Source organism: Salmo salar, chromosome 27, assembly GCF_965601325.2.
Source record: "Salmo salar chromosome 27, fSalSal1, whole genome shotgun sequence".
In the NCBI taxonomy this organism is placed as follows: Eukaryota; Metazoa; Chordata; class Actinopteri; order Salmoniformes; family Salmonidae; genus Salmo; species Salmo salar.
The window spans coordinates 25,348,186-25,492,364 of record NC_138317.1 but is presented as its reverse complement, the minus strand read 5'-3'; the positions used below and the strand labels follow the sequence as shown (position 1 = coordinate 25,492,364).

Genomic DNA, 144,179 nt, shown 5'->3' with positions numbered 1-144,179 from the left:
ACACATGCACTGGCATCTACATACTTAGATAGTTAGATATCGCACAAGAACATGTCAAACACCGTCACAACAGAGCAACACTTGCAGGGCTGATACTGTTAATGTCTTGGCTTGGAACACTCTACGGGGTTGTAGTGGTCAGGGTTGGGATCAATTCAATGTCAATTCAGTCAAATAAGGAAGTAAACTGAAATTCCAAGTCCAATTTTCCTCAATTCCTCTTTATGACAAAATTCTGTCTGAATTGACTGAATGGAAATGGCATTGAGCCCAACCCTGATAGTAGTCAGGGTCTGACTAGAACTCATCACAGCTCTACTGGAAGCACTGCTAATAGAAGTACTGTACTACTAAAGTACTACTTTGTATTTACACATATTTACAGAGTCACGAATGGAGAGAGTGTGTGTGTCTGTCCAAGACTAACAACAGAAACTGTGAAGAGAAGTATCCATATAATGTAGTTGTAACAGACTGCATTTCAACCAATTACAGCAGATGCCCTGATGGTTAATATAATATTATCTTTTAGACTTCTCATTTCATTCACAACACAAGGTCATGTCCCCACCTATTTTCAGTCAGCATTAAAATAACTGAAATATGATTGTCTAAAAACATGGATGAACTAAAGATTGTCATTGTGCAACTATAATTATGTTGTTCCATCTCAGGAAGGGGGGTGGGGGGGGCGGGGGGGTGGAGAGGATGATAGATGTGGTCTATATGACTTGGCAGCAGCTGTGCGGTGAAGGGGGACAGAGCAGACCCTCTTTGGGGCTCCTGTGTATATTGACTGACATAGTCTTATCACTGAGAGGCATCTGTAGCACTCTGTTCTTCAGGTTCTGGTGATGCTCCCTGGCCAGGTCCAGCTCACTCAGCCTCAGTGTGCCCGAGGACGTGGCCTCGAACTGTGGGTCAGAGAAGTGGTCAAGGGGGTGGTGCTGGAGGTGGTGGGTCCCTCCGGGCGACGGACCCCCCAGGAGAGAGACCTTATCCAGGCTGCCTGTAGAGCCCCCCATACACATCCTCCACACTGACTGGTCCTGGTGGTCCAAGCTCCCCCCCCTTAACCCTCCTCCCCCAGCTGTCAGGCTGTGGAACTGGGAGCTCAGGCATAGGCTCATCAGCTTCAGGCTCTCCACCAATCCGCTGGCTGCTTTGGCAGAGCCTAGTCCCGCCCCCGTACCTGAGCCATCAGCAGAGGGGCTTTCTCTTCCTCTGTCTCCCCCACTCCAACCTCTGTCTCCCCCACTCCAACCTCTGTCTCCCCCACCACTGGCAAAGCTAGGTCTTCCTTGTCTTGGTCCTGTCGTGTCCATGTCCGGTCTCCGCTGGCTCACAGAGTCATTGTCATCTCTCCTCTCTGAGGTGGGAGACGTCATGGCAACTGTTGCCACCTTGGTAACCTTTGCTGGGGACGACACACCTGACGACGTCAACATCCCAGTGTGGAGGCTGAGGAAAGCTTGTTCTGGCTTGAACACACACTTCTTTCCTTCTATCATTCCTTCCTTCCCCTTGTCATCCTTCTCTACTTCCTCCTCTCCTTCCTCCTCGTGTATCTGGTTGAGGACAGGTGCACTCTTACGAGAAGTCAGTCGGTTAGAGATAGAGGAAGGGGAGGAAGAGGATGAAGATGAGGCAGCGTTATGCCGGAGAACCACCTGAGAAGGGAGAACCGAGGGAGACGAATCCTCCTCCTCATCTTCCTCCTCCTCATCTAGGCTGAAGAGGCTGGGGCTCCGTGGTTTAGAGGGGGTGGGCGAGGCCAGGGAGCCCAGCCTGAGGGGGGTGGAGTGGGGCTTGACTGGAGGCCGGAGGCCCCTGTCCTGGTGCTCTCTAGTTGAACCGACAGAAGGGAGTGCTTTGTGTGTGGTGTGTGTGTCATCAGCCTGGAGGGTCAGAGTGTGTGTGGGTTGTGTGTTATTGTCCAACTGTCTGTGGTTGAGTTCCAGTAGGGATGTTTTGGGTCTGGGTCCGTGGTGGACCAGGCTCTCAGCACTGCGGGCGGGGGACTGGGGGCCCCCTGGGTGGGAGATGAGGGTACCCCCCAAACCGTCCTCCATGTCCTGGTGCACGTCCACTCTGGTGGGCCAAGACTGCCTGAAGAGGGTTAAGCAGAGAGAGGGAGCAGAGAGTTTTAACAACATTTACTGTGGCAGCTCCCTCCCTCTCTGTCTCTACTTGTTTATTTACTGTGACAGCCCCCCCCCCGGGCTGAGTGCAGTGCAGACTGACAGAAACACAGCCCACAACATTCTGCGTTGTGTGTGAGTGTGTGTGTTTATATTTACTGTACCTGAACTGGGCCTTGTGGCTGGGGCTGGACCACGTGTGGTTGTTCTGCTCTCTCTCCTGTTTCTCCCTCAGTATCCTCTCTGCCAGCAGGAAATATGTAGCTGTGATGTGGTTATACTGGTCAGACTCCAAGGCTCTAGAGAGAGAGGGGGGGTGAGTGGGAGAGAGAATGAGAAAGAGAGAGACAGAGAAAGGTAGAGAGAGAGAAAGGCAGAGAGAGAGAGAAAGGCAGAGAGAGAGAGGACAAGTTTAGAACATACGTCAGAACATACTTTATATACTAGATTACCATAACTACTAGCTAACCTCACCAATCTCACACACACAAGCATAATCCGACAAGCAGATCAGAACCGAAATAGCGATGGCTGCTGTCAGTCCAACGGAGAAGACAGGGGTGGGGAATCAATTTAACGCGACACCAGCTGCAGAACAGGCGCTCAGAGGGCTGCTAATGATAAATAAGCTGATGACGACAGTGGGGAAGCAATTTAGCGTCACGCCACCTGGCATAGTGATGCGAGAGGACAGCCACTAATAATCATCATTACCAGAAGCTAATGACAGGACAATCACTAATAATGATCATCACAACCTAATGACAGGACTGTGTGAACAGAAATGGAAAGGAGAGGCCTTCGTAGAATTACAGTACGTTCATTTTGTGTGTGTCTTACTCTGTGACGGTGTCCCTGTCTGCGATGCCACCTAGTGCCATTCGTTGGATGATACTGCCGTGCTCCTCCTCTGATAGGCTCCTGTACGACACCAGGGGTGTGGTCAGCTTGGTGGCAGGGGAGGGGTCGACTCCCTGCAGCCAATCATGGCCCTGGATCAGCTCCACAGTGGCCCGCCTCTTAGGGTCTCTCTGCAGCATACAGTCAATCAGACTAGAGAGAGAAAAGGAGAGATGGAAAGACAGATGAGTGAGGGAGATGAAGGTACAGTTAATTAATTATGGTAATTTCATTATTACATTTTGGTTACCATAGTAACTACAGATGTTAAATCAAATCTTAATACAAGGCTTAAAGTGGAACTGGCAGCGTTTTAATTAATTTGCAGATATGAAACAAAACAGACAATCATAAAATCAGTAAAAAATATCAAATTCCCAGTTTATGCTTCAAAACCAACTTTATAAGAGGTTTTAAAAATAGGTTCTATTTGACCAAAAATGTATTCACGTATGGTAAGGCATTGTTGGCAGAATAGATTGATGCAGTTCAATGCATGATTAATGTAATTCATCAAAATATTTATTGGTAGTCCAAAAAATATTGCTATCAGGTTGTAAATCACAGCTGGGCTGGTACATTGTTTGCTGCCTCCCGATCAATGACTCAATATACTGGACTAAAACGAACGACTGTAACTAAGGCTGGGAATGTCAATACAATCAAACTATCAAGGGCAATGATCACAAGTCAATCATAACGTGGCTAATAGGCTAGTGCACATGTGTCAAACACAAGCCAATATAAAATGAGTCAACATTTGAGTCATCTACTTTATGAAATTACAGCCTGAAGGGCTTACATTGGTGAGTTCACAGCCTGCAGTGGAGGGAAAGTGTACAGACACATGTCCCATTCCTAGTTAGACTACTAAAATATTGCAGTCTGGCTTTGGTTTTTAAAGCTCGACAGTGAATAACCAAATAACAAAACCTGCAACAAAACACAATGCAAAAGACAAACATGTCGGTCTATTACAGCGACATTTGAGCAGTAGTCTAGGCTGGCTACTCAACTACAATACATTTGAGCAGTAGTCTAGGCTGGCTACTCAACTACAATACATTTGAGCAGTAGTCTAGGCTGGCTACTCAACTACAATACATTTGAGCAGTAGTCTAGGCTGGCTACTCAACTACAATACATTTTGAGTGAACCATACAGCACTGCTGCATTCAACCACACAGGTGATCCTTGCAGTGCAATTTTTTTAAAAACATGTTTAAAGTTTAAATGTTACAACAACCTATTGCTACGTTTTTGTTATTTGGAGTTAAATACTTTTTGATTAGGTCACACCATATTATGCACATCTGCAAGCATAGCAGCAAACGCTGGACAAACATTATTTGTTTTAATATGTTAAAAATGCTATATACAGCATCATATGTACATAGGTGTGCTGACTGAGTTTGACAACCCTGGGATAGTGTATCTATTTATGTAGCTAGCTATTTATTTAGCAACCTAAAAACATGGAGCCTAACATTAGCTAGGTAGCTAGCTGCTGGGAGAATGTCTTGTGATTGGAGAGTGGGTGAGTGACCGACTTTTTCCCCTCATATTGTTTTTTTGGTGGCAACAATTAGAGATGCAGGTTAGCTAGCAAGAAATGTGAATCGTTTTGATAGCTTGCTATGCTGAACTTGAACGACTGTTATCCACAGTTAGCATATCTCTTATTTGTCAATCAAATGTATTTGGCAGGGATCAAATGGGCGGGCAGGCAAGTTCCCATTTAGTTGTCTGCAAGCTGCAGAAGGACCAGCAGGCTACTATTCCCCATCGTTTATCAGTGCGATTTTGACAGCCAACTAGCTGAAGCAGTTTGAGGGGGTTTATCTAATGTTCCCTCGTTAGATTTTAGCTCATCTCACTCTGGCTAATGTTAGTTGTTGATCTTGGTGTTGTTGATGTGCATAGGTAACGGAGGGGGAGAGAGCCCACCTTTTCATGGTTGTTTGATCGAATAGGACTGTGAAGTTCCCAAATGTAGTAGGACTCCTGTGTTATTTACATAATTGCAGAAATCCATTCAGGTGTATTTTCTGGCTTTTGGCAAATGTGTTCTAATGATCTAAAGTCACGCTGTTGCTACTGCCTGTAAACACACAGTCCAGTTCAAAGTGAATGATGACAGGCCTACTGCCTGTAAACACACAGTCCAGTTCATAGTGAATGATGGCAGGCTAGAGTGCCAAATGGCTTATTTGCATATAGGCCTACTGTAGCTCTGATTGGCTATGGCGCACCGGTCTGCGTAGACTCCGGTCCTGGACGAGACAGATGTTTGTATTAGGTTTTATTTACTGCAGTGTCTATTAATTGTCCAAATGCACGGCCGCTTTCCCACTCTATTGCTATCAAATTGTCACAAATGCCTTGCTATATATACACATCATTCCCAAACATGAACTTATGAACACTTAGATTTGGTCATTTTCAAGTTCTTGATTATCCGGAAGTACATATAAAAACAGGTGACATATTCTTTGTGGGGGTATAATATGAACAGATTTGAGTAAGATTTCATGTTGCTAAAAAGTTGTCAGTTGTACTTTAATAAATAGAGGCTTTGCATCTGGAATATGACTACCCATAACAAGACCAGCCTGGTGATGGTGTGATATGTATAATGGGGACTAGCCTAGTCAGAAGCCATCTAAACACACACACACATACATTCACACACACTGTGTGCAGAGAGCTGTGGTTCAATACAGCAGCAGCAGCGGAACAATGTTAAAAATAGATTAGCCTGATGTTTTAATGGAAACATCAGAGATACACTCAACTTAACACAGCATTGGGACTGGGGCTGGGGTTCTACTGCAGAGGCGTGACCAGGAGAGGAGAGGAGAGATACTGTCTTTTTATACTAGGCCTCTCTCTCCACGTTCCCTCTCTCCTCTCATCCCCTCTGCTCTCCACTCTCGCTCTTCACACATCTATAGGCATGAAATATGCAGCAGCTACAGAGTACTTTCAAATGGAGTGTGTCTGTATGTGCATGTGTGTGACTCACTCTCTGCAGGCTGAGGAGATGTGTGATGCTACTGTATATTTACAGTCCATGATCATGGTGAGGGTCTCACTGTCGTTGGCCTCCTGAAAGGGTGGATGGCCACACACCAACATGAACAGAATCACCCCCAGACTCCAGATATCTACAGAGAGAGACAGAGAGAGAGAGAGAGAGAGAGAGAGAGAGAGAGAGAGAGAGAGAGAGAGAGAGAGTAGAAAGAGAGACAGAGAGAGAATGAGAGAGAGACAGAGAGAGAGAGAGAGAGAGAGATAGAAAGAGAGAGAGAGAGAGAGAGAGAGAGAGAGAGAGAGAGAGAGACAGAGGGAGAATGAGAGACAGAGGGAGAATGAGAGAGAGACAGAGAGAGAGAGAGAGAGAGAGATAGAAAGAGAGAGAGAGAGAGAGAGAGAGAGAGAGAGACAGAGGGAGAATGAGAGACAGAGAGAGACAGAGAGAGAGACAGAGAGAGAGAGAGAGAGAGAGAGATAGAAAGAGAGACAGAGGGAGAATGAGAGAGACAGAGAGAGAGAGAGAGAGAGAGAGAGAAAGAGAGAGAGAGAAAGAGAGACAGAGAGAGAGAGAAAGAGAGAGAGAGAAAGAGAGACAGAGAGAAAGAGAGACAGAGAGAGAGAGAAAGAGAGACAGAGAGAGAGAGAGAGAAAGAGAGACAGAGAGAGACAGAGAGAGAGACAGAGAGACAGAGACAGAGAGACAGAGAGAGACAGAGACAGAGAGACAGAGAGAGAGAGAGAGAGAGAGAGAGAGAGAGAGAGAGAGAGAGAGAGAGAGAGAGAGAGAGAGAGACAGAGAGAGACAGAGAGAAAGAGAGACAGAGAGAGACAGAGAGAGAGACAGAGAGACAGAGCGACAGAGAGACAGAGACAGAGAGACAGAGAGAGACAGAGACAGAGAGACAGAGAGAGACAGAGAGAGAGAGAGAGAGAGAGAGAGAGAGAGAGGTTAGCCCCTCTTATTGATCCTTCATATACCTGGCGAAAGATGTATAGCTACAGCTACATTTCACTTGTGAAACAGAGAATGAAAAACAGAGAAACAGTTAGAGAGAAAGAACGAGTGAGAGTAAGAAAAAGACAGAGAAAGAGGGAAAAAAGATTTGAGGGAGAAATACAGAAAGACAAAGAAAGAGATGCATGGTATTGTATGTTTTTTCCACTGACCTACATAAGAACAACCTGCTCCTACTCAGAAGAAGCATGAATCATCTGACCAGGACACTTCCATAAATACACACACTGGCCTAGGGCATCTGCCTGACCACACACACAGAGAGACACACACACACACACACACACACACACACACACACACACACACACACACACACACACACACACACACACACACACACACACACACACACACACACACACACACACACACACACACACACAGCAGTAAGAGAGGACAACAAAACATTGCTATCGCCTGTTTTCACGTCACCAGGTATTCTAGCAACCGTGCCCCCAGTCACTCACAACTTCCTGTATAACTTTATTTATAAACCCGTGGGCTGGCATACTCTGCGATAACTTTATTTAGAAACCATCTGGCTGACAGTTTCTTGGATACATATTTAAAGAGAGCTTGTCACAGTGTCTCTCTTATTAGCTATAGAACTGCTATTAGTGAGACAGCTATGTGATGTAACACCAGTCTGCATCCTCTCTTACAGGCCTGGTGTTAAGATACAACCCTCTCCCCATAACAATCAGTGCCCCTACCATTTCCTTTGACATCGCTCAACCTCTGCCAGATGGGCTACATTCAGCAGTCACCGCATTGCTGAGTGATATCAACAGCACACACACATAACCAGAGGCGTCAGCAACTACAAACACAAATCGGATCATCTGCTCAGCACAAAAGAGAAGGATAAACTAGAGAGCAAGACAGAAACTGGCCCTGCGTCTCCACTCAGTCAGAAAAATGTGAAATGCTCCCTCTCTTTCTTTCTTTCTTTCTGGGTCTGAAGCCTTGGCCTCGGTGCAGGGGATGAATACTGATTCCCTTTGTCTCTCTCGCTCTTTTTCTTCCCCTTTCAGTCTCTCCCCTCCCCCTCTTGTTTTCCCTCTTTCTTTTTCATTTTATTTCCATCATTTAGTCCCTCTGTGAGGTGTTGGTACACCAGAGGTGCTAGGAGAAACACATTATGGTGTAGAAACCAATTTCATTGTGTATTGATATTTGATTTGGATGTTGTTATCTACCTCTTCTCCATTCAGAAGATAATAGATACAGAGTGAGATATAGACCGGATAGTTGCCTAGCGGTTAGAGAGGCGAGCAACCAGAGGGTTGACAGTTTGAATCCCGGGTCCGACGGGGAAAGTCTGGTGCGCCTCTCTAAAACCTGTATATGTATCAGGGGTTGGAACTGGTTGAGGGATCAGATCCTAGAACGAAAGTGATCTATACTGTTCCGGAACAGAATCGTTATTTTAAAAGCATAGTTAGCTAGCTTTGTTCCACCGTTAGCTATGCAAACTCTTTGAAGTTCAAAGACATTCAAAGTTCCTTCATAGAAGCCGCTCCTCCGTAGGTATACATTTGTGGGCCTAATTCAGATAATGCATGTCATAACAACAAGAGGCCCAGCGCTTCAAGCAAAGCTTCCTTTTCCACCCTCTCCCTCCCCACCCGCAAAGTTCCAGTCGCATCTCGTGCCCTACACTTGTCTGTCCAATGCATGTAAATAGCTTGCCCGCTATTTATAGCTTCTCTATCAGCACTGATTGGTGAAGTTATTTCATGTCAAGATAAATGTAAAAAAAATATATATATTTCAGAGGTTTAAAAAGGAACAGAAAGGAACAATATAAATTGTTACTTGTTTTTGGGTTCGAACCGGTTCAGAACTTTATTTTGCTGGTTGGAACAGCGAAACGGAACCAAAAAATAATGGTTCTCTTCAGAACGAAACGATTGGAAAATAATGTGTCTTTCAAAGGGGTTGGGTTAAAAGCTAAAGTAAAATTTAGGTTGGACCTTGTGTTGACCAATATATATATATTTTTTTACCTTTATTTAACTAGGCAAGTCAGTTAAGAACAAATTCTTATTTTACAATGATGGCCTACCAGGGAACAGTGGGTTAACTGCCTTGTTCAGGGGCAGAACGACAGATTTTTACCTTATCAGCTTGGGGTTTCGATCCAGCAACCTTTCGGTTACTGGCCCAATGCTCTAACCACTAGGCTACCTGCACTAGGCTACCTGCCACCCCAATAAAGTGATCTTAATATTAATGTCTTAATACTATAACCAGCTAAGGCACTACCCTCTGCAACACCTCTGTCGTTAGTTGTCTGATAGTTGTGAAAGTGTCCCAGTTTGTCTGCCAAGCAAGGTTGGGGTCCATTCTATTGGGACCAATTCAGTCAATACAGGAAGTAAACAGAAATCCCAATTCCACGTTTTCAATTAGAAAAAAAAAGGTCTTGGAATTTCAGTATACTTCCTAACTGTATTGACTTTGAAATGGAATTGACCCAAAAGCCAACTGCATGTAAGGGTCATTATTAGCCTGGTCTGTTAGATGATCTAGCAGTTCACCTGGGACAGATGGAGGACTGTATGCACTGTTCCCACCGGGAAGAACACACGCTGGACTATAGATTCTGGAGAGTTTAACACAACACACACACACACACACACACACACACACACACACAAAGAAAGAAAGACAGAAATCGAGCGAGAAAGAGAGAGAGCGATGGAGAGAAAGACAGAGAAATCACAGCACCACACAGAAAAGGCAGTATGTCTCAAATCTATCTGAAGTAAAGATTGCAATAACAACCTGCCACTGTTGATAAATCACAACAAGCCAGTCTGAAATCAGTCCCTTCATACATTCAAATACAGACACACTCCTACACACACACACCCTCCCTCCCCCTACCCCCAACACAAACATAGTTCCCCCAACAGACACTCACCCACAGCGGGCGCGTCATATTCATCTCCCAGCAGTATCTCTGGAGCAGAGTAGGCCAGAGAACCACAGGAGGTGGCCAGGTTCTCCCCTGGCTGGAACTTGTTGCTGAAGCCAAAATCAGTCAGCTTGACCAGGCCCTGCTTCTCAAAGAACACCACGTTCTCTGGCTTCAGGTCACGGTGCACCACGTGGAGCTGGTGGCAGTAGGAGATGGCATGGACGATCTGGGCAAAGTAACGCTTCGCCACCTGGAGGGAGGAGTGAAATCTTCAGCTTTAGTGATGATGATCATGATATTATGTTTTTATAGGTAGGGTGTTTCAATGCTGCATTTACAATGCTACACACACACACACACACACGAATGCTAGCAGGCACAGAAACAGGCAAGTACACAAACATGCAAGCACACACACATACACACCCCTCCCCTCCAACACACACACTCCCCCACCCACCACACACCTCCTCTGTGAGTCCTCCGTCGTGCTTCATGATGCAGTCGTACATGTCCCCTCCATCACCCAGCTCCAGGATTAGGTAGAGCTTGGTCTGAGTGTCGATGACCTCATACAGACGCACCACGTTGGGGTGTTGCACCAGCTTCATACACCTGACCTCCTGGAACAGGTGAGCTCTGGCTACTGGGTCCAGTCTGGACTTATCGATCACCTTCACAGCTACCTGGAGTGGAAATAATGATGATGATTATTATTATTATCATGTTCTTCATCAGAATCATCATCATCCTTCTCCTAGGACATATAGCCTCTGGCTACAAGGTCCAGTCTGAACTTAAGTGTCACCTTGATATGGAATAATAATTACAGGATTGCTAGCCAATCAATTACTTTACATTAATCAATCAATTTACTGCCAGTAGAAAATTAGAACCAGTAGTATTCCCTCTGGACCAGAATTGCAGTATCTTCCCACAGAAAAGACCAGGCAGACAAGCTACCTTTTCTCCCGTGAAGACGTGGCGTGCTAGTTTGACCACGGCAAAGTGTCCTCGTCCCAACGTCTTGTCCAGGTCGTAGAGCCCGGCGATTTTCCCATCGTGACCCCTCTTGAACCCTGCCATGGCTGCTGGGGATTGGGATGAAGTTGGCCCTATACGCTGATATAAGATCAGTTTTGCATTTTAGAGTCTGGATAGTTGGGACGGTGAACTAATCCTGGATCTGTGCCTACGGGAGTCCTCTACCACCGTATGATGAATTTGGCTTTAGATTCTGATCTTAGATCAGTCTTCTGCTAGTGAACTGGAACTCATGGTGCAGTCTGCGTTCCAGCCCTCTGAGAGCGACAGAAAGTGGGGGTTGAGGGGGAGGAAGAGGGGTGGGAAGGCAGAGAAAGGGAGATAGGGGAGAAAGAGAGTTGATCATTTTCACACACATAGGAACCATTCCAAACACCATAGAGAAGGTTTAGGCACACACACGCACCTGTCTGATTATACAATACTGCTTCCAGATAGGTGTAATTTTCCCCTTACAGGAATTCCTGCTCTGGTGCCAAGAACCACAGAGACATGACCGAACTGTTCCCAAGAACATTCCTAAAAGGTGACTATTCAGGTGTGTCCGTGTGTGTGCACAGATCCACCTTTTTGCTTTCACATTCTCAGATCAGTTCAGATGAACTGGGCAAGGGAAGAAAATACATTTCAGATGGGTAGGGCAAGGCTACCTCAGTGTGAGGACACACTCCAACCAGACAGGCAGGCAAGCAGTAGGGCAGGCAGGGTGTTGTATAACTGTTCCAGTAGTGTGTATTGATTACCCTGTCAGCACAACTGTGACACAATGTACTATGAAGGGTCAAGGTCTTACATTTCCAAAATACACTTCAACCACTCTCCACAATGTCAGCAAATATATACTGAACAATAATATAAATGCAACATGCAACAATTTCAAAGATTTTACAGAGTTAAAGTTCATAAAAATAAATCAGTCAATTAAATTGATCCAGAGGATCTCAAACATGCTTAATGGGTGACATGTCTGGTGAGTATGCAGGCCATGGAAGAACTGGGACATCTTCAGCTTCCAGGAATTGTGTACAGATCCTTCTAACTGGGGCCATGCATTATCTTGCTGAAACCTGAAGTGATGGAGGCAGATGAATGGCATGCCAATGGGCCTCAGGATCTCATCAGGATATCTCTGTGCATTCAAATTGCCATCAATAAAATGCTATTGTGTTCGGTGTCTGTATCTTTTGCCTGCTCATACCATAACCCCACCACCACCATGAGACACTCAGTTCACAACGTTGACATCAGCAAACCGCTCGCCCACACGACGCCATACACATTGGTCTGCGGTTCTGAGGACGGTTGGACGTACTGCCAAATTCTCTAAAACAACGTTGGAGGCGGCTTATGGTAGAGAAATGAACATTCAATTATCTGGCAACAGCTCTGGTGGACATTCCTGCAGTCAACATGCCAATTGCACGCTCCCTCAAAACTTGAGACATCTGAGGCATTGTGCTGTGTGACAAAACTGCACATTTTAGAGTGGCCTTTTATTGTCCCCAGCACAAGGTGCCCCTGTGTAATGATCTTGCTGTTTAATCAGATTCTTGATATGCCATGCCTGTCAGGTGGCTGGATTATCTTGGCAAACAAGAAATGCTCACTAACAGGGATGTAAACAAACATGTGCACATCATTTGAGAGAAATAAGCTTTTTGTGCGTCCTGAACATTTCTGGTATCTTTTATTTCAGCTCATGAAACATGGGACCAACACTTTACATTTTGCATTTATATGTTTTGTTCACTGTATAATAACTGCATTATATCATTATTTATTACTAATATTTAATCATTATTGTTTTTCTTATTATTATTTAAGTAGGATATGGCAGAAGAAAATCAGCAACCCTGGCCTGGCATTACAAAGCTGACAAACAACAACTGCAGAACCCTAGCTACTATTTTTGGAAGACTAAATAATTGAGATAAGTGACTATATTTTGGGGACAAAATATCTGGCCTCCCTGTAGGCTATCTGAGTGTGCCACTCTGCCAAGGGGTCTGGTCCTTTATGGCACAGTGTTCATGTCAACACAGGACAACGCATGTGTCAACCCTTTCTTCCTCTTCCAAAATGTGACAGGCTGTCAAAGCTATATGGTGAATGTTATTTGTTACCGACAAAGAAACCCGCAACGAAGCCATGGCTTTTCAATGGCATTGGCGAGGTAGGCAAGCGCAGTGTTGATACACAAATAAAGGTACAGTATAATTTGAATAGCCTACACAGTATAGGCTGATATGTTTGTATCGGCCAAACAAGCCTAAGGTCGCCACTAAAAGCAAATACATAAAGATCCTATAGGCTACCTGTGTGTGGACGGTTACGGTATTTAGTTGACTTACCGCGCTGCGGTGAGTTGCAATGTAGGCTAATTCTGACCTTCCCGCTGCGTTCATTCGTTATAAATAATTCAATGCAGACTGCCTCGAAGAACGACCGTCGATTAGGCTACTAGGCTGTACAATGTGCTCTGATAACATCAGTCTTCAGCCTTGTCAATGGCACTAGATTTAGTTAGATTGAGCACTGAAAATAACTGCGGCTAATTCAAAGCTTCGGTGTGTGAATCTGATAGAGGCAGCAGTTCTCTCTCGCTCTCTGCTTTGGGGCGCATCGGTTCTAGTCATCTCTGACGTCAGAAGTACGTAAATCTGCAAACATCAACAACAAATAAACCACACCAGATGTATTTCTGTTTTTAAATTGACACACACGATATATCGAATAAAAACTCGAGCACCCGCATATCAATGCAAATAACCACAAATTGGGAAACTACTAGCCCAGAACACTGTGATCATTGAAGAGGCGCGTTATGCAGGTGCAGTGTGAGTATGTGTAGAGAGAAAGAGCAGGGAGGAAGAAGTGTCATTCATTCAACATCTCCACTCCCAACATTCCAGTCCTGGCCATCATTGTACCAAAGGAACCTTGGTGATAAAGTCAACATTGCAGAGGAGCCTCATCTAAGGGTTGGTCTTACTTGGGCACTCCTTGTTCTGCTCTCCTCACTCTCACACACAAACACACTTAAGTTCCTCGGGGGACACATCACAGACAAACTGAAATGGTCCACCCACACAGACAGTGTGGTGAAGAAGGCGCAACAGCGCCTCTTCAACCTCAGGAGGCTTAAGACATTTGTCTTGTCACCTTAAACCTTCACAAAAGTTTACAAATGTACAATTGAGAGCATCCTGTCAGGCTGTATCACCGCCTGGTACGGCAACTGCATCGCCCACCACCGCAGGGCTCTCCAGATGGTGGTGTGGTCTGCACAACGCATCACCGGGGGCAAACTACCTGCCCTCCAGGACACAACCACCCGAGCCACTGCCTGTTCACCCCGTTATCTTCCAGAAGGCGAGGTCAGTACAGGTGCATCAAAGCTGGGACCGAGAGACTGAAAAACAGCTTCTATCTCAAGGCCATCAGACTGTTAAACAGCCATCACTAACAGAGAGGCTGTTGTCTACATACAGACACTTTATTAATGCCACTTCAAACATTCAATATGTATATACTGTATTTTATACCATCTATTGCATCTTGCCTAAGCCGCTCGGTCATTGCTCATCCATGTATTTATATGTATTTATATGTACATATTCTTATTCCATCCTTTTACTTAGATTTGTGTGTATTAGGAAGTTGTTGTGGAATTGTTAGATTACTTGTTAGATATTACTGCACTGTCGGAACTAGAAGCACAAACATTTTGCTACACTCGCAATAACATCTGCTAACCATGTGTATGTGACCAATAACATTTTATTTGACTCACACACAGCATATGTTTTACTATCCTTGTGGTGACCTAAAATTGATATCCATTCAAAATCATATTTTCCCTAACCCTAACTCCTACCCCTAATTGTTACCCTAAACCTAATCCCTAAAAAGTCTTTGTCCTTGTGGAGACCTGGGAAATGTCCTCACAAAGGAGATTTCCCCTGTTTTACTATCCTTATGGGGACTTTTGAGGAAATCCGGTACCCACAAGGATCGCGCACACACTTTCGGCTGCTCTCTCTGTTCTATTCTCAACATAATAACAGATGTAGATGAATGACCTTTGGAGAAAACTAGGTGTTATTGCAACAACTTTATAGAGTTGTAATAACATGACTTTCTGGATTGGTCGAGTAAACATATTTATCAGATGTTATCGCAGGTGTAGCGAAATGCTTATGTTCCTAGCTCCAACAATGCAGTAATACCTAACAATACACAACAATGCAGTAATACCTAACAATACACAACAATGCAGTAATACCTAACAATACACAACAATGCAGTAATACCTAACAATACAAAACAATGCAGTAATACCTAACAATACAAAACAATGCAGTAATACCTAACAATACACAACAATGCAGTAATACCTAACAATACACAACAATGCAGTAATACCTAACAATACACAACAATGCAGTAATACCTAACAATACACAACAATGCAGTAATACCTAACAATACAAAACAATGCAGTAATACCTAACAATACAAAACAATGCAGTAATGCCTAACAATACACAACAATGCAGTAATACAAAACAATACACAACAATGCAGTAATTGTCACGTCCTGACCAGTAGAGGGTGTAGTTGGGTCAGGATGTGGCAGAAGGGAGTGTGTGTTTTATTGTTTCATTGATTTTGGCCGTGTGACTTCCAATCAGGCACAGCTGTAGAGGGTTGTGGTTGATTGGGAGTCACACTTAAGTTGCCTACGTTTCCTTTGTGTTTCGTGGGTAATTGTTCTTGTCATTGTGGTTGCACCTGACAGGACTGTGTTGGCTGTCAGTTTTGTTGTTTTGTAAATTGCATAGTGTTCGTTTAATTAAATATGACGAACCCTAACTCCGCCGCATTTTGGTCCACTTCTTCCTCAGACAGCCGTTACAGAATTACCCACCAAACCAGGACCAAGCGGCGGAAGAGGAAGGAGCAGCAGGAGTACAGCGTGATGGACCAATGGACTTGGGAACAGATCCTGGACGGAGAGGGACCATGGACTCAGGCTGGGGATTATCGCCTCCCGCAGTGGGAGATTGAAGCGGCGAGAGCGGAGAGGTGCTATTACGAGGAGAGAGAGCGCAACGAGCGCGAGAGGCAGCCCCAATAATTTTTTTGGGGGGGGCACACGGGACAGTCGGTGGAGCTGAGGTCGGAACCAGAGCCAGTCGGGATGACATTGGAGGTGAGCGAGGGATATGAGGCAGAGACTGTGACGGGGTTAATGGGGAAATTAGGAGAGAGAGAGATGAGAGAGCTGCTAGTGTGGTGCATAAAGTACGGCATTCGCCCTAATGAGCGTGTCGTGGGAATGATGTCACCTGAGGCAGCTCTCCATACTCGTCCTGAGGTGCGTGCTGGTTGTCTGGTAAAGACTGTGCCTGCGCCCAGAAACAGGCCTCCTGCATGTCTTCCCAGCCCTGCACGTCCTGTGCCTACGCCCAGAACCAGGCCTCCTGCATGTCTTCCCATCCTGGTCAAGCCCGTGCCTCCTCCACGGACCAGTCCTCCAGTGGGTCTCCCTATCTTGGTCAAGCCCGTGCCTCCTCCACGGACCAGTCCACCAGTGGGTCTCCCTATCCTGGTCAAGCCCGTGTCTCCTCCACGGACCAGTCCTCCAGTGGGTCTCTCCACCCTGGTCCCTCCTGTGCCACCTCCTCAAACCAGGCCTCCAGCGGGTCTTCCCAGACTGGTGAGTCCAGGGCCTGCGCCCAGAGCCAGGCCTCCGTTATGTCTCCCCAGCCTGGTGAATCCTGAGCCGGAGCTGCCAGAGTGGCCAGACTGCCCGGAGCTGCCAGAGTGGCCCTCCTGTCCTCCGGCCCAGCCCGAGTGGCCCTCCTGTCCTCCGGCCCAGCCCGAGTGGCCCGCCTGTCCTCCGGCCCAGCCCGAGTGGCCCGCCTGTCCTCCGGCCCAGCCCGAGTGGCCCGCCTGTACTCCGGCCCAGCCCGAGTGGCCCGCCTGTCCTCCGGCCCAGCCCGAGTGGCCCGCCTGTCCTCCGGCCCAGCCCGAGTGGCCCGCCTGTCTGCCAGGGTCAGCCCGAGTGGCCCGTCTGCCCGGCGCAGCTATCGGCGCCACCGAAGTGGGTGACGCCGAAGGTGGAGCGAGGTCCACGTCCTGCACCTGAGCCACCTCCAGGATAGGTGGCAACTCAGACAGCCGTTACAGTAATACCTAACAACACAAAACAATGCAGTAATACCTAACAATGCAGTAATACGTAACAATACAAAACAATGCAGTAATACGTAACAATACAAAACAATGCAGTAATACCTAACAATACACAACAATGCAGTAATACTTAACAATACAAAACAATGCACACAAATCCCCAAAATAAAGGAAATACAAACATTTTCAGATTTTCATGTAGATTTAAATCAAAAGTGTAACTCGGCCACTCAGGAACATTCAGTTGTCTTGGTGAGCAACTCCAGTGTATATTTGACCTTGTGTTTTAGGTTATTGTCCTGCTGAAAGATGAATTCATCTCCCAGTGTCAGGTGAAAAGCAGGCTGAATCAGTTTTTTTTGCAAACAGGATGCATGTTTTGGAATAATTTTTTTAAATTTTCTGTAGAGGCTTCCTTCTTTTCACTCTGTCAATTAGGTTAGTAATGTGGAGTAACTACAATGTTGATCCATCCTCAGTTCTCCCATCACAGCCATTAAACTGTTTTAAAGTCGCCATTGGCATCATAGTGAAATCTCTGAGCGGTATCCTTCCTCAGGGACAACTGAGTCTGTATCTTTGTAGTGACTGGGTGTAATTAAAACTTCACCATGCTCAATGGGACATTCAATGTCTGCTTTTGTTATTTTTACCCATCTACCAATAGGTGCCCTTCTCTGTGAGGCATTGGTAAACCTCCCTAGTCTTTGTGGTTGAATCTGTTTCGACTGAGGGACCTTACAGATCATTTTATGTGTGGGGTACAGAGATGAGAGTTTTTAACATGACTTTGGAATGACTTATGGTCCATTCAACTTATGTGACTTGTTAGTCAGTTACTACTGAACTTATTTAGGCTTGCCATAACAAAAGGGTTGAATACTTATTGACTCAAGACATTTCAGCTTTTCATTTGAATTAATTTGTAAACATTTCAAAAAACATAATACCATTGACATTATGGGGTATTGTGTGTAGGCCAGTGACAAAAAAACTGAATTTAATACATATTAATTTCAGGATGTAACACAACAAAATGTGGAAAAAGTCAAGGGGTGTGAATACTTTCTGAAGGCACTGTAAATATACAGTGCATTCGGAAAGTATTCAGACCTCTTGACTTTTTCCACATTTTGTTACGTTACAGCCTTATTCTAAAATGTATTAAATATGTTTTTTCCCTCATCAATCACCACACAATAATACCCCATAATGACAAAGCAAAAACAGGTTTTTATAAATGTTTGCAAATGTATTAAAAATAAAAAACAGAAATACCTTGACATAAGTATTCAGACTCTTTGCTATGTGACTCAAAATTGAGCTCAGGTGCATCCTGTTTCCATTGATCATCCTTGAGATGTTTCTTCAACTTGATTGGAGTCCATTTGTGGTACATTAAATTGATTGGACATGATTTGGAAAGGCACACACCTGTCTATGTAAGGTCCCACAGTTGGAAGTGCATATCAGAGCAAAAACCAAGCCATGAGGTCGAAGGAATTGTCCGTAGAGCTCCGAGACAGGATTGTGTCGAGGCACAGATCTGGAGAAGGGTAACGAAAAATGTCAGCAGTATTAAAGGTCACCAAGAACATAGTGGCCTCCATCATTATTAAATGGAAGAAGTTTGGAACCACCAAGACTCTTCCTAGGGCTGCCCGCCCATCCAAACTGAGCAATCGGGGGAGAAGGGCCTTGGTAAGGGAGGTGACCAAGAACCCGATGGTCACTCTGACAGAGCTCCAGAGTTCCTCTGTGGAGATGGGAGAACCTTCCAGAAGGACAACTATCTCTGCAGCACTCCACCAATCAGGCCTTTATGGTAGAGTGACCAGACAGAAGCCACTCCTCAGTAAAAGGCACATGACAGCACACTTGCAGTTTGCCCAAAAGACACCTAAAGACTCTCAAACAAGATTCTCTGGTCTGATGAAACCAAGACTGAACGTTTTGGCCTAATGCCAAGTGTCACGTCTGGTGGAAACCTTTGTGTGGGTTCCTGAGTGGCACTACAGACCCTGGTTCGATTCCAGGCTGTATCACAATCAGCTGTGATTGGGAGTCCCATAGGGCGGCACACAATTGGCCCAGCGTCGTCCGGGTTAGGGTTTGGCCGGGGTAGGCAGTCATTGAAAATAACTATTTGTTCTTAACAGACTTGCCTAGTTAAATAAATTAAAATTAAAAACCTGTCTACAGCTTTGTGTCCACCAGCTCCAGAGTACCAGGACCTCCGGAAGGGGTCCAGTAAGGCCTGGGCCACTTTGCTTCCACGGTACTCAAGAAGGTCAAGCCTGAGGCACAATGCTATAGGGCTGCGGCTACACCCCCGGAAGCTGAGACCTTTCCCCCCGCTCCAAGATCATTAGCCCCTCTGCTGTTCGCCCCGTACCCTCCATATACTTCCTACCTGTCCTGTGTCTAGTACTAAACCATGTCTCACAGTCCTTTGTCTTCCAGGCCAACCCCTCCTCCCCGTGTTGTCAATGGCCATCCGGCGTACAAGGTGAGACGCCGCTTGAGGGTTCGACCACAGGGCAGGGGTTTCGAGCCCGGAGGAGAGGTGCTGGGTCCCCGCTAGGGACATCCTGGACCCAGCACTCATCGCCGACTGTCACCCAGGTATGCGCCCAGGTAGGACGCCAGGTGGCGGGGAGGTACTGTCATGCCCTGATCTGTTACACCTGTCCTTGTGATTGTCTCCACCCCCCTCCAGGTGTCGCCCATCTTCCCCATTATCCCCTGTGTATATATATACCTGTGTTTATGTCTGTCTGTTGCCAGTTCGTCTTGTTTGTTTGAGTCAACCAGCGTTTGTGTGTTCTCAGCATCTAGTTCTTCCCAGTCTCTTTTTTCTTGTCCTCCCGGTTTTGAACCCTTGCCTGTCCTGACTCTGTGCCTGCATGCCTGACCACTCTACCTGTCCCTGACCCTGAGCCTGCCTGCCGTTCAGTACCTCTGCCCCTTCTGGAGTACCAACCCCTGCCTACCCTGAGCCTGCCTGCCGCCCTGTACCTTTGCTGCTACTCTGGACTATCGACCCCTGCCTGCCTTGACCTGTCTTTGCCTGTTCCTGTTGCTACATTAAACATTGTTACTTCAACAGTCTACATCTGGGTCTTACCTTGGTTCTGATAGTTTAGCTTGTCTGGTAGCAAGGCATCAGTGTCCGCGACATGGCTGATTTTCCCTTTAAAATAAAACTTTGGTGGCGTTTTCCTCAGATTTGCTTTATTAAAGTCCCCAACTACAATAAATGCGGCCTTGAGAGCGTCACGGTTTCGGCTTGAGGGGGAATATACACGGCTGTGACGATGGCCAAAGATAATTCTCCTGGGAGGTAATGCGGTCGACATTTGATGGTGAGGTATTTCAGATTAGAAGAACAAAAGGACTTGAGTTCCTGTTCGTTACCTCAATCACACCATGAGTAGTTAATCATGAAACATACACCCCAGCTCTCTTTTTCCCAGAGTTCTTTCTTCCTATCCGCGTAATGTATGAAACCTGCTGGCTGTAGGAACAGGGACAGTATATATGGAGAGAGGTAGGAATCCGTGAAACAGAGTATTTTACAGTCCCTGATGTCTCTATGGAAGGAGATCCTCGCCCTGAGCTCATTTACTTGTCCAGGGACTGAACATTAGCGAGTAACATACTCAGAAGCGGGGGATGGTGCAGTGCATTCGGAAAGAATTCAGACCCCTTGACCCCTTGACCTTTTCTACATTTTGTTATGTTACAGCCTTATTCTGTACCTGCTCATGATGGCGCCGGAGGGGATGACTGCCGCCTTATCGGCTCTTAAAATAGCATGGTAGGTTGTTTGATTTTTCGCATTGTTCGTAACTTGATTTGTACATAATGTTGCTGCTACCATCTCTTATGACCGAAAAGAGCTTCTGGATATCAGAACTGCGATTTCTCACCTCAGATTAGACTAAGCGTTTTTCTTCAAAGAGTCGGATGGGAGGGATATACTACAGACACACAATCAGGCCCCGATTCCCGTCATGCGCTGGAGAAGGAAACTGAGATTCCGTGGAAAAAGATCAGGGTGCCTTGTGAGGATCAGGCGACGAGTGGATAATCTGTTTCTGCCTTTCGTCCTGCTAGCTAACATTCAATCGCTGGAAAATAAATGGGACAAACTGAAAGCATGTATATCCTACCAACGGGACATTAAAAACTGTAATATCCTATGTTTCACCGAGTCATGGCGGAACAACGACATTAAGAACATCCAGCTGCCGGGTTATACACTCTATTGGCAGGATAGAACAACAGCCTCTGGTAAAACACGGGGCGGGGGCCTAACAATATATGGGAACAACAGCTGTTGCACGATATCTAAGGAAGTCTCAAGGTTTTGCTCGCCTGAGGTAGAGTATCTCATGATAAGCTGTAGACCACACTATCTACCTAGAGAGTTTTCATCTGGTTTCTTCATGGCTGTCTACATACCTCCACAGACCGATGCTGGCACAAAACTGTACTCAATGAGCTGTATACCGCCATAAGCAAACAGGAAAACGCTCATCCAGAGGCGGTGCTCCTAGCGGCCGGGGACTTTAATGCAGGGAAACTTAAATTAGTTTAACCTCATTACTATCAGCATGTTAAAATGTGCAACCAGAGGGAAAAAAAATCCAGACCACCTTTACTGCACACATAGAGACGCAAACAAAGCTCCCTCTCACCCTCCATTTGGCAAAAATTTAAAGGAGGAAGCACCAGTGACTCGGTCTATAAAAAAGTGGTCAGATGAAGCAGATGCTAAACTACAGGACTGTTTTGCTAGCACAGACTTGAATATGTTCCGGGATTCTTCCGATGGCACTGAGGAGTACACCACATCAGTCACTGGCTTTATCAATAAGTGCATCGAGGACGTCGTCCTCACAATAACTGTACCTACATACCCCAACCAGAAGCCATGGATTACAGGCAACATTCGCAATGAGCTAAAGGGTAGAGCTGCCGATTTCAAGGAGCAGAACCTCCAACCCGGAAGCTTATAAGAAATCCCCCTATGCCCCCCGACGAACCATAAAAGGCAAAGCGTCAATACAGGGCTAAGATCGAATCGTACTACACCAACTCCGATGTTCGTCGGATGTGGCAGGGCTTGCAAACTATTAGAGACTACAAAGGGAAGCACAGCCGAGAGCTGCCCAGTGACACGAGCTAAATAACTAGACTCTTCCTAGAGGTGCCCGCCCAACCAAACTGAGCAATCGGGGGACAAAGGCTTTGGTCAGGGAGGTGACCAATAACCCAAATGGTCACTCTGACAGAGCTCCAGAGTTCCTCTGGGGAGATGGATGAACCTTCCAGAAGGACAATCATCTCTGCATTACTCCACCAATCAGGACTTTATGGACTCTCAGACCATGAGGAACAAGATTGTCTGGTCTGATGAAACCAAGTTTGAACTCTTTGGCTTGATTGCCAAGTGTCACGTCTGGAGGAAACCATCACCTGGCCAATACCATCCCTACGGTGAAGCATGGTGGTGGCAGCATTATGCTGTGGGATGTTTTTCAGCGGCAGGGACTGGGAGACTAGTCAGGATCGAGGGAAGGATTAACGTAGCAAAGTACAGAGAGATTATTGATTAAAACTTGCTCCAGAGCACTCAGTACCTCAGACTGGGGCAAAGGTTCACCTTCCAACAGGACAACGACCCTAAGCACACAGCCAAGACAACGCAGGAGTGACTTCGGGACAAGTCTCTTAATGTCCTTGAGTGGCCCAGCCAGAGCCTTGACTTGAACCCGACCTAACATCTCTGGAGAGACCTGAAAATAGTTGTGCAGCGATGTTCCCCATCCAACCTGACAGAGCTTGAGAGGATCTGCAGAGAAGAATGGGAGAAACTCCCCAAATACAGGTGTATTGGGGGTACAAATAAAGGAAAGTCGAATTTCTGGTTGAAAGGCTGTCACTCACTAGCATATCTAATATCTCGGCTGTAGGTAATAATGTAAGAAATAACAACAACAAAAAAATAACAAAACTAAAAAAGATATATATACTGTTTGCTAGGAACAGGGTGACTATGTCTGTCAGTGCCATCTTGTTTCTGTTCCTCTCCAGGGCCATGACTAGAGAACACTTGATTAGCCTCCTAATTATTCACCTCTTACAGTGCTTAACGAGTCAGATCTGTTTAATTACATGAAGTAGGTCTCTCTGCAATCCATGTGAGGGCTCTGTTGGTCTAACTTAACTTTGTATCAATACATTTTTATTCTGCCTTTTTTAACCAAAAATGACCTGTCCTAGAAAGGGCAATGAACAAGAGATCTAGCTGGACTAATAGCTAACAGACATCTCACCCTCCCCCTGCCCTATTAGTGTCCCGTGACTGTTAGTGTGAACTAAAACAGGCCTGGCAGGGCTAATAACTGACTGTTATGTTATGTAATATTTACAACATTTCACTGAGATATCAGTAAGTAGGGCCAGGGACATATATTCAGTAGAGTCCTGAAGCTACTTAGGTTAATGCTCTGACTGTGAACCTGGGTTTTTGAACCCAGTTTGTCTGCATCCAAAAAGGTGTTATCCCGAGTTTAAAGGGATAATCCACCACCAGAAATAAAAATCATTAAACTCTTGTCAATTTGGTGAAAGCCTGTTTGTGAAAGCCTAACAATTTTCTCCATAATTTAACTTGTAAACGGTCCATGCGTAAAATCAGGAAGTCGTGTAGGAACGTGTCATAGCTACATGGTTCTTGTCACTACAAATAGAGGATAACACACCAATCACATGTCATTACCTCCAGATCAACAAATCAGCCAATATATGGTATGGGCATACTTGTCTAGAACACCTCCATCCATTTATATTGTCCTGACAATGTATATATTTCATTTAGATGTGCTCAATCTAAACAGTGTAGCAAATTATTCAACTCAGTTTCTCCTTCAAGTACCATCTCGCAATGTGCCCTGTGTGTCTGTGGGGAAACATGGGAAAGGGTCGTTGTTACCATAGCAACATGCTCTGCACTCGCTCTGGGCAGAGAACTGCAAGTTGAACTCAGTGAGATATACTCCCCCAAATTGATAGTGCCGTTAGTTTAGGTAATTTTACAGCTAGCTAGCTACTTCACATGCTGATATTGACTTTGGTATTATTGTGTGTAGCTACGTTTGCTTGCTTGTCGATGACTTCAGCTGCAACAGATTCACTACAATTTTCAAATTTCTACCAACCCTGTTAATACAGACAAAATAAACATTTGTTCACAATTTTTTTCCCCCACATGTGTTATTTAACACTGTTTAACATTGTTAAACATAGGAATTAGTGGTTTGGTGTTGTCCTTTAAGTCGAGGTCTCTTTTACAGATGAGCCCTCCACAAATAAATCAAACATACAAAACATATTAACAAATGAAGACAATTATTATTTTATTAACCTTTATTTAACTAGGCAAGTCAGTTAAGAACAAATTATTATTTACAATGACGGCCTACCCCGGCCAAACCCTAACCCGGACAATGCTGGGCCAATTGTACGCCGCGCTATGGGACTCCCAATAACGGCCAGTTGTGATACAGCCTGGAATCGAACCAGGGTCTGTAGTGACACCTCTAGCACTGAGATGCAGTGCCTTAGACCGCTGCGCCACTCGGGAGCCCTATATTATAAACACATAAAGGGTGCAAATAAAACTAAAAGCAGCTTTACCACCCAACTCTCTGAGGACCGAAGGGGCCTCCAGTGTTGTCCAAGCCGGAGACCGGGTTTGGTCATTTCTAAGTCTAAATTGAATTACTTATGATAGATACATAGGAAGTTTCAGCATGAGTGCTTTGTAGATAAACACAATAAAATGCTGCTCTCTCCTTACATACAAAGAGGCCCAACCCACTTTTTGATACAAAACACAATGTGAGTTCTACAGTCGTGGCCAAAAGTTTTGAGAATGACACAAATATTAATTTCCACAAAGTTTGCTGCTTCAGTGTCTTTAGATATTTTTGTCAGATGTTACTATGGAATACTGAAGTATAATTACAAGCATTTCATAAGTGTCAAAGGCTTTTGTTGACAATTACATGAAGTTGATGCAAAGAGTCAATATTTGCAGTGTTGACCCTTCTTTTTCAAGACCTCTGCAATCCGCCCTGGCATGCTGTCAATTAACTTCTGGGCCACATCCTGACTGATGGCAGCCAATTCTTGCATAATCAATGCTTGGAGTTTGTCAGAATTTGTGGGTTTTTGTTTGTCCACCAGCCTCTTGAGGATTGACCACAAGTTCTCAATGGGATTAGGGTCTGGGGAGTTTCCTGGCCATGGATCCAAAATATCGATGTTTTGTTCCCCGATCCACTTAGTTATCACTTTTGTCTTATGGCAAGGTGCTCCATCATGCTGGAAAAGGCATTGTTCGTCCCCAAACTGTTCCTGGATGGTTGGGAGAAGTTGCTCTCGGAGGATGTGTAGGTACCATTCTTTATTCATGGCTGTGTTCTTAGGCAAAATTGTGAGTAAGCCCACTCCCTTGGCTGAGAAGCAACCCCACACATGAATGGTCTCAGGATGCTTTACTGTTGGCATGACACAGGACTGATGTTAGCGCTCACCTTGTCTTCTCCGGACAATCTTTTTTCCGGATGCCCCAAACAATTGGAAAGGGGATTCAGAGAAAATGACTTTACCCCAGTTCTCAGCAGTCCAATCCCTGTACCTTTGGCAGAATAGCAGTCTGTCCCTGATGTTTTTCCTGGAGAGAAGTGGCTTCTTTGCTGCCCTTCTTGACACCAGGCCATCCTCCAAAAGTCTTCACCTCACTGTGCGTGCAGATGCACTCACACCTGCCTGCTGCCATTCCTGAGCAAGCTCTGTACTTGTGGTGCCCCGATCCCGCAGCTGAATCAACTTTAGGAGACGGTCCTGGCGCTTGCTGGACTTTCTTGGGCGCCCTGAAGCCTTATTCACAACAATTGAACCACTCTCCTTGAAGTTCTGGATGATCCGATAAATGGTTGATTTAGGTGCAATCTTACTGGCAGCAATATCCTTGCCTGTGAAGCCCTTTTTGTGCAAAGCAATGATGACGGCACGCGTTTCCTTGCAGGTAACCATGCTTGACAGAGGAAGAACAATGATTCCAAGCACCACCCTCCTTTTGAAGCTTCCAGTCTGTTATTCGAACTCAATCAGCATGACAGAGTGATCTCCAGCCTTGTCCTCGTCAACACTCACACCTGTGTTAACGAGAGAATCACTGACATGATGTCAGCTGGCACTTTTGTGGCAGGGCTGAAATGCAATGAAAATGTTTTTGGGGGATTCAGTTCATTTGCATGGCAAAAAGGGACTTTGCAATTAATTGCAATTCATCTGATCCCTCTTCATAACATTCTGGAGTATATGCAAATTGCCATCATACAAACTGAGGCAGCAGACTTTGTGAAAATTAATATTTGTGTCATTCTCAAAACTTTTAGCCACGACGGTATAACCATCACTAGTAATAAACCTAAGGGCACGATGGAACACGGCATTAATTGGTTTAAGTGTACATGCTGCTGCATATAGATAATACCCCCTTAATCTAAAATGGACATAACAATAGCCTGGACAATTTTACAAAATATATTAACAAAAGACGACATTTATAAACATAGGTCTCCATTACTCTGAACTCATAGATATAATAAACCCTTAATCTAAAATGTACATAAAAAATTGCCTGGACAATTTCCTTCCTATTATCAAAAGTCAGACATGCTTTGTTTGTGTAAAAGAAACCAACTTTGAACTTCAACTTCTTCACCAGCTCACTGACATGTTCTTTAAATGACAGTTTGTCATCAAGCCAGATACCAAGAAATATTTAGAAAGGAACTCACTCAATTTGTGTACCGTTCAAACTAGTCATTCCAAATTCATTTAAATCTGGGTTATGGGACCTAGGAAAAAAACATGCATTTTGTTTTGTTTGCATTAACTTTAGATCCAGTAGTGACCTCTGCAGTGCTTGACAATCAGACTTTAAATGTGAAAAGGCTTGGCCAACTGATGGAGCAATGGAATACAACACTATCAGCAGCATACAATTTTTTTTTTTTTTTTTACAGCATTACCAATGTTATTTATATAGATTGTAAACCGTAGTGGGCCGAATATCAAACCTTGGGGCACCCCTTTATGTAACTCAAATAACTCAGATTTGACCCCATCTACCTTGATGGCCTGAGTTAAGTCATTGAGATAATTATGAAACAAGCATCTGTACCCAACCCTATTGAGGACAGCTTATTCAACAGAATAACATGGTTTACAGTATCAAAAGCTTTTCACAAGTCTACAAACATGGAAGCACAATTCTTTCTATAATCTAAGGCCTTTGCAATATAATTTACAACAAGCATGGTAGCCATGCGAATGTTCAGGTCTGATTCCGGATTGATTAACATTAAGAATACCATTTACAGATAGAAAATAATGTAGCTGTTTGTTGACCAATGATTCTAGTATTTTCGCAAGACGGGAGCCTGCAAATAGGTTAATTATCGAGATCACTACTATCCTCGCCCATGTGGAGTGGTAGCACAAAAGCTGCTTTCCACACTTTTGAAATATTTCATGATACTAAATAAAAAATGTGTGTAACTGAGGCAGCAATGACGGGCGCTGCATACTTAAGCAAAGACAGGTCCAAATTGTCAGCCCCTAATGACTTCTTTGTGTCAATAGCTAATAAGGCAGCGAGAACTTCTGTTTTTGTGAGTTGCTAAAAAGAAAAACCCTGACTACCATTTCCCAAGTCACGTGAGGTTGGCTGATAATGAATTGAGGCAACTGGAGGCTGTATGTGGGAAGAACAGTCAACCGACTGGCCAAGACCAGTATGACCACCATTTATTTCAAACAGAAAACCAGTTGAGATAAAAATGCTGATAAAAAGCATCACAAATCTTAACTTTTTCAGTCAAATGACTTGCTTAGGTGGGACGGTAGAGGAATTACCCCGCTTCATTGAATTAACGGTTTTCCAGAATTTAGAGGGATCAATAACAGTCTGCCACAGCGAAGTAGTTTGATATGGCCCGTTAAACCGAGGCGGTGCACTTATTTCTCAATTGCCTAAATAGCTGCCAATCAGCTAACGAGACAATTTGTCTAGCCTTGAAACAGGCTTGATTTCTTATCAAGAGGTCTGAAAGTACCGGAGAACCGTGAATTAGTTCGGTTTTTGACTTGAAAAGGGACCTGTTTATCAGTCAGACGTAAAAATGGAAGAGAAAAATTTAAGTTTCCAAACAGGGTCTGGAATTGAGTTATATAGAAGAAAAAAACTCAGAATAATATAGATCATGAAGAAATTCCTGGGGTGACATTGAAAAATTATACGAGACTCAAGAGTTTTTCAATTTGGTATCACTAATGCAAGCAAGCAACAGGGCTGTGGTCGCTGAAATCATTTGCAAAAACATCAATAGCCAAATACTTATAGGGACGGTTAGCCAGGATAAGGTCAATGAGGAGTTTGCTAGTTTTTCTTTACATTAATCCGAGTGTGTTTCGTTATTAGCTGAGCAGAGTTGAACTCAAGACAGATTTTTAAACTGATCTGAGGCATGTGTAAACCAATCAAGATTTAGATCTCCCAACACAACCAGTTCAGATATCAGAAAGGGTTTAAATAAATCAGAAATAATACCAAACAGCCTCGGCCGAAGCAGCTGTTGGTCGGTAGACGGCAGCAATAAATATATGCATATAAGTGCTTATAGGCATAAGTGCTTATAGGCACTTTTATAACCAACAGCTCACACATTCTGGAGATCTTACATAAAGCCCCACCTTTTTTTTGTGTAACATCGTCAGCAATGGCAACATCCTTAATAACCATAATGAAACTATTCAGCCAGGCCACTGAGACTATTCAGCCAGGCCACCAGCACCTAGACACCCAGAAATTCCCGTTTAGACTTTAGACTTCGCATATTTACATAACAATCCAACCGCTCTGCGAGATTTGAAAACAGCAGAAGTATCCATGGTGACAGAAGAGTCAACAGAACTGGGTATGCTAGCCACAATAGGCTTCCTGATTAGATTAAAAGTTGAGCTAATAGTAGAATTCAGGTAAATGTGCACACGATTACTACGACAATACCCATGCTTATGAGCACATGTAGCAAAACGATTATATACATTTTATTGGTCACAAACACATGGTTAGCAGATATTGCGAGTGTAACGAAATGCTTGTGCTTCTAGTTCCGACAGATATTGAGATGTTCGACGACCAGGTGTCCACATATTTTTGGTCATGTGGTGTATTTCTATATAAAAAAAAACAGGGCATTTGAAGACCTTGAGTGAACCACGTGTGTTCCGCAGCTTTCACATAGTGATCAGTTGGCAATGTCTCGGTACTATCTTTAGAGGATGTGTCAAATTGGCCAATCTCTTATCTTCTGTTAGATGGAAGCTGTTCTCACCCCCCTCATTATCCTGAGCCTGGCAGCATCTCAGATTGTTCCATTTTTGGTTCCCCATCCCTCCCACCCTACCAGAGAGTGAATCACCCCCCCCCCCCCCCCCCCATCTCGTCTGTAGTCCAGAAGACCCTGCCCTCTTCATCTAGCCCTACACACAGCAGGGTAGTGCTACTGACAATATACTTCTCCCTGGTGCATTAATTTAAGATCTTGAACATAACCCTAAAATATTCTTTCAACTTTCAATAAGGCAAATCTACCCCTCAGAAGATGTGAACAGCGTTGATCACTTAGAAAAAGTACCACAAACCCAATTTTTTAGCTTGTTGACGTTTCTCAATCTTTTACCACCACCTACTGGATGATTAGAGAATAGCAGCGGCTTTTCTCATACCATCTACCACGATGCCAGTTACCATTTTAAACAGATACTCTCGCAACTGAATTAGTAAAAACAAACTGTACATAAACTACCATAATTTCATGCCAACTAAAGTAGTAATTTGTTAATCATTCGTGTTATTCAAGTGAGCCCTTCCTTACAGTAAAAAAGTTGAGCAGTCTTCTCTTACATCAGCCCCAGACAGTTATTGTGATTCTGTGATCTGTAGTTGTTTGGAGGTCTGCAGTGCAGATACAATCAGAATGTGTGATTCACAAGCTCTTTTCATGGTATTTCTATATTCCAGGTTATATTACGTTTCACCCTTCTGAAACTTGACAGATGCGGCTTTAGCATTGACACACCACAATGAACGGATAACAGCAGGGGAAGGCCACGGTAAATTAGAGATCAAATGCTGGGTGGCGATTCAACACAGATTAGTAGAATAGTGTAGAATTTAGCAGAAAATGTAATTCCATATTATAGTAAAGACGATACGGCCACCTGCTGCTTCTAACGGTCGTCGTCGCAGTTTGTCTTAATGCTTATTCATTGGTTGCATGTTTCGTCACGTTTGGTCTGATGCCCACCTGAGAGTTCTACTCAATGCACCATCAACGAGCGCTGATGAAGACTATTAAAAGTGCATTAGTGGCCTGGAAATACAATGCCTTTCACAGGAGGCAAATACTGTAATTATAAGGAAAATCTTTTGTCACCATTTTGATATCACCAGATTGACTTTAGATGCCGTATAATGTTAGCTAACATTGAGGGGACACCGGATTTTAGCTAGTTAACGGTAGCATTGCTAGCTAGCCATTTTTGACTCTCCTCTCGCCCCAACCTGGGCTTGAACCAGGAATCCTGTGCACACAACTGACACCCACGAAGCATCGTTACCCATCGCGCCACAAAAACAAGGGGAACAACTACTTCAGGTCTCAGAGCGATTGAAACGCTATTAGCGCGCACCACCGTTAACTAGCCATTTCACATCGGTTACACATGACGTAAGCAAATTTTACCACATGATAATGCTGGCAAAGTTGTCCCCACTAAACATTTGACTACTTTAGAAATGTAATAGTATTTCGAGCCACTCTAGTGTAACTTAAGACTAAACAGTAGTTGGCGCCCATCCAGAATGACTCGGTTTATCACGGCTTTAGGTAACCACCACGGTCAGACTTGTCACTGTTCTCACTGCTACCGCACGGCAAGCGGTACCTGAGCGCCACGTCTAGGTCCAACAGGATCCTTAACAGCTTCTATCCCCAAGCCATAAGACTGCTGAACAATTAATCAAATGACCACCCGGACTATTTGCATTTACACTGCTGCTACTCGCTGTTCCCCGCAGTGACTCGATACAGGTATCCCCTGTATATAGCCTCTTATTTTATAGTTTTTAATTTTTACTTTGTTAATTTAGTAAATATTTTATTAAAACGGCATTGTTGGTTAAGGACTTGTAATTAAGCATTTCACGTTATGGTGAAATGCTGTATGTGGCACATGTGACAACTAAAATGCGATTTGACTATTGCGCTGTGGGTAGTGGCTTGGAGGATGTTCATAACAATGGCATGAAGGCCCGGGTGGAGATGCAACGTTATGAATAGGCACACCCGGGTAAAGTAAAGGTGTAGAATGTTAGAGCTGAGTGTCATCAGCTTTTAGATAGTCCTGTGATTGACAGGTGGGTAGTAGTAAATACAAGAGGACGAAGGAGAACAATTTAACCAGGGGATTTATTTTAGATCACGCCTTCTTTGCTGCCTCTTTCTGCAGCTTTTTCACCTCATGCTTGATGATCTTGTTCCTCTGTGGACATAAAACAGCAAATCAGTGGATCATTAGTGACAAGTATTTTTTTTATTCAATTCATTATTTCCACTACATTTAATTTGCAAAACAAAATACTCTACATAAGTAATAATGTTTGAGACATAATGTTTACTCCACTCACCATCCTTTTGGCCTTCATCACCTTGAAGCGGTCAAAGTCGGACATCTGGGCCCTCTGTAGAGACATAGCAGTTATAGAACTGGGACAGATTAGTAGCACTATAGCAAAACGTTCTGCAACGGAAATCAAAACATTTGTGTTTGACAAATTCAAGAAGGTCCCTCCCTGTTCTGGCCCATTTGCTTCTGTTTGGTGTTTAGTGGATACCACTCTTAATTAAAGGAAAATTCCACCCAAACTCTTGGTATTTGTTTCATTAGTCCAATGTGGATAAAGTCCCCAAATGTTTGGCATGTCAGCACTGAAGTTAAGATATACAACTTAAAAAATATAGAAAGTGTCACAGTATTTTCAAAGTTCTTGAACTTGAATTCTGACATGCAAAACATTTAGTGACTATCAACAGTGGACTAATTAAACAAATACCAAAAGATAGTTTGATGGTATTTTCCTTTAAGTTGGAGGAACATAGCATACCAAAACACCTTTTCATGAGGGGGTTAGGCCACAATCAGTGATCAAGTAGTATTTGGAAGCGCCACCACACACCAAAAAAGGTCAACAAATACATAGAAATATTGTAAATCAATTAAAGATGTGCAGGACCTACTCTAGGATCAAAACCCCAAAGACAACCCAAGCAAGACTGAAGGGACAGATGGGCATTGACAGTATATACAACAAGGATGTCGTTCCCAAATGTGTGGGCAGTGAGTCATCTAAAGCCTATTGAAGTTTCCTGTGTCCCGTTTGACAAAATATGTTTAACCTCGGCCATTGAGAAACCAACTGCTATCCATAAGCAGACCCCCCCCCCCCCCCCCCCCCCCCCCAGAGCCATTCTGTCAAACACGTGGACCCCAGGAGGGGTTGCTGTTTCGACTAACAGCTAAAGGCCAATCAAAATGTACAAAATATCAGTACCTTTTGTCTGGCTTCTATCTTCTTGGCCCAGTTGCTTTCTGCCCACTTCTCAGTGACTTGGGCCTTCTCCCAGGCGCGTTTCACAAACTTCTGACGAGCGCTGCAACACAGGAAGGGTTATTGTCCAGGGGACCCAAATATGCACAGGTAAGCCTTAGCTTTACAGTTGTAGCAAAACAATTGCATGTTGTGAGGTAGTATATTCTGTGTGGTTACTAAGTCTGACTCAAGGATAGTCAATAACAAAAAGTTCACTTGAAAACAAAGCAGCTGCCAGTCAATTCATTGCGGTGTCTGTGTGCATGTTGTACCAGCCCAGCAGTAATACAACTGACTGCACCAATCAAGGCCTTGATGAGGACTTGGGTTTATTTATTAGTGCAAACCATTGCTGAATATTTTGTGAAGCGGTTTCTATTGGACAGAGGTAGGTCCCTCCCTCTTTCATTCAGTTTGCTTCTGTTTAGTTCCTAGTGAATACACACATGGTGTCCTCTCAATCACCTGTGTGGTACTTTGATGACGTAGTCAGTGAGCTGCATGCACTTGAAAGGCATCGACTGCCTCTTCACCCCTGTGCAGGGACCATCCACCAGCGCCTGAGACAAACACACCCATCAGTTCAAATAAACAAAACATGCCAATACCGAGTTGAACCATTCTTAAATTAACAGATGTGGTAATTGATTAAAGGACTATGGAGAAGGGTTGGTGGGTAGACATACAAATGCTAGTAGACTACAAGATACAGGTACCAAGCTGGGCTCTAAACTGGTACCTGAACATGTGAAGAGTAGAGTAGCAGGGTTGGCACAAAAGCCTGCACAACCATTTGGTCTCCTAGACCAAAGTTGGGGACCTCTAGCATAAAGTCAGGATGACAGTCAATGCAATACTTACTCTGTTTTGGTCGATGACATCGACGATGGCCACCAGGCTCCCTGCGTGGGGTCCGAAAGAGATGTAGGCGACGCGGCCAATCTCGACGTAGCGCTTGAACACCTGCAGGAAAAGAATGTGGGTTGTTTACTGGCGCTGTAATTAGTAAGCTCAGACAATCGAGAACAAAACCCTTCAGTGGGCTTGTGGTCACTAGTTTCTTATACCCAATACTTTGAATTTACATTTTTCTAGGGTTGTCCTAACTTACTACATGTTGTACAAATGTGATTTGGCTTTAACATGGCTATTATAGAAAGTTTGTGGGAAACCACAAAACCGTGAACGCTAGACAAGCTAACCGTTAATCAACATGCTAGCTAACTAACGTTAAAGTTAGTTAGCCGTCCTGGTGAATACTAGCTAGTAGCCCACAACCTAGCGTACATACGACAATGGACCGACACACCAAACTTGAAAAAAAGGCCAGAGGATAAGATATAGCAACTCTAATGCGCTCGCCATTGCAATGCAATTGTCATGGTTGGGCTAACTAGCCTACTGATTACCGGCCTGTTCACCACGTTGTAGCAGACAGAACACCCGACATTTCAATAATGTCTAAAATCCATTGACAGTATTTTAATCATTGCTAATAAAACTAATATAGCAATACGTTATCCATTTCCATATTAACTGAGGCCGCTTAACAATAAGGACAATTGTATTTAATAACATTTTCTAAATCCACAAGCTTCATGACCAACTCACCATTATGGCAGTCCTCTTCAGAAAGGACGTCAAAGCTTCCGGTCGACGAAGTAACGCTTTCCGTTCTGTAAATACGCATGCGCAAATGAGGGATGTATTTTTCGTGGTTGGATATTACAATTCGGAATGCTCATCACGCCACCTAGTGCAGAGGAAGGAATGTGTTGGTTTGAAATATATCATCTATATACATTATATTGATTCCTTTGATTAAACAGGTTTGGTACTTAAAAAAAAAAAAAAAAAAAGTGTACACCTGAAGTAAATGATTAGATAGTTGTACATGTAACATTTATCTGATATCCACAACACTTTTGTTGACTATTCAATAGTACTAGGCTTGTGCAAATTATTTCTAATTAGAGTTTCCACGTCTCTTTCCATCGTGGCAATGACAAGGTACAGCAACGATTTAGTAGGCATACTATATGGAGTATATTAGAAGGCTATAATATCTAGTCTCTTAAAAGTAGGGCTCATCCAGAATTTGAATCTGGGATCTCTCGCCCATAGACCATGCCTGGGCAATTATTTTCCATGGAGGTCCACATTAGAATATATTTTTTCCATCGTGGGCCAGAATCATATTACAGGATTATACATCATGTTTATGACTGTGTTGACAGATATATCTACTGTAAATCACATCCAGATATGCTACTTATTTAACATGCACAGAAATAAACCACTTCCATGTTCTCCTTTTGGTAGGTATTTTCATTTTTAAACATGCAATGAACTACACGGAGAGAAAAGTACACTGTGCATTCAGCACCACGGAGAGAACTCTTGTTAACGGGTATGCACAAAAACACAAGAAACAGAGAGAACTCAACATTACATTTAAACATCTCAATCAGTGTGAGGAGAGAAGTCTCTGATGGGCATTGACTAGAGCAGTGAAGTCAGGTAGTTTCTGACGTCACTATGCGTAGGATTTCTAAAAGGTGAGTCAGTAATAGATGATCTGTGCCTTGACTTGTTATATTTCATCACTGAAAATGTCTGTTCTCATACAAACAGTACAAATCGAGAGATGCATAGAACCTCGTCAGTGACATTGTTTTGAATAGTTTTTTACATTTTATTTCACCTGTATTTAACCAGGTAGGCCAGTTTAGAACAAGTTCTCATTTACAACTGCGACCTGGCCAAGATAAAGCAAAGCAGTGCGACACAAACACAGAGTTACACATGGAATAAATGGACGTACAGTCAATAACACAATAGAAAAGTCTATGTACAGTGTGTGCAAATGAGGTAAGATTAGGGAGGTAAGGCAATAAATAGGCCGTAGTGGCGAAGTAAATACAATTTAGCAATTAAACACTGGAGTGATAGATGTGCAGAAGATGAATGTGCAAGTAGAGATACTGAGGTGCAAAGGAGCAAAAAATAACAATATGGGGATGAGGTAGTTGGATGGGCTATTTACAGGTGGGCTATGTACAGGTGCAGTGATCTGTGAGCTGCTCTGACAGCTGGTGCTTAAAGTTAGAGAGGGAGATATGAGTCTCCAGCTTCAGTGATTTTTGCAATTCGTTCCAGTCATTGGCAGCAAAGAACTGGAAGGAAAGGCGGCCAAATGAGGAATTGGCTTTGGGGGTGACCAGTGAAATATACCTGTTGGAGCGCGTGCTATAGGTGGGTGCTGCTATGGTGACCTGAGCTGAGATAAGGTGGGGCTTTACCTAGCAAAGACTTATAGATGACCTGGAGCCAGTGGGTTTGGCGACGAATATGAAGCGAGGGCCAGCCAACGAGAGCATACAGGTTGCAATGGTGGGTAGTATATGGGGCTTTGGTGACAAAGCGGATGGTACTGTGATAGACTGCATCCAATTTGCTGAGTAGAGTGTTGGAGGCTATTTTGGAAATGACATCGCCGAAGTCAAGGATCGGTAGGATAGTCAGTTTTACGAGGGTATGTTTGGCAGCATGAGTGAAGGAGGCTTTGTTGCAAATTATGAAGCCGATTGTAGATTTAATTTTGGATTGGAGATGCTTAATGTGAGTCTGGAAGGTGAGTTTACAGTCTAACCAGACACCTAGGTATTTGTAGTTGTCCACATATTCTAAGTCAGAACCGTCCAGAGTAGTGATGCTAGATGGGCGGGCAGCGATCTGTTGAAGAGCATGCATTTAGTTTTACTTGCATTTAGGAGCAGTTGTAGGCCATAGAAGGAGAGTTGTATGGCATTGAAGCCCATCTGGAGGTTAGTTAAAACGGTGTCCAAAGAAGGGCCAGAAGTATTCAGAATGGTGTCGTCTGTGTAGAGGTGGATCAGAGACTCACCAGCAGCAAGAGCGACATCATTGATGTAAACAGAGAAAAGAGTCGGCCCAAGAATTGAACCCTGTGGCACCCCATAGAGACTGACAGAGGTCCAGACAACAGGCCCTCGATTTGACACACTGAACTCTGTCTGAGAAGTAGTTGGTGAACTAGGTGAGGCAGTCATTTGAGAAACCAAGGCTGTTGAGTCTGCCGATAAGAATGCGGTGATTGACAGAGTCGAAAGCTTTGGCCAGGTTGATGAATACGGCTGCACAGTATTGTCTTTTATCGATGGCGGTTATGATATTGTTTAGGACCTTGAGCATGGCTGAGGTGCACCCATGACCAGCTCGTCCAGTCACTGCATCAGACTGATAAGCTCAAGTTGCAGGTCAGTGGGAGCGTTATTTACATTGAAGGTGAAAGGAGAGGAAACAAACAGCATGCCATTTTCCAACACTCTGAAATACTCAAAACGACGAGAAAACTCACCGTTCAAAGTACGCAGCAGCGATGTATACTTCTCCCGCTGGTCATCTGATAGGGAACAGACTAGTAGTGTCAGAAGGTGGGTGAGATTGTTGGCTTCTACTTTGCAGGTCAGAAGGAGTAATTTTCACTTGAAGGCTTTGACAAGGCTGGTGTGCAAAAAGGACCTTCCCTTGTAGTTTGGAATTCAGTTCATTCATGAGGTCCATGATGTCCACGTTGAAAGCAAAATCAGCCAACCATTCTTTATCTTGCAGTTGAGGGAAATCCACATATTTTTCTTTCATTTGCAAAAACTCAGCAATCTCCGACTTCAGGTCCCACACCCTTTTATGCACCTTCCCCAAACTCAGCCATCTCACGTTTGTGTGGTACGGGAGATCTGCATGACCCGACTGTCTCTTCCAACAGTGAGACAAACTACCTGTGGTTTAAAGATGTTGCTCTTAGGAAGTTTACCACTTTAGTGACTGTATCCACAACATGGCTCATTTTCAGAACACATTTACAGAGCACCTCCTGATGAATAATGCAATGCAGGAAAATCATTTTCTGATCTGGGTTCAGCTCAGCTACTTGATCTTGTATCCTTTTCAAAATGCCAACTTTTTTCCTGTCAAGTTTGAGCACCCATCAATGGTCACCTTTCCAAAACACAGTCCCAGCTTTTACACACCCTTATTAACCTCCTCCAATAAATCTTTCCCTGTGGTGGTGTTCTTCATTGACTGCACTGAAGCAAGCTCCTCTGTAATTTCAAAGTCTGGGGTTCATGGGGTTCATGGGGTTATGCCTCGCAAGAATATCAACAACTGCGCCGTGTCACGTGCATCACTGCTCTCATCCAGAACCAAGGAGAAAAAGGTACAATCCTTTACCTTGTCTTTCAACTGTTATTTCATATTTAGTTCCAGCTAGGCAGGCTAACGTTAGTTAGCTAATTCATTTGCTAGCTATCATACAGTAGGTGTATATTAATAATTATATATTTAATATAATCAGACATGCACTCATAATTTAATGTAACGCATATAAAGCAACCACAAGTCGGTGGCTGAAAACACAATAATCGAGGGATGAACGATTGACGAATTTCCGGCCAAGGGTGGTCCATTTAAAAAATCATTCCTTCCTCCCTCGCCCCTTGCCCTGCAAGTGTATACTGGTCAGGCGTCACGATACGTCATCAGAAGTGCCCACTTAATTTGAGGGCTGAGGGAATAGGGTGTGTCTTAAGTGTTTGGACCTGAGCCATTACCTTCCTGGCAATAGGGCTTCTGAATCAAGTGCACCTACCGGCAACAGTGCAAAAAGAATAACAAAAATAGGAAAGCAAGGATTTATCGTTGGGTTTTTAACAGAAATGTTTGGTGATCGACTAGGAAAGTCATGGAGATCGACCAGTCGATCGACCTGTTGGTGACCACTGACCTAGAACATTCAGAGGACTTTGTTATGACTGGAATATTTTCTTCCCACCTATAATTGTCAGAAGGGTGAGTGTAGCTGGTGCATAAAGTCAGGAGCAGAAGAGCAGAATGAGTGAGCAACATACTTTACTCAAAAAGGCACAAGGTAACAATTACACTTGACCAATAACAATACGGTAAATATTACGCACGGGTGAACACAGCACCTGTCGAAAACCCAGCCATCATAAACCGAACTGAACAATAAATAATCCCGCACAAACCCATGGGGGAAACAGAGGGTTTAAATACAGGAACAAATAATTGTGAAATGAAAAACAGGTGTGTGAAAACAAAGACAAAACCAAAGGAAAAAGAAAAGTGGATCGGCGATGGCTAGTAGACCGGCGACGCTGACCGCCGAGCGCCGCCCGAACATGGAGAGGAACCGACTTCGGCGGAAGTCGTGACAATCTCATGGATTGGGGGGACCTAGGGGTAGTTAGATGAGATGCTAGCCCTAGGTTAATGTGTACTACACCAAGTGTATCTGTTTAACTCTCCTGATGATAGAACTTTGCAGTGCAAACACACTGACTCATTTATTGATGTCTTGAAAGAATGGTAAACATAATATTTAGTTAGAAATTAATTGCTGGATGTTTTAACATTTTAGGAAATGGTCATTGAACATACAACCAAGCTTTCTAGACACTTCTTGGCAAGATATAAATATTAAGGAGTTTTTTGCTTATCATGCTGATGTCAGTGTGCATGTGTGCGCGACCATGAATAGAAACATTTGGTTTCTTATTATGTCACCAAGGTTCTGTTAGTGAGAGGACAAGGAGAGAATGGAGGCAGTGGTGAGGCGTCGATGGACAGATTCCTTGGACGTTTCACCCCTGCAGCAGACGGCACCTTTACGCCTCCCGTAACCACACACGTCAGATCCTTCAGACACATGTCATGTCACATTTCTGATCACTCGGCTAAGCATGCCTCTCCTTAATGTCAATATGCCTTGTCCATTGCTGTTCTGGTTAGTGTTTATTGGCTTATTTCACTGTAGAGCCTCTAGCCCTGCTCATTATACCTTATCAAACCTTTCAGTTCCACCACCCACACATGCTATGACATCTTCTGGTTTCAATTATGTTTCTAGAGACAATATCTCTCTCATCATCACTCAATGCCTAGGTTTACCTCCACTGTATTCACATCCTACCATAACTTTGTCTGTACATTATACCTTGAAGCTATTTTATCGCCCCCAGAAACCTGCTCCTTTTACTCTATTCCGGACGTCATAGACGACCAATTCTCATAGCTTTTAGCCGTACCCTTATCCTACTCCTCCTCTGGTGATGTAGAGGTGAATCCAGGCCCTGCAGTGCCTAGTTCCACTCCTATTCCCCAGGCGCTCTCTTTTGATGACTTCTGTAACCGCAATAGCCTTGGTTTCATGCATGTTAACATTAGAAGCCTCCTCCCTAAGTTTGTTTTATTCACTGCTTTAGCACACTCTGCCAACCCGGATGTCCTAGCCGTGTCCGAATCCTGGCTTAGGAAGTCCACCAAAAACTCTGAAATCTTCCTCCCTAACTACAACATTTTCAGACAAGATAGAACTGCCAAAGGGGGCGGTGTTGCAATCTACTGCAGAGATTGCCTGCAGAGTTCTGTCCTACTATCCAGGTCTGTACCCAAACAATTTGAACTTCTACTTTTAAAAATCCATCTCTAAAAACAAGTCTCTCACCGTTTCCGCCTGCTATAGACCACCCTCTGCCCCCAGCTGTGCTCTGGACACCATATGTGAAGTGATTGCCCCCCATCTATCTTCAGCTCGTGCTGCTAGGTGACCTAAACTGGGACATGCTTAGCACCCCAGCCATCCTACAATCTAAGCTTGATGCCCTCAATCTCACACAAATTATCAATGAACCTACTAGGTACCACCCCAAAGCCGTAAACACGGGCACCCTCATAGATATCATCCAAACCAACTTGCCCTCTAAATACACCTCTGCTGTTTTCAACCAAGATCTCAGCGATCACTGCCTCATTGCCTACATCCGTAATGGGTCAGCGGTCAAACGACCTCTACTTATCACTGTCAAATGCTCCCTGAAACATTTCAGTGAGCAAGCCTTTCTAATCAACCTGGCCCGGGTATCCTGGAAGGATATTGACCTCATCCCATCAGTAGAGGATGCCTGGTTATTTTTTTTAAATGCCTTCCTCGCCATCTTAAATAAGCATGCCCCATTCAAGAAATGTAGAACCAGGAACAGATATGGCCCTTGGTTCTCTCCAGACCTGACTGCCCTTAACCAACACAAAAACATCCTGTGGCGTTCTGTATTAGCATCGAACAGCCCCCGTGAAATGCAACTTTTCAGGGAAGTTAGAAACCAATATACACAGGCAGTTAGAAAAGCCAAGGCTAGCTTTTTCAAGCAGAAATTTGCTTCCTGCAACACAAACTCAAAAAAGTTCTGGGACACTGTAAAGTCCAAGGAGAATAAGAACACCTCCTCCCAGCTGACCACTGCACTGAGGATAGGAACTCTGTCACCTCTGATAAATCCACTATAATTGAGAATTTCAATAAGCATTTTTCTACGGCTGGCCATGCTTTCCACCTGGCTACCCCTACCGCGGTCAACAGCACTGCACCCCCCACAGCTACTCGCCCAAGCCTTCCCCATTTCTCCTTCTCCCAAATCCAGTCAGCTGATGTTCTGAAAGAGCTGCAAAATCTGGACCCCTACAAATCAGCCGGGCTAGACAATCTGGACCCTTACTTTCTAAAATTATATGCCGAAATTGTTGCAACCCCTATTACTAGCCTGTTCAACCTCTCTTTCGTGTCGTCTGAGATTCCAAAAGATTGGAAAGCAGCTGCTGTCATCCGCCTCTTCAAAGGAGGGGACACTCTTGACCCAAACTGCTACAGACCTATATCTATCCTACCTTTCTCAGGTCTTCGAAAGCCAAGTCAACAAACAGATTACCGACCATTTCGAATCCCACCGCACCTTCTCCGCTATGGAATCTGGTTTCAGAGCTGGTCATGGGTGCACCTCAGCCACGCTCAAGGTCCTGAACGATATCGTAACCGCCATCGATAAGAAACAATACTGTGCTGCAGAATTCATTGACCTGGCCAAGGCTTTCGACTCTGTCAATCACCACATCCTCATCGGCAGACTCAGTAGCCTTGGTTTCTCAAATGATTGCCTCGCCTGGTTCACCAACTACTTCTCTGATTGGACTCTATGTGTCAAATCGGATGGCCTGTTGTCCGGGCCTCTGGTAGTGCCACATGGGGGTGCCACAGGGTTCAATTCTTGGGCCAACTCTTTTCTCTGGATACATCAATGATGTCGCTCTTGCTGCTGGTGAGTCTCTGATCCACCTCTACACAGACGACACCATTCTGAATTCTTCTGGCCCTTCTTTGGACACTGTGTTAACTAACCTCCAGACGAGCTTCAATGCCATACAACTCTCCTTCTGTGGCCTCAAACTGCTCTTAAATACAAGTAAAACTAAATGCATGCTCTTCAACTGATCGCTGCCTGCACTTGCCCGCCCGTCCAGCATCACTACTCTGGACGGTTCTGACTGATGTGGACAACTACAAATACCTACATGTCTGGTTAGACTGTAAGCTCTCCTTCCAGACTCACATCAAACATCTCCAATCCAAAGTTAAATCTAGAATTGGCTTCCTATTTCACAACAAAGCATCTTCACTCATGCTGCCAAACATACCCTCGTAAAATTGACCATCCTACCGATCCTCGACTTCGGCGATGTCATTTACAAAATAGCCTCCAATACCCTACTCAATAAACTGGATGCAGTCTATCACAGTGCCATCCGTTTTGTCACCAAAGCCCCATATACTACCCACCACTGCGACCTGTACGCTCTCTTTTGCTGGCCCTCACTTCGTACTCGTCACCAAACCCACTGGCTCCAGGTCATCTACAAGACCCTGCTAGGTAAAGTCCCCCCTTATCTCAGCTCACTGGTCACCATAGCAGCACCCACCTGTAGCACGCACTCCAGCAGGTATATCTGTCACGGATTTCTTCGTCATCAGACGATATGGCGAAATCATCGGCAGAAAAGGAGGACCAATATGCAGCAGGATTGAGATTGTTCATCTTGAACATTTAATAAACTCAAAATGAACATACAAAAAATAACAAAACGAACTCACGATTAACAGACAGTCTTCTCAGGCTCACATACGCTAGACAAGAAACAATCTCCCACAAATGACAAACACAAATACACCCTAATATATGGGACTCTCAATCAAAGGCAAATAGACCACACCTGCCTTCGATTGAGAGTCCCCACCCCAATTAACTAAACATAGAACCAGACTACCTAGACTAAACATAGAATTACATGAATCTCAAACAGTGCCCAAAAACCCCGGAATACTTCAATCAAATGCCCTTACTACAAAAACACCACCCCGAACCACATAAACCAAATACCCTCTGCCACGTCCTGACCAAATTACAATGACAATTAACCCTTATACTGGCCAGGACGTGACAATATCTCTCTGGTCACCCCCAAAGCCAATTCCTCCTTTGGCCGTCTCTCCTTCCAGTTCTCTGCTGCCAATGACTGGAACAAACTACAAAAATCTCTGAAACTGGAAACACTTATCTCCCTCACTAGCTTTAAGCACCAGCTGTCAGAGCAGCTCACAGATCACTGCACCTGTACATAGTCCATCTATAATTTAGCCCAAACAACTACCTCTTCCCCTACTGTATTTATTTATTTAGCTCCTTTGCACCCCATTATTTCTATTTTTACTTTGCACTTTATTCCACTACAAATCTACCATTCCAGTGTTTTACTTGCTATATTGTATTTACTTTGCCACCATGGCCTTTTTTGCCTTTACCTCCCTTATCTCACCTCATTTGCTCACATTGTATATAGACTTATTTTTCTACTGTATTATTGACTGTATGTTTGTTTTACTCCATGTGTAACTCTGTTGTTGTATGTGTCGAACTGCTTTGCTTTATCTTGGCCAGGTCGCAATTGTAACTGAGAACTTGTTCTCAACTTGCCTACCTGGTTAAATAAAGGTGAAATAAAAATAAAACATGTCCACCCTAACACAGTCTGGGGATGGCCTCTCTTCATCTAAACCAAGCTCCAGCTCTACCAGTGGACCAGCTCAACCAAGGAAGAGGACACAGCACAGAGTAGATCAAGCCCCCAGCAAGAACCCTAAGAATGCTGATAATACCAGAGAGCATAGGGTTAGTTGTATGGGAGGTAGTGATGATGGTGACACCTTACTTGTGACTTAACTGTATTTTTGTTCCTACCTATTCTAGGGAGTTTTCTCCTGCTTAAAAACCATGCTGATGTCACAGAGTATAGGCCTAATGTGGTTTACTTAATCCTGTAATGGTCAGCGTACACTTTTTGTGTGTGTCACCATTAATGCAAACAATTGTTTTTTTTATTATTTCACCAAGGTTCTGTTAGCCGTCGCGAGAGGACAAGGAGAGACTGGAGGCAGTGGTGAGGCGTCGATGGACAGATTCCCCTGTCGTTTCACCCCCTTGTCCACCCCTGAAGCAGACAGCACCTTCACCCCTCCTGTAACCACATCCATCAGACACCTCAGACTAGGGTTGCATAGATACCAGTAATTTACTAAAGTTATCGGAATCTTCAGTAATTTTGGTAATTAACAGACAAATCTATGGCAATCTATTGTAACTTTGGTAATTTATACTTTAATAACTTAATAAGATTTTCATGCAAATATTCTAAAATCCGCGTAAAGAAAACATGCACATTTTCCTACTAGTGGTGTTTTCACCAAACTGACTTGTCGTGAAAAAAATCAGTTTGTGATGACTGCACACATGACAAAAATTTGTACTTTTTCACTTACCAAATTAAAATCTAAAATTCAATGCGTTTCCATAGCATTTTCAACTCTACCATAGTTTTTGCCTCAAAAACGGTTGCGTTAAATAGCAAATGTGCCTACTCTGTTCTTGACATTTGCACTCTATCTTGATACAGTGTGAATAGGCTGTGCGGGTATGGGTAGTCTACATGGGATTATTATGGATTTTATTGGTCATACAGCTGTAAATGTATCGATCATTATGTCACCAGAATAAGACCCTTTACATTTATTGGAAAGGAGCATCATGCTCATGCACTGTGCACTTTCAACACCCTGTGAACTTCATCATCATGTATTTATCTGTAGCCTAATAAAATCCATGCTTTCCCAAGTCGTAGTGGGAGGACCACACAACAACATACTGTATTATCGAGTGATATCAAGTTTACTTCGATATGATGCTTATTATATCAATATTTGTGCATAAAAGCGTTTCCAACCGCCATTTCTCGCATCATGAATTTTACTGACAGAAAAATGTGTCTAGTGTACTTTGTTTTGTAGACATTTGGAATGTTTAACGACAAATGGCTCCGTGGCTTGACGACTCATTGCGAGCTCACAGACCAGGGCTCCGGGCAGCCGAGCGGAAATGGAGGAAAACTAGCCTCCCTGCGGACCTGGCATCTTTTCACTCCCTCCTCGCTACTTTTTCTTCCTCTGTTTCTGCTGCTAAAGACACTTTCTACCACTCTAAATTCCAAGCATCTGCCTCTAACCCTAGGAAGCTCTTTGCCACCTTCTCCTCCCTCCTGAATCTTCCTCCCCCCCTCCTCCCTCTCTGCGGATGACTTCGTCAACCATTCTGAAAAGAAGGTCGACGACATCCGATCCTCGTTTGTTAAGTCAAACGACACCGCTGGTCCTGCTCACATTGCCCTACCCTATGCTTTGACCTCTTTCTCCCCTTTCTCTCCAGATGAAATCTTGCGACTTGTGACGGCCGGCCGCCCAACAACCTGCCCGCTTGACCCTATCCCCTCCTCTCTTCTCCAGACCATTTCCGGAGACCTTCTCCCTTACCTCACCTCGCCATTCAACTCATCCTTGACCGCTGGCTACGTCCCTTCCGTCTTCAAGAGAGCGAGAGTTGCACCCCTTCTCAAAAAATCTACACTCGATCCCTCTGATGTCAACAACTACAGACCAGTATCCCTTCTTTCTTTTCTCTCCAAAACTCTTGAGCGTGCCGTCCTTGGCCAGCTCCCTTGCTATCTCTCTCAGAATGACCTTCTTGATCCAAATCAGTCAGGTTTCAAGACTGGTCATTCAACTGAGACTGCTCTTCTCTGTGTCACGGAGGCTCTCCGCACTGCTAAAGCTAACTCTCTCTCCTCTGCTCTCATCCTTCTAGACCTATCTGCTGCCTTTGATACTGTGAACCATCAGATCCTCCTCTCCACCCTCTTCGAGTTGGGCATCTCCGGCGCGGCTCACTCTTGGATTGCGTCCTACCTGACCGGTCGCTCCTACCAGGTGGCGTGGCGAGAATCCGTCTCCTCACCACGTGCTCTCACCACTGGTGTCCCCCAGGGCTCAGTTTTAGGCCCTCTCCTATTCTCGCTATACACCAAGTCACTTGGCTCTGTCATATCCTCACATGGTCTCTCCTATCATTGCTACGCAGACAACACACAATTAATCTTCTCCTTTCCCCCTTCTGATAACCAGGTGGCGAATCGCATCTCTGCATGTCTGGCAGACATATCAGTGTGGATGACGGATCACCACCTCAAGCTGAACCTCGGCAAGACCGAGCTGCTCTTCCTCCCGGGGAAGGACTGCCCGTTCCACGATCTCGCCATCACGGTTGACAACTCCAAGGTGTCCTCCTCCCAGAGTGCTAAGAGCCTTGGCGTGACCCTGGACAACACCCTGTCGTTCTCCGTTAATATCAAGGCGGTGACCCGATCCTGTAGGTTCATGCTCTACAACATTCGCAGAGTACGATCCTGCCTTACACAGGAAGCGGCGCAGGTCCCAATCCAGGCACTTGTCATCTCCCGCCTGGATTACTGCAACTCGCTGTTGGCAGGGCTCCCTGCCTGTGCCATTAAACCCCTACAACTCATCCAGAACGCCGCAGCTCGTCTGGTGTTCAACCTTTCCAAGTTCTCTCACGTCACCCCGCTCCTCCGCACACTCCACTCGCTTCCAGTTGAAGCTCGCATCTGCTACAAGACCATGGTGCTTGCCTACGGAGCTGTGAGGGGAACGGCACCTCCGTACCTTCGGGCTCTGATCAGTCCCTACACCCAAACAAGGGCACTGCGTTCATCCACCTCTGGCTTGCTGGCCCCCTTACCTCCGCGGAAGCACAGTTCCCGCTCAGCCCAGTCAAAACTGTTCGCTGCTCTGGCACCCCAATGGTGGAACAATCTCCCTCACGACGCCAGGACAGCGGAGTCAATCACCATCTTCCGGAGACACCTGAAACCCCACCTCTTTAAGGAATACCTGGGATAGGATAAAGTAATCCTTCTAACCCCCGCAAAAAAGATATATATACAGCTTTTTTCCATCTACGTAACATTGCAAAAATCAGAAATTTTCTGTCCAAAAATGACGCAGAAAAATTAATCCATGCTTTTGTTACTTCTAGGCTGGACTACTGCAATGCTCTACTTTCCGGCTACCCGGATAAAGCACTAAATAAACTTCAGTTAGTGCTAAATACGGCTGCTAGAATCCTGACTAGAACCAAAAAATTTGATCATATTACTCCAGTGTTAGCCTCCCTACACTGGCTTCCTGTTAAGGCAAGGGCTGATTTCAAGGTTTTACTGCTAACCTACAAAGCATTACATGGGCTTGCTCCTACCTATCTTTCCGATTTGGTCCTGCCGTACATACCTACACGTACGCTACGGTCACAAGACGCAGGCCTCCTAATTGTCCCTAGAATTTCTAAGCAAACGGCTGGAGGTAGGGCTTTCTCCTATAGAGCTCCATTTTTATGGAATGGTCTGCCTACCAATGTGAGAGACGCAGACTCAGTCTCAACCTTTAAGTCTTTACTGAAGACTTATCTCTTCAGTAGGTCCTATGATTAAGTATAGTCTGGCCCAGGAGTGTGAAGGTGAACGGAAAGGCTGGAGCAACGAACCGCCCTTGCTGTCTCTGCCTTGCCGGTTCCCCTCTTTCCACTGGGATTCTCTGCCTCTAACCCTTTTACAGAGGCTGAGTCACTGGCCTACTGGTGTTCTTCCATGCCGTCCATGGGAGGGGTGCGTCACTTGAGTGGGTTGAGTCACTGACGTGGTCTTCCTGTCTGGGTTGGCGCCCCCCCCCCCCCTTGGGTTGTGCCATGGCGGAGATCGTTGTGGGCTATACTCGGCCTTGTCTTAGGACGGTAAGTTGGTGGTTGGAGACATCCCTCTAGTGGTGTGGGGGCTGTGCTTTGGCAAAGTGGGTGGGGTTATATCCTGCCTGTTTGGCCCTGTCCGGGGGTATCATCGGATGGGGCCACAGTGTCTTCTGATCCCTCCTGTCTCAGCCTCCAGTATTTATGCTGCAGTAGTTTATGTGTCGGGGGGCTAGGGTCAGTCTGTTACATCTGGAGTATTTCTCTTGTCTTATCCGGTGTCCTGTGTGTATTTAAATATGCTCTCTCTAATTCTCTCTTTCTCTCTTTCTGTCTTTCTCTCGGAGGACCTGAGCCCTAGGACCATGCCTCAGGACTACCTGGTATGATGACTCCTTGCTGTCCCCAGTCCACCTGGCCGTGCTGCTGCTCCAGTTTCAACTGTTCTGCCTGCGGCTATGGAACCCTGACCTGTTCACCGGACGTGCTTGTTGCACCCTCGACAACTACTATGATTATTATTATTTGACCATGCTGGTCATTTATGAACATTTTAACATTTTAACATTTTGACCATGTTCTGTTTTAATATCCACCCTGCACAGCCAGAAGAGGACTGGCCACCCCTCATAGCCTGGTTCCTCTCTAGGTTTCTTCCTAGGTTTTTGGCCTTTCTAGGGAGTTTTTCCTAGGGAGTTTTTCCTAGCCACCGTGCTTCTTTCACATGCTTTGCTTGCTGTTTGGGGTTTTAGGCTGGGTTTCTGTACAGCACTTTGAGAATATCAGCTGATGTACGAAGGGCTATATAAAAATAAATTTGATTTGATTTTTGATTTGATTTGATTTGATATATGTACTATTGTAAAGTGGTTGTTCCACTGGATATCATAAGGTGAATGCACCAATTTGTAAGTCGCTCTGGATAAGAGTGTCTGCTAAATGACGTAAATGTAAATGTAAATTCGCTGTTTCCATCAAGCCTGTCCTGACATTTGTTATCCGACATGTAGGCCTACTACTTGCATAAAAAGTTTGGATGGAAACACGGTTACTGACATAGAGAAATAACTACAAGTTAAAAAAAACGAAATATAAAATGTATTTCATGCTGAAACCCATATTAAACACCATTGGTTTTCACTAAGTTGATGGTTTATATTTAGGATAATGTTTTACAGCTTTGTCATTCTGTTTTTTATTTTAAAATCATCTTATTCAATTATTTAATACATTTTACATGTGATAAGGCCACATTGAGGGCCAGAGATTATTACAGACGCCTATGATAATCTAAAGTACCCAAAAGGGTCACTAGATGTTTTGTGATAGATTACATAAAATCCTTGAAAGATACCAACATTCTGTTAGTTTACTGTTAAACTTTCCAGTAATATATCCTCCTTTTGCAACTGTACTTCTGTCACGACTTCTACCGAAGTCGATGCCCCTCCTTGTTCGGGCGGTGCTCGGCCGTCGACGTCACTGGACTTCTAGCCATCATTGATCCATTTTTCATTTTCCATTGGTTTTGTCTTGTCTTCCTACACACCTGGTTCCAATCCCATTCATTACATGTTGTGTATTTAACCCTCTGTTTCCCCTCATGTCCTTGTCAGTGATTGTTTGTGGTTATGTGCTTGTGTTTTTGGATTGGTGCATGACGGGTTATTGTACCCACGTTTATTTTATTATGTACTTTGGTTTTGGAGTTTGTTTTTACTTTATTCAACTACTCCAGTTACACCAAGTTTGTTTCTCCTGCGCCTGACTTCCCTACCACCTACACACACGACGTGACAACTTCAGACCCACATCTACACTGAAACAGTCTGGGGACGGCCCCACTACGCCTAAACCAAGCTCCAGCTCTACCAGTGGACCAGCTCAACCAAGGAAGAGGACACAGCACAGAGTAGATCAAGCCCCCAGCAAGAACCCTAAGAATGCTGATAATACCAGACAGCATAGGGTTAGTTGTATGGGAGGTAGTGATGATGGTGACGCCTTACTTAGCCAAGTTATAATTTCAACGCTAAATGAAATGCCGCCTGAACTGAAGTCCCAAGCTAAATCAGATATACTGAAACTGCTTTCTGCAATGCAGGAAAAGTTGTCACAGCATCAGAGTAGTTCCAATGTTCATCACTGATGTTTTTCTACAGTGAACTTCCATAATTTAAACATTAGAATTCACATCAGTATACATTTTAAATAGTAGGAAAATATGTTCTGAATGCTACTTCTGCAGATATTGTATTAACTAGATACTAAAGGACAAAGGCTACATTGACACAGGCAGCCCAATTCTTATCTTTTGCCAATACTTGGGCAAAGGATCAGAATTAGGCTGCTTGTGTAAACGTAGCCTAAGAATCCTAGTGTACAGATTTAATACTTTTTTTCATATTAATTTCAGTTAAATTTGAATTTAATTTGCCAATCATATCCCCAAACTTATGTTCTTATATGACCGATCAGTGTTATAACCGAGGTCTGCTGCGCACCACAAGACTGTGTTTGCCCTATGAGCTAAAGCTTAGGCATTAGTTCAGGGAGCCTCATTGGCTGGTAGTTAGACTACATGTTCAATTGTAGAAGATGTTGCACCTCGTCTACATCTATAAATAATAAAGCTTGCCAACATTCTTTCCTGTCATGCCTGCTAATATAAAAAGCTACAGTTTTCCAAAATAAAATGTCAAACATTGTCTATTTGTGTCAAATAAATGTTTTGTTAACAGACTGAGGGTAGTCTTCTTTTCTGGTACATGGGTTATGTGGGGTTGTTTTGTGGCGTGATTGTGTTTTACTAATCCGTATATGATACAAGTCTTGTGACGTGACACTTCTTCCAACCTCTCTGAAGACTGACATGATGAGAACAGATCTAGACAATAGCTCTGGGCTGTATGTATCAAGCGTCTCAAAGTAGGAATGCCTATTTAGGATCAGTTTTGTCTTTCAGATCACAAAGAATATGATGTGGATGAGGGGGACCTGATAATATACAAATAAATATATGTGGGAGTGGAAGACCTGATCCTAGATCAGCACTCGTCCTCGGGGACGCTTTATACTGTACATTCAGTATGGCTCCAGATGCCAAGGCACATCACATGACTTGTAAAACCTGACAGATTCTCAGAAGGAAGTTCTTAACCAACCCTGTGTTTCAGTCTGTAAAGATCGCTATTTGACTGGGATGGTTGCAAGGGTGCATGTAAACCCAACCCACTTATAAAAATCTGTACAATAGCCATGCTATTTTGGCGTCCTGCTCGTTACCAATGTTGATCTGAGAGTCTGTCTCTCCCAGTAGTCAGGTCCCTCTGACTTGGCAATCCACTCCTGTTTAGGAGTCACTCTGCAGATGTTACTGTCACAGAATACATTTGATATATTTTGTATGGAGTAGCATAAGTTCTATGACTGAAGTTGAAATGAATTGTTTGGTGACTAGGGTTTCGAGATAGTAAACTGGAATACTATTACTAAATTCCCCTTTACAGTAGTTTATCAGTTATCAAAATGTCTCCTGGCAGCACCCACATTAACTTTAGCACGTTTTATTATGTAATAATGTTTATTATGTCCCAGTCAGTAAACTTGTCAGAACATTCAAATCACCACAACACAACATGCAGAGGTTAACATGTGAGAGGGAATAATTATTTCCAATTCAACATATAAAATGTCTGATTCTAAGCCAGGGGTAGACACCAGGACCCCGGGCCAATATGTATCAAGCTGCTCACATTATTAGTGCTGATCTAGTAACCCTGTCCATTGACTCTCATTCATTATGATCTAATGGCAAAACTGATCAGTATTATAAATATTATTATTTGGGGGCAGCAGGTGGTTAGAGCGTTGGGTGCTGGATCGAATCCCTGAACTGACAAGGTAAAAATCTGTAGTTCGCCCCTGAACAAGGCAATTTACCCACTGTTCCCTGGTAGGCCGCCATTGTAAATAAGAATTTGTTCTTAACTGACTTGCCTAGTTAAATAAAGGTAAAATAAAGAAATAAAAAAAGAATTCATTCTAAATCTACTTGCCACAGATTCTTTACATGAATGTAATGACACAAAATATATAATGTCTCTGGGTGGTGGTTACAAAAGGTTCAATTTCAGTCAATGTCTTTTTTTAAACGTATTCATATTGTGGTTGGCAGGATAACATTTGTTACTAATTTAAAAACAAACTTTCTTCATTTTGTTAATACAGGAGGTAGGTATGTGTGAGGCAACATCGATTCCAATAAAGTATAACATAAAATATATCATCCTGTTGGAACAAGGCATGATATAGATACAGCATCCATTTACATTTACATTTAAGTCATTTAGCAGACGCTCTTATCCAGAGCGACTTACAAATTGGTGGATTCACCTTATGATATCCAGTGGAACAACCACTTTACAATAGTGCATCTAAATCTTTTAAGGGGGGGGGGTTAGAAGGATTACTTTATCCTATCCTAGGTATTCCTTAAAGAGGTGGGGTTTCAGGTGTCTCCGGAAGGTGGTGATTGACTCCGCTGTCCTGGCGTCGTGAGGGAGCTTGTTCCACCATTGGGGTGCCAGAGCAGCGAACAGTTTTGACTGGGCTGAGCGGGAACTGTGCTTCCTCAGAGGTAGGGAGGCGAGCAGGCCAGAGGTGGATGAACGCAGTGCCCTTGTTTGGGTGTAGGGCCTGATCAGAGCCTGAAGGTACGGAGGTGCCGTTCCCCTCACAGCTCCGTAGGCAAGCACCATGGTCTTGTAGCGGATGCGAGCTTCAACAGGAAGCCAGTGGAGAGAGCGGAGGAGCGGGGTGACGTGAGAGAACTTGGGAAGGTTGAACACCAGACGGGCTGCGGCGTTCTGGATGAGTTGTAGGGGTTTAATGGCACAGGCATCCTGTTGGAACAAGGCAGGATATAGATACAACGTCCTGTTGGAACAAGGCAGGATATAGATACAGCATCCTGTTGGAACAAGGCATGATATACAGTAGATACAACATCCTGTTGGAACAAGGCATGATATAGATACAGCATCCTGTTGGAACAAGGCATGATATAGATACATCATCCTGTTGGAACAAGGCAGGATATAGATACATCATCCTGTTGGAACAAGGCAGGATAAGGTACAACACCCTGTTGGAACAAGGCAGGATATAGATACAACATCCTGTTGGAACAAGGCCGGATATAGATACATCATCCTGTTGGAACAAGGCAGGATATAGATACATCATCCTGTTGGAACAAGGCAGGATCTATCCCTCATCCTGTTGGAACAAGGCAGGATATAGATACATCATCCTGTTGGAACAAGGCAGGATATAGATACATCATCCTGTTGGAACAAGGCAGGATATAGATACATCATCCTGTTGGAACAAGGCATGATATAGATACATTATCCTGTTGGAACAAGGCATGTATAGATACAGCATCCTGTTGGAACAAGGCAGGATATAGATACAGAATCCTGTTGGAACAAGGCATGATATACAGTAGATATAGCATCCTGTTGGAACAAGGCATGATATAGATACAGCTTCCTGTTGGAACAAGGCATGTATCCTGTTCTACCTCTCTGTATCACTCTGACCCTGGAAAACAACACATTTAACAGCAACTATGTGGTGTGTGACAATATAACAGATACATTTTTTACCTCCAGTCATTGATGGAGTAGAGAGATGTATAACTGTACCACAGAAGAACCTATAATAACACAGACAAATGAGGGTGGACAGTGGTACCACCAGCGGGAAGAACAAGTTGAGGAAGGAGATGGTCTGGATGGTCTTCACAAGGCCCTTCTCATCAGCCAGAACACAACTACTCCCTCTGGGGACAAGAGATGGAGGAGAGGGGAGATACTGTAGAAGAGAGAAAGGAGAGTGGAGAGAGAGGAATGCAAATTGTCAAAATAATGAGAGAATAATACTGCCAGTTAAACAAGATGTAAAATATTGAAGACTAGGCATACTTAAACCAGGAGTGAACAATCTTAACACTCTTGACTAGTCCATAATGTTATAACTGTCAATAATGTAATAGCTTTTTTGTCATTTCTAATGTAATAATTGGCCCATAGCAATAGATAGAGAGAGATAGAGTGATAGAGACAGATAGAAGGTGTAGTACCTCTGACACTATGATCCACACCAGAGCCTTGCATAAATAAGTAAAGAATGTGTGTGTGTGTGTCTCTGTGTTTGGGGAGGGGATGTTAAACCTGCTTATTGTAGTACAGTACTGTACCCTGTCCATGTGTCTCTCTCTCTACATATATATATATCTGTGTGTTGCCCCCCTCGTCCATTCCTCACTTGTTCCTGTGTCCGTTGCCATTGCTGAGGCTGTCTCCTACCAGTGTCTGTATGGAGGAAAGAGCAGAGCGGGTCATCTGCTATCTACTCGGCACTCTACGGTCCCCGGGAATAGCCTGGCACGGTCACTAACTCAACACCCACAACAACTCCACTGCAGGCTCGTCCTGCCTCTGGCTCTCTGCCTAGACAATCACACAAAGACCACCACCGCACAGGCCGGCCCAACACCACAAGGCCCTTTGGGAAATAAGAAAAGATAATATGTCTGCCAAACACCGGCTTCTCTGGCATAATCACTTAAATGAACCCAAACCAGCCTCAATAAAGAACACGTTCAAATCAATAGAGGACAGCATCAACAGGGTTGAGTTCAGGTGGATGAGAATGTACACACTGAGTGTTTGTGTGTGTGTGAGTGAATGAATGAATGAATGAATGAATGAATGGACAATGGAGGAGAATCCTAGGCTGGATGCCTGGTTGGATATAATTTAAAGTTTGCGTTAACAGTACACACACACAGCCTCTTCATTGAGTGGATACAACACAAAAGAGTTAGTGAGAGCCACACAATGGACAACCACAAAGTAAAGCCATGTAGCTAGCTAGTAGACCTACACCTCGATTACTGAAGAAGCAGGGAAGGGATAGAAAGGTGCCACCACTGCCACACTCAACTTTGTAGAGCAAATGAATGGGAACTGTACAGTAGTAAGCTAGCCTGTTCTTTCATTCTTCCACATTGCTGTAGATGAGTGATGATGACTTTAAGAACATCAAATGTATCCATAATTGCATCAGGACATGGTGACCCATTGCTTGAGTGAGTGAAGCGAGGAGGTAAGGAAGTCGGAAGGGCGATGACGCAAAAGCGTAAGAATGGCGCTGTTAAGATCAGAGATTCATCTCCTGCGTATACACCTTTGTTCAAGGTGTACATACCTTCGTCTCCTGATTACAAACCAAGTAATCTTAAGTTACTCTCGAGAAACTTGATGATCTCGAAATGGAGGAAGTCTGCAGTGCTAAGTGTTCTGAAGTTCAGACGGTCCAGGATATAGTGTGCCTTCCTGCTGCGACAGGTGTTGTAGAGTCTTCTGACGTTTGCCCTGAGAGTCCTACCAGAGATGATTTTGGACCGGTAGGAGTGAGTTTTTTGCTGACCCAGACATTGTGTCAAGCTGGGTAAAGGACAAACTGGGAGTGGTTACATCTGTGAAAGTTTCGAGAAGTGGAAAGGTTCACATTATTTTGTATTTGCCTGCCAGAAGAAGTGGCCGCTTCAAGTCCCGTGGCTCGGGGCTCAACCTGTGGTGTGTTTTGCTCTCCGGAGTAGATACCGCTAAAAGGGGTGATCAGTGGGGTAGCTTTGAGTGTAGAGGTGGATCAAGTGAAAAACAATATTCCTAGTGTTTGTGACGCCCGCCGTTTGGTGAGACGTATACCTGGTGGCAATGGCGAAACTGAGAATACCCTGTCTGTCTTGTTGAGCTTTGACACAGAGTTTCTACCTGAGAAGGTCAGGCTAGGTTATATTTGCTATTCTGTGAGGGCCTATGTTCCAAACCCGCTTCGGTGCTTTAGGTGCCAAGGATTTGGACATGTTGCAGCAGTGTGTAGAGGGGAGATCCCATGATGTGAGGAATGTGCAAGAGGGCATAGTCAGAGGGAGTGTACTGTTGGGATAGAGAAAGCACTGTGTGTCAACTGTGAGAGAGAGACAGGTTGAGATTGCCAGAGTTTGAGTGGGGCAGTGAAGAGAGTAGAGGATAGCCCAAGGGTGAATGAGTTGACTGGGAGGCCCCCAGTGAGTAGACCTGAAGAGAGAGAGCCAGAGAGGATGCGTTTTAGTAAGGTTGGATTTCTTGAGTTTATTGCCATGGTGATCACCTACACTACACTTTGTCTCTGAACACCTTTGTGTTAACAGAAGACAGACGCCACAAACTTGTTGTCACTGAAAAATCCTGTAGGCTGCAACTGTTAAAACTGGTTAAAACAGCGCACAGTAAGAGTGTATTTTGCATTTGTGAAATTAGTTCAGGCTCTGGCTGGGCCACTCAAGGGCATTCAGAGATTTGTCCCAAAGAAACTCCTGCCTTATCTTGGCTGTGTGCTTAGGGTCGTTGTCCTGTTGGAAGGTGAACCTTCGCACCAGTCTGAAGTCCTGAGCGCTCTGGAGCAGGTTTTCATCAAGGATCGCTCTTTACTCTTCATTGCACCTGTACATAGCCCATCTGTAAACAGCCCATCTATCTACCTACCTCATTCCCATACTGTATTTATTTATTTATCTTGCTCCTTTGCACCCCAGTATCTCTACTTGCACATTCATCTTCTGCACATCTACCATTCCAGTGTTTAATTGCTATATTGTAATTACTTCGCCACCATGGCCTATTTATTGCCTTAACTTATCTCATTTGCACTCACTGTATATAGACTTTTTGTTTTCTTTTGTTTTACTGTATTATTGACTATATGTTTTGTTTAATCCATGTGTAACTCTGTGTTGTTGTGTGTGTCGAATTGCTATGCTTTATCTTGGCCAGGTCGCAGTTGTAAATGAGAACTTGTTCTCAACTAGCCTACCTGGTTAAATAAAGGTGAAATAAAAAAGAATATGTGATCCGTTCATCTTTCCCTGGATCCTGACTAGTCTTCCAGTTCCTGCCGCTGAAAAACATCCCCACAGCATGATGCTGCCACCACCATGCTTCACCGTAGGGATGGTGCCAGGTTTCCTCCAGACAAGACGCTTGTCATTCAGGCCAAAGAGTTCAATCTTGGTTTCATCAGACCAGAGAATCTTGTTTCTCATGGTCTGAGAGTCTTTTAGGTGCCTTTGGCAAACTCCAAGTGGGCTGTCATGTGCCTTTTACTGAGGAGTGACTTCCGTCTGGCCGCTCTACCATCAAGGCCTGATTGGCGGAGTGCTGTAGAGATAGTAGAAACTTCCAGAAGGAGAACAATCTCCACAGAGGAACTCTGGAGCTCTGTCAGAGTGACCATCGGGTTCTTGGTCACCTCTCTGAACAAGGCACTTCTCCCCCAATTGCTCAGTTTGGCAGAGTGGCCAGCTCTACGAAGAGTCTTGGTGGATCCAAACTTCTTCAATTTAAGAATGATGGAGGCCACTGTGTTCTTGAGGACCTTCAATGCTGCAGACATTTTTTGGTACCCTTCTCCAAATCTGTGCCTCGACACAATCCTGTCTCGGAGCTCTACGGGGAATTCCTTTGACCTCATGGCTTGGTTTTTGCTCTGACATGCACTGTTAACCTTATATAGACAGGTGTGTGCCTTTCCAAATCATGAATCCAATCAAGTAGTAGAAATATCTCAAGGATGATCAATGGAAACAGGATGCAGCTGAGCTTAAAATATCTCTCTCAAAGTAAAGATACAGAGTAAAAGTAAAAATACCTTAATAGAAAATGACTTAAGTAAAAGTCCCCCAGTAAAATACTACTTGAGTAAAAATATTTGGTTTTAAATATACTTAAGTATCAACAGTAAATGTAATTGCTAAAATACTTAAGTATTGAAAGTAAAAGTAGAAATAATTTCAAATTCCCTATATTAAACAAACTAGATTGCACCATTTTCTTGTTTTGTATTTACAGATAACCAGGGGCACACTCCAACATCATTTACAAAATAATCAGTGTTTAGTGAGTCCGCCAGATCAGAGGCAATAGGGATGACCTTGTGTGGAGTAAAAAGTACATTATTTTCTTTAGGAATGTAGTGAAGTAAAAGTAAAAGTTGTAAAAAATATACATAGTAAAGTACAGATACCCCAAAAAACGACTTAAGTAGTACTTTAAAGTATTTTTAATTAAGTACTTAATACACCACTGGTTTCTTCCTAGGTTCCTTCCTTTCTAGGGAGTTTTTCCTAGCCACTGTGCTTATACATCTGCATTGCTTGCTGTTTGGGGTTTTAGGCTGGGTTTCTGTATAAGCACTTTGTGACATCTGCTGATGTAAAAAGGGCTATATAAATAAATGTGATTGATTGATTGAGGAGATCCATCTGGTAAGCACAAATTCCCCGCTGGGGGATGACTGATAAAAGGGTTGATGCTCATCTGAATTGAAGTCATGCATGTCAGATGATGCACAATAAGTATTATGTCCCCAGAATCAAATGCAAAGATAGATGGCTATGTCTTCTAACTGTAGCATGCAGAGCAGACTGTAAAGGGGAGAATTTAATCTTTCAAACGATACCAAATGTATGTCTGTATGACAAATATTCAAGTAGTACCTGTTGATTGTAACATGGGAATCTTGGCATTGAGAGAACACATTCGCTGTCGTAGTCCGCGGCAGTAGTGATTTAAAAAACGACAAACTGTGTGCCAGCTTAAGCTGATCCGAATCATTTGATATAATTGTAGTAGCACCAAACTGACAGTAATATTGAAGCCTTTAGGAAGGTAGCTAGCATTATCACTAGAACTAGACTGACTGTCAATAGCATTGTTGGCTAGAATATGAATGGTACAATTTCTTTTCTTAAATCAGCCTGCATTTATATAGCTTGATGTTCACCTAATGCCACCTTGTGCTGCTAAGTCGAATTACAACAACAGAAATTAAATGGGTTCTACCTCTGATTAAAACAAATTGGAATTCCAGTTTTTACATAGCCTTAAACATAAGTGGACTGTGTCAATCAATATCATTTTTGTTATATTTTATATTTCTATGATGATAGATCACAAGGCTCTTGAATTTAAACCTCAATGCAATTTCTTACTAGAACAGTATTCTTGGCTTTACAATCATACCTGCTTATCAAGAATGATAGATGAATGAAACAATATTTCTGTATTATATTGTGATTCAGTCGCTACATTATCTATTCTGATTTACTGATATTTATACATTGAATTAATAATCACTTTTCTGTCTTTTCCTTGTATTTGCACGTGACATTAGTTTTAACCAGCAGTGGAATCTTAGAGCCTTGTCCATCAACTTTTTAAGCAGGAAAAAGAGAGCTTGCAGTTGTCAGAGTGAGCCAGTAAAAGGTTAGCATCTTCTGTAATACGTCAACCTACCACATGATTTCTCACACGACTTTATGATTAAAAGCTGCTCTATAGAAATTGTTTCACCTTTCCATGGATTAAAGTAGTCAGCTATAAGGCCTGAGAGGCCGTGGTATATGGGATATACACTGAGTGTACAAAACATGAATAACACCTTCCTAATATTGAGTTGGACCCTCCCATTTTGCCCTCAGAACAGCCTCAATTCGTCGGGGCATGGTCTCTACAAGGTGTCGAAAGCATTCCACAGGGATGCTGGCCCATGTTGACTCCAATGCTTCCCACAGACCACAGTTGTGTCAAGTTGGCTGGATGCCCTTTGGGTGGTGGACCATTCTTGAAATACATGGGAAACTGTTGAGCGTGAAAAAACAAGCAGCATTGCAGTTCTTGATTCAAACCAGTACACCTGACACCTACTACCATACCCCGTTCAAAGGCACTTCAATCTTTTGTCGTGCCCATTCAGCCTCTGAGTGGCACCCATACACAATCCATGTCTCCATTGTTTCAAGGCTTAAAAATCATTCTTAAACCCGTCTCCTCCCTTTCATCTACACTGATTGAAGTGGATTTAACAAGTGACATCAATAAAGGATCATAGCTTTCCCCTGGTCAGTCTATGTCATGGACATGTTCATAATGTTTTCTACACTCAGTGTATACTGCTAAGTGGTGTTCTTGGCACAACGCACAGTGGAGTGCCTGTACACACCCCTTAACCAGGATATATATCCCATACCTCAGCATCAAGGGCCTAATTGTTTTTATGAAATGGTTACCAATTATTCAGAACAAGATTTATGAAATGTTATCAGATTTTAAGTAATAAGCTTTTTTGTTTACCTTTCAGAATGGACAATCTCAAGGAGTTTGAGTCTTTGTTGGAGGGGCACACTAACAATGATCTGTAAATCAAAAGTCATGTTGCTAGTGTGTACAGTGTGTTGGAACAGTACAAAAGGAAAACTTGAACAACTCTTAGTATACGGACCTCATTGTCTTTCAGTTTCGACCCTAACTACATGGACAAGACACCTTTCTCCACAAGACATATCCAATTCTCCAAAAGCAGCAATCCCAAGATTGATTATGATGGTGTTCCATACATGTCTGGTGGTCAGAAGATTATGGAATGCCAATTCGGTCCAGAATATAAGAAGACAATCTATGAGCGCACACCTTGCTCAGTAGACAAGAAAAGGCTGAAGCTGCAAGGTTCAAAGAAGAAGGGTTGTGAAGCAACCATATCAGTCCAACAGACATGTAGTTTACCTGACTATGCAGTGACAACAAAATACATTGACTTGGCTAAAGTCAGGCTGATGGAAAGTCTGCTAAACGACTTAGCTCATGACAAAGAAGTGAGAGTTGGCCACAGCACATACCATGCATGCATAGAGGCCTTTTAGGGATGGCTCAGACTGGGCAAAATACAGTGGATTGACTGACTGGTAAGAAAGGGAACATTAGATGCTATAGAAGGCACTATGTCAAGACTAGGATGCCCAATGCTGCTCTCAACCCGATGGACAGAGCATAGTATCCTGTATCTCTGAAATCACATACACCGGTCAGAAGTCAGAGTACTTCCAGCCTTGACCAATAAAAACTGTGTCTACAGCCAGACCAGAGCAGACAGACAAGACCAGAGCAGACCAACCTACCTTTTTTCCTTCTCCTGAAGTTGAGGACAGAATCATAGACAACAAGCAGTATGATGACATCCTCCTCTCCTTCCAGCAGGAGAAGATGGAGAGGTACAACACTGTCTAATTGATGCTACACATTAGACCACAAAATATGACCGTGCTCTCTTCCTAATATGTGTCCAGACCAACTGTGGACACATTTCTGTTGCTTCTTTTATCATCCACTCGGAGAAGAGCTGGAACTCCACTTTATCTCTGTGATTTCCATCGGGAGCAGGCTTAGACTTGCTGGGTAAGGAACAGCAACCAAGGACTGACATCTGAGGAGGATGAGACGCTGCTAAGGATGCTGCGCAGAATTGCCTCTGCACCACCAGGAAAAGAGAGCATAGATGGAATCTACAGACTTCGTGTTGAAGGCATCTACTTTGTGGGACAAAGCACACGTTCGATCATGGCTGGAACCAAATGAGTTATCCATTCCTGGGAGGAGGTGGGAGATAACACTTACCATGCAGCAATGGACACCAACAATAGTATGGAATCTCAAAACAAGGTACTGAAACACACTTATCTGAAGAGAGTGAAAGGAGACAAGACCCTCTGCGGCATCGTGAGCATTCTAAACAAGTATCTCCTTGCACAACATCATGAGTGTTCAAGCAGTACAGTCGCGCTGATGAGTACATATGCTACAGCGCAGATGTTCCAGCCTTTATTCACAACAGGCCTATTGCAACCATCAAGCGATGCCTCACAAACACAGAGTGGCGAAGCCAATTTAGACGTATTTTTCGCAAAAATCAATCACATTTTTTCTTCAGCACAGTGATATTGTGTTTTTATGAGTACATTACACTCCTCTTATACTGGTCAGATGGCTGCAGGACGATTTGATCACGTGACATCAGGGTAAAACTGTCTAAATGGTTTGATATACATTTAAATATTAATTTATTGCAGCTTCACATGTGTTGTTACAAAAATAAAAGTCTAGGTAGGCACAATGAGACCATAACTCCACCTAGCAACAACAAAACATCTACATCTCATTCAAAATGTCACAAGAAACATGGACACCGCATGTTTCCTTTCATGCCTAATTGCCAAGTCTTAAGTCAACTTCTCTATCATTTATAGCCATGCTAAACATTCCTGAAGAGTGAAAAGAGGAACAACAGCATTCTTTATGTTTTAATAGTTGATATAATAATATAATACAATAGGTTCTGTCAACAAAATCATTGACAATAATAATAACCAATAATGAAATCAACATAATCAGTAAACTCTTCAAGCAGAGGTCCTTATCTGTTTTATGGGCCTACTGTAAGTAGCCTATTGTAACGAGGGTCGTCTAATGGGGACCAAGACGCGGCGTGTGAAGTGCTCATATTCATTTTTATTTAACTCTACGACAACAAAATAACAACACGACCATAAACAGTCCCGTCAGGTGCAACATACAGGAAACAACCACCCACAAAACACAGGAAAAAAACACCCCTACTAAATAGGACCTTCAATTAGAGGCAACGAGGAACAGCTGCCTCCAATTGATGGTCAACCCAAGAAACTAAACATAGAAATAGACATACTAGAATAAACATAGAAATATACTAACATAGAACATAAACCAAAAACCCCGAAACACATAAAACAAACACCCCCCTGCCACGCCCTGACCAAACTACAATAACAAATAACCCCTTTTTCTGGTCAGGACGTGACACCTATACACAGCCAAATCAGAAAGATGAATGTGGTCAGAGACCTACTAAAGCAGCACCGCCCCTTCAAGATTCTGAGCCTGCTTGGCAGGGTTGGTCCTGCAAAGCCAAAGCCCCCTGATGGGAGAGCATAATATACAAGGAAATTCTCAAAGCTCCTAATGAGAACCTTGACGACCTTGTACCTAGCCGGTGGGGATTCCGGTGGGGTGCCCCTACCCAGGCAGTGGCAGTCCTGGCAACACTAGCTGCAGTAACCCATGGGGAGGGGGTCACACTCGAACATTCAGAGAGGGGGCATATTATTGTGGCCCTGGTGGCACAAAAAAAAGGTCTGACTGCACAGAGATGCTTGGGGACCAGCGTGTCTGTGTTTCAGAGGAAGGGGGTGTATCTGATCTCCATCACGACTTTAAAATGGTTAATCAAATCTCCCCATTTTTGACAGTTTTTGGTCAATTTTGCATCCCTTATCAAACAGCTGCAACTGTGTATTCATTCGTAAATCAAGTCCTTTCTTGAGTTGTGCTCTTAGATGGAACTACTGTTGAGCATCTGAGTTTATGGTTGTTTGTGGGGAAAGGGTTTGAGTGTGTATGAGTGTTTTGTGTGTATCCCACAATTGCTGCTAGGAAGAAAAGATGTTAGGGACAATATAGGATGAATTACAATAATTGTCTGCTAAAATAATAATTGCTTGCCAAAAATGTAATTTTTGTAATGGCAATCCTGGTTAGAGGTAACAATCATTTCATGGACTGCCTACATTGTTACGAATATTATTTGTTAAATATGGAAATTACGATACAGGATTTTAAATATATATACACAGAATATTTTTTAATAGTTATAATGCAAATCGAGGTGAGGGCGATGGAAATGCTTTTGGTGGCTGATCTGCTTCTGTTCTGTGGGTGGCACTGTGTGCTCTATTCGATGGATGGGTCCCGGTCTCTCGGGGGCAGGGGCGAAAATCTGATATCAACTTTGGAGGGGACAATTACATGAAATTTTCTCAAGAGCAATTCCTGAGGGGGACACCAAAAGTAGTGCTGTAACACGTAGCCTACATTGTAATATGGTAAATGTATATTGAGGAACCAAAGAAATAAGGTGTTTGCCATACTCCTAACTACCGTTACCCAAAACTACACAACTAATCACAACAGCAATACCATTGCCTTTAACAAATCTTAGTTCAGTCACCAGTTTAAGTTGAGAGTGGGGGTATCCATGGCATTTTCCAATTATGTTCCTATTTTACAAGTAAAAAAAATTGAGAATCTTTCATAATGTTGCCAAACAAAGACTCTGTCCCAGTCTGTCCCTGCATATCTGTCCCCAACTCTGCTGTCTGTGTGCCATCTGTTGCCTGCTCTGCCTAATGACATCATTGTGAAACATTTCCATTAGAATTTCATTTCTTTCTTATGAACATTTTATCAACTAGTCTTTGAGATATTAGGCTACTAGGGTTCTTACTATGCATTTTGGTGTATTGAAAAATACTCTGATGTCCGTCTTTTATTTTTCTGCCATTTTTCTACCTGGCTGGCTGGCTGGCTGGCTACACACACACACAGTGTGTAGGTTATTTACAGTAGGAGATGGGCTTCTATCATCTTCTATCATTCTATTTGGGCTTCGATCTAAAAGGTAGCTAGCAAATGTGAAAGGGATTAAAATGACAAGAGTTGACAGCTGTATTAGTTCACCATTTACACAACATATGCTGCAACCTTTTGTAATTTTAATAGTTTGTTTCATATTGGCTGGCTTCCAACAATAGCTGAATTTGCAAAGCTAGCGAGCACCAATTCAGTTTCAGTGGTGTTTGCTATAATCTTTGCTACCCGGGTTAAATAAAGGTGAAATAAAATAAATAAAAGTTCCCTTGTGACAATTTAGCTTTTGCAACGAGACCATTACATTTAACATTTACATTACATTTAAGTCATTTAGCAGACGCTCTTATCCAGAGCGACTTACAAATTGGTGCATTCACCTTATGATATCCAGTGGAACAACCACTTTACAATAGTGCATCTAAATCTTTTAAGGGGGGGGGGGGTTAGAAGGATTACTTAATCCTATCCCAGGTATTCCTTAAAGAGGTGGGGTTTCAGGTGTCTCCGGAAGGTGGTGATTGACTCTGCTGTCCTGGCGTCGTGAGGGAGCTTGTTCCACCATTGGGGTGCCAGAGCAGCGAACAGTTTTGACTGGGCTGAGCGAGAACTGTGCTTCCTCAGAGGTAGGGGGGCCGAGCCAACAGCGAGTTGCAGTAATCCAGACGGGAGATGACAAGTGCCTGGATTAGGACCTGCGCCGCTTCCTGTGTGAGGCAGGGTCGTACTCTGCGAATGTTGTAGAGCATGAACCTACAGGATCGGGTCACCGCCTTGATGTTAGTGGAGAACGACAGGGTGTTGTCCAGGATCACGCCAAGGTTCTTAGCACTCTGGGAGGAGGACACAAGGGAGTTGTCAACCGTGATGGCGAGATCATGGAACGGGCAGTCCTTCCCCGGGAGGAAGAGCAGCTCCGTCTTGCCGAGGTTCAGCTTGAGGTGGTGATCCGTCATCCACACTGATATGTCTGACAGACATGCAGAGATGCGATTCGCCGCCTGGTTATCAGAAGGGGGAAAGGAGAAGATTAATTGTGTGTCGTCTGCATAGCAATGATAGGAGAGACCATGTGAGGATATGCCAGAGCCAAGTGACTTGGTGTATATTAAATTAAATTAAATATATTTAAGACAATGGTAGAAGAGAGTGTAGTTCTGTTCAGTTTGGACTTCAGTTTATCGCTAACCTTATCACAGGGACTTTGAAGCACTAACTTACATCATCTGCATGCTGATCTTGGAGTAAATTGACGATAGCAAAGATTCCATCTTTGACGATGCCACATAAATGGAATAGGTACTAGCTAGCTTAATAGTTAATATTTGCGCGCTAGCTCTGCATATTCAGCTAGTGTGTGTGCGCGATTGACTGGATTAACCTCACGTCAGTTACGTGCATTGAGTGCCTTTCAGACAGTAGATACGACCCCTCTGTTACCTTGCCAACTAAGGAACTGGCAGTGGATCAAACCATTGTGAGGCAAAGGGTGGGGGGGTCGCAATCTTTTGAAACTTAAAAACGCGCTATTAAGTGTCTATAATCAGCACAATTGCTTTCATTGCGTATTATTAATATTATTTAAATTACATAGTTATGTTTCAGTGATATATTGGGGGGGACAAATCATATTTTTCCCAGGATGGGGGGGTCGCGTCCCCTCCGTCCCCCCCCCCCGGGATTTCCGCCCCTGCTCGGGGGCCCTGGGATCTGGGGGGACGGGGGTGGTCTGCCGGTCACTGGGATGCCAACCCAACTTGGGATGGGGAGGGTGGAATAGTGGGGAACAATTGAAGGTTTACAACCTTTTCTGGCCCATGGTGTTGTATGTGAATGTTTATCCATTTAAGCTAGGAAAAGAGACCCTTAAACCCAGACTTGGACCACACACCCACTCCACTGAATAGCAGGCTAGTGATTGCTTGGCAGCACTTGCAGTTAGCCACTGATTCCTTCCAAACCACTCATTGCTGAGTTTGCGATTTCCAACTTATTGTGTAATGTTTATGTCCAATGGCCGATGAGCACTGATACGTTTTAGAATTCATTTATCTTTATATGACAAGGATTGAAAAGGATTTGCCAGTAGATTGTCGACTTGATTCATGATGATGACTGCTAGCTAGCTAAGATGTTGAAAGTGCGATGTTGACATGATCAGTCCAATCAAAGCTATGGTAGATATAACATGATTTGATGTCATTTTATCTGTGGCCAATGACCTTGAGCCTTCTTTGATGGGCACTTCTAATGTGTGGCAGCACCCAAGGGGCTTGAATTCTCTGTGAAGACTCAAGCATGAGAACAGGTTTAAACATAGGCTTTGATTCCACTCATAAATTATATTACATGTAATTCAATTTCAATTTAAGGGGCTTTATTGGCATGGGAAACATATCTTACATTCCCAAAGCAAGTGAAATAACGTATCTACAGTTGAAGTTGGAAGTTTACATACACCTTAGCCAAATACATTTATACTCCGTTTTTCACAATTCCTGACATTTAATCCTAGTAACAATTCCCTGTCTTAGGTCAGCTAGGTTCACCACTTTATTTTAAGAATGTGAAATGTCAGAATAATAGTTGAGAGAATGATTTATTTCAGCTTTTATTTCTTTCATCACATTCCCAATGGGTCAGAAGTTTACATACACTCAATTAGTATTTGGTAGCATTGCCTTTAAATTGTTTAACTTGGGTCAAACATTTCGGGTAGCCTTCCACAAGCTCCCAACAATAAGTTGGGTGATTTTTGGCCCATTCCTCCTGACAGAGCTGGTGTGACTGAGTCAGGTTTTTAGGCCTCCTTGCTCGCACACACCTTTTCAGTTCTGCCTACACAATTTCTATAGGATTGAGGCCAGGGCTTTGTGATGGCCACTCCAATATCTTGACTTTGTGGTCCTTAAGCCATTTTGCCACAACTTTGGAAGTATGCTGTCCATTTGGAAGACCCATTTGCGACCAAGCTGTAACTTCCTGACTGATGTCTTGAGATGTTGCTTCAATATATCCACATCATTTTCCTGCCTCATGACGCCATCTATTTTGTGAAGTGCACCAGTCCCTGCAGCAAAGCACCCCCACAACATGATGCTGCCACACCCATTCTTCACAGTTGGGATGGTGTTCTTTGGCTTGCAAGCCTCCCCCTTTTTCCTCCAAACATAATGGTGTCAAGTGATCAAAACAAATGTAGCTAGTTGTGCAAGACATTATATAGATGAAATGATAAGTACCATATTGTTTTTAAATGTGTGCATGGTCTTCTCCTTTGAGAAAACAACAGCTGATTCAAAGAGGGTGTGGCAGATATTACAACACTTCCGCACTAGCCGCCAGGAGGATATTCTTGTGCATCCTCTGCTGAAGTAAGTAATCGAGGAGGGGAGATTACTGCTCCGTTCACCTACTAACAAATTTACACTTTCCTCGGGCCACTCGACCACTTATCAGTTTACGGGTCAAGGACGGAGGAATCAAGTCGAGGACAGAGGACAGACTTTTTCCTGATTGAGAATTTCCCTGTGTGTGACCAACAGAGTTTGAAGAGAAACTCCTGCTTGCTACATCATCCATATTAAACCACCAGATGGCATTATCCTCTTAGGGAAGATCCCTCTAGTCTAGTAGGGTCACTGTGAACTGCTATGATGGTAAATGTGATATTTCAGATACATGAACAGGGTTCCAGCACCCATCTCATTCCCAGGACTTTAAGAGTCTGACGCACCGGTGCGTCAATCTAGGTAACATACAAAAAAAATCCACATCAAAATGTGTCAGTTAAAGCAAGAGATATGTTTTTTTGCATGGGCTGCATCTCAACTCACCGCATCTGCGGTGGTAGGGGACCGAGCTGCAGCGGTGTTTGTCAGATCATGAGACATCCCAAAAATCAATCTTCTCACGAAATGTCTGTAGCGTCCGAATGGGCTACAAACTACTTACACTCTATGGAAAGGGGAGATTCTCACGAACACTGGTGTTCTCTGTTTTGCTGTATGACCCTCACAAGTGGACTCGTCTGAAGGTAACCGGTACCGGTTTTAAAAATTGGTGGAGGTAGTTTTGTGTCCTTTAGTCTGATGAGTCCAAATTTGAGATTTTTGGTTCCAACCGCCGTGTCTCAGTGAGACGCAGAGTAGGTGAACGGATGATTGCCACATGTGAGGTTCCCACCCTGAAGCATGGAGGAGGAGGTGTGATGGTGCTTTGCTGGTGACACTGTCTGTGATTTATTTAGAATTCAAGGCACACTTAACCAGCATGGCTACCACAGCATTCTGCAGCGATACACCATCCCATTTGGTTTGCACTTAGTGGGACTATCATTTGTTTTCAACAGGACAATGATCCAAAATACACCTCCAGGCGGTGTAAGGGCTATTTGACCAAGAAGGAGAGTGATGGAGTGCTGCATCAGATGACCTGGCCTCCACAATCTCCCAACCTCAACCCAAATTAGATGGTTTTGGATGAGTTGGACTGCAGAGTGAAGGAAAAGCAGCCAACAAGTGCTCAGCTTATGTGGGAACTCTTCCAACAGTCTTGAAGAAGGATTCCAGGTGTAGCTGGTTGAGAGAATGCGAAGAGTGTGCAAAGCTTTCATCAAGGCAAAGGGTGGCTAATTTGAATAATCTCAAATATATTTAGATTTGTTTAAAACCTTTTTGGTTACTACATGATTCCATGTGTTATTTCATAGTTTTGATGTCTTCACTATTATTCTACAATGTAGAAAATAGTAAAAATAAATGCAAAACCCTTGAATGAGTAGGTGTGCCCAAACTTTTGACTGGTACTGTATGTAAAAATAAAAAAAAGTATTTTGTTTAAATATTTTGTGTATGATACTTAAAGGGGCCCCGACGTCTTAGATTTACAGGGGTAATGGCACAGAGTAAATTGTAGCCATGTACAGTACTCATAGGCCCCTTAGTGAGTGAATGAGTGTGGGAAGAGTAAATGTCCTAGGATGAATGAAAACAATGTTAACAACCTGCATGAGTTATTGCTATTATGAGTTATGGAGCTGGCAACACCAAGGTTGTGGGTTCAATTCCCACATTGGCTACATTTACTGTGTGTGTTAAGTGTAAGTGGTTTAGGATAGAACCACCTGCTGAAGTGGCTGTAGCACAGAGCAGTGAGAAACACATTAAACCTGTCTTTGTGTCTGTGTGTGTGCCTGCGTGTGTGTTAGTGTTAGAGTCGCTCTGTCACCCTATGGGATTAACAGTACTCCTGAACAGCCCAGGGCCCGGTTTCCCATCATCCTATGGTTCTAAAATGAACTTAGCCTTCAGATGCTTTTTGGGAAACCGGGCCCTGATTACTCCACCACTCTCTAAACACGTTATAATCCACACGTGCCACCTGGGCAGGACAAGCACGTCACGCCTCTCTAAGAGGAGCGCTGAGGCAGTGTGGGAACCAGAACACACACACACACACACACACACACACACACACACACACACACACACACACACACACACACACACAGTCCTGAGTTGCATGAGGATTGGACTAGGAGCAGTTTGACGCGTAATAAAAAGAGGAAGGAAATGATATAGTGGAATGTGTGTGTAAATAAAAAGTGTGCTTTGACCCTGGTCAAAGTGATAGTCTACTTGTGTGATGCTTGATAGAGTGCAGTCCCCCCCCCCCACATGATGTAGGCTTATGAGGAAGAGCAAACAAGGCGTCTGACACCTCAACACACAGCCAACACAGAGAGAATTCATGCATAACACGTTCTCAGTGATCACACCACCTCACCAGAGCCACAGGACGATTACACGATGTTATAATAATGACCAGATCAGCCTTTTGGTTCATAACAATGTCACCTTTCAATCTAATTTCCAATAATCTGAGAATATATCAATCCTTTTGTACAAAAATACCTGAACAGGATATACAATGTGGTTGATTCAGATGTCTTCCTGACGTTTAGCTCTCAGAGAGAACAGGAGTGGAAGACACCTCCGTTAAAAGACATGAGCCAGGATTCAAACAAACCACAATGCACCACCCACCGACAGCACACTGCATTCAACTATTAAAAGGTCATTTTGCTGACATTCGCGGAGATCCTATTCGGGGTAAATGCAGTGGGTATCGGCTAAAACATCAATTACCCTCGAAAGCCAAGTGCAGTGCGATGTCAGCTGTTGTAGATTGTGGGTTTGTTTGAATCCTTGCCCATGGGCTTGAGTGGTGCAGAACAGATGGGTTGTGTTCAGTAGTGAAAAAATGTATTAAACCAAAGTGTAACAAAAAAATACCTGAACATATCGAATTGAAACAAACAAGATTAGTTTCACCTTGCAAAAAGGTTCAGCTAGGGTTTGCCGTATGGAACAGGACCCGGGATACGGTACATGGAGTTAAGGGCAGTGAGACAGGGAAGGCTACACTGGCACAGCAGAAACTTTCGTCCAACCTTACATTGACTTTTGTATTTATTTCCTGGCTTATTTGATAAATGTATGAGAGAGATATCCTTAGCTGGTTCCGTTTCAGTCTCTAGTCCCATTAAAGTCAAGTCCGGACCTTGAAGCCAGTTAAACTGCATTTTTTCATTGTTCCCATCTAATCAGGGACTGATTTAGACATGGGACATCAGGTGAGTGCAATGAATGATCAGGTAGAACAGAAAACTAGCAGGCTCCGGACCTCGTAGGGTAAGAGTTGAATACCCCTGCCCTAGACTATTGATCATACCCTTTTTATGATGTAGGCCTAGATCAGAAAACCTGGATGGGTGAAGTAAGCAATACGTTCTCACCATTGAGTGTAAGGCAGGGTTTCCCAAACTGGGTCCTGGGGTCCCCATGGGTGCATGTTTTGGTTTTTGCCCTAGCACTACACAACTGATTCAAATAATCAGCTTTCATCTAATTTTGATTATTTTAAAACAGCTGTGTAGTGTTAGGGCAAAAACCAAAACGTGCACCCTTTGGGGTACCCAAGACCAAGTTTTGGAAACACCGATGTAAGGAAAGCTGCATGGTCCGGAATCAATCAAAAGGTGCTTTGTCGACAAGTGCATTGCACTTTTAAAGGTAATTTACACTTGTGCCGACATCTGCAGCGTTTACCATAAATGTGATCTCCGCAAACGTCAGGGAAATTGCATTTGAAAGGCGCATTGTCGACAGTGCAGTGGGCTTGTCGACAACGCGCCTTTGATTGAATCCTGGCCTAAGTCATGTTCAGGACAGCGACTCACAACTTTGACAGCATCGAAAGTCCTTACATAGACAGTTAACATTCTCTGAGCCAGTCAGCTTATACATCCTGCAGAATTCAATGCATGCTAAAAGAGTCCAGTTTGAAAGCTTCATTTATTACTGTTTATGTTCTGGTATATTATTTATATATATATAAAAGTTCAATTTGTGATAAAATCAAAAGCAAACAGTCAATGAATCAAATAATGAAAAAAAAATCTTCACCTTCATTTGAGACGGAGTGATGAGCAAAAGCATAACGCCCAATACATAGGCAATGTCCTAAATGGCACCCGATTCCCTTTAATACTGCACTATATAGGGAATAGGGTGACATTTGGAATGCACTCATAGTGATCTGTAACCTAGATACAGTGTTAGATCTACAGCTTTTCCATAGTTTCACATTCTATAAAATAGATATTCATATGCTGAATTTATATATACTGTACATCCATATGATTGGACTTCTGTGAAGGATTGCATTATAACACAGTGATTAAGAGGCAAAGATTGAGAGACAGAGTGAGACAGAGAGACAGAGAGAGACAGAGGGGTGGTTAACATTTTTGCCTGCCCTAACTGACTAAGATGTCCAGCCAGAGCTTCTGAGTGAGGTGAAGTAGTGGAAACTCCTGTAGAGCTGTAGAGTCAGGTATGGTTCAGGAGTGATGGGACGGGAGTGACAACAGTGACGTTATTCAGAGAGCTGGCCTGGCAGAGTGCCTGGTAGCCCCTTGCTATTAGTTGTCAATCTGGCACGGGACGGTGTATGTGTTTGCGCGCGCGTCTAGTAAACCTGGTGGAAGCTTTGAGCAGGTATTATGTCACACACTTGCTAGGCCAACAGCTCTGCTGCCTCACGCTAGAAGACTGAGAAGGACGGGACAGGATCACTAGCGGTTCGGGGGGGGGGGGGGGGGGGCAGTGCCCCTATGACAACAATTTTGGACCCCCTTGTGGCCCCCCTAAATGTGGAGTATGAAAAAATGTTTACATAACTAATTTTTGCTATCGTTCTTTTTATACATCCGTTATTAGACAGCGGCAACGATGATGATTATGAACATGTTTTTTTGCCTGCTAATGCCTGCAATGCAGTGAAGAAAACGATATGACAACAATAACGTCTAATGTAACTGGCCCCTCTAACAGTACAACTGGCCCCAGCTTGGCCCCCCCAGTTGAAATGGTCTAGAACCGCCCATGGACAGGATAAGACGGGACAGGCCAGAATGGGTCGGGACAGAACAGTTTAGGACAAGACAGAACAAGATAAGACAAAACAGGACGGGACTGTACAGGACCAAACAGGGGCTGGCTGAGTCCCAATACTCACAGAAATCTTCCTACTAGACCCTTTTTTCCATTCCTAAACAAGAGGAGGATTTGGAACATAATACATTTCAGATAGAAGGACAGATGGACTATGTGCATTATAATAGTATGACTTCACACACACACACACACACACACACACACACACACACACACACACACACACACACACACACACACACACACACACACACACACACACACACACACACACGCTCACAATATTAACTTTAAGTTGAGAGAAACTAATTTAACTATGGCTGCAGCAAAGTCAACATAGCATACATTTCAACATAAATACAGGCACATTGGGGAGTGCTTTAAATGGATCCCTGCATTCTGAGAATGAATACCCTCTCACATCTATTGGTCACTGATTAGTTAGGAACTCCCCTCACCTGGTTGTCTAGGTCTTAATTGGACACAAATTGAAAGGATAAACCAAAAACCAGCAGACACTAGGTCCTTCATGGAATGACTTTGACACCCTGGTCTACAACATCAAGGTGTGGGTCAGAGACAATATAGCCAAACCTAGGTTCAAATACTGCTTGAAATCTATCAAATACCTGGGAGATTGCTCTAGATTGCCTTGAGTGCCAGAGGGGCGGGGTTTGAAGTTTTGGGACTGTTATATTGGTCTATCAAGGCAGGCAAGCTCAATCAAGCACAGAAAGTATTTGAAATGATTTCAAATTGTATTTTAACACAGCATCATGCTGACCGCAGTAGGAAGCTAACAACTGACTTGGAGAACACTTATTGACATTCATACAATACTGACTGGCGGTGATGATGTTTTGTTCACGTACAGTGAAAAAATGCATTGGACATACGTTCTAAGTGCAATATTATTGTGGGTATTGGAACGTAGCCTGAAAGTTTGAACTCTTGACAGTCCAAATTGAAGGTGCAGGGGGCATGTTTGTGAGACTTCTCTTCCTTCCGTCCCGTTCTCATCTCTCTGAACTTTAGGGTTGATTGCAGGGAATGTTCTTGGTTTTCCAAATGTTCTGATGGGATCAGGTGGAGCCGGACGTAGCAGGAACAGAGAGGCTATCCAGCCTCTAATCCAATCTAATCCAATCAGCAGGCTGGGATTTCTTACGCAGAAAGGAGGAGCAGAAAGAGAAGAGGAAGAGCAGGACAAGAGGAGAAGAAAGAGGAGGAAGAGCAGGACAAAAGGACAAGAAAGAGAAGAGGAAGAGCAGGACAAAAGAAGATAGAGGAGGAAGAGCAGGACAAGAAAGAGGAGGAAGAGCAGGACAAGAAAGAGGAGGAAGAGTAGGAGATGAGGAGCAGAAAGAGAGGAGGAAGAGCAGGTTGAGAAGGAGCATTCAGCTTAATTCAGTTTACAAGAGAACTGTAGGCTTTCTGTTCAGAAGTGCAAATAGTTCTGCAACAGTAATACAACATCATATCAACGCCATCAGCTCTGACAGGGAAGTCCACATCTCAAACAATCATCTGCCATTTCAAACAAACGGCCAACACGGTTTGCTTTTGTTGTGTTCTTTTTGTTGTTGGCTTTTCCTCTTCCTAGTGGCCGTGTATAAAGTATTGGAGATAGAGTGAGATGGTTGGTCCAATAAGGAAAGCAGAGGAAGGGCATGATGCCCCCAGGCAACGTCAAGCTTCAGGATGCCCCCCAGGCAACGTCACGCTTCAGGATGCCCCCCAGGCAACGTCACGCTTCAGGATGCCCCCCAGGCAACTTCATGCTTCAGGATGCCCCCAAGGCAACGTCAGCCAGTAGGCAGCATGAAGCATCAGGTGATCAGCTTATTAAGACTGGACTGCACAGGTTGATTTTTACATATGGTCAATCGTTGTGATCGATTCGATCCCTGATGATCAATAAAGAAGTGCGGGGGAACCAGCCCCCTGTCTATCGTCTGTCTGAGGTGGGTGAAGGAGGAGGAAACAGGGGCTTGGTTGGATCCACAGATCACTATAGTACACCACATGTCTGTTTGTCTGTCCATCCATCTATCTGTGTAGCCACTTTCCAATTCCCCACCCCTCCCCGCAAAGTGTGCAATTGTTCACTACCCCTCATACATAAAAGCATTGGTGTAACTAAGCATGTACCATCAGCTTCCAACACTCCATTCCTTTTAAATCCACGAGGAACGAGTGAATAAGTGCACACTTGACGACCTAGTGAACAAGGGGTAGAGAATTTAACTGCAGACAGAGGGTAGTGTAGTGAGACCAGAGGGCAGGCGTATGGTTCACGGGTCAGAGGTCAGGGGTGAAGGGTCACAAGGCCACGGCGGTACAGGGGTGTTTGAGCTTGCAGGGCAGCACCCCTCTGTTGAGCTGGTAGAACTCCACCAGGTGGATCAGGTCTGTGAACTTGGTGGAGCCATCATCCAAACTGAACAACATCTGACCTTCCTCTTGACACTGTGAGAAAGAGGAGACAATATACAATACGGTTGAGAAGGAGGCAGGAGATAGGATGTGAGAGCAAACTGAGACAGAGCCAAATTGGATGAACAAGAAGGAAGTGGAACAGAATAGAGGTAGATGAGTATAAAGAACTGACCGGTAGGATCTGGAAGTGTCTGATCTTCTGGTGGTGGCACAAGGTCAGGACAAACGCCTTGGGGTTACTTTGACTGTCTCTCAGCAGGAACAACCTGACACATGCACACATAAAACATTTTCACTTATGCTGTACATCTATATATAGGGATGGTCTGTGGGTACTAGGATGGATGGATGGGAGGGTGGCTTAAGAAGGATAATACAGCTTCTAAGTCTTACCCGTCTACTTGTCCTTGTTGCATGATCATCTTGTGGGACTCTTCTCTAATAATGCGACCATGGAACCATAGCTGTGTTCTGTGGATCACTGAAAGACAACATCAGGTTTCAGATGTCTGAAAGCCATTTTCAGCTTTCAATGTATAAGCACAAGATCTGCACTATACAGCTTTACACATGCAGAAATACAAGGAGTCTGCATCCAAAATGGCACCCTTTCCCTATAGTGTTCTACTTATGACCAGGGCCCATAAGTAGTGCACAATGAAGGAAATAGGGTGCCATTTGGGACGTAACCACAGATGTAGGAACTGCTTCATATTCCACTTGTGTAACAATACACTCCATTAAATCAAATGTTATTTGTCACATGCGCAGAACAAAACAGGTAACCTTACAGTGAAATGCTTACTTACAAGCCCTTAACCAACAATGCAGTTTTAAGTAAAAAATAAATAAAAAAAAAACAATTAAAGAGCAGTAGTAAAATAACAGAAGCGAGGCTATATACAGGGGTTACCGGTACAGAGTCAGAGTCAATGTGTGGGGGAACCGGTTAGTCGAGGTAATTGAGGTAATATGTACATGTAGGTAGAGGTAAATTGACTAAACATAGATAATAAACAGAGAGTAGAAGCAGCGTAAAAGGGGGGAACAATGCAAATAGTCTTGGTAGCCATTTGATTAGCTGTTCAGGAGTCTTATGGCTTGGGGGTAGAAGCTGTTAAGAAGCCTTTTGGACCTAGACTTGGCGCTCCGGTACTGCATGCTGTGCGGTAGCATAGAGAACAGTCTATGATTAGGATGGCTGGAATCTTTGACAATTTTTAGGGCCTTCATCTGACACCGCCTGGTATAGAGGTCCTGGATGGCAGGAAGCTTGCTCCCAGTGATGTACAGTCTTCCTTTTCCTGTAGTTATCAACAATCATCTCCTTTGCCTTGATCACATTGAGGGAGAGGTTGTTATCCTGGCACCACACGGCCAGGTCTCTAACCTCCTCCCTATGGGCTGTCTCATCTTTGTCGGTGATCAGGCCTACCACTGTTGTGTCATCGGCAAACTTAATGATGGAGTTGGAGTCGTGCCTGGCCATGCAGAGAGTAGAGGGGACTGAGCACGCACCCCTGAGGGGCCCCCGTGTTGTGGATCAACGTGGCAGATGTGTTGTTACCTACCCTTACCACCTGGGGGTGGCCCATCAGCAAGTCCAGCATCCAGTTGCAGAGGGAGGTGTTTAGTCCCAGGGTGGAGTGCAATAGAGATTACATCATCTGTGGATCTGTTGGGGCGGTATGCAAATTGGAGTTGGTCTAGGGTATCTGGGATAATGGTGTTGATGTGAGCCATGATCAACCTTTCAAAGCACTTCATGGCTACAGACGTGAGTGCTACGGGTCAGTAGTCATTTAGGCAGGTTACCTTAGTGTTCTTGGGCACAGGGACTATGGTGGTCTGCTTGAAATATGCTGTCAGTGAAGACTCTTGCCAGTTGGTCAGTGCATGCTCGGAGTACACTTCCTGGTAACCCGTCTGGTCCTGCGGCCTTTTGAATATTGACCTGTTTAAAGGTCTTACTCACATCGGCTACGGAGAGCGTGATTACACAGTCGTCCGGAACGGCTGATGCATGCTTCAGTGTTGCTTGCGAGCATAGAAGTAATTTAGCTCATCTGGTAGGCTCGTGTCACTGGACAGCTCGTGGCTGTGCTTTCCTTTGTAGTCTGTAATAGTTTGCAAGCCCTGCCACATCCGACGAGCGTTGGAGCGGTGTAGTATGATTCAATCTTAGTCCTGTATTGATGCTTTGATTGTTTGATGGTTCATCGGGGGGCATAGTGGAATTTCTTATAAGAGTCTGGGTTAGAGTTCCGCTCCTTGAAAGTGGCAGCTCTACCCTTTAGCTCTGTGCGGATGTTGCCTGTAATCCATGCCTTCTGGTTGGGGTATGTACGTACGGTCACTGTGAGGACGACGTTGTCGTCTATGCACTTATTGATGAAGCCAGTTACTGATGTGGTGTACTCCTCAATGCCATTGGAAGAATCTGTGCAAGAAAAACAGTCCTGTAGCTTAGCATCTGCGTCATCTGACCGAGTCACTGGTGCTTCCTGCTTTAGTTTTAGCATGTAAGCAGGAATCAGGAGGATAGAGTTATGGTCAGATTTGCCAAATTGAGGGCGAGGTAGAGCTTTGTACGCGTCTGTGTGTGGAGTAAACGTGGTCTAGAGTTATTTTTCCTCTGGTTGCACATTTAACATGCTGATAGAAATTAGGTATAAACAGATTTAAGTTTCCCTGCATTAAAGTCCCCGGTCACTACGAGCGCTGCCTCCGGATGAGTGTTTTCCTGTTTGCTTAGGACCTAATACAGCTCATTGAGTGTTATTGCCAGCATTGGTTTGTGGTGGTAAATAGACAGCTACGAAAAATATAGATGAAAACTCTCTTGGTAAATAGTGTGGTCTACAGCTTATCATGAGATACTCAGATCTCAGGCGAGCAAAACCTTAATATTAGATTTCATGCACCAGCTGTTGTTTACAAATATACACAGACTGCGACCCCTTGTCTTACTTGAGGCAGCTGTTCTATCTTGCCGATGCAGCGTAAACTCCGCAAGCTGTAGGTTATCCGTGTTTATCGTTCAGCCACGACTCGTGAAACATAAGATGTTACAGTTTGTAATGTCCCGTTGGTAGGATATTCATGATCGTAGCTTGTCTATTTTGTTATCCAATGATTGTACGTTGGCTAATAGAACTGATGGTAGAGGCAGATTACCCACTCGCCGTCAGATCCTTACAAAGCACCCCGACCTAAATCCCAGATATCTCCGTCTCTTTCTCATGCGAATGATGGGGATTTGGGCCTTGTCGGGTGTCTGAAGTAAATTCTTTGCGTCCGACTTGTTAAAGAAAAAATCTTTGTCCAGTACAAGGTGAGTAATCGCTGTCCTGATACACAGAAGCTATTTTCAGTCATAAGAGACAGTGGCATAAACATTATGTACAAAATAAGTCACAAATAACAATAGCACAATTGGTTAGGAGTCAGTAAAACGGCAGCCATCTCCTCCAGCATTACTAATCATTTATGAAGTTACTGTTAAATGTTGTTACCAGTGTAATTATTACAGTACTACTACCCAGGTATAAGAACAAAGTAATGTAAAGTGTAGGGTACCTGAGCTGAGAGAAGATGGGTGGAGGAGGCTGGGGCTGCCCAGAGCATTCATACGGTGACCCCGTTTCTGACGGCAGGAAAGATAAACAAACAAAACAATTTTAGATTCAGAATGATAGAAGTACACCTTCTTCTTAGTCTGAGTTTCCCAATCTTCCATCCCATCCACTTCCTCTCCTTCATACTCTCCTCCTCACCCTCCATGTCTGTCCCTCCTCCACCGCGGCGCTCTGTGCTTCCAGAGGGTTCTCTATGACGCGTCCCGTCCTGCCAGAGAAGTCCATGGCCACCAGAGAGTTCTCAGACACACTCCTCTACAGAGACAGAGAACTTGTCTGAGCCACGCTACCGCTCTCCAATAGATCCTAGTTTACTTAAATAGAGTAGGGAATAGAAACGTGAATAGGAGTCTTACCACAGGAGTAGAGAAGTGTGAGACAGGAGACTTCCGCTGCTGGGGACTCTTGTAGTTCTGATACAGTAATATCCCATACTGTCAAAACAGAACATATATGTAGCGCACAACAAAATAAATTTTCAAGTAATAAATATAAATGAAACATCAGTTATACAGAAGATTCTGTGAGTGTATGTGTGTGTGTGTGTGTGTGTGTGTGTGTGTGTGTGTGTACTGTACCTTTAACAGTCTGAAGGCAGTCATCCAGCAGGTTCTGCTCTGTTCATCTTCGGCACACAGCATCCTCAGCTCCTTGCACTCACTCCTCACCTTACTGGGCTGTCAATCAAACAATCAGCCAATCACAGAACCTTACCGGGCTGTCAATCAAACAATCAGCCAATCATTGAACATTACTGGGCTGTCAATCAAACAATCAGATGTTCAGTTAGACAAACCGTCAGTCAGTATTCACTAAATCTATAACTAGATATTGCTTGAAGCTCTTGAATATTCTCTCCAACTAAGATCACTGTCTGGTATGGCAACTGCTTGACATCCAATAGAAAGGCGCTACAGAGGGTAGTACAGCCCAGTACATCACTGGGACCAAGCTCCCTGCCATCCAGGACCTCTATACCAGGTGGTGTCAGATGAAGGCCCTAAAAATTGCCAAAGACTGCAGCCACCCGAGTCATAGACTGTTCTCTCTGCTACCGCACGGCAAGCGGTACTGATGCACCAAGTCTGGAGTCAACAGGATCCTGAACAGATTCTACCCCCAAGCCATAAAACTGCTAAATAGTTAGTTAAATAGTTAACCAATAGCTGCCCAGACTATTTGCATTGACCCTTTTTGCACTAACTTTAACTCATCACATACTCTGCTGCTACTGTTTACTATCTGTTACTTTATTCCTAGTTATATGTACATACACTATGTGGACACCTAAACACAATAACATAATGTCAAAGTGGAATTATGTTTTTTGACATTTTTACAAATGAACTACAAATGAACAGGTAAAATGTCTTGAATCAATAAGTATTAAACCCCTTTGTAATGGCAAGCCTAAATAAGTTAAGGAGTACACATTTGCTTAACAAGTCCCATAATAACTTGCATGGACTCATTCTGGTGGGCACTAATAGTGTTTAACACAGTGTTTTTGAATGACTACCTCATCTCTGTACCCCACACAATCAATTATCTGTAAGGTCCCTCAGTCGAGCAGTAAATTTCAAACACAGATTCAACCACAAAGTCTAGGGAGGTTTAACAATGCCTCGCAAAAGAAGGGCACCTATTTGTAAAAAAAAAAAAAAAAAGAAGAAATGTTGAACCTTTATTTAACTAGGTAAGTCAGTTAAGAACAAATTCTTACTTACAATGACAGCCGACCCCTCCGACCAAACCTCCTCCGGCCAAACCCGCTAACATTTTTAAAAAGTCATCTTTGTAGTGACTGGGTGTGTTGATATACCATCTAAAGTGTAATGAATAACTTCACCATGCTCAGAGGAGTATTCAATGTCAGATGACGCTGGGCCAATTGTGCGCCGCCCTGTGGGACTCTTGATCACGGCTGGTTGTGACACAGCCTGGGAACGAACCAGGGTTTTTAGTGATGCCTCTAGCACTGCAATGCAGTGACTTAGTCCGCTGCGCCACTCGGAAGACATTGAATACTCCTCTGAGCATGGTGAAGTTATTCATTACACTTTAGATGGTATATCAACACACCCAGTCACTACAAAGATGATTTTAATTTTGTTTTAACCTTTTTAACTAGTCAAGTCAGTTAAGAACAAATTCTTATTTACAATGACGGCCTAAGATACAAGCATCCTTCCTAACTCAGTTGTCGGAGAGAAAGGAAACCGGTCAGGGATTTCACCATGAGGCCAATAAAGACTTTAAAACAGTTACAGAGCTTAATGGCTGTGATAGGAGAAAACTGAGGATGGATCAACAACGTTGTAGTTAATCCACAATACTAACCTAATTGACGAACTGAAAAGAAGAAAGCCTGGACCGAATAACATATTCCAAAACATGTATCCTGTTTGCAACAAGGCACTAAGTAATACTGCAAAAACTTTTTGGCAAAGCAATTCACTTTTTTGTCCTGAATACAAAGTATTATGTTTGGGGCAAATCCAATACAACACACACGGTGTACCATTCTCCATATTTTCGAGCATAGTGGTGGCCGCATCATGTTATGGGAAGGCTGTAATCATTAAGGACTGTGGAGTTTTTCAGGTAAAAAATAAATGGAACAGCGCTAAGTATGCTAAGTACAGGCAAAATCCTAGATAAAAACCTGGTTCAGTCTGCTTTACACCAGACACTGGGAGATGAATTCACCTTCCAGCAGGACAATAACCTAAAACAAATCTACACTGGAGTTGCTTACCAAGACAGTGAATGTTCCTGAGTGGCCAAGTTACAGTAACAGTTACAGTTTTGACTTAAATCTACTTGAAAATGGTTGTCTAGCAATGATCAACCACCAATGACAGAGATTGAAGAATTTTGAAAATAATAATGTGCAAATGTTGCACAATCCAGGTGTGGAAAGCTCTTAGAGACTTACCCAAAAACACTGACTGCTGTTATCGCTGCTAAAGGTATTGACTCAGTAGTGTGAATACTTATGTAAATGAGAAATATCTGTATTTCATTATCAATATATTTGCAAAAAATATATATATATATATACATTTTCACTTTGTCATTATGGGGTACTGTGTCTAAATAGAAATAAAATGATTTAATCCATTTAGAATTCAGGCTGTAACACAAACTGTGGAATAAGTCAAGGGGTATGAATAGTTTCTAAAGGCCAAGATATCGTTACTCATTGTGTATTTATTATTACACGTTTTACTATTTCTATTATTTCTCTATTTTCTTTCTCTCTGCATTGTTGGGAAGGGCCCGTAAGTAAGCTGTTAGTCTACACTGGTTGTTTATGAAGCATGTGACAAATAACAATTGATGTGTGTCAGGCTCAGTGTGTCCTAGCAGGCCCTGTCCCAGCCGATCCCACTAGGCTGAGCCAGGATAACCTGGTTACCTCCAGGGATAACCCCCGCAGAGGTACACACATCACAGGACTGTCTGTCTGCTACCTGGGGCCGTGTGTGTGAGTGTGTCCCTCACCTTGATACAGAACTGGTAGTCAGTGGGGGCGTTGTGCAGCTTCCTCCCTGTGGTCACTGTGAACACACTACTGTCCTCCAGGTCTGACAACAACTGGAGGTGTCTGGGCTCCTAGAGAGAGGATGGAGGGAGGAGGTTTGAACAGTCCTTTCTTGGAGTAGTTTCTTTAGTGTAGTGCACTATACAGATAATTGGGCACTAGGGTACTACACAGGGAATGAGAAGTCCTTTTGGACACATCCCTAATCTTCTTCCTACCTTGGAGGATCCTTTAGTGGAGTAGTAGAGTCCAGAGCGTCTGAGGAACATGGAGAGTCTCTTCCAGGACTTCCTGCCAGACTCCTTCAGATAGAGGAACCCCTGCACCTCCGGACAGCTGCTGGAGTTTAGGAAGTTCTGTACCAAAACACACACGGGAGTGAGTAAGGACTCTGTGGAATGTGTGCTAGTGGATGTGGGTGGGGATAGAGGTGTGCATATGTGTACATGCACAGGTCAACATTCACAAGGCCGCGGGTCCAGACGGATTACCAGGACGTGTACTCCGGGCATGTGCTGACCAACTGGCAGGTGTCTTCACTGACATTTTCAACATGTCCCTGATTGAGTCTGTAATACCAACATGTTTCAAGCAGACCAGCATAGTCCCTGTGCCCAAGAACACTAAGGCAACCTGCCTAAATGACTACAGACCCGTAGCACTCACGTCCGTAGCCATGAAGTGCTTTGAAAGGCTGGTCATGGCTCACATCAACACCATTATCCCAGAAATCCTAGACCCACTCCAATTTGCATACCCCCCATCGAGATCCACAGATGATGTAATCTCTATTGCACTCCACACTGCCCTTTCCCACCTGGACAAAAGGAACACCTATGTGAGAATGCTATTCATTGACTACAGCTCAGCGTTCAACACCATAGTACCCTCAAAGCTCATCACTAAGCTAAGGACCCCTGGGACTAAACACCTCCCTCTGCAACTGGATCCTGGACTTCCTGACAGGCCGCCCCCAGGTGGTAAGGGTAGGTAACAACACATCTGCCACGCTGATCCTCAACACTGGAGCCCCTCAGGGGTGCGTGCTCAGTCCCCTACTCTACTCCCTAGTCACCCACGACTGCATGGCCAGGCACGACTCAAACACCATCATTAAGTTTGCAGATGATACAACAGCCGACAACGATGAGACAGCCTATAGCGAAGAGGTCAGAGATCTGGCCGTGTGGTGCCAGGATAACAACCTATCCCTCAACATAATCAAGACAAAGGAGATGATTGTGGACTACAGGAAAAGGAGGACCGAGCATGCCCATCGTCATTGACGGACTATTTGCATTGTCCCGACACCCCCAACCCCTCTTTTACGCTGCTGCTACTCTCTGTTTATCATATATGCATCGTCACTTTAACTATACATTCATGTACATACTACCTCAATTAGCCCTACTAACCGGTGCCCCCACACATTGGCTACCCGGACTATCTGCATTGTGTCCCACCACTCACCAACCCCTCTTTTACGCTACTGCTACTCTCTGTTTATCATATATGCATAGTCTCTTTAACCATGCCTACATGTACATACTACCTCAATCAGCCCGACTAACCGGTGCCTGTATGTAGCCTCGCTACTGTATATAGCCTAACTACTGTTATTTTTCCCTGTCTTTTTACTGTTTCACCTAATACCTATTTTTTACTTAGAAATCGCACTATTGGTTAGGGCCTGTAAAATAAGCATTTCACTGTAAGGTCTACACCTGTTGTATTCGGCGCGAGTGACAAATAAACTTTGATTTGATGTGTGTGCACTAGTGCATGTGGTGGAACAGTACTCCACCTGTAAGAGCTGTGACTGGGGGATGGAGCCGTTAGATACCTGACACCATGCCACCATCTGCTCCGGAAAGAAGTTCTGGAGAGAGATAGAGAGATTAAGAGAGAGAGAGATAGAATGAGAGAACAGAGAGCAAAATACTTCAGGGACTTCAGTATCACATTAGTGATGGAACCACTATTAAGAGGGTGTGTGAGAGAATGAGAGAGAGAGGGGAGGAGAGAGAGAGGAAGGAAGGAAGGAGTGAGAGTAGTTGAGAGAGGGTAGAAGGAGAGAAAGGACAGGGGGGAGAGAGAGAGAGAGATGGAAAGAGGAGAGAGAGGGGGAGGAAGGAGAGACAGAGAGGATAGGGGAGAGAGAGAGAGATGGAGAGAGGAGAGCGATCCAGAGTAGATGCAGTATGATCTCACCCCCTGACGTAATCCCTTGGCGAGTGCTCATACACACACACACCCCCCTACCTTTTGTGTGATCGACATGGTAGTTTTACTTTAGTCATTACCAAAGCACTGAGGTGAGGTCACTCCCTCTTGCTGAATCACCTCAGGCAGTGTGTGCGACTGAGTGTGTGCACGTGTGTACAGAAGACTCACCAGGGGGTTCCTGAAGAATTCATACTTGGCATAGTTCTTCCTGAAGAGGAATTTACTGTCGCTGGTCATAGAGGCTTGAACCTGTACCACCAACTCATGGTCCTCCAGACAGCGCTCTGCAGAGGGGAGGGGGACAGGGGGAGGAAGAGGGAGAATAGAGAGATCAGCCGTTAGCCCATTTATTTGCATTGTTACAGTTTGTTATCACACTTGTTTCCAGTATCTGAACTGCCACTGGAAAAGAGAAGAGGGAAGAGATTGGTAGGCTGTGAGCACGCACGCGTGAGAGAGAAGCAGGTTTTGGCATTGCAGTAGGATGATGTCATATATTTAACTTGATTGGACAGAGAAGCCGAGCCCAGTTCTCCTGTCCTCTCCCTCTCCTTTCACCCTACCACCCAATCCCCTCCCTCCCTCCCTCTCTCCCTCCCTCCCTTTGTCTCACCCTCTTCTTCCCATCCATTTCTCTCCCTCCCTCCCTCCCTCCCTCCCTCCCTCCCTCCCTCCCTCCCTCCCTCCCTCCCTCCCTCCCTCCCTCCCTCCCTCTAACTCATCCCCCTGTCAAAGCACAGTCAGAAATAACTGTAGTTTGTATGAAAAGCTGAAGTTGAGTATTGAGAGTAATAGACCTCGTTTATTGTTAACGCTCTCTAGTGTGATGTATAGGCTAGAAGTCTGTGTTCTCCTTTCTCTCTCTCTTGATCTTGAGATCACATGACTCCAGCTGATTGGAGACCCATATTGACACGTTCCAAGTCGGACGGACGAACGAGCGGACGCACACACACAGTGCTAAAACCCACAGTTGCTCAAAAAGGGTTGAACCCATACCGTGCCTCACTGCTGGCTAACACAGAGCTCAAGGTGTGTGTGTGTGTGTGTGTGTGTCTACGCCACTCTGTCCTGGCATCTAGCAGGGGAATTTCCTGTTGAAGTAGAGGGACAGAGCTGATTGTCTGAGCTGTCTGGGGGCTCGAACAATGCAGCCCTGGGATTGGCTGTTTGCAGCATTGGCCTGATACTGACACCGTGCCTCTGCACCCTTCCCCCTCTCCCTCTCCACCCCTTCCCTTTCTCTGCGCTCCTCTCACATTCCATCTCTCCCATACAGTTTTTCCAGAAATTACGATGATCTACCAAGTATAAAACAGTCTTCTATTCCAGTAACAGTCAGTAGAGATAGGAAAGCTTGGTGGAAAACAGGATAGAGAATAAGAGGGAGGCAATAAAACCACACTAAAAAGGTGAGGCAATAAAACCACACTAAAAAGGTGAGGCAATAAAAGCACACTAAAAAGGTCACAGAAGGTTAAACAGAACTGTGGATTTTATGTGATTGAAGCTTTTAGGTAGCTAGAGTCTACAGTATATGCTTCCTTAACACACACACACACACACACACACACACACACACACACACACACACACACACACACACACACACACACACACACACACACACACACACACACACACACCGAGGCCCAGTAGTGGGTGATGCTCCACCAGGCTCCAGCTGTTGTCATCCAGACAGTGGCTCTTATAGACCAGAAGCTGACACACGTCTCTGGCCCTCATATCAGCCGGCACCTCCACCACCTTCCCTGCTCCATCCTCACTGTACACCTTGATGATCTGCACACACACACACACAGCGAGAGAGAGAGAGAAATATTGCATTCATATAAAAACAATATGACAACGTCCCTGTCCCATCATCACTGTTCACCGTTATTTGAATGAAAGGTCACAAAATACATTTACAGTCATTTACAAACAGGCCACTGTAAAGAGCAGTGGAAACATTAAGGGCCGGTTAACCGTTAAGCCTAGCCCACGGACTAAAAGGCATGCTCAATATGACTAGGCTAAATCTGTGTCCAGGAAATTGGCATATAGAGCCGCTAGAAACTGTCCTTCTGAGCTCAAACTGTAACACTGCAACTATAATGCATTATGATGGAGTTATAACACATTGTAAGACTTGTCATAAGCATGACTGTCTGCCTTATATTCATGTCATAATAATCCAGACTAAATAACGGCCATTTTGAGTCAGTTGAAATGTTAATAAAACAGCCTAGTCCTGATCGCCACTGAGCTGTTAGACTTAGTCCTACTGTGTGTCTGTTTCTCAGACTGACACACACACTTTGTATCTGTTCTACGTTCTATCCAGATGGTTGAATCCGGATCCTGTGGTACAGACTGTTCTCTCTGCTATCACATGGCAGGCAGTACCAGCCCGCCAAATCTAGGTCCAAAAGGCTCCTTAACAGCTTCTACCCCCAAGCCATAAGACTGTTGAACAACTAATAAAATGGCTACCCAGACTATTTACATTGACCTCCCCCTGCTACTCAATGTTTATTATCTATGCATAGTCGCTTTACCCCCACCTACATGTGCATATTACCTCAATTACCTCGACTAACCTGTACCCCTGCACATTGACTCGGTACCGGTACCCCCTGTACATAGCCTCACTATTGTTATTGCGTTACTTTTTTCACTTTAGGTAATTTAGTAAATATTTTCTTCACTCTTATTTTACTTAAAACCACATTGTCTGTTAAGGGTTTGTAAGTAAGCATTTCACAAGGTCTACACCTGTCGTATTCGGCACGTGACAAATATCATTTGATTTGATGTAAATGAGGATATTCTCGAATGCTGACCATGACCATGACATACGTTTCTTGTCAGAAAAACAGTTCACCCGTGGTTACACAAACGCACCTGAACATACACATTTAACAATATGCCTGAGATACAGTATACACACACACCATAAATACATACTCTACCAATCAAAGGTTTTAGAACACCTACTCATTCAAGGGTTCGTCTTTATTTGTACTTTTTTCTACATTGTAGAATAATAGTGAAGACATCAAAACTATGAAATAACACATATGGAATCATGTAGTAACTAAAAAAAGTGTTTAAACAAATCTAAATATATTTTATATTTGAGATTCTTCAAATAGCCACCCTTTATTTCATCGTTTTGATATCTTCACTATTATTCTACAATGTAGAAAATAGTAAAAAATAAAGAAAAACCCTTGAATGAGTAGGTGTTCTAATACTTTTGACTGGTAGTGTACATAAATACCTCTGAGATATACGCACTAAACATATACATACATTCACCTAAACATACACAGTACTCACACTTAAACATACACATACACACTTAATGATATACACACACAAATATTCACGCCTCAAAAACACAACCACATTTACTCAAATTCACACATATACCTGTGAGCAAAACCCTATTGATAGAGATATCTCTATCTAACCATCTCTCCATCCTAATCTTCTTCCTCCCAGCAGTGAAGTGTGTGTGTGTGTGTGTGTGTGTGTGTGTGTGTGTGTGTGTGTGTGTGTGTGTGTGTGTGTGTGTGTGTGTGTGTGTATAAGGGTGGGTGTGAGCGTGTTGTGTGTGTGTAAGGGTGGGTGTGAGCGTGTTGTGTGTGTGTCCGCAGAAAACGTGCCTAAATTTCCATCATTAAGTTTTATCCCCAAACCCATCAAGACACGACACTAGAAACAAGTCCAGAGTAGAACACAGAATCACACGACAATAGAAACATAATAGTAAAACACAGAATCACACAACAATAGAAACACAATAGTAAAACACAGAATCACAACAATAGAAACAACTCCACGGTAGAACACAGAGAATCACAGGAAACCAAAAGTGACGCCACAGCTCTCTCTGCCTCCTCCTTCCACCGTCTCAGCCCAGTGCCCAGGCTGTGTCTTGACCATTACAGGACAGGACAGAGACAGGACAGCAGAGAACACAAAGGGTACGCACTAGAAAGGAGACTCCAGAAACAAAAGAAAAGTATTTATTGCGTCTCTTAGTAGTTTGAGAAAGTTTCTAAATGTGGAATGTCATCACCGCTAAAGTTATACACACACACACACTCTACCCACACACAAGCTACCCACTACACACAAACATGCTTACCTCTACAGCCTGAAAGAGGCAACAGTCAGGAGAGCACGATGGCATTTTCACACTGAGCCTCACTTTACTGAGACAGAGAGAGAGAGTGGAGTGAGAGAAAGGGGGAGGGATAGGGGGAAGGAGGGGAAAGGAGAGGAAGAGAGGGAGGGACTGAGAGGTAAAGTGAACACGAGATTGGCAGAGGGAGAAGGAGCAACGGATGGGACATTGAAATAGAACAAGGAATATTGTTGGGGGAGAGAGACAGGGAGAGAGAAGGAGAGGGGGAACGAAAAGGAGAGGAGGGCAAGAAAGAGAGAGAGAGGGAAAGAAAGAGAAGGAGAGAGAGAGAGAGAGAGAGAGGAGAGCACTTCCTCTCATGCTGGGCAGGATAATGCCTGAATGCTCCTCTCTCTAAGACTCAGCCAGTGGATTAGTGCGGTGTGTGTTTGTGTGTGTGCGTCATGCGTGCAGAGAATTCACTTCATGTCACACACGACGTACAAACAAATGCATGCACGCATACACACACACACACACACACACACAGTCATAGTCACGCATCTCCAAACATTTTCTAGCTGCCTCACGGTTTCAATTTCTCCTATCAGACCAACCTTCCCCCTTTGTTTTCTTCCCTCCCCCTCTATTCTCCTCTCCATTCCAGCCCTCCTCTCCTCTACAGATGAGTGTGAGATGGAGGGATGAAGGGATGAAGGGTCAGGTATGGAGCAGTATGAGGAACAGGTATCTGTTGTCTTTCATGGGGCTGTGGGGGAGAAACAGTTTGGTCACTAGTTAAAGTGGAAGAGTCTGTAAAGAGTTCTTTAGTTTTAGACTGGGATTACGGGTCAGCTATAGGGGCTGGCAGACAGGAGAGGGGGGAGAGAGAGAGCGAGAGAGACTGGGGATTGCTCAGCTATTCTGCTGAGAGAAAATGGAAGATACAGAGGAGAGAGGGAGGGGGATTAAGAGAGGGAGAGAGACAGTGAGTGACAAATCATTTGATATTTATTTAGATTCTAGTTTATTCTAGTTTATCCATTGATTTATTATTTTAGTTTAAACTGAATAAAATCTAGCAATTATTCAAGTGTATAAATTGTGAATAACAATAATAATGAGACTAGTGCTGAGCAACTAGTGCTTTGAGGTCGGTTCAAAAATGGTCGGTTCAAAAATGTGTTATTTGTTTCGTGCTGTTGACGAGCCCAGAGAGCAAATCAAGCCTACTACTGGCCAATCAGATAGCTCAGATCACAGTTTCTGCACTGTTTCCTTGAGCCTATAGACAGGAAAAAGAAGCCTTGAGCGCACAGCAAAGTTGATACTGTGACATACATACTTACACGCACACACACACACACACACACACACACACACACACACACACACACACACACACACACACACACACACACACACACACACACACACACACACAGTCAGAAGTTGACACATCTACTCATTCAAGGGTTTTTCTTTTCTTTTTACATTGTAGAATAATAGTGAAGATATCAAAACGATGAAATAACACATATGGAATCATGTAGTAACCAAATGGAATCATGTAGTACCCAAAAGACTGCTAAACAATAATATACTGCTCAAAAAAATAAAGGGAACACTTAAACAACACAATGTAACTCCAAGTCAATCACACTTCTGTGAAATCAAACTGTCCACTTAGGAAGCAACACTGATTGACAATACATTTCACATGCTGTTGTGCAAATGGAATAGACAACAGGTGGAAATTATAGGCAATTAGCAAGACACCCCCAATAAAGGAGTGGTTCTGCAGGTGGTAACCACAGACCACTTCTCAGTTCCTATGCTTCCTGGCTGATGTTTTGGTCCCTTTTGAATGCTGGCGGTGCTTTCACTCTAGTGGTAGCATGAGATGGAGTCTACAACCCACACAAGTGGCTCAGGTAGTGCAGCTCATCCAGGATGGCACATCAATAGGAGCTGTGGCAAGAATGTTTGCTGTGTCTGTCAGCGTAGTGTCCAGAGCATGGAGGCGCTACCAGGAGACAGGCCAGTACATCAGGAGACGTGGAGGAGGCCGTAGGAGGGCAACAACTCAGCAGCAGGACCGCTACCTCCGCCTTTGTGCAAGGAGGAGCACTGCCAGAGCCCTGCAAAATGACCTCCAGCAGGCCCCAAATGTGCATGTGTCTGCTCAAACGGTCAGAAACAGACTCCATGAGGGTGGTATGAGGGTCCGACGTCCACAGGTGGGGGTTGTGCTTACAGCCCAACACCGTGCAGGACGTTTGGCATTTGCCAGAGAACACCAAGATTGGCAAATTCGCCACTGGCGCCCTGTGCTCTTCACAGATGAAAGCAGGTTCACACTGAGCACATGTGACAGACGTGACAGAGTCTGGAGACGCCGTGGAGAACATTCTGCTGCCTGCAACATCCTCCAGCATGACCAGTTTGGCGGTGGGTCAGTCATGGTGTGGGGTGGCATTTCTTTGGGGGGCCGCACAGCCCTCCATGTGCTCGCCAGAGGTAGCCTGACTGCCATTAGGTACCGAGATGAGATCCTCAAACCCCTTGTGAGACCATATGCTGGTGCGGTTGGCCCTGGGTTCCTCCTAATGCAAGACAATGCTAGACCTCATGTGGCTGGAGTGTGTCAGCAGTTCCTGCAAGAGGAAGGCATTGATGCTATGGACTGGCCCGCCCATTCCCCAGACCTGAATCCAATTGAGCACATCTGGGACATCATGTCTCGCTCCATCCACCAACGCCACGTTGCACCACAGACTGTCCAGGAGTTGGCGGATGCTTTAGTCCAGGTCTGGGAGGAGATCCCTCAGGAGACCATCCGCCACCTCATCAGGAGCATGCCCAGGCATTGTAGGGAGGTCATACAGGCACGTGGATGCCATACACACTACTGAGCCTCATTTTGACTTGTTTTATGGACATTACATCAACGTTGGATCAGCCTGTAGTGTGGTTTTCCACTTTAATTTTGAGTGTGACTCCAAATCCAGACCTCCATGGGTTGATAAATTGGATTTCCATTGATTATTTTTGTGTGATTTTGTTGTCAGCACATTCAACTATGTAAAGATAAAAGTATTTAATATGATTATTTCATTCATTCAGATCTAGGATGTGTTATTTTAGTGTTCCCTTTATTTTTTTGAGCAGTGTATATTTAAAATTATATGTTTTTCGAAGTAGCCACCCTTTGCCTTGATGACAGCTTTGCACACTCTTGGCATTCTCTCAACCAGCTTCATGAGGAAGTCACCTGGAACGCATTTCAATTAACAGGTGTGCCTTGTTAAAAGTTAATTTGTGGAATGTCTTTCCTTCTTAATGTGTTTGAGCCAATCAGTTGTGTTGTGACAAGGTAGGGGTGGTATACAGAAGCTAGCCCTATTTGGTAAAAGACCAAGTCCATATTATGTCAAGAACAGCTAAAATAAGCAAAGAGAAACGACAGTCCATCATTACTTTAAGACATGAAGGTCAGTTAATCTGGAACATTTCAAGAATTTTGAACGTTTCTTCAAGAGCAGTTGCAAAAACCATCAAGCGCTATGATGAAACTGGCTCTCATGAGGAACGCCACAGGAAAGGAAGACCCAGAGTTACCTCTGCTGCAGAGGATAAGTTCATTAGAGTTACCAGCCTCAGAAATTGCAGCCCAAATAAATGCTTCAGAGTTCAAGTAACAGACACATCTCAACATGAACTGTTCAGAGGAGACTGCGTGAATCAGGCCTTCATGGTCGAATTGCTGCAAAGAAACCACTACTAATGGACACCAATAATAACAAGAGACTTGCTTGGGCCAAGAAACAGGAGCAATGGACATAAGACCGGTGGAAATCTGTCCTTTGGTCTGATGAATTCAAATTTGAGATTTTTGGTTCCAACTGCCGTGTCCTTGTGAGACGCGGAGTAGGTGAACAGATGATCTCCACATGTGTGATTCCCACCGTGAAGCATGGAGGAGGTGGTGTGGGGTGCTTTGCTGGTGACACTGTCAGAGATTTTATTTAGAATTCAAGGCACTCTTAGCCAGCGTGGCTACCACAGCATTCTGCAGCGATACGCCATCCCTTCTGGTTTGCACTTAGTGGGACTGTCATTTGTTTTTCAACAGGACAATGATCCAAAACACACCTCCAGGCTATTTGACCAAGAAGGAGAGTGATGGAGTGCTGCCTCAGATCACCTGACCTCAACCCAATTCAGATGGTTTGGGATGAGTTGGACTGCAGAGTGAAGGAAAGCAGCCAACAGGTGCTCAGCTTATGTGGGAACTCCTTCAAGACTGTTGGAAAAGCATTCCAGGTGAAGCTGGTTGAGAGAATGCCAAGCATGTGCAAGCTGTCATCAAGGCAACTGGTGGCTACTTTGAAGAATCTCAAATTTATTTTGATTTGTTTAACACTTTTTTGGTTACTACATGATTCCATACGTGTTATTTCATAGTTTCGATGTCTTCACGCTTATTCTACAATGCAGAAAATAGTAAAAATGAAAAACCCTTGAATGAATAGGTGTGTCCAAACTTTTGACTCATACTGTAAGCCATGTTCTCATAGACCTCAGCTTTAGACCACTTTTAGTAAGGACACGTGATGTTGAGTGTGTGTGTGGGTGCGTGCGCAACTGGCTCTCACTATCTCACATCCGAATTAGACGTTCATCCATGTTTCTCAAACATCAAATTTGGAAGTATTTAAGGTTACGTTTAGGCATTAAATCTCAAAAACAACATAGCTGGATTTGAACTTGAAACCTTTGGAATCAGAGGCATAAGGTAGACGGTAACAGCACTCACTGTTGCCCCTAGTGGCCAGTTTCCACCTCATCTCCCAACGTCCACAGACATGGATGGACGTCAAATACTGACTTGTATCACAGGTGACCTGGCTGGCGTGTGTGAGTGAGAAGGCAGTTTCCCAGACAATGGGAATGGCCAGTCTTACACAATTCTCAGTCAGGCCCTCTGGGTTAGCTGCCCTCACCACTGCCTGTCTCATTGGCTTGGTTTACTTTGGCATCTGTGTGTGTGTGTGTGTGTGTGTGTGTGTCTGTGTGATTGATTGAGTCAGTCCATCTGTAATGTAATTCTTGCTTTTAAACGAGCCCAGAGGCACAAGTCTTTTTTTAGAACATCAAATAAAAATGTGGAAGACTGTTTCTGTAACCCTTGGCTTCAATCTCGCGCTCGCGCTCCCCCCCCCCCCCCCCTTCTCCTTACTACATGTAGAGGTTCGGTGATAAATGCCATAAGATCATTGAGTGTGTGTGTGTTCCGTACTACTTAACATCATTTGTGTTTCGCTCTACCTCCCTGAAACCTAAAACCAATAGAGGTTGAAAAACCTTTAAAAACAAAAATGTAAAAACAAAGTTCTGTTTTTCTTGCAAGGGGGGAATCTGTTATCTGTTTATCTGTTAGAGAGCCTGAGTCATGATAAGGGGGTAGACCACAGTGTGTGTGTGGTTAAGACAAGGTTAGTTAAGTGGTAAATTGAGTTTGAGGCTGAACTGTGGCCTCTAATCAAGTTAAGACCACGAGTGTGTGAGCGAGCGTCTCGGTGTGACACACACACACACACACACACACAGACTGACCCAGACTAACAACCACATAATTCTGCATGCTCATAATGTCTAGACGCCTCGCTTCCATCTCTCTCTCCATGACATGGTCAGATATCTGAGCTGGAGGGAGGAAGAGGGCGGGAAGAGGTGTGAGGAAGTCGGAGCGAGAAGGAAGGAGTCAGGAGGGTCGTGGAGGAAAGGGGATTGATGGAAGGGAAGAGGGTGTTAATAATTAAGATGTAATGTGAAAGAAGAGTTTTACTGACGCACACATATACACACACACACACACACACACACACATATATATATATATATACACACATATATATACATATATATATACACACACACACACACACACACACATACATACATACATACACATATATATACACACACACACAGAAATGTATCTCTGTGGATGTGACCTATGACAACCCACAGCTCTCTCTCTTGCTGTGGGGCTACTTAACATAACATTTTATGTTGTGTGTACGTGAATGCTTGCATGTGTGTGTGTGTTCTCATGCAGGCTGTATTAGGGGCCAGCTGGCATGCAGCAATCCACACATGAGGCTGATTATGACTCAGTATTACATTACATTACAGACATTCCTCTTTCTGTCTCTCATTCTGCCTCTCTCACTCTTTCTATCTTTCTGTCCCTCTGTCTTAGTGCTGAGAGATTAACAAAATGTTTTGTTTTTTGAACAACTAATTGACCAAAGTCTGTTCATTTATTTGAATTCCATTTCGGTTTTTTTTCTTTCTGTGAGCTCAATGTGAAGTTTCTGTCGAGATAAATCTGATCAAGCCTGAACTGTGGGATGTAGTAGGGAGTTGTAGTTTCCAACAGGCCAATATTCGACATAGTTTTGTGCAGAAAACGTGGTAATTAACTACAACAGTGATCACCAACCTTTGAGTCAAGATCAATTTCTGAATCAAAATGCAAGCCAAGATCTACTGCTCAGATTTTTTTTTAAACATCACTTAAAAAACATAAGCCTGTGCAATTTGAACATATTAAAAACAGTACTGTAGCAATGAGGTTTGTAGTAGGCTATACGCCCATTACATTATCACTTCATATTGGCTATGCTTGAATTGCCTTGTCAATGTTTTTCTTCTCAGACTATTTTGAAATTAGATTTCAAAATCTGAGGTATATGATCTCACTGGTCAAGGCAAAGGGTGGCTACTCTGAAGAATCTTAAATATATGTTGATTTGTTTATCATGATTCCATGTGTGTTATTTCATAGTTTTGACATCTTCCCTGTTATTCTACAATGTAGAAAATAGTAAAAATTAAGAAAAACCCTTGAGTGAGTAGGTGTGTCCAAATATACAGTACCAGTCAATAGTTTGGACACACATACTCATTCAAGGGGGGGGGCTCCCGAGTGACACAGCGGTCTAAGACACTGCATCTCAGTGCTAGAGGGGTCACTACAGACCCTGGTTCTATTCCAGGCTGTATCACAACCGGCCGTGATTGGAAGTCCCATTGGACAGCGCACAATTGGCCCAGCGTTGGCCGGGTTAGGCTGTCATTGTAAATAAGAATTTGTTCTTAACTGACTTTTAAAAAAATAAAATATTTCACCTTTATTTAACCAGGTAGGCTAGTTGAGAACAAGTACTCATTTGCAACTGCGACCTGGCCAAGATAAGGCATAGCAATTCGACACATACAACAACACAGAGTTACACATAGAATAAACAAAACATACAGTCAACAATATAGTACAGACTTGCCTAGTTCAAATAAAATAAAAAAATGAGGAACGCTATTCCAAGAGTCTTGAAGGAGTTCCCACATATGCTGAGCACTTGTTGGCTGCTTTAACTTCACACTGCGGTCCAACTCATCCCAAACCATCTGAATTGTGTTGAGGTCAGGTGATTGTGGAGGCCACACACACACACAGATGCCAAAGTAAACCAAGCCAATGAGACAGGCAGTGGTGAGGGCAGCTAACCCAGAGGGCCTGACTGAGACTTGTGTAAGACTGGCCATTCCCATTGTCTGGGAAACTGCCTTCTCACTCACACACGCCAGCCAGGTCACCTGTGATACAAGTCAGTATTTGACGTCCATCCATGTCTGTGGACATTGGGAGATGAGGTGGAAACTGGCCACTAGGGGCAACAGTGAGTGCTGTTACCGTCTACCTTATGCCTCTGATTCCAAAGGTTGCAAGTTCAAATCCAGCTATGTTGTTTTTGAGAGTTAATGCCTAAACGTAACCTTAAATACTTCCAAATTTGATGTTTGAGAAACATGGATGAACGTCTAATTCGGATGTGAGATAGTGAGAGCCAGTTGCGCACGCACCCACACACACACTCAACTTCACGTGTCCTTACTAAAAGCGGTCTAAAGCTGAGGTCTATGAGAACATGGCTTACAGTATGAGTCAAAAGTTTGGACACACCTACTCATTCAAGGGTTTTTCATTTTTACTATTTTCTGCATTGTAGAATAAGCGTGAAGACATCGAAACTATGAAATAACACGTATGGAATCATGTAGTAACCAAAAAAGTGTTAAACAAATCAAAATAAATGTAAGATTCTTCAAAGTAGCTACCCATTGCCTTGATGACAGCTTGCACACGCTTGGCATTCTCTCAACCAGCTTCACCTGGAATGCTTTTCCAACAGTCTTGAAGGAGTTCCCACATAAGCTGAGCACCTGTTGGCTGCTTTCCTTCACTCTGCAGTCCAACTCATCCAAAACCATCTGAATTGGGTTGAGGTCAGGTGATTGTGGAGGCCAGGTCATCTGAGGCAGCACTCCATCACTCTCCTTCTTGGTCAAATAGCCCTTACACAGCCTGGAGGTGTGTTTTGGGTCATTGTCCTGTTGAAAAACAAATGACAGTCCCACTAAGTGCAAACCAGAAGGGATGGCGTATCGCTGCAGAATGCTGTGGTAGCCACGCTGGCTAAGAGTGCCTTGAATTCTAAATAAAATCACTGACAGTGTCACCAGCAAAGCACCCCACACCACCTCCTCCATGCTTCACGGTGGGAATCACACATGTGGAGATCATCTGTTCACCTACTCCGCGTCTCACAAGGACACGGCAGTTGGAACCAAAAATCTCAAATTTGAATTCATCAGACCAAAGGACAGATTTCCACTGGTCTAATGTCCATTGCTCCTGTTTCTTGGCCCAAGCAAGTCTCGTCTTATTATTGGTGTCCATTAGTAGTGATTTCTTTGCAGCAATTCGATCATGAAAGTCTGACTCACGCAGTCTCCTCTGAACAGTTCATGTTGAGATGTGTCTGTTACTTGAACTCTGTGAAGCATTTATTTGGGCTGCAATTTCTGAGGCTGGTAACTCTAATGAACTTATCCTCTGCAGCAGAGGTAACTCTGTGTCTTCCTTTTCTGTGGCGGTCCTCATGAGAGCCAGTTTCATCATAAAGCTTATCGGTTTTTGCAACTGCACTTGAAGAAACTTTCAAAGTTCTTGAAATGTTCCAGATTGACTGACCTTCATGTCTTAAAGTCATGATGGACTGTTGTTTTTTTCTGATTATTTGAGCTTTTCTTGCCATAATATGGACTTGGTCCAACTTCTGTATACCACCCCTACCTTGTCACAACCCAACTGATTGGCTCAAACACATTAAAAGGAAAGAAATACCACAAATTAACAAGGCATGACTACCATGAAGCAGGTTGAGAGAATGCCAAGAGTGTGCCAAGCTATCATCAAGGCAAAGGGTGGCTACTTTGTAGAATCTCAAATATAAAATATATTTTGATTTGTTTAACACTTTTTTGGTTACTACATGATTCCATAGGAAGAATAATAGCAAAGATATCTAAACTATATAGAAGATAGTAAAAATAAAAACCCTTGAATGAGTAGGTGTGTCCAAACTTTTGACTGGTACTGTAGGTCTGAACGTTTAAAAACTTTCAAATCTATTCAGTTTCAGATCATACAGCAACTAATATAGAGGGATGGAGAGAGAAAATGACATAGATACAGACACACAGAAAGACAGAGGGAAGAATTACAGGAAAGATGGTAAGAAAGAGAGAAGTCCCGTCTATTCTAGAAGAGAACAGTGCCAGTGAAAACTAAGTACACTCACTCGCTCTAATTCACATGGCTTTATTAGCATGGGAAACATGTGTTTATGTTGCCAAAGCAAGTGAAATAGATAATAAACAAACGTGAAATAAACAATCAGAAATGAACAGTAAACATTTCACTGAGAAATGTTTCAAAAGAATAGAGACATTTCAAATGTTATATTATGGCTATGCACAGTGTTGTAACAATGTGCAAATTGTTGAAGTACAAAAGGCTAAATAAATAAAACAGACACATGAGTTGTATTTACAATGGTGTGCAGTGATCTCATTTCTCATATTTACCCCCTTTCTTTTTATGTAATGTATGCTCTCATCTATAAAAGTGGATTCTCGTGATAGTATTTCCTTTCATTTTAGACCACGTAGGTCTAAAAAAAAAAATGTAATGGTAGGCTAACTCTCTCTTTCCACAAGGCATGTCTGAGACTCTTGTCTGCATTGTTGTGGAGGCTATGCTATCTGGTAAGACCCTGTGTTTGTGTGTGGGAAGAAGTCGGTAACATGTATAAATAACTTTTGACCTTGGTGTGTAGGTATAAATAAGGTTGTATACAACAGGTGTAGACTAACAGTGAAACGCTTACTTATGGGCTCTTCGCAACAATGCAGAGAGAAAGAAAATAGAGAAAGAAAAGAAAAGTAATAACATGTAATAATAAAATGAATAAATACACAATGAGTAACGATAACTTGGCTATATACACAGGGTACCAATACCGAGTCGATGTGCAGGGGTACAAGGTAACTGAGGTAGATATGTACATATAGTTAGGGGTAAAATGACTAGGAAACAGGATAGATAATGAACAGTAAAATTGTTAACCAAATAGCTACCCGCACTAACTATTTAGCTTATGGCTTGGGGGTAGAAGCTGTTGAGGGTCCTGTTGGTTCCAGATTTGGTGCATCGCTACTGCTTGGCGTGCAGTAGTAGAGGGAACAGTCTATGAATTGGGTGGCTGGAGTCCTTGACCATTTTTAGGGCCTTCCTCTGACACCACCTGGTAGAGGTCCTGCATGGCAGGATGCTTGGCCCCAGTGATGTACTGGGCTGTACGCATTAACCTTTGTAGCGCCTTACGGTCAGATGCCAAGCAGGTGCCAAACGAAGCAGTGATGAAGCCAGTAAAGATGCTCTCAACGTTGCAGCTGTAGAACTTTTTAAAGCGCTGAGGGCCCATGCCAAATCTTTTCAACCTCCTGTGGGGGAAGCGGAATTGTTGTGCACTTTTCATGACTGTGTTGTGTGTGTGTGTGTGTGTGGACCATTGTAGATCCTTAGTGATGTGGGCACAGAGGAACTCTCAACCCCCTCCTCTACAGCTCTGATGTGAATGGGGGCGTACTGCGCCCTCTGTTTCATGTAGTCCACGATCAGCTCATTTGTCTTGCTGATGTTGAGGGAGAGGTTGTTGTCCTGGCATTCTCTGACCTCCTCCCTATAGGCGGTCTCATCGTTGTCGGTGATCAGGCCTACCGCCGTCGTGTCATCAGCAAACTTAAGAATGGTGTTGGAGTCATGCGGCTACGCAGTCATTGGCGAACAGGGAGTACAGGAGGGGACTAAGCACGCACCCCTGAGGGGCCCCTGGTGTTGAGGGTCAGCATGGCAGATGTGTTGTCTACCCTAACCAATGGGGTGGCCTGTCAGGAAGTCCAGTTGCAGAGGGAGGTGTTCAGTCCCAGGTTCCTTAGTTTAGTGATGAGCTTAGAGGGCACAAGGGTGTTGAATGCTGAGTTGTAGTCAATGAATACCAGTCTCTACCAACTGAGCCTTCCCTGTGGCTCAGTTGGTAGAGCATGGTGTTTGCAATGCCAGCATGGTGTGTGCAACGCCAGGGTTGTGGGTTTGATTCCCACGGGGGGCCAGTACAATTATTTTTTTTAGCAGACGCTCTGGATAAGAGCGCCTGCTAAATGACTAAAATGTAAATGTAAAAAATGTGTTCCTCTTGTCCAGGTGGGAGAGGGCAGTGTGGAGTGCAATGGAGATTGCATCATCTTTGGATCTGTTGGGGTGGTATGCGAATTGGAGACTGTCTAGTGCATCTGCGATGGTGTTGATGTAAGCCATGCTCAGCTTTTCAAAGCATTTCATGGCTAAAGATATGAGTGCTATGGGGTGATAGTCATTTAGAAAGGTTACATTGGCGTTCTTGGGCATAGTGACTATGGTGGGCTGCTTGAAACATGTAGGTATTACAGACTGGGTCAGGGAGAGGTTGAAAATGTCAGTGAAACACTTGCCAGCTGGTCAGCGCATGCTAGGAGTACGCGTCATGGTAATCCATCTGGCCCTGCGCCCTTCTGAATGTTAACTTCTAAAGCTCGTAAGACCTTTAAACAAGTTAACATTCACAAGGCCGCAGGGCCATACGGAGAATGAGATCACACAGTCGTCCGGAACAGCCAGTGCTCTCATGCATGGTTCAGTGTTACTTGCCTTGAAGCAAGCATAGAAGGCATTTAGCTCATCTGTTGTCACTGGGAGGCTCGCAGCTGGGTTTCCCTTTGTAATCCGTGCTAGTTTGAAAGCTCTGCTACATCCGACATGCATCAGAGTCGGCATAGTAGGATTAGGTATTAGTCCTCTATTGATGCTTAGCCTGTTTGAGGTCTTATAGGTTGTAGCGGGATTTATTATATGCATCCAGATTAGTTTCCCGCATTTTGAAAGTGGCAGCTCTAGCCTTTAGCTCAGTGCAGATGTTGCCTATAATTCATGGCTTCTGGTTGGGACATGTACATACGTAGGGCTGTGGCAGTCATGACATTTTGTTAGCTGGTTATTTTCATGTAAATGATTGCTGGTCTCACGGTAATTGACTGTTAATTAACATAAACACGTACATAAACATAAAGACATCTCCATGAATACAAGCCGCTGATGTGCGCCTTTGGAACATACATATACAAAAGTATATTAAATCCATTTAATATACACCATCAATATAAATCTATTATTTATTTTAGGCAGGTCTAAAGAAACATGATGATAGGAAGAAAATGTATTTCAGAAGAACAGAATGAGTCGGCCTACACCAAGTATACAAAACATTAAGAACAACTGTTCTTTGCATGACATAAACTGACCAGGGGAAAGATATGATCCTTTATTGATGTCACTTGTTAAATCCACTTCAAATCAGTGTAGATGAAGGGGAGGTGACAGGTTAAAGAAGGATTTTTAAGCCTTGAGACAATTGAGACTGTGTGCCATTGTGAGTATGAATGGGCAAGCCAAAATATTTACGTGAACAGGGTATGGTAGTAGGTGCCAGGGACACCGGTTTGTGTCAAGAACTGCAACGCTGTTGGGTTAGAATTATGCGACTATAGGCTATTTGAGAAAGTTGCAAAAAAAGCTAGGGCTCCATTCCTCGTCTCAGGTTGTACAGCTGTTCACTCAAGTGATCATATTTTAATTGACTATTCTCAATTTAATCTTGTCTTTACTAGTATGTACAATTTGTTTCGATTTAGAACGGCCCATTATCAAATGGGTAGGAACAGGGGCAAGGGGGAAAAGACATCATCCCTATGCACTCTAATAGCAAATTGTGGCCACAGTTTGTTTTTCAATCCTGTCCGGCAGGCTATTCCAGTTTTATAGTGGAGCATGTGCTTAATTTTAGCTGCTGAGAAATAAATATAGTAGCACCTGGAATCCTCCTCTTTTCAGTGGCAACCATCAAAACTCTGCTTTCAAACAGGATTGCATATAGAAATGTCTAGGCTTATAAAGAACACAAAGTTTGGACACACCTACTCATTCCAGGGTTTCTTTATTTGTACTATTTTCTACATGGTAGAATAATAGAAGACATCAAAATTATGAAACACCACATATGGTATCATGTAGTAACCAAAAAAAGTGTTGAACAAATTAAAAAATATATATTTTATATGAGATACTTCAAAGTAATCACCCTTTGCCTTGATGACAGCTTTGCACACTCTTGGCATTCTCTCAACCAGCTTCATGAGGAGTCATCTGGAATGCATTTCAAGTAACAGGTGGGCCTTGTTCATTTGTGTAAATGTTTTCCCTCTTAATGCGTTTGCGCCAATCAGCTGTGTTGTGACAAAGTAGGGGGGTATACAGAAAATAGCCCTATTTGGTAAAAGACCAAGTCCATATTATGGCAAGAACAGCTCAAACAAGCAAAGAGAAACAACAGTCCATCATTACTCTAAGACACGAAGGTCCGTCCTATAGGCCTATGTGTATACATAAGCTCTAATATGCGTAGGTTACATTTTTATCATCACCTTACAAAGAGCTGTCTATTTTCTTTGGCTTTGAAATAACATCCACAACGACCATGTTTTCCACTCAGTTTCAACCTTTTGATCGATCACAGTGAGATGAGTTTTAAAAGCTTGATACTGTTAAGATAAATGTTGGATGTGATTTTCAATTGCATTGATGTCAGAGTGGTTAGAGGGACAACAGATTAATTAATGAAGCCGGTGACTGATGTGGTAAACTCCTTAATGTCATGGCATGAATGCCAGAACATTTTCCTGTCTGTACTAGCGATACAGTCCTGTAGCTTAGAAGGAGCAGTGTCTGCGCGTGACTGGGACACTGGGTTCCCTGAATAACACACACTGGGGGAAGGAAAGGCTGGACTCTGACAAACTCTCTCACACTCACACAGCCGTGACGCTCCGAGCTGGGGTGGAAGCGTGTGAACGGGAAATGAGCGTCTGTCTTTCCCAGAGACGCTGTCGGAGAAGCCGGAACGCCGGACGGATAGGCAGGGCTCACACAGCCCAGATACTGTGTGTGTGTGCGTGTGTGTGTGGACGGATTGGCAGGGTTCACAGAGCCTAGATACTGAGAGGTTCCCAGCAAGATCTCCAGGAAGAGGGACACCGAGCATCCTGTAGACCTAGAACACTGTGTGTGTGTGTGTGTGTGTGTGTGTGTGTGTGTGTGTGTGTGTGTGTGTGTGTGTGTGTGTGTGTGTGTGTGTGTGTGTGTGTGTGTGTGTGTGTGTGTGTGTGTCAGCGGCTGCCCTGCTGCTGAAGAGAGAGAGAAAGCAAGAGAGGAGCTTTGGCCTAGGCTACTGTTGATTGCGAGGATGAAGGCCTTTTTAATTGAAGTAAAATTAAAGTTAGAGAGTATGCCTATTGTGAAAAGCTTACAAGGCAGGGCTTCAAACTGTGACCATGTAGCCACATTTTGCGACCCTTAGACTTGGTTGTGTGAGTTAAGAAATGTATTGGTCACATCAGTGCGGGCTACACATTCATTCACCTCCGGAGCCTGCTGGTTCTTGATTATTAATTGCACCCACCTGGTGTCCCAGGTCTAAATCAGTCCCTGATTAGAGGGGAACAATGGAACTGGCTGTGATGTCCATAGTTGAGTTCGAAGGCTATATCCATTATCCTCATGAATCCTGTAATGAAAGTGTCTGTTTGCCTCAGCTTTCTGAAGGTATACTTTTGATGTCTCAGCTCTCAATTTCAAACTCAACAGCAACTATTTAAAAAAGATATTTGATCTGGCTTTCAGATATGGAGTGCGTGAAAAGCACATTGACCATTGCGAGTGCATAGGCCTCATTGAACAGTAGGCTACAACTGGAAATGAAATGAACTTTTAGATTAATACATGGCTACTATGAGTGGATATTATATTTAGAGTTAGCAATCTAGCTAATGTGTTAAGTTTCCATCTTACTCAGGTGGTGAATTAGCCCCAAATACAGTTATTTCGGAAAGTATTCAGACCCCTTGATTTATCCAAATTTTGTTACGTTACAGCCTTATTCTAAAATGGTTTCTCCCATTCTTCTCTGCAGATCCAAGTTCTGTCAGGTTGGATGGGGAGTGTTGCTGCACAGATATTTTCAGGTCTCTCCAGAGATGTTCGATAAGGTTCAAGTCCGGGCTCTGGCTGGGCCACTCAAGGACATTCAGAGACTTGTCCCGAAGCCACTCCTGCGTTGTTTTGGCTGAATGCTTAGGGTCTTTGTCCTGTTGGAAGGTGAACCTTCACCCCAGTCTGAGGACCTGAGCATTCTGGAGCAGGTTTTCATCAAGGATCTCTCTGTACTTTGCTCCGTTCCTCTTTCCCTCGATCCTGACTAGTCTCCCAGTCCCTGCCGCTGAAAAACATCCCACAGCATGATGCTTCCACGACCATGCTTCACCGTAGGGATGGTGCCAGATTTCATCCAGACATGACGCTTGTCATTCAGGCCATAGAGTTCATTCTTGGTTTCATCAGACCAGAGAATCTTGTTTCTAAGAGTCAGAGTCCTTTAGGCACCCTTTGGCAAACTACAAGTGGGCTGTCATGTACTGAGGCGTGGCTTCCGTCTGGCTACTCTACCATAAAGGCCTGATTGGTGGAGTGCTGCAGAGATGGGAGAACCTTCCAGAAGGACAACCATCTCCACAGTGGAACGCTGGAGCTCTGTCAGAGTGACCATCGGGTTCTTGGTCACCTCATTGTGAATAACTTGATAGGCCCACAATTTTTTTCTACTGCATGATCCCACAAAAAAAAAATTGGTACGACCAAATCATGGGCTGGTGCCACCAACTGAAAAACTTAGTGGCACAAGTCTGTTAGTCTGGAGCCCTGCTACAAGGGGAATGTCCTCCGTGTGGAGGAGTTGAACTATTGTAGTGGACAAAGATGAGAAGAATGGTGCGGCCAAATGCATGCTACTTTGCACCTGGCCATTCTTATTTATTTATTTGTATTTATAATCATTAGTTTTATGATTATTATATGTCACTGTTATTATTGTAGGCCTTTTAATTAATCTAAACCAGTTCTTTAAATATGCAAAATATGTTTTGTTTCATTCTGTTGAGACATTTTATTAAGTTAACTGTAATGTTGTGTTTGCCACAATATAATATCCTACTCGTATTTTTCCTATAAACAATGGCTTGACTTACTTTAGATATTACCTTAATAAAAGTTTAGAAACATTTGTGAAGGTTTGGTGTGGTGTGGCTATTAGCCTACTATACTGAAGGCCTATGATATGACGACTGGGCGCACTGGTGCTCCAACTGATTCCGACAGCTGAACTTGAGATGAGGAAGGATGTTTTAGGCCTACCAGAGTTACTCCTGTAATCTAACAATATAATGCTTATCTTTATAACAAATTCTAATAGAACATTTATGAATTAACCACCTTCTGTAAATCTGTCTGACAGACGCAGCAGCCTGTCTGACATGAAAAAAATGCATGTTCGTGTCGTATCATGCCACCGGCATCTCTCTCTCTCTCTCTGGGGCTAGGCCTAAGCTTCTCTTTCTTCCCATTTATCTTTTAAATATTAATATCATACAGTGGACGCTTAAGCCTATAGGCCAACGGATGCAATGCCGTTATGCATTTGGTGTTCAAATCTCCAACAGCTGAACCGTGAGGTGGACAATTAGTGTTTTAGGAAAGCAAAAACCAATAAAATAGGGTACACATTTTTGCATATGCTACAGATCGAAACACAAGGAATAGCGTTTTGTAATTAAATATAGGCTGTTTAAGGACACAAATGTGGCTCATTTGACCAATATCCCTGGTTTACTGATGGAGCTGACTGCGTGGGAGGATGGCCTAATGGGTTACGCACCCAATACATATGGATACATTTCTCAAACGTCAGATCAATTGAAATCTTTCCGGTCACCTGTCTGGCGCCAAATGGGTGTGTGTGTGTGATTAATGACCATCATACCAGAATGAATCACACACCACACACACACACACACACACACACACACACACACACACACACACACACACACACACACACACGATAACCCAGCGTGAACTGTTGAGTAACATAAGAAAGGCAGGTCTACGGCCAAACACAACATTATGCCAGGACATTACAGTCCAGTCAGCTGATTCAGAAACAACAGACATGCACTCGCACTCAAAAGTCACTCAGTCTGTGTGTGTGTGTGTGCGCTTACATGGTTGTCTGTGGTGTGTATGAGGCTGAGGATGGGAGAGCCAGTGGGGGTGCAGAGTTCAGGGAAGGGGTTGATGACGGCAGGGAGAGAGGAGGGACGACACTGCTGCTGCTGCTGCTCCTCCTGGAGCCTCCTGTAGAGGGAGACAGAGTTCCACAAAAATAAAAGACACCTCAATCACAACCACAGATTTACATTTACTCATAGAAAGACAGAGATACTGTGTGTGTGTGTGTGTGTGTGTGTGTGTGTGTGTGTGTGTGTGTGTGTGTGTGTGTGTGTGTGTGTGTGTGTGAGATAGAGACATAGTTACCTAAAGGCGTTGATGTGTACGGGCTGAGAGCGACACAGCCTCTCTTGGGGGCAGGAGGGGGGAATAGGGGGCGTAGGGCGCTGGGAGCGAGGGACGCACCGATGAGGAGCGTGCCCGTGATGAGGGGTGTGCACGTGGCTGTTGTGCAGCAGCGGGGCCGTCTCTGTGTGGGTATTGCAGCTGGAGTAGAGACTCTCCAGAGAGGAGTTCATGTCATTCACCAACGCCTCCAGATCCACATCATCTACACAGAGAGACAGAGCAGAGACAGAGAGCAACAGAGAGACAGAGAGCAGAGACAGAGAGCGACACAGACAGAGAGCGACACAGACAGAGAGCGACACAGACAGAGAGCGACACAGACAGACAGAGAGCGACACAGACAGACAGAGAGCGACACAGACAGACAGAGAGCGACAGACAGACAGAGAGCGACACAGACAGACAGAGAGAGAGCGACACAGACAGACAGACAGACAGACAGACAGACAGACAGACAGACAGACAGACAGACAGACAGACAGACAGAGAGCGACACAGACAGACAGACAGACAGACAGACAGACAGACAGACAGACAGACAGACAGACAGACAGACAGACAGACAGACAGACAGACAGAGAGCGACACAAACAGACAGACAGAGAGCGACACAGACAGACAGAGAGCGACGCAGACAGACAGACAGAGAGCGACGCAGACAGACAGACAGACAGAGAGCGACGCAGACAGACAGACAGAGAGCGACACAGACAGACAGAGAGCGACACAGACAGACAGACAGACAGAGAGCGACACAGACAGACAGACAGAGAGCGACACAGACAGACAGAGAGCGACACAGACAGACAGACAGACAGACAGACAGACAGACAGACAGACAGAGAGCGACACAGACAGAGAGACAGACAGACAGACACAGACAGACAGACAGACAGACAGACAGACAGACAGACAGACAGACAGACAGAGAGCGACACAGACAGACAGACAGAGAGCGACACAGACAGACAGACAGAGACACAGACAGACAGAGACACAGACAGACAGAGACACAGACAGACAGACAGACAGACAGACAGACAGACAGACAGACAGACAGACAGACAGACAGACAGACAGACAGACAGACAGAGACAGACAGCGACAGACAGCGACACAGACAGACAGCGACACAGACAGACAGCGACACAGACAGACAGCGAAACAGACAGAGAGAGACAGAGAGCGACACAGACAGAGAGCGACACAGACAGACAGACAGACAGACAGACAGACAGACAGACAGACAGACAGACAGACAGACAGACAGACAGAGAGCGACACAGACAGAGAGACAGACAGACAGACACAGACAGAGAGCGACACAGACGCAGCGACAGACAGACAGACAGACAGACAGACAGACAGACAGACAGACAGACAGACAGACAGCGACACAGACAGACAGACAGACAGACAGACAGCGACACAGACAGACAGCGACACAGACAGACAGCGAAACAGACAGACAGCGAAACAGACAGACAGCGAAACAGACAGAGAGAGACAGAGACAGACAGAGAGCGACACAGACAGACAGACAGACAGACAGACAGACAGACAGACAGACAGACAGACAGACAGACAGACAGACAGACAGAGAGCGACACAGACAGACAGACAGACAGAGAGCGACACAGACAGACAGACAGAGAGCGACACAGACAGACAGAGAGCGACACAGACAGACAGACAGACAGACAGAGAGCGACACAGACAGAGAGACAGACAGACAGACACAGACAGACAGACAGAGAGCGACACAGACAGACAGACAGAGAGCGACACAGACAGACAGACAGAGACACAGACAGACAGAGACACAGACAGACAGAGACACAGACAGACAGACAGACAGACAGACAGACAGACAGACAGACAGACAGACAGACAGACAGACAGACAGACAGACAGACAGACAGACAGACAGACAGAGAGCGACACAGACAGACAGACAGACAGACAGACAGACAGACAGACAGACAGACAGACAGACAGACAGACAGACAGACAGACAGACAGACAGACAGACAGACAGACAGACAGACAGACAGACAGAGAGCGACACAGACAGAGAGACAGACAGACAGACACAGACAGAGAGCGACACAGACAGACAGACAGAGACACAGACAGACAGACAGACAGACAGACAGACAGACAGACAGACAGACAGACAGACAGACAGACAGACAGACAGACAGACAGACAGACAGACAGAGACACAGACAGACAGCGAAACAGACAGACAGCGACACAGACAGACAGCGACACAGACAGAGAGCGACACAGACAGAGAGCGACACAGACAGACAGACAGAGAGCGACACAGACAGACAGAGAGCGACACAGACAGACAGACAGACAGACAGACAGACAGACAGACAGACAGACAGACAGACAGACAGACAGACAGACAGACAGACGCGTAAAGACGGGGTGGAGAGGGAGAGAGATAGGTGTATTTAAAACAGCAAAAAGGAGACACATGCTGCAAATCTTGCTCTTACCAATAGATGTCACTGTAGACTAGAGATAACTTGGATGCTGTCCTGAGCACAGGGAGAGCTACTCCCAAATCCCCGTTATTCGCATGAAGACAGAGATACAGGGGGTGCAAATCCGGGTGCCTTGCGAGAATTTGTCGGTGAGTGAGTAACCCGCCTTTACCATGCGCTCTATTGGCCAATGTGCAATCACTGGAGAATAAACGGGATGAGCTCCCTTCCAGACTATCCTATCAACAGGACATTAAAAACTGTCATATCTTATGTTTCACAGAGTCATGGTTGAACGACAACATGGATATACAGTTAGCTGCATCGGCAGGACAGAACAGCTGCGTCCGGTAAGATGAAGGTTGGTGGTTTGTGTATTTGTCAATAACAGCTGGTGCACAATGTCTAATATTAAGGAAGTCTTGAGGTCTGTCTCGCCTGAGGTAGCTTACCTCATGATAAACTGTAGACCACACTATTTTTCGAAGCGGTCTATTTACCACCACAAACCGATGCTGGCACTAAAACCACACTCAACGAGATGTATAAGGCCATAAGCAAACAAGAAGATGCTCATCCAGAAGCGGCACTCCTAGTGGCCCGGGGACTTTAATGCAGGCAAACTTAAATCCATTTGACCTAATTTCTAGCAGCATGTTAAATGTGCAACCAGAGGGGATTTTTTTTAAAACGAGACCACCTTTACTCCACAGACAGACACACGTACAAAGCTCTCCCTCGCCCTCCATTTGGCAAATCTGACCATAATTCTATCCTCCTGATTCCTGCTTACAAGCAAAAATTGAAGCAGGAAGTACCAGTGACTCGCTCAATACGGAAGTGGTCAGATGATGCGGATGCTACACTACACAACTGTTTTGCTAGCACAGACTGGAATATGTTCCTGGATTCATTAAATGGCATTGAGGAGTTTACCACATCAGTCACCGGCTTCATCAATAAGTGCATAGATGACGTCGTCTCAACAGTGACCGTACGTACATATTCCAACCAGAAGCCATGGAATACAGGCAACATCCGCACTGAGCTAAAGGCTAGAGCTGCCTCTTTCAAGGTGTGACAGCTCTTATAAGAAATCCAGCTATGCCCTCAGACGAACCATCAAACAGGCAAAGCTTCAATACAGGACAAAGATAGAAACATACTACACCAGCTCTGACGTTCGTCGGATGTGGCAGGGCTTGCAAACTATTACAGACTACAAAAGGGAAACCCAGCCATGAAGTGATCAGTGACGCGAGCCTACCAGACGGGCACTGCCCTTTCCCACCTGGACAAAAGGAACACCTATGTGAGAATGCTATTCATCGACTACAGCTCAGCGTTCAATACGCTAGTGCCCACAAAGCTCATCAATAAGCTAAGGACCCTGGGATTAAACACCTCCCTCTGCAACTGGATCCTGGACTTCCTGACGGGCCGCCCCCATGTGGTAAGGGTGAGCAACAACATCTGTCACGCTGATCCTGAACACAGGGGCCCCTCAGGGGTGTGTGCTTAGTGCCCTCCTGTACTCCTTGTTCACCCACGACTGCATGGCCAAGCACAACTCCAACACCATCATTAAGTTGGCTGACGACACAATAGTGGTAGGCCTGATCACCTACGACGATGAGACATCCTATAGGGGGGTCAGAGACCTGGCAGTGTGGTGCCAGGACAACAACCTCTCCCTCAACGTGAGCAAGACAAAAAGAGACGATTGTGGACTACAGGAAAAGGAGGGCCAAACACATCCCCCATTCCCATCAATGGGGCTGTGGTGCAGCAGGGTTGAGAGTTTCAAGTTCCTCAAGCTACAGTAGACTAGAGATAGTTAGGATGCTGTCCAGAGCAGAGAGAGAGCTAGTGTATGTCAGAGGGACATTAAGAAACCATTGGAATATAACAGAAGACTCCAGCCTTCCACTAAAATGTTTCCTCTACCATGTTCTAAGGTGTCCCTAGGCTCTGAGTGTGTGTGCGCATGTGTAGGCCTGAGTCTGCTGACTCTGGAGCACTGGGAACACGGTCACTGCCTCGCATATGTTAAATCTAGAAAGTGGGACACCAAAACCACACACAGAAAGGCTTAGATCAATTGGAGACAAGAAATGGGTCCCCCACCATACACAGTTAGGGTCTGACCGTTTGTTCTCTAACCACACACCCTGGGGACAGTCTGGGACACAAGGCCATGTGATGCTGGGGTTCATGTATAGGACGGGGTGACCAATGGGGGGAGAGAGAGAAAAAGAGAACAAACCTACATTACATAAAAAGAGAGGGGGTAAATATGGTTCTTATTATAGGGTGTTATGGTGTAATGAGACATTGACATGCTTTACATTCCTAATGAGCGCGCACACACACACACACACACACACACACACACACACACACACACACACACACACAACTATGCAGGTAAGGTGATACAGCATCTAAACATAGTGGCCTGTTACAGAGTCAGAAGTGAAACTAGAGCTGCTGTCTGACTGACTGGAACCATCATCCTCTACAGTCAATCATTCATCTACAGTCATACTTAAAAGGTTACATTCAAATAAAAAACATACCGAAGTCTCTATCATCCCCAACATTCAACATGGGGTGGCAGGTAGTGGTTAGAGCGTTGGGCCAGTAACCGAAAGGTTTCTGGATCGAATCCCCGATCTGACAAGGTAAAAATCTGTCATTCTGCCCCTGAATAAGGCACTGTTCCTAGGCCGTCATTGTAAATAAGAATATGTTGTTAACTGACTTGCCTAGTTAAATAAAAGGTTACATTAACATTTTTAAAACACACTGAAGTCTATCATCCCCTACAGTCAACATACCGAAGTCGATCATTCTCTACTGTTATCATACCGAAGTCTTCAAGTCACTAAACCAGCTAAATATGCCTCTAGGCAAGTGTATCAGTCCGTGGGAGCCCACACCGATCCAAATGAAGCATACATCGGTAAGAAAACTGATTCAAACGTTACGAATTGCAGGTTCACCAACACTTTTAACTCAATTGTTTCTGCCTTACTCTGCAAACATTGCTCTACAAGTCAGATAACAACTGTGTGCACAGCGCGAGAGATGCAGCTGCACGAGCCAATGAGAGGTAGGCCTACTCTAACCCTGTTCTAATATTGGTAGGCTACATCTGCATGGCACCTTCAACATTCAGATGTTTTTCATATTGCGAAAGCCATTTTACAACAGACTTTATTAACTCCTTACACTCGTGGGAATTGTCCTATACCGTATGGATAGGGCTAAATGGAAATGTTTCTTACAGAAGAAATATGGGAAGTATATGCAATATAGCCATTAAAAAAATTGAACAGTTTGGAGATAATGGGAAAATTATTAGACAAAGGTGAAAACACAACAGTTCACCTGACACAAGACTGCATCCAAAACATTAGAATGTTGATTTTACACTTACTGTACTTTGTCATATTTGTTGATAACGAAATCTGAAAATACTCTGGATACATTCAGTAACATAATTTTGGGTAGTTGCAACATAAGACAACAAAAATGACAAGGGTTTGAGTGAGAGGTCTAACTGGTGTTTCCAAGTGGCCACACACACACACACACACACACATCTCCAATGTGTGCACAGTTCCTAAGTCATTTCAATGCACTTTTATGACTCAAAGAAGAGTCTTCAACTAGAAGGTGTTTTTTTTAGCTCTCCTAGCTGTGCTGTTGAGGAACTAGAGCAAGAACACTTGTAGTTGTGTTGTTTGGAACATAGCCCTGCATCTTCGCCTTTACACAATTACTGTTAAGCAATACAAAAACGGTCCATTATAAATCACAATCTGGGTCAGATGGGTATAATTTGAAAGCTTGTTCAATTTCCAACATGACTTGCTAAATGATAAAATATGATCTTACAGTGTTAGGCTTTCACTAGGCAATTTAGAGAAGCAGATTGTAATTTTGGTGCAATAGAATGGAGTCATGAGTGCATTTCCTTCACAATACAACAAACATAGGCTCATTCTGTTCAGGACGACCCAGAATATAACGTCATGCCATCTTGTAACTGTACATCAAACATAGTGATCATGAAAGTTAACACTGTATATAGCATGAGTTTTATGATATGGAAATGTGAAGTGTACAGCATTCCAATTTAAGTGCTTATCAGAGTTCAAATCTGCCATTTTCAACATGTATACGGGTGCAAGTGCAAAGGGCTACATGAGGGACAACCAATGTAGTTTTTTGGGTCATTGATACCAAATGCACTGTAGAAAATGTTGTTTTACCGGTGGAGACGTGCCGGGCTACCGGAGTGGACAACTCACATTTTGCTGACTGCACAGCTAACTGCTGATTGGTGGTTTTCGATTGCCAGGTCCACCGTACAAAATATGAGTTTAGCTCTGCTTTAAACAGTCACTGCATTTGGTCATTTTTACATGAAAAGGGTAAAGGTGTAATTTCATAACAAGGACAGCAATAATTTTCCCGAGCCGCACTGGTCGGAATGGGAGAAGAGAGCAGCTCTTGGTCGAAACCATTTGCTTTTGAAACGGGGTGAAATCCAAAACTGTTATATTAATTAGCTATGTGTGTCATAGCTAATTTCTAAAAGATAAATATTGACATATTACTAGCAAAATGTTTAAAAAAAAAATCTGCTATCTGACAAGTTAGATCAGTGGGTGATGAGTATTTCAGATAAAAGGTGGGGGGGACAGAAACATAAATTGCGCCGATCCATTCAACTAATCAAATCACACCGAATCGTTTCAAACAAAAAGTATTGTTCCTGTATCATATTGGAGCACATGTATCTAGATGCGTATCGAATCGTGCTTGTAAGGAGAGATGCACATCCCTATAACCTAGCATAATATAGCCTGGCATAATATAGCCTGGCATGACAGATAGATAGGGCAGCTCTACTTCTAGCTCCTAAGCAACTTCACAGTATGTTCATTTTTTTGGTGTGTGTTATTTCTTACATTATTAGCCCAGGAAATTGTTGGTGTTATTACATACAGCCGGAAAGAACTTTCGGATATCAGAGTGGCAGTAACTCACCAGCATTAGGACCGGGAATACGACTTTCCCGAATTGGATCCTTTGTTCGTACCCCCCAGGGCAATTGAACGGATTCCAGAGGCTGATCCAAAACACCGCCGGCGGAGAAGAGGTGATCGGAGTGGACTTCTAGTCCGACTCAGGAAGCGGGCACACCACCCACCACTTCCAGAATATTACTCGCTAATGTTCACGGAAACATGGCTCTCTCGGGATATACTGTCTGAGACTGTACAGCTAGTTGGGTTCTCAGTATATCGCCCAGACAGGAATAAAGACATCTCTGGGAAGAAGGCAGGCAGGGGTGTATGTTTCATGATTAACCACCCACGGTGTGATTGTGATAACATACAGAAACTCAAGTACTTTTGTTCACCCGACCTAGAATACCTCAATCAAATGCTGATAATTATCTTCGGTTATAGTCACAACCGTGTATATTCCCCCTCAAGCCGATACCATGACGGCCCTCAAAAGAACTTCACTGGACTTTATGCAAACTGGAAACCACATATAGTGAGGTCGCATTTATTGTAGCTGGGGATTTTAACAAAGCAAATTTGAGGAAAACACTACCGAAGCTCTACCAACACATTGATAGTTGCACTCGCTCTGAGAAAACAGACCACCGCTACTCAGCTTTTCAAAGTGCCTATAAGGCCCTCTCCCACCCTCCCGTCGGCAAATCTGATCATGACTCCATTTTGCTCCTCCCTTCCTATAGGCAGAAACTGAAAAATAGGAAGTACCTGTGCTAAGAACTATTCAAGGCTGGTCTCACCAAATCGGAATCCACACTTCAAGATTGTTTTGATCACGCGGACTGGGATATGTTCAGGGTAGCCTCTAAGAATAACATCGACAAATACACGGATACAGTGAGTGAGTTTATCAGGAAGTGCATAGGAGATGTTGTACCCACTGTGACCATTAAAACCTACCCTAACCAGAAACCGTAATATACGGCAGCATTCGGGTAAAACTGAAAGCGTGAATCACCACATTTAACCAAGGTGACTGGGAATATGGCCGAATACAAACTGTGTAGTTATTCCCTCCTTAACCTGTTATGGATAGGGGGCAGTATTTTCACGGCCGGATAAAAAAACGTACCTGATTTAATCTGATTATTACTCCTGCCCAGAAACTAGAATATGCATATAATTATTAGCTTTGGATAGAAAACACTCCAAAGTTTCTAAAACTGTTTGAATGGTGTCTGTGAGTATAACAGAACTCATTTGGCAGGCCAAAACCTGAGAAGATTCTGTACAGGAAGTACCCTGTCTGACCATTTCTTGGCCTTCTTGATCATCTCTATCCAAAACAGGGGATCTCTGCTGTAACGTGACACTTCCTACGGCTCCCATAGGCTCTCAGAAGGCGGCAAAAAGCTGAATGGTGGCTTTGCAGGCCCTGGCTGAAAAACACTAGCGCATTTAGATAGTGGTCGATCAGAGAACAGAGACTGGAGGCGCGTGCGCGAGGCGACTCCATGTTTTTATTCTTTCGTCTTTGAACGAAAACAACGACTCCCGGTCAGAATATTATCGCTTTTTTACGAGAAAAATAGTATAAAAATTGATTTTAAACAGCGGTTGACATGCTTCGAAGTACAGTAATGGAATATTTAGAATTTTTTTGTCACGAAACGCGTCGGGCGCGTAACCCTTCGTCACCCTTGGATAGTGTCTTGAACGCACGAACAAAACGCCGCTATTTGGATATAACTATGGATTATTTGGAACCAAACCAACATTTGTTATTGAAGTAGAAGTCCTGGGAGTGCATTCTGACGAAGAACAGGAAAGGTAATCCAATTTTTCTTATAGTAAATCTGAGTTTGGTGAGGGTCAAACTTGGTGGGTGTCAAAATAGCTAGCCTGTGATGGCGAGCTATCTACTCAGAATATTGCAAAATGTGCTTTCACCGAAAAGCTATTTTAAAATCGGACACCTCGATTGCATAAAGGAGTTCTGTATCTATAATTCTTAAAATAATTGTTATGCTTTTTGTGAACGTTTATTGTGAGTAATTTAGTAAATTCACCGGAAGTGTTCGGTGGGAATGCTAGTTCTGAACGTCACATGCTAATGTAAAAAGCTGGTTTTTGATATAAATATGAACTTGATTGAACAAAACATGCATGTATTGTATAACAATGTCCTAGGCGTGTCATCTGATGAAGATCATCAAAGGTTAGTGCTGCATTTAGCTGTGGTTTTGTTTTTTGTGACATTATATGCTAGCTTGAAAAATGGGTGTCTGATTATTTCTGGCTGGGTACTCTGCTGACATAATCTAATGTTTTGCTTTCGCTGTAAAGCCTTTTTGAAATCGGACAGTGTGGTTAGATAAAGGAGAGTCTTGTCTTTAAAATGGTGAAAATAGTCATATGTTTGAAAAATGGAAGTTTTGGGATTTTTGAGGAATTTGTAATTCGCGCCACGCCTATCATTGGATATTGGAGCAGGTGTTCCTCTAGCGGAACGTCTAGATGTAAGAGGTTAAGGCAATATGTCAGTAGAGAGACAAAGTGGAGTTGCAATTCAACGGCTCAGACACGAGACGTATGTGGCAGGGTCTACAGACAATAACGGACTACAAAGGGAAAACCAGTCAAGTCGTGGACACTGACGTCTTGCTTCCAGACAAGCTAAACACCTTCTTCGCCTACTTTGAGGATAACACAGTGCCACCGACATGACCCGCTACCAAGGACTGTGAGCTCTCCTTCTCCATGACCGACTTGAATATTTAAGCGTGTTAACCCTCGCAAGGCTGCCGGCCCAGACGGCATCCCTAGCCGTATCTTCAGAGCATGCGCAGACCATCTGGCTGGTGTGTTTACGGACATATTCAATTTCTCTCTATCCCAGTCTGCTGTCCCCACTTGCTTCAAGATGTTCACCATTGTTCCTGTACCCAAGAAAACGATGGTAACTGAACTAAATGACTATCGCCTGGGTCGGATCCCCGGAACCTCAGGAGGCTGAAGAAATTTGGCTTGGCACCTTAAACCCTCAGACTTTTAGATGCACAATTGAGAGCATCCTGTCGGGCTGTATCGCCACCTGGTATGGTAACTGCACCGCCCACAACCACACGGCTCTCCAGAGGGTGGTGCAGTCTGCCCATTGCGTCATCGAGGGCAAACTACCTGCCCTCCAGGACACCTACAGCACCCGATGTCACAGAAAGGTCAAAAAGATAATCAAGGACAACAACCACCTGAGCCACTGCCTGTTCACCCCGCATTCATCCAGAAGGTGAGGTCAGTACAGGTGCATCAAAGCTGTGACCAAGAGACTGAAAAACAGTTTATATCTCAAGGCCATCAGACCGTTAGAGCGTTGGACTAGTAACCGAAAGGTTGCAAGTTCGAATCCCCGAGCTGACAAGGTACAAATCTGTCCTTCTGCCCCTGAACAACATTTTACATTTTTTACATTTTAGTCATTTAGCAGACGCTCTTATCCAGAGCAACTTACCGTAGTGAATGCATCCATTTCATGCATTTTTTTTTGTACTGGCCCCCCGTGGGAATCGAACCCACAACCCTGGCGTTGCAAACACCATGCTCTACCAACTGAGCCACAGGGAAGGCAGTTAACCCACTGTTCCTAGGCCGTCATTGAAAATAAGAATTTGTTCTTAACTGACTTGCCTAGTTAAATAAAGGTAAAATAAAAAGAATGGTCCTTTAGGCCTACATACTTTACAGTGAGCCAATATTTACAACATGACTGTGAGCAACAATCTCCATGGAGACCAGGCGTTGACGACACCCCCAGGAAGTAACGGGTCAAACAGGAAGAAGATTTACAGCCTGCCTTCCCACAGCATTCCTAGAAGAGCATTCCTACAGAATTCCAAGGAGTCTGCTGGATATTCTGGAAAAATCAACCCACTAGCCAGTGAGAAAAATGTTGAGCACCAAAAAAAATAACACTATTATAGCCTCTTCATTTGGACAACATAGGAGAAAGGGGAGGATAGATGAGATGAGAGGAAAGGACAATCACCTTGGTGGTCGGAGTTCCGATGGGCAGAGAGTTGAAACCCTTGACCATTCAAATTGTCCGGTCTGCGGGAGGAAGTCCGGTCCACAGTTTCCTGTGTGAATGGAGAAACAGAAAGCACAATAAATCAGGACATACACTACCGTTCAAAAGTTTGGGGTCACTTAGAAATGTCCTTGTTTTTGAAAGAAAAGCACATTTTTTTGTCCATTAAAATAACACCAAATTGATCCGAAATACGGTGTAGACATTGTTAATGTTGTAAATGACTATTGTAGCTGGAAACAGCAGATTTGTGAAGGGAGTAGTACACAGCGTTGTATGAGATCTTCAGTTTCTTGGCAATTTCTTGCATGGAATAGCCTTCAATTCTCAGCACAAGAATACTGATGAGTTTCAGAAGAAATGTCTTTGTTTCTGGCCATTGGAAAACAGGAGTGATGGTTGCTGATAATGGGCCTCTGTACACCTATTTAGATATTCAATACATTTGTTTTTTACAAAAATCAGCCATTTCCAGCTACAATAGTCATTTACAACATTAATAACAATGTTTACACTGTATTTGATGTTATTTTAAAAATGGACAAAAAAAAAGTGCTTTTCTTTAAAAAACAAGGACATTTTTAAGTGACCCCAAACGTTTGAATGGTAGTATACACTGCAGGGCAACATGCATATTCCCTTGGCATTGTATTGTTTTTTTATGCAAATGGAACATAGGTACCCATAGGGCTCTGGTCAAAGTAGTGGTAGGGATTAAGGTGTCATTTGAGAAAGAGAAACCGTTTGGAACACGTCTGGGAGAGTTTTGTCTGCACGGATATGAATCTGTCATCCAGCCAATATATACAAACACACACAAACGTTTGCATGTGCCAGCACACACAGATGCAAAAACTGCTCTTCACACACACACACACGAAGTAGCCTCAGATAAGGAGCACTGCTGAGGAGAATATATTTTAAAAAAAATATATATAAAAAAAAAAGGAAAAAGACATTTTCAATTTTCCAGGAAAGCGGAGAACACGGAAGTACAGTTTCCAGGAACTGCTCGCTGCCAGAGGTACGGCACACACACGCACATACACACACACACACACACACCACTCCCCTCTGAAAACATCCATAAACGCCCAGAGAGAGATTTACAGCTCCGAGAAGCAGCCAAGGATTTTCCAGGGACAGCTCTGCTGCATACATACGTCTGTGGAAACCAGAACTACACAACACAAACACTCCATAACACACATATAATATGCACGTCATACAAACTTGACACACCAGAACGGTCCTATAACCACAACCATACTGACCTTTCACACAGACACACAGGTCCATGGCAGCAGTGATACCACATAACCGTGCAGGAAGGTTGTAACTACAACATTCCCATGTCAATAGAACAGAGTTAGGTATTATATTACCACAATAAAGGGATATTTGATCAATTTTACATATTTAGATATTTGTTTCCTTACCTTGCGGAAAGTCTTTTCTGACTGTATTGAACAGATCGAGGACAAAAGTGGTGAAAGAGAGAGCGGTTTGAGAAGCTAGTGTTGTAAAAATGAGCATGTCTGACCATCTTTGCAAGCATGGCAGAACTTGGGCCTGCACAGTACACACCATATCCACGCATATGGAGACCACTGGGTTTGAACGCAGGTTATTAGTGTGCCACAAGACAGAATTAGCCCGCTGAGCTAAAGCCTAGTTTGGAGAGAAAAGTCTTCTAGCATGGTTCTCTGCTACACACTCACACAAAGCGTTTCTCCCTCTAATGTGTCCATGGCTCACATCCAGCTCTCCCGCTTGGAAACACACACACGCGCTCAGCTCTTCCGCTCCGAGAGTCTTGGAACATGGCTCAGATGGACAAAATATACCCAGAGAGAGTTATGTAAGTACAGTATGTGGAAGAGGTTCGTCCTCATCTACACACACTCAACCTACTGTCTCAGCCCTGAGAGGTTGCATGGTGTGTGTGTGTGTGTGTGTGTGTGTGTGTGTGTGTGTGTGTGTGTGTGTGTGTGTGTGTGTGTGTGTGTGTGTGTGTGTGTGTGTGTGTGTGACAATGCATTATATAATGGATAAGGTTGGCCCATCAACATGATACAGCATGACAGCTTACACACACACACACACATTCCACGCTTTCAGCCCTAATGAACTAAAATGCTGATTGGGGTGGGTGGGAAAGGTGGTGTGTGTCTGATGTTGTGAAGTTGTTTGTTTTGCTGGTCTATTTATAGGCCTTAAGGGCCACCAGTCTAGTCCTATAGGACACAACGGCACTTCTAATGGGTCTATGTGTCAGCTGAGCATTGTCACGGTTACGGCAGGCATGCAAACATGTTAGACCCAGCCCTGTCACTATGGTTATAGTCACAGACACAGGTGTCGTGTGTGTGTGTATAGTCTTTACCTGGAAGTTAGATTGGAGGAGGAAGTAGTCCGGACACCCGGCTAAGGCCATGTTATCCTTCCGCAGGCTCCGGTTCTGGAGATCACATTTACTTCTCACGCCACAGACCAGATACCTAAACAGAGAGACCAACGGATCATCAAACAAGGAACCCTAACTGTAGAGATAGACAATAACAAAATCACAATCACACACACACATGATGCTTGTCAAACACAGCAATTCCTCAGACTAAATAAGGGATTATCCCATGACTACTTAACACTTGCAGAGAGAGAGAAAGAAAGAAAAAGAGGAGAGCGACAGACTAAGGGCCAGTTTCCCAGACAAAAAGTAAGCCTATAGTCCTGAACTAAAAAGTATGCTCAAAAGAGAATCTCCATTAAAAGTGCTTCGTGGTCTAGTACTCAAGTCTCCTTTCTTATCTAATATGGGCTAGTCTTAGAGTGTCTAAATTGGTCTACATGCATTGACTAAGCACACTGGTCCCAGATAACTCACTGCCACATTCCTGACCGTACCATGATGAAGCTTATCCTAACCTTGCCTGGTTGGGGACAAATCAATGACTGTATATACAGTATATGAATGGACAAAGCCATCGATCACATGACACATTTATTCCTATGTGAAGACTCAATAGCACATTGGAGACAAATTAGGTTTGTTAAGATGGCATTTTATGGAGACATGCAGTTTGAGCTACTTCAGGAAGTGATGTTGCAGGCTAGCTCAGTGCTGCCCCCTCTCATTGTGTAACTCAAGTTGAAGGCTGACTGGGGTACTGCAGGTTGCCATTGGCAACTAAACTTCTGTGTGTGATTTTAAAATAATTGGTTCAAGGCGATATATGCCCTTAGCTAGCTTAGAATAAAATTATTGGTACCATGATTGTCTTTGATTTTTTGGGGGGGGGGTTTTCATTCACTATAATGGGGATCCTGTTTCCTACTAACAATGCCCACAGGGCGGTCGGCCTTGAACTTGTGGTTCAATGAGAGGGGGCAGTTGCTCTCCCCTGGGGAAAATCCTAATTTCCACTTAAAAAAAAGAGGCAATCTGCAGTTGCTACATCCATTTTTGGACTTATAAATGAAGTTTTTGCATATGAATGTAAGAAGCCTTCTGCCGAAGCTTGATTTTGTGAATATATGGATAAAAAACTGCCGACCCGGATGTATTTATGCTTTCTGAAACCTGGCTTAAAAAAAATCTATTACAGACAAAAATATTGGCATAAATGGTTACAATGTTTTTCGTACAGATCGTAAATCTAAGGGTGGTGGTGTTGCTGTATATGTAAAAGACAAGTTCTCTGTGGTCATTCTGACTTCTGTTACTAAACCTAAGCAATTTGAATATCTGTCTTTGAACCTAAACCTTGGCTCATCTTTAAATATTGTTGTATCTTGCTGTTATAGTCCGCCATCGGCTACTGTTGGCTCTCTGGATTGTATTTTCAAATTGTTATCACAGAATGTCAATTCTGAGTTTGTCCTGATGGGTGATCTGAATCAGGACTGGCTAACATCTAGCTCTGATCAACTTAAAATTCTGTGCAATACCTACAATCTTACTCAGATTGTCAACAGTGTAACTAGGTTGAATATAAAATATCCTCTGAAATCCTCTTTGATTGATTTGATCTTGACCAATACTCCTAATCGTTTTAATGCTTCTGGTATTTTTGCAAATTACATAAGTGATCACTGTGCCAGTGCCTGTGTGAGAGATGGTAAAATTCCTAAGCGATCTCCACATGGTATTACAAAAAGAAACTGGAAGCGGTTTGATATTCAAGGTTTTTTACATGATGTATCTAGCATTGAATGGAATAGAATTAATCCCTGATGTTTAACTAGCCTTTTCTTACTTCCACAACGCATTCCAGGATGTATGCAATAGGCATGCCCCTTTTAAAAAATTCAGGATTAAGGGCAGAGAGAACCCTTGGTTTACTAAGGAACTTACAAAAATCATAAGGGAACGAAATGCTATGTGGGCTAAAGCAAGAGGGACTGGTTTGGCAGATGATTGGATGGCTTTTAAACGTCTTCGAAATATGGGTGTGGCTATGATCCGTAAATTGAAAGCAGACCACTTCCTGAAATCTACTTCACAAAATGTAAATAATCCATCCAAATTTTGGCAAGTAGTGAAAGGTTTGGAGTGCATAAAAGATACACAGCTTCCTAAACAATTGTTGGTCGACACTCAGATTGTAACTGAGAGAACCTCCATTCTGAAAGCCTTGAACCAGCATTTTTTAGATGCAGGCAGTTTATTTGAAAAGGTCAAAGGTATAATTGAGCCCCCTATAAATTTACCTGACACCCCTGTGCACTCCTTCACCAGGTTTTCCTTTTCATCCTTCTCTGTTTCAGATGTGTGTAAAGCCCTGAAAGAAATGGATGAAAAAAAATCCCCTGGCCCTGATGAACTAGACCCCCGCCTCCTATACCTAGCCGCTGACATCATTGCTCCCCCCTTAACATGTATTTTTAACCTTACGCTTGATGTTAAGGAAATCCCCAAGTTATGAAAATCTGCTTTTGTACTGCCTCTCCTGAAAGGTGGAGATCCCTCGCTACTTGACAACTATCGACCCATTTCAAAATTGTCTGTACTATCAAAGGTACTGGAGTCCTTAGTTAGTAGGCAGCTAAAGACCTACTTCCAAGAAAACAATATCTTAAATGGAATGCAATCAGGTCTTAGGTCTGGCCACAGCAATGTTTCAGCAACATTGAAGGTTTTAAATGACATCCACTGTGCTCTTGATAAGAAGTTACATTGTGTGTCTGTTTTTATTGATTTGTCGAAGGCTTTTGACACTGTGGACCATGCCGTGTTAGTGCAAAGGTTAAAATGTTGTGGAATTACTGGTCATGGTCTAGATTGGTTTATAAATTACCTATCAAATCGTACACAATGTGTAATGGCAGATGGTTGCAAATCTGAGTCCATAGAGGTGTGTTCAGGTGTTCCGCAAGGTTCTATTTTGGGCCCACTGTTGTTCATTTTGTATATCAACAACATTAGGGATCTTATTGAAACAGCGGATGTTCATTTTTATGCAGATGATACTGTTCTTTATTCAAGTGGTAGTAGTTTATCTTTAGCTTTTGAAAATGCCCAAAGAGCATTTAACATCATACAACAGAATCTGTATGATTTAAAGCGGATTCTAAATTCGGGTAAAACAAAATGCATGGTATTTTCAAATGCCAGGCATGTTACAAATCATGTCATTGCTACATTAGCTGGACATAATATAGAGCAAGTTAAAGTGTACAAATATTTGGGTGTGTGGGTTGATGATAAGCTGAGCTTCACTGTGCATGTAGAGAACTTGATAAGGAAGCTCAAGCTGAAAATAGGATTTTATTTCCGGCATAAGGCTTGTTTTTCTTTTGAGGCCAGGAAGGAGCTGGTACGATGTACATTACTGACGGTTTCAGATTTTAGTGATGATATATATATATAACATATATGCAGGCCTCAGCCACTACCATGAGAGCACTTGATTCAGTGTATCATGCAGCCCTCAGGTTTATTACAAATCAGAAACGTCTAACATCATTGTGATCTCTACAGCGCTGTTGGCTGGTCGTCATTGACCTTGCGTAGGCTTAAACACTGGTATACACTGATTTATAAGGCCATATTGGGTAAAATGCCATTTTATCTCTGTTCTTTTTTAGTTAGGTCAGTAAATAAGTATCAGTTACGGCCCCATTATGATTTGCTTCTAACAGTACCAAAAATTAGAACAGGTCAAGGTAGAAATAGTTTTAGTTACTTAGCACCGTGGTCCTGGAATTCTCTTTTGAACATTTTATAATGTGATGATCTAGTTTCGTTGGCGGAGTTCAAACACTTGATCGATGTATATACACTGCTCAAAAAAATAAAGGGAACACTAAAATAACACATCCTAGATCTGAATGAATGAAATATTCTTATTAAATACTTTTTTCTTTACATAGTTGAATGTGCTGACAACAAAATCACACAAAAATAATCAATGGAAATCCAATTTATCAACCCATGGAGGTCTGGATTTGGAGTCACACTCAAAATTAAAGTGGAAAACCACACTACAGGCTGATCCAACTTTGACGTAATGTCCTTAAAACAAGTCAAAATGAGGCTCTGTAGTGTGTGTGGCCTCCACGTGCCTGTATGACCTCCCTACAACGCCTGGGCATGCTCCTGATGAGGTGGCGGATGGTCTCCTGAGGGATCTCCTCCCAGACCTGGACTAAAGCATCCGCCAACTCCTGGACAGTCTGTGGTGCAACGTGGCGTTGGTGGATGGAGCGAGACATGATGTCCCAGATGTGCTCAATTGGATTCAGGTCTGGGGAACGGGCGGGACAGTCCATAGCATCAATGCCTTCCTCTTGCAGGAACTGCTGACACACTCCAGCCACATGAGGTCTAGCATTGTCTTGCATTAGGAGGAACCCAGGGCCAACCGCACCAGCATATGGTCTCACAAGGGGTCTGAGGATCTCATCTCGGTACCTAATGGCAGTCAGGCTACCTCTGGCGAGCACATGGAGGGCTGTGCGGCCCCCCAAAGAAATGCCACCCCACACCATGACTGACCCACCGCCAAACCGGTCATGCTGGAGGATGTTGCAGGCAGCAGAACGTTCTCCACGGCGTCTCCAGACTCTGTCACGTCTGTCACGTGCTCAGTGTGAACCTGCTTTCATCTGTGAAGAGCACAGGGCGCCAGTGGCGAATTTGCCAATCTTGGTGTTCTCTGGCAAATGCCACATGTCCTGCACGGTGTTGGGCTGTAAGCACAACCCCCACCTGTGGACGTCAGGCCCTCATACCACCCTCATGGAGTCTGTTTCTGACCGTTTGAGCAGACACATGCACATTTGTGGCCTGCTGGAGGTCATTTTGCTGGGCTCTGGCAGTGCTCCTCCTGCTCCTCCTTGCACAAAGGTGGAGGTAGCGGTCCTGCTGCTGGGTTGTTGCCCTCCTACGGCCTCCTCCACGTCTCCTGATGTACTGGCCTGCCTCCTGGTAGCGCCTCCATGCTCTGGACACTACGCTGACAAACACAGCAAACCTTCTTGCCACAGCTCGCATTGATGTGCCATCCTGGATGAGCTGCACTACCTGAGCCACTTGTGTGGGTTGTAGACTCCGTCTCATGCTACCACTAGAGTGAAAGCACCGCCAGCATTCAAAAGTGACCAAAACATCAGCCAGGAAGCATAGGAACTGAGAAGTGGTCTGTGGTCACCACCTGCAGAACCACTCCTTTATTGGGGGTGTCTTGCTAATTGCCTATAATTTCCACCTGTTGTCTATTCCATTTGTACAACAGCATGTGTAATGTATTGTCAATCAGTGTTGCTTCCTAAGTGGACAGTTTGATTTCACAGAAGTGTGATTGACTTGGAGTTACATTGTGTTGTTTAAGTGTTCCCTTTATTTTTTTGAGCAGTATATTATAGAAGAGTGCAATTGTTTTTAGGCCAGCTGTTTTTAGTCAAGATGTTTGTGTTTTTAAATGTAATATGTTTTTGTTGTACTGTATGTGTGTTTACAGTTTTGTTTAATGTTGTGTGAGTGTATGTAATTTGGTTTGTCTGAAACTTTGTTCCCCTTGCTGCTATTGGACCTGGTCTCTCTTGGAAAAGAGATATTTATCTCAATGAGAATAAACCTGTATAAATAAAAGGTAAAAAATAAAAAGTTAAATAAAAAAATAAAATGAATGATATTTACCCATTGATTCTTAAAGAATATAACTTAGAAATGCCTCAGCTTAGTTCAACTGTCAGACCCCATCAGAACCCAAAATAGTGTTTTACTCCAATGTTTGTAAACAAAGAAATGTAAACAAACACTATATAGCACTTTAAACATGGTTAAAAACTATACTTTATATATATACACTTTATATCATTGATGATCAATCAGTCCTTAGCTCTCTCTATGAATTAGACTGGTTACACTTCTCCAGCACCATCCCTCAGCTTTTTACAGAAACAGGGGTGGGAAAAGCGCTTTGTTATTGTTTCAACTGCTGATTGCCAAGAGCACGCGAAAATTCTATTTAAGTGGAAGTTAACATTTTCACCTTGGACAGAGTGGAGCTAGCAGGCAATCTTCGGTGGGCTGCCGCAGCACTGAAACGCTAGGAGAAACACTGACTGGGCTAACTCACTGTGAAGCATGGAACATATAGAGAATCTCACTGGTTCTTATCAGTGGAAGGTTGTTCCTCATCTTGCTAGAACAAAAACAGTACCTGCTGTATGCCGACCCGGTAGCGACGAACCTACCTAGCTACCTAGCTAGCTACCTACCTAGCTACCTAGCTACCTACCTAGCTAGCTACCTACCTAGCTATGTTGTGCTAGCAAGCGAATACACTAACGTCAGCAAGCTAGCTAAACATTTGGCTATGGACTAGCACTGACAGTTTAATTATGGAAAGTTAATTAAATTGTTTATTTGTCACCTTGCTAGGTAGTTATTTAGCTGTGGGCATCTGGCTAGTATCAACAAGGGCTTTCTACAAAAAAAGCAACATTAGATAGCTTGGAAGCTAGACCATAAGCAATACGCATGGATATGCGTTGCCAAGCAACGCTACTGCCACCTTCTGGTTTGGAGTATGTTAACAAGGCTGAGTGGCTGAAGACGTCCAAGGTCGTTGCTGTGTGAACACAAAAGAGATTGACTGCCGAAAAACGTTTGACAATTCTACCGGTATGTCTGAGCTTTAACGCTAGGAGAAACATGATTGGGCCAACTCACTAACTCGAGAAGCTGAAAATAGAAGCCAGCTATTAACAGCTACCCCATTCTCCTGTCTTATCACACTGACCCCTTCATTCATTCAGACACACACAGAGAGACTAACTAGCTTCATGTGAGAGAGAGACTAACTAGCTTCATGTGAGAGAGAGACTAACTAGCTTCATGTTATTTGGCCTCTAGCTGGACAGGGAATGGGTGTTAATAACATGCCATGTCCATCTAATAACCATGTTGATGTATTGAAACACAACCCCCTTGACATTTTCTGACATTTTCTGACATTTCATTTGTGTTTCAGAAGGGGGGGGGGGGGGCGAGAGAGAGAGAGAGAGAAACTGATTAACTGGCCATACATAGAGGACCAGAGAGCTGACTGGAACAAAGAGCAACTTAATAATGTCAGGGCCCTGTGTGTGTGTGTGTGTGTGTGTGTGTGTGTGTGTGTGTGTGTGGTGTGTGTGTGTGTGTGTGTGTGTGTGTGTGTGTGTGTGTGTGTGTGTGTGTGTGTGGCTGGTGGGAGGAGCTATAGGAACATGGGTTCATTGTAATGGATGGAATGAATGTAATGGTATCAAACAAACATATGGAAACCACACTTGACTCTGTTCCATTTATTCCATTCCAACCATTACAATGAGCCTGTCCTCCTATAGCTCCTCCCACAAGCCTCCTCTGGCGTGTGTGTGTGTGTGTGTGTGTGTGTGTGTGTGTGTGTAGTTTTATTGAGAAGGCCCCCAACCCAAGTCAATTCTGCTGATTCCGAAAAATTCCCTGCACTAACACACCTGATCCTGTAATTCAATATCTGGAGGCACAGCTGATTAGTAGAGAGAGAGAGCACTAGAGAGAGGGGTTGACAGATGACTCAGTGACAGAGCAGCTAAGCCAGTCAGATAGCTGAGACCATAAAAGGTGCAGATTACATTATGTAATGTCTATGTATATTAAGTCATGGTCTTTATGACAGTCAGCCATGCAGACAAACAAAAGTAACTACTTACTGTCATAAACTAACAGAACCTCTGGCCTGATGCAACCATGATTTGAGGTCCACTCTACATCTTGTATAAAATGTAAAACATATCATTATGATTTAGTCTGTGACTTAGGTAAAGATGCATAGTGTGTTGTTGTTGTAGGCGACTTCTGCTTTATGAAACCGGTAGACTAGTCTGCTCAACAGTATGTGTGAGAGGGTCCTATAGACCAGGCTGTACCCTCCCTCTATCTGGGTGCATGAGATATGTAAAGCAACCATAAACAACATAACGTTTGCCAAGAAAATAGTCTTCGCGGCACTTCTCCAAACAGAAACATAACGGATCAGATCAGGTAAAGAAAGGACGACTCACCTCGAGACCTGCTGGACTAGCACACAGAAACGCACGGAGCTGAAACGAGGGGAGCGCGTGACAATCGGTGTCTGTAGGCTATTCCTTTAGATAAAAGGACCAAACAAATGGGGAAAATCTCCTGTAGTTATCGCTCACGTTGTCCTATTGAGCTGGGTACACAGTCACACACAACATCCTCTCTCTCCTCTCCTCCTCCTCTCTCTCTCTCTCTCCTCTCTCTCTCTCTCTCTCTCTCTCTCTCTCTCTCTCTCTCTCTCTCTCTCTCCTCTTCTCTCTCTCTCTCTCTCTCTCTCTCTCTCTCTCTCTCTCTCTCTCTCTCTCTCTCTCTCTCTCTCTCTCTCTCTCTCTCTCTCTCTCTCTCCTCTCTCTCTCTCTCTCTCCTCTCTCTCTCTCCTCTCTCTCTCTCTCTCTCTCTCTCTCTCTCTCTCTCTCTCTCTCTCTCTCTCTCTCTCACACACACACACACATTTAACACTGGACATCCAACAGCTTGACTGCCACAAGTTTAACACACAAGAAGGAAAACTCTTCCCTGAACCGCCTCCATACGCAGCTGACTCCTCCCCATACAGGGAATCCCTCTCGATAATAAAGCCACCGTCTTCAATATGTGCACCATCAAACCAGACTAACAACATTTTTACAAACGAATGGAGCAAATGCAATCCAATACTATAACCATATGCAAAGATCACTTAATTGCTATCATGTCTGTTCCCTGAGATCAACATTACTTTTTTAAAACATGATTTGAAGCTTACCCATCCTTTGTTTACTAAAACTTAAATGACCAAAAACCCAATTGCATGTAGCAATAATTTCCTTCGATTTGAAATATGATACAGTATGTTAAGACAAGCTCATAAGGCAATTTATAAGTTATACTCATTTTTTAAAGTTTTGTTTTACATGTTATACTCATTTATAGATTTTTTTTTACCCCCCTTTTCATAATATGCAATTGTGATCTTGTCTCATCACTGCAACTTCCCAACTGGCTCCAGAGAGGCGAAGGTCGAGTCATGCGTCCTCTGAAACCGCTCTTCTTAACACCCACCCGCTTAACCTGGAAGCCAGCTGCACCAATGTGTTGGAGGAAACACCATTCAACTGACTACCGAGTCAGCCTGCAGGGGAACCAGCCCGCCACAAGGAGTTGCTATAGCGCAATGAGCCAAGTAAAGCCCCCTGGCCAAACCCTCCCCTAACCCGGATGACACTGGGCCAATTGTGCACCGCCCTAAGGGACTCCCGGTCATGGGCGGTTGTGACACAGCCTGGAATCAAACCCGGGTCTGTAGCGATGCAGTGCCTTAGACCGCTGCGCCACTTGGGAGGCCAAGTTAAACTCTTTCAATGGGTTTATCTTTAATTAGTTTAAATTACTGATGAAAAGCAGGAAACAATATTGCAGACTGTGCCTTCAAAGGGGCAGAGCAGTCTAAAACATGATTTTCTGTGTTTTATATATATTTTTACACTATAAGGTTGGAACAATACTGTGAAATTGGGAAAATTATGATAATGCACTTTTAGTTTAAGACTTGTTTGAAAAGACAGCCTGAAATGTCAGCTTGTTTGGCTGGGTGGGGTTTTTGGACCACCTGAGAGTATGCACTCCTCTGCCAATGTATTTAAAAAAAAATATATATATATATATATATATATATATATATATATATAACCTTTATTTAACTAGGCAAGTCAGTTAACAACAAATTCTTATTTACAATGACGGCCTACCAAAAGGCAAAAGGCCTCCTGCGGGGCAGAGGGCTGGGATTAAAAATGTAAAATAAAATAAAAATATAGGACAAAACACACATCCCGACAAGAGAGACACCACAACACTACATAAAGAAAGACCTAAGACATCAACATAACATGGCAGCAACACATGACAACACAGCATGGTAGCAACACAACATGACAACAACATGGAAGCAACACAACATGGCAGCAGCACAACATGGTAGCACCACAAAACATGGTACAAACATTATTGGGCAAAGACAACAGAGACAACAATACATCAGGCGAAGCAGCCACAACTGTCAGTAAGAGCGTCCATGATTGAGTCTTTGAATGAAGAGATGGAGATAAAACTGCCAGTTTGAGTGTTTATTGCAGCTCGTTCCAGTCACTAGCTGCAGTGAACTGAAAAGAGGAGTGACCCAGGGATATGTGTGCTTTGGGGACCTTTAACAGAATGTGACTGGGAGAATGGGTGTTGTATGTGGAGGGTGAGGGCTGTAGTAGGTATCTCAGATAGGGGGGAGTGAGGCCTAAGAGGGTTTTATAAATAAGCATCAACCAGTGGGTCTTGCGACAGATATACAGAGATGACCAGTTTACAGAGGAGTATAGAGTGCAGTGATGTGTCCTATAAGGAGCATTGGTGGCAAATCTGATGGCCGAATGGCAAAGAACATCTTGCCGCTCGAGAGCAGCCTTACCTGCCGATCTTTAAGATGTCTCTGTAATCTAGCATGTGTAGGATGGTCATCTGAATCAGGGATAGTTTGGCAGCTGGGGTGAAAGAGGAGCGATTACGATAGAGGAAACCAAGTCTAGATTTAACCTTAGCCTGCAGCTTTGATATGTGAAGGACAGTGTACCGTCTAGCCATACTCCCAAGTACTTGTATGAGGTGACTACCTCAAGCTCTAACCCTAAGAGCTAGTAATCACACCAGTGGGGAGAGGGGCATTCTTCTTACCAAACCACATGACCTTTGTTTTGGAGGTTTTTAGTACAAGGTTAAGGGTAGAGAAAGCTTGTTGGACACTAAGAAAGCTTTGTTGTAGAGCGTTTAACACAAAATCCGGGGAGGTGCCAGCTGAGTATAAGACTGTATCATCCACAAGAATGGCATGGTCTACCGTATCAAAAGCTTTGGCCAAGTCAATAAAAATAGCAGAACAACATTGCTTAGAATTAAGGGAAATGGTGACATCATTTAAGACCTTTAAGGTTGCAGTGACACATCCATAATCTGAGTGGAAACCAGATTGCATACCAGAGAGAATACTATAAAGAAAGCCAGTCACTGTATTATTGACTAGTTTTCCCAAAACTTTTGATAAACAGGGCAAAATAGAAATTTGGCTATAACAGTTAGGATCAGTTTGATCTCCCCCTTTAAATAAAGGATGCACCGTGGCTGCCTTCCAAGCAATGGGAACCTCCCCAGAAAGGCGAGACAGGTTAAAAAGGTCAGAGATAGGCTTGGCAATGATAGGGGCAGCAACCTTAAAGAAGAAAGGGTCAAAACCATCTGACCCAGATGTTTTTTGGGGGTTAAGTTTAAGGAGCTTTTTTCCCCTTTAGCACATCAGACTCAGTGACCACCTGCAGGGAGAAACTTTGTAGCCGGGCAGGGGAAAAAGAGGGAGGAGCATCAGGGGTAGTCGCATTAGAAGGGGTGGGAGAAGAGGAAATGTTGGACAACAGCTAGCTTTCAGGTTACACATCCCTCCTATTAGGCTCCTCCAATTAGGCCCCTCAGACCACTCCCAGTCCTGGTAAAATCCTTGCGAGACAAATTGCATTTTTCTAGGTTTTTCTTGTTTCTTTTTGACAATTTTAATTGAAAACAATCATAGTAAGGTACTTTATTATTACTCTGAAATGATTTGATATTTAGATAAAAACGGCTGCATCGAACCTTTAACCTTTGAAGTGCATCATTGTATAAATCACCTGGTAATCTCTGTGGCCTAAATTAGCAAGAAAAATAATCTTGTTTTTGTGTGAGGAGATTCAGTCATTGGTTTAACATGGATTTGGTTGTAATGAGGTTCTGTAAACATAATAAACCTCTGAACACACAGATTTGAGAGTCAGATTTTTTTGTTCTGACTGGCAATGAACACATATGCTCCAAATCTGACCTTTTTTTGCCTGGTTGTTAACAGGTCTGTAGTGTGTGTACGTGTGTGTTCATGCATTCCCGTGCATGTGTGACCGTGTGTGTGCATGTGTATGTGTGTGCTGTGTCCCTTTTTCCTCCTATAGTCAGTCAGTCAGTTATGAGGTCAGAGGTTGATGTGTAGATTATAATTCAGAGAACAGAACCGAAGCTATGATTCACTAATAATACAACATTCCTCTCATACAGTAGATCACGTCTGGCTGCTACATCACACACACACACACACACACACACACACACACACACACACACACACACACACACACACACACACACACACACACACACACACACACACACACACACACACACACACACACACACACAGCAATCCACATTCCACGGTCTTAGAGTAGGGTTGCTGATCATGGATCAGGTTCCCCCTATCTCTAAAGTCTCGTCCACCAGCTGTATCCCCCTTTGTCTAGCCTTCTGTATTGTGTGGTAGGATTTAGCCTGAGGACGAGGTTACCCCTGTCCGTGGTTGTGTCATAAATGGCACTCTATTTCCTACTTAGTGCACTTCTTTTAACCAGGGCCCATAGGGTCAAAAGCAGTGCATTACATAGGGAATAGGGTGCCATTTGGGACCTAGACCATGTAATCTTACTCATTATGTTCTAAAAGGCTAAACTGGCCTGTGTTCCATCTCCCGGAGTCTGGTGTAGAGGCGCTGTAGACCGCTGTAGATGTTTGAGTTGGAACACCAGCCTCCCATCTGGCACAAGGAATACCCACTACTGGAATAGAATACTAAGAAACACAAGAACATCATTCTCCTTTCAACAGAATTATAAAGGATTGCTTTCTCCTTTTTTTTTCCATTTCTCCCATTTTCCTTTTCCTGAACCTGCAAGTCCTCTCTTTTTCCAGCAACTCCTTAAAATACATTGAGCAATAATCAGTGGAGGAATTAGATATAGCCTCGACTGGACAGACGGAATTAAATGGAATGTGTGAAACACACTGGATGCAGATGGGTTTTCACCAAGAGAAATGCGATGGAATCTTACAGCTTTGTTAGGATTGAAAACAGGCATATTCATGTCATGTGAACCAAATTATGAATACCAAACTGCCGATACAGAGTGTATAGGTAGCTTACGGTAAGTTAGTCTAGATGTAATAGAGTGCATTCTATTCTGCTTCAATCGGTCTATCAACTTTCTGCACGACACGCAACTCATAGGCAACCGCCCTAGTCAACAGAGCAACAAGTCAATATGCCAGACTAACAACATTTTTACAATGAATGGAGCAAATGCAATCCAATACTATAACCATATGCAAAGATCACTTAATTGCTATCATGTCTGTTCTCTGAGATCAACATGACTTTTTTACACGTTTTGACGCTACCCATTCTTTGTTTACTAAAACTTAAACTTAAAACCAAAACCCCAATTACATGTAGCAATATTTCCCTTAGATTTGAGTTATGATACAGTATGTTAAGAGAGTTTGAAACATGACCCACCAAACCACGCTTCTTAATACCCGCCTGCTTAACCCGGAAGCCAGCTGCACCAATGTGTCGGAGGAAATACGTTCAACTGATGGCCGAGTCAGCCTGCAGGTGCCCGGCCTGCCACAAGGAGCCGCCCCGGCCAAACCCTCCCCTAACACGGACGACGCTGGGCCAATTGTGCATCACCCTATGGGACTCCCGGTCATGGCCGGTTGTTACACTGAGCAAGTCTAGTCTAGTTTTAAATTGGTTTGAATCCCGGGTCTGCTGTGGCAGGGATGGATAGTATGATACTAGAAGTATAACTTCCTTCTCCTTCCCTCTTTCTTTCACCCTCCCCAAACCCCTCCCTCTGTCCATCCTTCCCTCACTGCCTTCCTCCGTCTCTCCCTCCTTCTCTCCCTCCCTACACTTAGCACCTTTTTTTCTATCCAGATCCTAAAACGGTTATTTCGCTGTCCCCGTAGGAGAACCCTTTGAAGAACCCTTTTGGGTTCCAGATAGAACCTTTCCACAGAGGGTTCTACATTGAACCCAAAATAGTTCTACCTGGAACCAAAGGGTTCTTCAAAGGGTTCCTTTGGGGACAACCAAAGAACAATTTTGGAGCCCTTTTTTCTAAGAGTGTATAGGTTCACAGAGGATATGCTGTTTTCACATCCCATCAGTTGATAACCTGTGTCTAGTTTTCTCTGTCTGCCTTATGTGCTGTGCTATCAGGACACACACACACACACCCCTCCCAGCATGTGGTACGTACAGTACCTTTCCATTCAGACTGTCCACTGAAAGGCTCAGCTTTCCATGAACACGCTAATGTCTATGACAAGAGCATCGCTGCAACCTCTTAACCCCCACCCCTACACCCCCACTGAGGAGCTGTGGAAAACATCAAACATATCCTTTCTCAGAACAACTAGAACAAAACGAATGAGGGAGAGGGGGAGGGAGAGAGAAAAGTATAAGGGGAATGGGGAATGGGGGGCTGAGCAGTTAGCAGTGGTCCAGACGCTGACACATCTGTTCTGAGCACGCCAAGAAAGAAAAAAAAGAACGAGGGGGGAAGTATGACTGTTCTCATTGGAGTGTAGTATGCAAGAGTGAGCCCAGCGCCTGATAGCCTGGTCCACCCTGTGATACACTGCAGTGTGATGGTTTGTTTCCTATAGTAACAACAAGGGCAGGGTAGAGTGACACACACACACACATATATGTAAGCAAGCGCACGCACGCACACACGCACGCACGCACGCACGCACACACACACACACACACACACACACACACACACACACACACACACAGAAAGCGTTAGCAGGGTTTGAGTGGCAGCTGAAGTTAGGGTTGAATAAACAGTAGTCCTGATAACCCCAGGATTGACAAGGCCACCCCGATTGTCTTATCTCGTAACCATAGACCGGGACTCTGGCCAAGGGCCAATAGAAACAGGGAAGACAAGCTTGTGGCCCAATCAGTGAAGAGAAAACATCCTGTGAACGATACAGAAAAAGAAGGGGAACCTATCGGGGGCAGGGGTAGGAGGCATATGAGGTAAGGGAGGGTGCTGGAGGTACTGTCTGTCTGTCACAGTCTGCGTGTGCGCGTCTGTGCTTGCGTGAATGTGTTATTCAGATGCAATATGTTGTGTATATATGATAGAGGGAACGTGTTCACTCTCAGACACCTCTGACACCGCTTGTTATTGAGGTCGTGGATGGCCGGGAGCTCGGCCCCATGATGTACTGGGCTGTCCGCACCACCCTTTGTAGAGATTTGCGGTCAAGGGAGGTGCATTTGCCATACCAAGCGATGATGCAGAAAGTCAAGATGCTCTCGGTGGTGCAGCTGTAGAACTTATTGAGGATCCGATGGCCCATGCCAAATCTTTTCAGCCTCCTGAGAGGGAAAAGGTGCTGCTGTGCCCTCTGCATGACTGTATGGGTGCGTGTGGACCATGTTGAGTCCTTAGTGATGTGGAAGCCAAAGAACTGCTCTCCCATCTTTTTTCTATAGTCCACGATCACCTCCTTGGTCTTACTGGCATTAAGGGAGAGGTTGTTGTCCTGGCACCACACTGCTAAGTCTCTGACCTGCTCCCTGTAGGCTGACTCATTGCCGTCGGTGATCAGGCCTACCACTGTCGTGTCTTCAGCAAACTTGATGATGGTGTTGGTGCAGTGGAGTGGTTCTAGAGTGTCTGGGATAATGGTGTTGATGTGTGTCATGACAAGCCTTACAAAGCACTTCATAATTACAGATGTGAGTGCTACAGGGCGATAGTCATTATTAAGGCAGGTTACCTTGGAGCTCTTGGGAACAGGGACAATGGTGGTCAGCTTGAAACATGTTGGGATTACTGACTGGGACAAGAAGAGATTGAAAATGTCTGTGAAGACACTTGTCAGCAGGTCTGCGCAAGATTTGAGAATGAGGGAGGGCTTTGTATGCATTTCTGTGTGTAGAATAATAGATTTGACAATGAGGGAGGGCTTTGTATGTGTTTCTGTGTGTAGAATAATAGTGGTCTAGAGTTTTAGGGCCCTAGTGGGGCAGGAGACGTGTTGGTAGAAGTGAGGTAGGATGGTTTTAAGTCTCCCAGCATTAGAAAGTCTCCACCAACTCTCTTGGTAGATAAAAGGGTCTGCAGCTTACCATGAGGTATTCTATATCAGGTGAGCAAAAGCTTGAGATTTCTTTCACACTTGAAGCATCAGACAAGTTGCTATTTATCAAAAAACTAAACTTACCCGAAGCCGTCGTCTGATCCTGCTGCTGCATGGAGGAACCACTGAGTACTACATGCATAGCGTCATCATCCAGACACGTGTCAATAAGACAAAATATTACAGCTTTTTCGGTTTTCTCTTCGCCTCAATTTCACCAGGACTCCACCTCGTCTCACACGTCTACGGCGTTTTGGTATCCCATGGAACAAAGGAATAGGGCCCATATGAACAGTGGAACAGCTGAGTTGGAGTTGAAGTCGTATTTGATGTTGAAATCGAGGTTAGTAACTGTGGATCTGATGTCCAGAAGTGCTTGGCGGTCATAATATATGATAATAGTGTGACCTTTCTGTACAGAAAAAGTAAAGATAAACACAATAAAAGTCACTCTGTCGGCACCATCTTGTGCGTGAGTGTGTGCATGTGTGTGCGCATGTGTGTGTACGTGCATGTGTGTTTGAACGGGATGGAACGAGTGTGTCAGACCTGTAGTAGATGCTTATTGTTGCTGATTTCCCCTCTGCCGCTCTGTATGTTACTGTCTGTTGTGTCACAGGGCTTCCATTCCATCAATACCCTGGCTAAGTCTTGCTGATGTTTCTACTACCTCCACCAACACCACCTCCTCAGATGGCCTGTTCAAACACTGATTAGCAGCAGAGGTACGTTACGTAAGGAGTTCAACAACACAGATGAACATTCCACCTCCTGAACGTCACTGACAGGCAGACTGTGTTTTCAGGGGAGAACGGGGTGAGAGGTCACACAGGATTTCCTGGTTGGTAACAGTCGCAACTAGGCCTGGGATGCATCTCAAATGGCACCCTACTCCTTATTTAGTGCACTACTTTTGACCAGAGCCCTATCCTTGGTCAAAAGTAGTGCACTAAATAGCGAATAGGGTGCCATTTGGGATGCGACCCTGAACACAAACATGTTGATGGAGAGGCAGGAGGGAGACAGGAAGGAAGGAAGATAAAGACAGACAGGACGGCCCTGAATGACGCAGCCATGCCGCACCCCCAAAATAAACCACTTTTAGCATCAGTCACCACACCACACTGTAGTGCTTATCCTAAGTGCTTGGCTTGTTGTGGTGAATCAAGCCCTCTGATTCACAGTGATAACACAAACACACACACACATGCGCGCATGCGCACACACACGCACTCTCCACCAACAACCCGCTCACCTCTCCAATCTCTCTATCAAGTGGTGGCTGGCTGGGCACATCACTTCTTACAGTAGAGCGGCAGAGGGGAAATCAGCAACAATAAGCATCTACTACAGGTCTGATTTATCGATACTTCCTGTTTCTCTCTGTTTTTCCCACATTCCCCCGCAAGGACAGGAAGCAGGAAGTCATCCTTTCAGAAAGTGGGAGACAGGGAGCTTCCTGTCTTTGTTGGGAGGTGGGGAGTCTGTCAGAGGGGGGAGATAACACTCCAGGACAGAACAGAGGTGACGTTTGTTGTTCTTCTCCCTTTACAGAAACACACTGTGGGACAGAGCAGCCTTTGCCCCCCCCCCCCCCCCCCCACACACACACACACACACACACACACACACACACACACACACACACACACACACACACACACACACACACACTACGTAGGCCGTCGCTGTAAATAAGAATTTGTTCTTAACTGACTTCCCTAGTTAAATCAAGGTAAAATAACAATGTAAACATACACGCACACACAAATTAGTCTTCATGGAGGGTTTGAGCATTATTCTACAGGGGATATTGCCTGGAGTGACACCGCCACCTAGTGGTCTAATGGCCATGTGAAGGGACAGGGGTGATGATCTGGTCACGGATCAACAAAGCATCTCTGAATAGGAATGCTGATCTAGGATTCATATAATCTTATTCATTATTATCTAATAGGAAAAACTGATCTTAGATCAGCACTCTGATACGCTTTGTGGATACAGGCCCTAATCACCAGACAAGCTTCTTAGTTCCTGGTTGAAGTTCAATCCGTTTTTCACAAGGGGGCAATGTTAAGGTCAAAAATGTGAAATCTGTCCGGTGTTACGGTGTTGATATGATTGAGTGATTGATTATCAGTCAGGGTGCACTAGTCTCTGAAAGTCCCCCACCTGTTGTAGAATAGGACATTGTAGCAGCCATAAGGGCAATGCAACAGATTCAGATCAAAGTCTTTATTTACAATGAAAATAAAATCTTATTTAGACCTACACTCAAACTGAACAGCATCAACAGTCCTGGGCCTGGCTCAGGTGAAGAGATCACATACTAATTCATTATGAATAACAGTGGCCTGGGACAGCCATGTCCGAATACCCGTGCTTGCATTCTAAATAGAAGCCTGGGCATTTTGGGTATTCCCAAAAAATAAGATTTATAGTAGCCCATGTGAATAATATCTAACATTTAGTATGCTTTAAATGCGAGGATGTCATACTCATTTCAGCTTTTCATCTTGCAGAATTAGAGACGAAAGAGGAAGCGAGACATCTCTCTCCCTCATTTCTTTCTGGTTCATATACAGTCAATAAACTAAGTAGACCAGACACAGCTGCTATCCCATTAGTGTCTATGGGAGAGCTACCCCTTAAGTAGACCGGAAATTGAAAAATGTTTCAATGGTAAACGGCCTTAGTGTGGCATCTTTGATTAATCCACAATCTTTCGTAGAATTCGCTGACCCACATTTTTCGAGAACCACATGTCTGACGATTAACATATAAGGCACAAGAGGCAATGCTGTAACATGAATACAGTCACAGGGAACTGGCGTTGTTTGGCCTGACACACGTTTATGTTTTTCATTCACTTATTTCATTAACGTATGTTTAGCTTCAGCTGCTTTCTCTGTATTGAGTTGACACAACCTCCCAGTGTCAACTGTATTGAAGTGAGGAGAATCATCTTTTTGTTTGTGCTCTTTGGACCACTAATGCAGCACGAATAGACAGTCATTTATACCCATAATCTCAGTATTTCCTCATTCTAAACTGTTTTTTTCCTGACCTGAGGATGCACCCTGCAAAGAATTACAATAGCCAGGTTTCCATCCAATGTCAGGACAGGCCTGATGGAAACCTACCTATAGACAATGACTCACAATTCTCTGACAGACAATCATTTATGTTCTAGGCAGCCTAGACAATACATTTCCATCCATACCAGGTGGCATTGCCAAAGACATCTTTCATAACTTCTGCGTACCAGGTGTACTGTGAGACATTGTCACACGCAGGTGAAATAGCTTCTTTTATTTAACCAGGTTGGCCAGTTGAGAACAAGTTCTCATTTACAACCGCAACCTGGCCAAGACAAAGCAAAGCAGTGCGACACAAACAACAACACAGAGTTACACATGGAATAAACAAACGTACAGTCAATAACACAATAGAAAAGTCTATATACAGTGTGTGCAAATGAAGTAAGATTAGGGAGGTAAGGCAATAAATAGGCTATAATGGTGAAATAATTACAATTTAGCAATTAAACACTGGAGTGATAGATGTGCAGAAGATGAATGTGCAAGTAGAAATACTGGGGTGCAAAGGAGCTAATTTTTTTTATAACAATATGGGGATGAGGTAGTTGGGTGGGCTATTTACAGATGGGCTATGTACAGGTGCAATGATCTGTAAGCTGCTCTGACAGCTGATGCTTAATGTTAGTGAGGGAGATATGAGTCTCCAGCTTCAGGGATTTTTGCAATTCGTTCCAGTCATTGGCAGCAGAGAACTGGAAGGAAAGGCAGCCAAAGGAGGAATTGGCTTTGGGGGTGACCAGTGAAATATACCTGCTGGAGCGCGTGCTGGTATGATGACCAGTGACCTGAGATAAGGTGGGGCTTTACCTAGCAAAGACTTATAGATGACCTGGAGCCAGTGGGTTTGGCGACAAATATGAAGCGAGGGCCAGCCAACGAGAGCATACAGGTCGCAATGGTGGGTAGTATATGGGGCTTTGGTGACAAAACGGATGGCACTGTGATAGACTGCATCCAATTTGCTGAGTAGAGTGTTGTAGGCTATTTTGTAAATGACATCGCCAAAGTCAAGGATCGGTAGGACAGTCAGTTTTACGAGGGTATGTTTGGCAGCATGAGTGAAGGATGCTTTGTTGCGAAATAGGAAGCCGATTCTAGATTTAATTTTGGATTGGAGGTGCTTAATGTGAGTCTGGAAGGAGAGTTTACAGTCTAACCAGACACCTAGGTATTTGTAGTTGTTCACATATTCTAAATCAGAACCGTCCAGAGTAGACGGGCGGGCAGGTAACACTAAAAGGTAACACTTTATATGAAGGGGGTATACATAGCGCATTAATAACACAAGAATCTAGTGGGAGTGAGCCCAATGATAGCTTGTGTTACTGTTACTGTTAGCCTCTGCTTAGCTAAAGCCTAGGCATTAGCTTTTGGAGCAAATGCAAGTCTTCAGGTCTCAGTCAAGGTTACTCAACATGTTACAATGACCAGGACCGGCTCCAGGCATTAGTGACATAAGCATTCACTTAGAAATTCAGTTGGGATCTCAACTTACTGTTGAGAGTTTCAATAGTAGAATACCCAAGGTGCAAGCTCCAGAGTGGCACAGCAGTCTAAGGCACTGCATCTCAGTACTAGAGGCATTACTACAGACCCTGGTTCAATTCCAGGGTGTATCACAACCGGCTGTGATTGGGAGTCCCATAGGGTGGCGCACAATTGGCCCAGCATCGTCTGGGTTAGGGTTTGACCGGGTTTGGCCGTCATTGTAAATAAGAATTTGTTCTTAACTGACTTGCCTAGTTAAATAAATAAACTCAATAAGCCATGTCAGCTAACAATTTTTAGATTGTTAAGATAGTCTAGCCAGTTATCTAAACTTGTAGTAATCATTGCCGAATACTGACCGGGCATGCAGGGCACGTGTCCAGGGGCCCTGACCTCGAGGGGGCCTGTCATGCCAAATAATGTCCCCCAGCCGTTGCTATATCAACGGTGTGATGACCTAATGATTCGAATTTTGGAGATCATTACAGCCTAAATTACATTATTTTCATCATCGCTATGCAAACAAGGCTGATTTCCGTGACAATTTCGCTGTTTAAACAAGTTTTGTTTAGTTAATAAAATGAAAACGTCACTTCAAACTACTTTTGGGTACCTTGTTAACATTACAACATGAAATCCATGTCTTAAACGTTGCTACGTTTCGGGAAATAGCAAAGAAAACATGTAATCTGCTTGACACATTAAAGTTACTTACCTTACAGACCAGGAAGTCAGCTAATTTCCACTTTTTATTTTAACCTGCCCTTCCCTTATCTACACTGAAATATAATTTCAGTAGTCCTCTATCTTGATTTTAAAAAATCTATCTCGCATAGCTCATTAGTACCCACTATTGTAGGTCCTAGGACACAACAAATAATAATGTGCAACAAATAAATACCACCAAAGGATACATTACAACTTACAATAATGAACACCTTTTGAAACAGCTGTGAAAGCCAACCTGGCAATATTTTAAGATTTTTAGACAAACTTTAAAAATAAATTGGTTCAGTTGTGTCCTTAACTCATTTTCACAGATTTGTTTGTACACTCACATGGCAATCCTAGACTAAAATACTGAATTCTGGTGTGTGGAATATAGAGTAGGTGGTTGCTGTGTGGGTGGGAGGTTCTGCCTGTCACTTGTTCTCAACAGGCAGAAGGGGGACTTGAAGCGGGAGACTGCAAAGTCCAGGCACTGCTGCTGCTCTCTTTGTTCTGAGTGTTTGCAGCGCTAGTGTTTTTAGTTAATCTGCGTATCAAAAAAAATCGAATCAAATTTTATTTGTCACATACACATGGTTAGCAGATGTTAATGCAAGTGTAGCGAAATGCTTGTGCTTCTAGTTCCGACCATGCAGTAATATCTAACAAGTAATCTAACAATTTCACAACAACTACCTTACACACACAAGTGTAAAGGAATGAATAAGAATATGTACATAACAATATATGGATGAGCGATGGCCGAACGGCATAGGCAAGATGCAGTAGATGGTATAGAGTACAGTATATACATATGAGATGAGTAATGTAGGGTATATAAACATTATATAAAGTGGCATTGTTTAAAGTGGCTAGTGATACATTTATTACATCCAATTTTGTATTATTAAAGTGGCTAGAGATGAGTCAATATGTTGGCAGCAGCCACTCAATGTTAGCGATGGCTGTTTAACAGTCTGATGGCCTCTCTCGGTCCCAGCTTTGATGCACCTGTACTGACCTCGCCTTCTGGATGATAGTGGGGTGAACAGGCAGTGGCTCGGGTGGTTGTTGTCCTTGATGATCTTTTTGGCCTTTATGTGACATCGGGTGGTGTAGGTGTCCTGGAGAGCAGGTAGTTTGCCCCCGGTGATGCGTTATGCAGACCTCACTACCATCTGGAGAGCCTTACGGTTGTGGGTGGAGCAGTTGCCGTACCAGGCGGTAATACAGCCCGACAGGATGCTCTCGATTGTGCATCTGTAAAAGTTAGTGAGTGTTTTAGGTGACAAGACAAATTTCTTCAGCCTCCTGAGGTTGAAGAGGCGCTCCTGCGCCTTCTTCACCACGCTGTCTGTGGGTGGACCATTTCAGTTTGTCCGTGATGTGTACGCCAAGGAACTTAAAATGTTCCACCTTCTCCACTACTGTCCCGTCGATGTGGATAGAGGGCTGCTCCCTCTGCTGTTTCCTGAAGTCCACGATCATCTCCTTTGTTTTGTTGACATTGAGTGTGAGGTTATTTTCCTGACACCACACTCCGAGGACCTTCACCTCCTCCCTGT

At 43.9% G+C, this 144,179-nt stretch overlaps 3 protein-coding genes across 4 annotated transcripts in view; all 3 read right to left on the bottom strand.

The window, feature by feature from the left end:
- snrka (SNF related kinase a) overlaps nucleotides 1-13,729 on the bottom strand; it is a 14,186-nt gene extending 457 nt beyond the window's left edge. Inside the window, exons 1-8 of the mRNA XM_014178195.3 lie at nucleotides 13,417-13,729; nucleotides 10,985-11,322; nucleotides 10,489-10,707; nucleotides 10,025-10,271; nucleotides 6,067-6,208; nucleotides 2,982-3,194; nucleotides 2,306-2,440; nucleotides 1-2,109 (exon numbers count right to left, since the gene is read on the bottom strand). The exon at nucleotides 1-2,109 is cut by the window's left edge and continues 457 nt beyond it. Of these exons, the coding sequence (XP_014033670.3) occupies nucleotides 723-2,109; nucleotides 2,306-2,440; nucleotides 2,982-3,194; nucleotides 6,067-6,208; nucleotides 10,025-10,271; nucleotides 10,489-10,707; nucleotides 10,985-11,107 (2,466 nt within the window). The 5' untranslated portion in view covers nucleotides 11,108-11,322; nucleotides 13,417-13,729 and the 3' untranslated portion in view covers nucleotides 1-722. The remainder of the gene's footprint in view (nucleotides 2,110-2,305; nucleotides 2,441-2,981; nucleotides 3,195-6,066; nucleotides 6,209-10,024; nucleotides 10,272-10,488; nucleotides 10,708-10,984; nucleotides 11,323-13,416) is intronic.
- Nucleotides 13,730-31,868: 18,139 nt separating this feature from the next.
- On the bottom strand, nucleotides 31,869-34,687 carry rpl14 (ribosomal protein L14). Its single transcript, NM_001140780.1, has 6 exons — nucleotides 34,680-34,687; nucleotides 33,930-34,031; nucleotides 33,534-33,628; nucleotides 33,030-33,129; nucleotides 32,106-32,159; nucleotides 31,869-31,960 (listed from the first exon to the last, which is right to left on the bottom strand). The coding sequence occupies exons 1-6, from the start codon at nucleotides 34,680-34,682 to the stop codon at nucleotides 31,898-31,900; spliced, it is 417 nt and encodes a 138-aa protein (NP_001134252.1). The 5' UTR covers nucleotides 34,683-34,687; the 3' UTR covers nucleotides 31,869-31,897.
- A 37,197-nt stretch (nucleotides 34,688-71,884) lies between these two features.
- On the bottom strand, nucleotides 71,885-129,430 carry LOC106588785 (growth factor receptor-bound protein 10). 2 transcript variants are annotated; one of them, XM_014178196.3, is made up of 17 exons: nucleotides 129,250-129,430; nucleotides 121,100-121,214; nucleotides 118,672-118,762; nucleotides 107,045-107,288; nucleotides 106,732-106,864; nucleotides 86,564-86,720; nucleotides 85,086-85,201; nucleotides 84,496-84,570; nucleotides 82,910-83,047; nucleotides 82,652-82,762; nucleotides 79,723-79,821; nucleotides 79,501-79,578; nucleotides 79,283-79,399; nucleotides 79,086-79,152; nucleotides 75,900-75,987; nucleotides 75,679-75,772; nucleotides 71,885-75,536 (listed from the first exon to the last, which is right to left on the bottom strand). In XM_014178196.3, the coding sequence occupies exons 2-17, from the start codon at nucleotides 121,148-121,150 to the stop codon at nucleotides 75,390-75,392; spliced, it is 1,806 nt and encodes a 601-aa protein (XP_014033671.1). In that variant the 5' UTR covers nucleotides 121,151-121,214; nucleotides 129,250-129,430; the 3' UTR covers nucleotides 71,885-75,389. The 2 variants fall into 2 exon arrangements, with proteins under 2 accessions (XP_014033671.1, XP_014033672.3); XM_014178197.3 differs by lacking the exons at nucleotides 106,732-106,864; nucleotides 107,045-107,288; nucleotides 118,672-118,762; nucleotides 121,100-121,214; nucleotides 129,250-129,430 and adding an exon at nucleotides 89,077-90,154.
- Between the last annotated feature and the right edge of the window lie 14,749 nt (nucleotides 129,431-144,179).

Excerpts from the sequence above, each read along its gene's own strand:
- rpl14 (NM_001140780.1), bottom strand. Across the intron at positions 33,629-33,929 it reads ATGTCATCGACCAAAACAGA|GCGCTGGTGGATGGTCCCTG; the intron begins GTAAGTATTGCA and ends TGTTTGTCTCAG. Across the intron at positions 32,160-33,029 it reads AGATAGAAGCCAGACAAAAG|AGGGCCCAGATGTCCGACTT; the intron begins GTACTGATATTT and ends ATGTCTCTACAG.
- LOC106588785 (XM_014178196.3), bottom strand. The coding sequence starts at position 121,150 with ATGGCCTTAGCCGGGTGTCCGGACTACTTCCTCCTCCAATCTAACTTC. Across the intron at positions 107,289-118,671 it reads TCGGAACTCCGACCACCAAG|ATGATGTGGATCTGGAGGCG; the intron begins GTGATTGTCCTT and ends CTCTCTGTGTAG. Across the intron at positions 79,400-79,500 it reads CACACTTCTCTACTCCTGTG|AGGAGTGTGTCTGAGAACTC; the intron begins GTAAGACTCCTA and ends CTGTCTCTGTAG.